Raw genomic sequence first — 121,896 nt, 5'->3', positions numbered from 1 at the left:
TTGTTCGCCTCCCATGATGTACCAATGGCAAAGAAAAGAACTGCAGCTTTGGTGTATCGCTTATAGATGGGAACAAGGTGAATTATGCAAAGTTAAGTCCCCGCCATTGAATAAAAAAGAAAAAAGAATTTATATGTAATATTTTCTGACACTTCTGTTAGTTTATGCTCTTCAGAGATTTATAAAACACAAGGTATAAAGAAGTAATATTGTCATTTGCAAAAAAGAAATGGGCTGAACTGCAGAATTGGTGTGAACGTGTTGAACTGTGCCGTTACAATGGCAACCAAGTACACAATGTCGCCAACATGACAGGACATTGTGTGTGGCTCTTATAATACTGGTATTAAGAAGAGTATTTACCCTGGACCAAAAATATAACCCCAAGTGGCTTATTATTTGGCCCTCATAATATGGCTTATGGCTGCTGCGAATATTCTCGTAAAAGTCTAGTGACTGGCTGGATTTGAAACTACTACTATTTTAACATCATAATTTCAAACACCCAAGGCCCTCTGTATTTACTGACATCACAATATTAACAGAAATTGTGACCACAGTTTTTGAATATCAATGGTATATTCTTTATTCTTGAATACTTTCTTTTAACACTTACATAATCACTGATGAACTATTGAGTTACTTAAATAACGATTTCACTGTATTAACATTTTGAATCATGGTGTTATTTTACCTGGTTAACTAGTTTCAACATTATTTGCGTCATAACAGTGAAGTCGTTATTTGATTTAGATAACTTAATAGTTCATCAATATACATGTTAAAATATATATATATGGTACCAAACTCGTAAAGTGTATAATTTTAAAAAGTCATTACTACAGCCAGGAAGTTCATGCTCTAAAAACCTACATGCATACAAGTATGCCTTTAAAAATCTTAAAATATGCCAGTAAATATGCACTAATAAAATTCTATATTTCTTGATATAACCACAGTCTAGTATATACATTCACGAAGCTTAATATGTAGTAAATATGCATCCATAGATAGTTGCTAACCACTAGGATTGCTACTATCACCTCATTACAGACAATGCGAAATAGTACCTGCACAGTCTATTGTTCCTAGTACCCTCATAAACTCAAGCTTCGTGACTATATACTAGACTGTGATATAACTAATAAATAATAAGTGTAATAACATTATAAGTCAAACTAAATGAGGTTAAACTTATCGTACATAAATTGTTGAGTGTGGCACTCTATTCTGCTGTGAGATTCACTAGGTGTGCTGTGAAACTTTCAATACTTTTTTATAATTATAATAATTTTACTCAATACCAATGTTCATAATAGAATATTATGATTTTATTTTTAAAATCTAAACTATGCATTTTTATGCAACATAAAATCTGCTTCAATGAGCTTAAACGCGAAAATATGTCACAATAATATAAATACAGTGAAACCTGTTCAAATCGGAACCTGAATAATCCGGAATCCTGTCTATTTCGGAACAATTTATTGGTCCCGGCAAAATTTGTATGTATTATGTGTAATTTTTCCTGAATAAAACGGAAACTGTCCAACGCGGAAATGGAAACTGTCTCCTACTGTTCAAAACGGAAACAATATTTTGGACATATTATATTTTGTAACTATTTTTTGAAATAGCGTGTAATTTCAAGGAATATACGAAATATGTATGTCACTAAGATAAAAACAAGTTTTCTTTGCAAAATTCTAGAGGGTACGAGGGTGTGTTGGTCTGTCGGTCATAAATTTTATTACTCTGTTGACTAGGCAGAGGAGTCCCTTCAAAGATTTTCAATGCTTCACACCTGTGTACTGTCGTAGCTAAACAGAGAGCAAGCGTAGTGATTTCCAGGTAAAAAAAAAAAGTTGCATAAAATGTGGCATTAACATTAAGTGATGAAGTAAAAGTTATCGAGATAAAGGAAAATTAGAAACAAAGTCTATGTGAAATAATATAGAAGTACAGTTGTGGAAAACTCAGGTGTGACACTTAAAAAAAAAAGATCATAATGAGTGAGTGGCGTGCGGCCAATATTGGTGGCACAAAAGGAACCAGAAAGCAACTGTTTATGTGGAAATAAATGAACTGTTGTCGGAGTGGGTTCTTCATGACCTTTCAAAGAACAAGCCAATTTCTGGATCTATTCTGCAAAGCAAGCTATTGAACAGGGAAAGAAATTAAATAAACCAGAATTCAAGGCTTCTAATAGATGGCTCCTAGTCCAATTAATTAATAATGTGCAGTGATATGCAGTACAGTATTAGAGTATAGTGTTAGATACTAAATAGAATGAGATTAGTAAACTTTAGTAATGTTTAATGACTAATGAGTGAGTTACGATAATATTTATACAGAAAATGAGATTTTAATCAAGATGATTCACCAACATAATAAGCAACAGAATACTGATTTAATGTGAATGGTGTTAAACGGAATACTTTGTACTTCTTGCAGTTTGCGGCATGCCATTTTGTTTTTCATGTATATGAATGACAAAATATTCCATTTTAATGTCACACCTGAATAATACGGAAACCTGTCCACAACGGAAAAAAAATTAGGACCAAGTCACTTCCGTCTTGAACAGGTTTCACTGTATCATGAAATATTATGCATTTATAAAAAAAAAAGCCAAAATATGCAAAAGTATTAAACATAAAATTTGATTTGATAAGCTTAAATTTTGTTGATTCGTGAAGATATTTAATCAGAAATTAATTACAGCCAGTGGAAAAATATATGCCAATGCATGAACTCCCTGACCCTAATCATGATACCATTTATTTTAGTGTGATTTTAAAAAATCAATAAAATTGCACCTTTTTTTTTTTTACGAAGCGTTATTGGTCCTGTTCATGAACATCAACAGACAAAGATAGTAAAATGCTTCCATTTCCACAGAACTGGATATACTAACACTTTTAATTCATTTATGTGGTGACAAACTGAAATACACACATATTCTGCTTCTTGGCTGAGTGGTCTAGGCCTTTGTCCATATTCGAGTCCCAGTTAGATCTATTACTTTTGATTGAAAAATCCATTCTGACATATATGGTGGACAAGATTGCAGCTGTTTTTTTTTCTCGGGGTTCTTTCTTTTCCACACATTAGGAATCAGCATTATTCTCTAATCTTCATTTCATAGCATTCTCTGAATGTAAATTGGCAACGCATGAAGGGATGAGTGGGGTTGTCTGCTTGAAATCTGGATACCCAGCGATCCTTATTGTGGCCAGTGTGGTTAGAAATGTGTCTAGTTGGAGGGTAAGTTGATGCTTGTACTCCATCATAGTGATCCCCTTTCTGTTCATATATACAAATTTGAAAAATCTTCTGCTGAAAACTGACAATGACTTATTTTCTATTAAAATGAAAATTGTGTTATATATTTCCACAACATCACAATTAACTTAGGTTTCTAATATAGCAGCTTTATGTAACAAGGTATGTATCCCCACTTTTTACTTTGAAATAGTTCTCTCCCCTCTTATCTGCAGCCTTACAAAAGTATCGCAAAAAATGCTGAAGAAGATTGGGAGAATTTTAATGAAGTACGGTACATATCTGAAACTGCAGATGAAGCAGTCTATTTTTTTTTATTTTATTGGGTTATTTTACGACGCTGTATCAACATCTAGGTTATTTAGCGTCTGAATGAAATGAAGGTGATAATGCCGGTGAAATGAGTCCGGGGTCCAGCACCGAAAGTTACCCAGCATTTGCTCGTGTTGGGTTGAGGGAAAACCCCAGAAAAAACTTCAACCAGGTAACTTTTCCCGACCAGGATTCGAACCCGGGCCACCTGGGTTTGTGGCCAGATGTGCTGACCGTTACTCCACAGGTGTGGACTGAGCAGTCTATAAAACCACGAGTTCTAAGGTACGTACTGGATGTCTGGATGAAAGGTTTTAAAAATATATGTATCCCTTGAAAAGTATTTATTATACACATCTCGGGTTTGGACCATCACAAAGGGAATGTCTCATTAGAATGTAATGTAGACATGAATGTTCAACATGGAAAAGCTTTTGATTCTGGTCTATTGAAAACTTTTCCTCTCCCCTTTCCTGTTTTGAATATTTGTCATCTGGGACAACTTATAAAAAACCAATAAGGTAATAATTGAATGTTAATATTTATTACAATAAATAGGTGTATATAACCACTTAAATATTTCAAAGCGTGTTTACCTTTATAAAGGTGATATAAAAGTTATAACCAAATTAATAATGCGTTTGCATATACAATAACACTCCAAAAAATAATATACACTTATGAAAAAAAAAAAATGATTTGATTAACAATATTTTCACGGTTAAAATATACACATATATAAAAACTAAATATAAACATTTAGGCTACATAAAGATAATAAATTTTACAGGAGAAAAAGTTCGTCCAAAGGGCTGGACTCTGGAAGAGTACCCAAAACGCTCATTGCATTTCTGTGTTGAATAGCAATATTTAAGCGTTGATGCATAATAAGGTAATAATTTATTTTGCACTAACTGATTTCAACTATGAGCAACTGAAACACCTATGGTTTTGTATAATATATAAATTAAAGCACAGTATTGTTTTAACACATGAGCGAAACTTATGCAAACTTTTTTGTTTTTATTAAATACAAGAGTCAAAAAAATCGACAAAATTTCACACAGAATTGACAAATTATTCAGTTAAGTTAGTAAAATACAGTTTTATTCTACACTTTGACAGTTGATCTTAAATTCACAGATTTTGCGGCACATAAAAGTTTTTCATTACATTTTAACAAATTTTAAAAATTCTCTGCATGACTAGTTGCAGTTTACTGCAATATGCAGTAATCATTCGATTAGATATGTCATGCTACTGTTTCGAACATCTGTTCACTCATTGTTCATGAGAGAAAATACATTATCTGTATGGTATTACTACCTGGTATGCTTAGAACAAAATTCACCAGTTCCCCCCCTCCCCCCAAATTTGTAACATTAACTTTGATTGATTTTAAACTGGTAAGGGCTGAAGCATATCTGGCGTTACTTTCTACTCCGACTGCAGATTTTAATGCATCCTATAAGTCATCTCGAGTCAAGGAAAAATTAAATTTTGAAACAGATTTTCATATTATGCAAAAAAAATGGGAGGAAAATGCTCGAAGAGAAAAAAAAATGCACAAACCAGAGACTTCAAATAGAGAGAGTTGGCGAGCCTAGCGAACTCTGTGGCTACCAGAGGCCTCAAAATAATAATAATAATAATAATAATAATAATGTCAGTTGAAGTATTTAACCTTCGAATTTTTTATTCTACACAATATCCAGTGAGTCCGTTAAGTTACTAAATTAAATTTTATATTTTAACAGACTTCTGTTAATATAACTTCAGTAATGAGGCATTTTGAAAGTGATTGCACTAAGACTAAGTGAAAGAGTGTTAAAGAACGAGAAGAAAGTATTAAGAAAATTCTGAAACTATTTCAAAAGAACGTAATATTTGAAATTATAATATAAATGACATTTCTGCGCTCATCTGCAAAACATTAATTTTGTAAGTTAAAATTAAGAAAAGATGAATTTCATTAATAAATTACATGGCACAACCTCGCTTAAATAATTTAAGTATGATGTGTATTGAACATGAAATTTAGATTTGAAGACACAATTTACGATTTTGTTCTAGAGTATAGAGTTTAGTATTTAAGGAAAGAGTGTTAATAAATATGTGACTGAGTGAAATTCGTCCCTGTGTTCAACATCAAACGGAGGAGTTTATTATTATTATTATTATTATTATTATTATTATCTGAGGCTATCAAGTGTAAAACTCGCCTTACCCAAAACTTAAAAAAAAAAAATGAGTTACATATGGGATGTTGTACTTCTTGCAGCTCTCTATCCACTGACATAGTCGGTTTGTGCAATTCTTGTCTAATTCCTCTTCCATAGAGCTCAGAAAACGACTATCAAATGCAAAACTGTCCATATCCATAACGGTTTTTCCTGTTTCTGACGAATCACTTTACCTGGATAAGGCGAGTTTTGCATTTCATAGCCTCATATATTTTATTTCAGTGATCCAATTATTGCTTTCGCCAGGGGTCCACACTATTCTTACTTCGTCCCTGTTAATGCAGCATATACGTAGAAGTACTGAGAAAGCATATCGTAAGAAATTGTAAGGTGAGAATGTTCAGCAGAAATAATATCGATTTTATAGTCTTTATAAGTAATAGTCTATGTACCGATAACTGCCAGATGACTGGTTTTTATTTCGTGATTTTTTAAAAGTAATTGTATGGATTTTATCTACAACCTTGATGCCTTTAATTTTATTTACTTAATCGTAAAGAAATAGGAAAGATTGAAGAATGCTGGGTTGGAGTGAAAGATGCTCGTAAAAACTTGTAAGCCAAATATAAATGGAAGTATTGAGAAGTGTACCGGTACTTTATACAGATAGAACGCCCCAGTAATATCAATTGAGAGGTTGTGTCTTTCCATGAAATCATTTGTACGTCTTTTCCACTCCTGTTTCAGAAATATGTTCAGGCGCAAGACATGTAGGGCATGTGGAAGAGAGGAAGTGGCATTCCTAACATTGGAAATCGTTAATACTCTTGCATTCCGCTCTACGAAACAAATACTGTTTGTCTCAGAAACTAGCAATGATAAACATGAATTTGAATTTCCCTCTTAGAAAATAGAATGATCTCGATTTTAATTTTTTGTGCTCAAGTTATGTTTGTAATAGTTCAATTTTGTGAGACTAGATGGCGTACTTTCACAATTTGACACTGCAGATTGTTATTGGAGATAATGATCGTGGCGACAAGTAAATCATACCCCTGATCAGGGATTATTCTACGATAAATTGCGGTTTTGCGATATTAATGAAAAGGAAAATTATTGGTCAAAGAGAGGAAGAAGTACCGGTATCATAAAGTAAAAAAGAAACCTTACGGGAGGGCTCCAAACTTTGCACATTTCTAATTTAATTTCCTACTTCTTTCTCTCTCAGTCTTTCTTGTGTTCTGAAAGTATTTATCACTTTATTAGGATATGGTTGCTTGAGCAAAGGAACTCCTAGCGTTGACAAAGTGGCCAAGTTTTGCGCTAAGTCAATACATATATATTTTGGGGAATGAGGAAGAACCACAGTTTAGTATATACAGTCGCGAAGCTCAATACGTAGTAAATATGGAAACATTAGATAGTTGTTCACCACTAGGCTCGCTAATATCGCCTCATTACAGGCAATGCAAAATAGTACCGTCATAGTCTATTGTTTCTAGCACCCTCAAAACTCAAGCTTCGTGACTGTATATAGTAGACTGTGGAAGAACTTTCATTGTGACATTTGCATCGCATTATTGTGGCATTACTTTTACAGGCGCTTACCCTTACCGTATCATAACCAGTTACACCAAAATAACGGCGGACACTTCATGATTTTTAAACAAGAGGACTATATATATATATATATATATATATATATATATATATATATATATAAGTCCTCTTGATTTTTAAGGTCCTTCAATATTTCTATTTACCGGGTGGTCTATGGGCCACACCTCACTTCATCCCCGTTTGATCTGATTACCTGGTTGGGTTTTTTCCCAGGTTTTCCCCAAACGTAAGGAAAATGCCTCGGCCTCATCTCATTACATCGCGCCAAAAAATTGTAATGTAAAATTTTGACTTGTTCCACATCTTAAAGTTCAATTCTAATGTAAGATCTATGGAATACAGTAAATGAAAAGAAATGAAAATGAATTTTCAAAGTTTTGAACGATCATCTATACAAAAAGAGCATCCCTTTATATTTTCTTTGTACTAAGGAGGGTGATTTGCAACAATAACTTGTAGAATGCCATTAGATTATCAACAAATTCAATTTTACAAAGTGCGCCAAAACATCTGGAAATCGCACGGATCTCTCCGATTTCTCTATTTTTTTGTATGGACCTCTCGGAGTCAGCAAATGGACTACATAGGAAGTGGTAATTTTGTATCCTTCCGCGGAGATACGGAAATTATATAATTATAACCAGACTTCCTTTAATTTATATAAATTTAAAAGTAAATTATTCCAATTAATTAGCACTCAATATATATCCTATGCACTTTCGCTTTTAAACTTTTGATATAAGTTTTAAATCCATCCTTGACATCATTTCATTGATATCACATCGTCATGAGCGCATGCGCAAGAAGCCGGTTCATTTTGTAGTTGGACGTCGGTACGTCTTGGAGTGCGTGTGTATTTGTGAATTATTCCATAAAATATCAAGATGTTTTCTATGTTTAAATGTCTTACTTCTAATTTCAGGTGAACGCCGGGTCGAACTGGAGAAAGGGATGCGATTAAGGAGTAACTAGGACGGATTATCTGGATTACAGTACAGTAAGTACGATCCACGTCAATGTGGGATTCAACCCACTGACCGTGACACGTCGACTGCCAAACATAAGCATTAGCACATTCGTTTACAATAATTACAGTTGAACATTATTGTTTATGGCGTGTTATTAAATAAGCTTATGAAATAACAATTGATTTCAATTCAAATTAAGTAAAATTACGTCTTATGTTGAGGCTATAATACAGTGCCATAAGGGAGGCTAGAACACATACATGTGCGACAAATTAAAACTATTTATTATAATGTTTATAATATGTCACTTGTTTATTTTGATATAGTGTTACTGTAACGACTTGGCGCGAATCAGGACATCCCTAAAATGCAGCAAGCAGTGATGGAGGAGGAAGCCGCTTACGAGCCCCCAACCTACACATATGATGAAGTTTTTCCAGCTTTACCCGAGTCTGTTACTTCAGCCTCTCCAACCGTAAATCAGCTTGGGCAATGGAATAATAAGATGAGAATTGGCTCCTCTGTGGTCACCCAGGTAGGCTACATACATTCATCTTTCTAGTAGGTACCCATAAGTCGTACATTTATTTGAATAGTGTTGACAATATTACAGTTTTAAATAGAAAATTTATGTGTAATTGTGTTAAGAATAGAAAGTTGAATAATTTAATGACAGTTATTCCTCTTACCAAATTATTATTATTATGGAACAGCTGTGACGTTTCATTTTTCGACATCTATGCCTACTTGTAGTAGCTGTTGGACCAATCGAACACCGACGAATACGTCATAATTATCTTTGAATAGCCTAATTTGTAGGTTTATGTTTTTCGTTTTATATTAATTTCTTGTTACCTGTTGTAGTGACGAAGTGTGCATTGTAAAATTGTTAGACTAGAATTGAAGTTTTTTCATCATGTTCTAAGATCCGTTGCTTGTGTAAAGTTACGTACGTCATTTTCACCCCTCTTATTTCTTTAATAATATTGACGAGCACGAGTTCTAGTTTCGTGTCAAGTGTAAATGTTTTTCTTTTCTAAACTTTATTGGTCTTTCTCTTGATTCAGTGCTTGCAAGTTTATACTTACAATATAACCTTGGAAGTTATGAGTGAGTAAATTTGTTCTCTGAACATGTTATAAGAGTGAGACATATAATAGGGCTGCCATGATTAAGTCAGGATTTCTTAAACTTGATGAAATTTCGAAATCTGTAACCCACGATTTTGTTTATGTACATAACTGCCTTCATATGGGTGAATGATGAATGACCCGTCATTATGCAAAAATAATAATAATAACTTTTCTAAATTATTTCTTACAAACTCTCATGCGTTTTGAGCTCATTAATAATAACTGTTGGGTACGATAGCATATGAAGGGTAATAATCAGTGGCGTAGCATGAAATTTTGAGCAGGGGAAGCTAACTAAAGTTGTCTTTCATGCAATATGAGAAAACGTATTACAAAAATACAGTCTTAAATAAATAGTAGTCAATTTCAAGTCAGCAGTCGAAGATTGGTTGGAACATTGTAAGTAACATCAATAAGGCATGACCTCAAATGATACGTAGTAAAATATGATTTCACGGTTTACACATATCTCTAACAAATAGACACGTATACGTATAACATTAGCTCACTCCCTGTCATACTTAGAGAAATCACAATATCAGCATCATTACGTAAGTATGCGTCTGTCTTTTGGTTGTGTCCTTCATTGACAGCAAGGGAGTCGGTCATTTGTTTTTTAAATCACACTTTTGTTCGTAAGTCAGTCTTGATAATACAATTGTTCTAAAAAATCAAGTAAATTAGTGTCAGGAACTGTTATTTCGCTCATTATTTATTATATCAGCCACAATGCACACTAACACTTCAACTGAACACAACTGACGAAAAGGGATAGCTCGGAAACTACTTATTTTAAATGTTAAAGCTAGCTTCTTGCGAGCCTTGTGACTAGGGTACCGGTAGTTTAGTCAGAAAGGGATGGAAAATCTGCGGGGTGGATTACACAGAAGAAACCGGTCTGCTTGGAAGCTGGTGTGTGCAGGCTTCTTGTTTACTGCTGCATCACAAATCATCCTGAGCTGCCGCATCACAACATTTAAAGCGTAAATATAAATTCTATTAAAATTGATAAATAATTTTCTCCATAAACTGCAGGTTTATTATGAAATCATTATTAACTGGGGAAGCTAAGATTTTTAGCTTACATTGACGCTACGCCACTGGTAATAATGAAATTACATTAAAAGTATACACAAATATTGGTAATTCTACAGAATTAGATGAAAGGAGGAACACTCTTTGTGTAACAATTGCACACTACGAATAGTATAGAGTAATAAGCACGTGGTTTTACTTTCCGTACCCAAAACTTTCCACAGAATAATATAGAACAGTTCACCTGTTGTACATAGTAATGAATGGATGTACTGCAATATTTTGTCCACATCACACATCACGAGCGAATGGATCACCATTTAAATGTAAACCACGATTGTTTATGTCGAAATATGACCCCTTTCGACAGTAATCTCCACTGGTACTAAAAATTCTTTCTTTCTGGTGCGATCCAAGCCCTTAATACCCATTATCCAGATACATCGTTGTTAAATTTAGTAGTAAGCTTATTTCTACTTTGTTCATGTAAATAACTTTTGGCAAACATCTGCACATCAAACATTCCCAGTCTCCATATGTGTACACATCTCTAATTGAAGACCACCCTCGAAAAAAAAAATTACGAAAATAGACAGTAAAATCATCAAAACGGTAATTTAATATATGTTACGAGGGTAATCCAGGAAGTAACGACTGTTTAGCTTTAATAAATTTAAAAAAATATATTAACCAAAAACATGTCACTTAAAAATTTTAAGCCTACTTTATTTCTCCACATAATCACTTTCGTTATTTAAGCATTTTTCGATTAATTAAAATGTGTCTCAGTGAAACATACAGCAGAGTCCGTATAGGTCAGTTTCTATCTGATCCTTTTCCAATTCACAGCGGGCTAAAGCAGGGAGATGCACTATCACCTTTACTTTTTAACTTCGCTTCAGAATATGCCATTCGGAAAGTTCAGGATAACAGGCAGGGTTTGGAATTGAACGGGCTACATCAGCTTCTTGTCTATGCGGATGACGTGAATATGTTAGGAGAAAATACACAAACGATTAGGGAAAACACGGAAATTTTACTTGAAGCAAGTAAAGCGATCGGTTTGGAAGTAAATCCCGAAAAGACAAAGTATATGATTATGTCTCGTGACGGGAATATTGTACGAAATGGAAATATAAATATTGGAGATTTATCCTTCGAAGAGGTGGAAAAATTCAAATATCTTGGAGCAACAGTAACAAATATAAATGACACTCGGGAGGAAATTAAACGCAGAATAAATATGGGAAATGCGTGTTATTATTTGGTTGAGAAGCTCTTATCATCCAGTCTGCTGTCCAAAAATCTGAAAGTTAGAATTTATAAAACAGTTATATTACCGGTTCTTCTATATGGCTGTGAAACTTGGACTCTCACTCTGAGAGAGGAACATAGGTTAAGGGTGTTTGAGAATAAGGTGCTTAGGAAAATATTTGGGGCTAAGCGGGATGAAGTTACAGGAGAATGGAGAAAGTTACACAACACAGAACTGCACGCATTGTATTCTTCACCTGACATAATTAGGAACATTAAATCCAGACGTTTGAGATGAGCAGGGCATGTAGCACGTATAGGCGAATCCAGAAATGCATATAGAGTGTTAGTTGGGAGACCGGAGGGAAAAAGACCTTTAGGGAGGCCGAGACGTAGATGGGAGGATAATATTAAAATGGATTTGAGGGAGGTGGGGTATGATGATAGAGACTGGCTTAATCTTGCACAGGATAGGGACCGATGGCGGGCTTATGTGAGGGCGGCAATGAACCTTCGGGTTCCTTAAAAGCCATTTGTAAGTAAGTAAGTTGTAAGCATTTGTCATATCTATCCACGAGATTTAGAATTTCTGTTGCCGCCAGTCTTTTAAGTCAGTTGTTCACTGCATTTCTTCAACTCTTCATCACTTTCAAAACATTTTCCGCCCAGAAACTCTTTGAGCTTCGTGAAAATGTGAAAGTCACTAGGAGCAAGGTCCAGACTAAAGAGTGGATGATCAAAAAGTTCCCATGGAAATTGTTCCAGCAAATCTCTGGCTGCAGCAGCAGTGTGAGGGCAGGCATTGTCGTGAAGAAGCACATTACTGCGGAAAGGCATTCCATGCCTATGATTTTGAATTGCTTGGCATGTGCCCCCCCTCACACACACACACACACACACACACACACTCGCTCTCTCTGCCTCCCTCCCTCCCCCTTCCTTCCTTCCTTCCACTACACTTGCGAGGTGGTGATGAGTAATTTGATGGATTTGTTTTGTAGTAATCTATTTTCGTACTTTCCAAATTGTTTCGTATATTGTAATGTCACAAAACTGGCTTCATTTATACACCGACGCATCCTTGATCTCCAGAGAACAAGGTGCCGGTGCAGGTGTTACGTGCTGTCTCTTCTCACTTTATAGATCACTTGGATATGGAACAACAATTTTGATGGAGAAATCATTGCAATAAGTGAAAGTCTCGGGAATCTTCAGTGCCACATCAATAAATTTAAGAATGCAGTTATATTGTCAGACTCCAAAGCAGCTATTCTATCAATAGTCTCTAAACACACACCTTCATCTCAAACAGCAGAAATAACTAAAATGCTCTCTCAATTAATATCACTCAATAAAAGAATTGTATTCCAATGGATACCATCCCATTGTGGAATCCTGGGAAACGAGAATGTGGATGCTTTAGCAAGAAGGGCAGCACTGCTACTTACAGACCTGTTACTAAATCTATGTATTACTCTGTGAAGAGATTTATTAAATCTACATACTTAGACTTCAACAAACAAAATTTGATAACTCAATCCCAAGGGAAAAAAATGGAACTCTCTGCATCAAAATCCACAGTTGATTCCCGATTTACCACGAAAATCATTTAGATTGGCAACAGGCCATGATTGTTTGGCCAAACACCTGCATAGAATTGGAATATATCAGTCCCCTAACTGTCCATTGTGCAACTCAAACCAAGAAATGGATTCGGAACACCTCAAAATCTGTGCTTCAGTGGCTGGCCATGATAATATCTTTGAAAAATATTGGAGTGCAAGAGGTCAAATGACTTTATTGTCAAACGCCAGGCATTAGAAAACAACAACAACATACATGTCGAACTTGGAGTCAGGCCACAAAGGGAAAAACACTGGAGGAGTGGGATTCGATCATGTGCTGTGGATTGAACTTCGGCATAGCTCAGTGGTTAGAGCTCTTGGTACGTAGAACCAAGGACCCGGGTTCGATTCCTGGCGCCAGAGCGAATTTTTCTCCTCTAATATCAATTGACTGTGAGTTGCAAAAATGCAAAGAGATTACAACTGGAAATAGCATTGTGTACCTTACATCACAGACTTTGTCACTCACCACTGTCTGCATTACATTTCACGCCATATGTGCATATCTTTAGCTATTCAGGGATGTACAAAAAGCCAACAAGCTGAAGTACATAAGACCCTTACACCTCATAGTAAATGCAATCTGAATCCTGACAAGTTTTAAGTGTTTGAAATTAATTAAAATAACGACTTTAAGATAAAACTACCATATGGAGTAATAAGAATCGTGAGAGTTTGTTTCCTGATCCCCATTCAGATCTGCTCCTTGTTTGTCCAAGATCGGCTGCTTTATCTGTATTAAAGTACTTCAGAGTGGATATTTGAGAGTTCGTTTACTATATCAATAACTGATTAGATTTTATTTATGTACGTTTTAAAGGTTGTCCAGTAACTCATTACTTATGTACTGAATCAAAATTTATAAACTCTTTCTTTCCTTTCCTTTCTTTTCTTTCTTCCTTTCTTTCCTTTCTTTTCTTTCTTCCTTTCTTTTCTTTCTTCCTTTCTTTCTTTCTTTCCTTTCTTCCTTTCTTTTCTTTCTTCCTTTCTTTCTTTCTTCTTTCCTTTCTTCCTTTCTTTCTTTTCTTTCTCCCTTTTCTTCCTTTTTTCCTTTCTTTTCTTTCTTCCTTTCTTTCTTTCCTTTCTTTCTTCCTTCCTTTCTTTCTTTTCTTTCTCCCTTTTCTTTCTTCCTTTCCTTTCTTTTCTTTCTTTCTTTCATTCCTTTCTTTTCTTTCTTCCTTTCTTTCTTTCTTCCTTTCTTTTCTTTCTTCCTTTATTTTCTTTCTTCCTTTCTTTCCTTCCTTTCTTTTCTTTCTTCCTTTCTTTCTTTTCTTTATTCCTTTCTTTTCTTTCTTTCCTTTCTTCCTTTCTTTCCTTCCTTTCTTTCCTTTCTTTTCTTTCTTCCTTCCTTTCTTTCTCTCTTTTCTTTATTCCTTTCTTTCCTTTCTTTTCTTTCTTCCTTTCCTTTCTTCCTTTCTTTCCTTTCTTTTCTTTCTTCCTTTCTTTCTTTCCTTTCTTCCTTCCTTTGTTTCTTTCTTTTCTTTCTCCCTTTTCTTTCTTCCTTTTCTTTCTTTCTTTCTTCCTTTCCTTTTCTTTCTTCCTTTCTTTCTTTTCTTTCTTCCTTCCTTTCTTTCTTTCTTTCTTTCTTTCTTTCTTTCTTTCTTTCTTTCTTTCTTTCCTTTCATTCCTTTCTTCCTTTCTTTTCTTCCTTTTCTTTCTTCCTTTCTTTTCTTTCTTCCTTTCTTTCTTTCCTTTCTTTTCTTTCTTCCTTCCTTCCTTTCTTTCTTTTTTCTTTTCTTTCTTTCCTTTCTTTCTTTCTTTCTTCCTTCCGTCCTTCTTTTCTTTCTTTCTTCCTTCCTTCCTTTTTCTTTTCTTTCTTTCCTTTCTTTCTTTCTTCCTTCCTTTCTTTTCTTCCTTTTCTTTCTTCCTTTCTTTCTTTCCATTCTTTTCTTTCTTCCTTTCTTTCTTTCTTTCTTTCTTTCTTCTCATTTGTCTTCTTGTGCTTCTGACCCTTTAAGCAATGAAAAGCAACCTCCAGTTTTCGATGCTGCTTTATTAATTCCTTATTAGGGAGCATATTGGGATGCTGCTAAATAGTTATTTCCAGTACAAGTGTTAAAAATAGCATTTATTTTGTGAGTAGGGATGTTTGTGAAACAAGGCCCATAGGCCGAGCGTAAGTAAACAAAATAAAATAATTTTTAACATTTGTGTCATACACTGTTTTCTTTTTTTTTAAATTTAGACTGCTGTTTGTCCATGCTGGTATAGAGGCAATTTCCCCCGACTTCTCCACTGCTGTATTCCTGCTCATAGTAATAGTAAAACTTTTATCACGTTAAAAGCAGACAGTGGGATAGCATAGTTGTAGAGCATTGGACTGCAAGCTGAGAGATCCATAGTTTAAACCTGGGTACCTCCCCCTTTTTTTTTAATTACTGTACATTTAATTATTCTTAACTGTGCAAATTTTTAAAGCTCTGGCCATCATTAAATTATTTCTTGAAACAATTTATTTAATTTGTATACGTTTCTTAACCAGGTAGTTTATTATAAAACCTCCTGAATTTATAGGTTGCCGAAAATGACAAAATAAACAAAAATACAATAATAAATGTAATAATAACTTAGGATCTAAGTATACTGTACATAAATAAATGTTGAAAAAAAAAACTAAATTAATTTGAAGTTAGAGATCAAAATAACGTATAAGTGCTACCTCTAAAATTTATTATATAAATTATTTTTAATACAGGGTGGAAGTGAAATAACCTTGCAGATTGAAAGAGACGATAGTAATAATAATAATCCGTGGCACTACAGCCTGTGAAGGGCCTAGACTGACCAACCGGCTGCTGGCCTCACGCCCACATGCCGAAGCAGAGGTGGACGATCATCCAACCAGAATGAAGGTATCGTGTGGTTAGCACGATGATCCCCCCAGCCGTTATAGCTAGTATTCGCAACCGGATTTCGCTACCTATCGTAGCTCCCCAAGTGCATCACGATGCTGGGTGGGCATCGGTCCCATACACTAGCCGAAATTTCATGAGAAAATTTCTTCCCTCATGAGGCCTCGAACCAGTGCGCATTCCGTAATGTGAATCCTAGGCAGGATGCCTTAGACCGTGATGCCACGGCGCGGGAAAGAGACCATAGGGTACATGTAAATGAACAGAGTTTGAAGTTTTGCAGTCCAGTAACATCGTCGCTAAAACACTCTACTCGTATACAGATGTAAGAGGTCAACGAACTCGCTGAGTCTCCGTATGTAAGCTGCCAAGACATTGCCACACGTTTGCTTTGTGCAGTAGTTTGAATCTATGGTCTTTTTAAATTAAAGTTACACGAAAATCGTGTACGTTATTGAAATACACCAAAGGGATAAATTATTCTTTATTACATTTCCTATCGATATCAACAAAAATCATGGTGCTACTCATAATAGTTACCGAATAAGAGATTGTTAAACATTGGGGGGAGGGGGATTTTGTTTTTCTGAAAAAAAAAATGAACTTTCCACGAATATATTATAGTTTTTTTGTTACATATAACATGAGCTATTCTTTCTGGAAATCTGCAAGGCTATTTCACTTCCACCCTGTATATGCAAGGACCCTCAAATTACAATGCTTTTAATTTTGTTAATGGAGAGTCCGAGACTTTTCCAAATTTTAACAAAATAGTGTGGTATAGTGCCGCATGCTCCCACTATCAATCCAAACACCTTAATAATTCTCGTTTAACTTGTATTGTAGGCTCATAAAAGTAGTCCTGGCATTATTTTAATCACTTTCTTGATCGTTTGGTGACATGTTACACCTGGTGGGAAACAATTGACAATCGATGCAACAGTTGAAAATCGGTGTTAAAAGTATTTTTCGCACACTACTGTATAATAGTCAATTTTTAGTACTCTTGCTGGCATTAAAAATCTACTTTTAGGAATGGCCGTCTTCAGAAATGATGCACACGAATTACATTAATTATTTACTAAAAATTATTATATGTTTATTTATATAAAAAAACACAATGGTTCTTTGCTCCAAAACAAAGCCACTGATTTTTTTGTGTTCGTGTCTATGTACAGCAAAACTGTCCTCTTGTAGATGGTCAACACAGCTATATTTTATGCAAATCCACTTGATTTCATACAAGGAACATAATGTTCATTAGTGTGTAACTGTGGGGTAAACTCAAGCCTTTGTGTCTTATCACGTTTTTTTATTACGTCCCCATTGTGATTCAGCTCAGATAAGAACTACCTTGAACACGTAACAGTGTTCAGTCATGTATAATATGCCACACGGAAGTCATAGTATTTTTAAAGGCGTAAAATAATTTAGTAACTTCCCCCATGACCTGCCATAATAGGGCTGCGTACTATACTATGGTATAGCTTTTGAAATGGGTTTCAAAAGTACAAAGTTGAGTTACAGTTTAATAATAACGTTGAATGTTAAATAACAGCACAAGCTAAACCTGTACACAATACTAGACTAGCCAAATTTACATATTTAAATAGTGTCAAGGAATAACGTGGGAGTTCTGCATCCTTTGTGACAGTTAAGCCAAATAGAGTAAAACCACATTCTAGTATATACAGTCACGAAGCTCAATATGTAGGGAACATGCATCCATAGATAGTTGCTAACCACTAGGATTGCTACTATTGCCTCATCACATACAATGTGAAATAGTACCGGTACATTATTGTTCCTAGTACCTCCATTAACTCAAGTTTCGTGACTATATACTAGACTGTGGTAAAACTTTGTTTCCACCAAAGTGTGACAGTTATTGAAACAAGTCATGAACTACTATAATTTAAACCAGTGGTTGCCAAACACCACGAAATTGTGACGTAATAGAAATGCAACCCGCACACCACTATCGCAGGGAGAAGGGTGGAGTGGGTATCTCCTCAGGTAATGCAGTGAATAACAGTGCAGAGATGGACTGTGACCAAAAAATAAAAGCAATATAATATTCTTCTACTTATTAACTATACACACTTTTTTCCATGTTAAATTTTTATCATCCTATTCATTATTTTTGTATTATTAATAAAATAAAATAAATTTATTTTCTTATTTACCATATTAGAAAAACGTACCAAGCTGGTCGTGAAGTTGTAAATTACACTACATACTTCAAAAAAACGTGGAAGTATTTTACTCCGATTAAGACATAGAAGCCGATACTTTTTATTGTTTATTTATTAATGAAATATTCAAATTACACTACATACGTCGAAAAAAACGTGGAAGTATTTTACTCCGATTAAGACATAGAAGCCGATACTTTTTATTGTTTATTTATTAATGAAATATTCAAATTACACTACATACGTCGAAAAAAACGTGGAACTATTTTACTCCGATTAAGACATAGAAGCTGTTTTTTTTATTGTTTGTTTATTAATGAAATATTCAAATTACACTACATACGTCGAAAAAAACGTGGAAGTATTTTACTCCGATTAAGACATAGAAGCTGTTTTTTTTATTGTTTGTTTATTAATGAAATATTCAAATTACACTACATACGTCGAAAAAAACGTGGAAGTATTTTACTCCGATTAAGACATAGAAGCTGTTTTTTTTTATTGTTTGTTTATTAATGAAATATTCAAATTACACTACATACGTCGAAAAAAACGTGGAAGTATTTTACTCCGATTAAGACATAGAAGCTGTTTTTTTTATTGTTTGTTTATTAATGAAATATTCAAATTACACTACATACGTCGAAAAAAACGTGGAAGTATTTTACTCCGATTAAGACATAGAAGCCGATACTTTTTATTGTTTATTTATTAATGAAATATTCAAATTACACTACATACGTCGAAAAAAACGTGGAAGTATTTTACTCCGATTAAGACATAGAAGCTGTTTTTTTTATTGTTTGTTTATTAATGAAATATTCAAATTACACTACATACGTCGAAAAAAACGTGGAAGTATTTTACTCCGATTAAGACATAGAAGCTGTTTTTTTTATTGTTTGTTTATTAATGAAATATTCAAATTACACTACATACGTCGAAAAAAACGTGGAAGTATTTTACTCCGATTAAGACATAGAAGCTGTTTTTTTTATTGTTTGTTTATTAATGAAATATTCAAATTACACTACATACGTCGAAAAAAACGTGGAAGTATTTTACTCCGATTAAGACATAGAAGCTGTTTTTTTTATTGTTTGTTTATTAATGAAATATTCAAAATACACTACATACGTCGAAAAAAACGTGGAAGTATTTTACTCCGATTAAGACATAGAAGCTGTTTTTTTTATTGTTTGTTTATTAATGAAATATTCAAATTACACTACATACGTCGAAAAAAACGTGGAAGTATTTTACTCCGATTAAGACATAGAAGCTGTTTTTTTTATTGTTTGTTTATTAATGAAATATTCAAATTACACTACATACGTCGAAAAAAACGTGGAAGTATTTTACTCCGATTAAGACATAGAAGCTGTTTTTTTTATTGTTTGTTTATTAATGAAATATTCAAATTACACTACATACGTCGAAAAAAACGTGGAAGTATTTTACTCCGATTAAGACATAGAAGCGGTTTTTTTTATTGTTTGTTTATTAATGAAATATTCAAATTACACTACATACGTCGAAAAAAACGTGGAAGTATTTTACTCCGATTAAGACATAGAAGCTGATACTTTTTATTGTTTATTTATTAATGAAATATTCAAATTACACTACATACGTCGAAAAAACGTGGAAGTATTTTACTCCGATTAAGACATAGAAGCCGATACTTTTTATTGTTTATTTATTTATGAAATATTCAAATTACACTACATACGTCGAAAAAAACGTGGAAGTATTTTACTCCGATTAAGACATAGAAGCGGATACTTTTTATTGTTTATTTATTAATGAAATATTCAAATTACACTACATACATCGAAAAAAACGTGGAAGTATTTTACTCCGATTAAGACATAGAAGCCGATAGTTTTTATTGTTTGTTTATTAATGAAATATTCAACTTACAGGTAAGGGCGTGGTAGTCTTCATAACCAGAAGAATTGTTCTTTTATACTTCATTGAAAATTTTACAACAAATTAAGTATCTCATATTTTTGCCATCTGCACAAAATAAATACTTTTCCTCCCATGTTCCTTAAAATTAACTTTTTACTCATTATCTGTTTTCGAAAAGACATTGAAACATATTATCCTACACACTTGGTAACATTACATGTGTAAGTCCACTGCTGATGAATGTCTTTACTTTGGCTATATCGAAGTGAAGGCTGTAAACAGAGGGTGGGGGTATGATGCCATGGTCACGCTTGAGTGGAGGCAGGGGCATGTGTCGTGACACAGCTTTTGGCGATCACTGATTTAAACCTTCGTGTAGCATCAGAGCATCCAAAATATAAACTCTAGTTCTAGCTGCATTTAAATGTTTTTCTTTTAGGTTTACAACTCCGAACATTATATATTACAAGAAATGTCATCCTTTAACACTAACACGTCATTATGGTTAATCTGTTACACTTCCTGTAAGACTTCAATAGAAAAGCTCAATAAAGACTAAAACTGAACAGAAACCGAATCTCGTGTTTCGGTGGGATGCCATGTTTGTTTACCGATTTCAACAATGAAATTAACAGCTTACATGCTTCTGGGTGCCTATATTACAAAGACAGTGGGCCTACAGGGTGCTACAGAATGTTATGATCATGCACAGAAAAAAAATGCATAAAGTATTTACTTTACCAGTACATAGAATACTATACTCAGCGCATTTCGAACTAGCGAATCAAGGTCACATACAAACTATGCACGAGTCACTGAACTGAAGCACTGGTAATCCTGGCTGTACCAGCTGACTTTAGTTGAAGAATGGTCCAGGAATGGTGTAAGCATGCATGGCAAATATAGTCCATTGCTTGACTTCGATACACCAGTTCGAAATGTGCTGACAATAACACTAAAATTAATGTGCGATAAACATGATTGAAAATTCTCACAGGCTCACTTATATCAAGAAAATAACCATTCTACTTTCATTTGGGATGGAAATGCATTTGTTGAATGTTGAATTATTATGTATGCACAGAACATGAGAGAAAGTTGATTGGAAGATTGAGGGCTCATGGATATTATGACTAAGTGAAGAGAAATGACTGGAAGCATTTGAAATGTGGATACGGAGAAGAATGCATCATGTGAAATGGACAGACAGAATAAGAAATGAAGCTACGCTAGATGTTAGAAAGAATGGATGAAGAAAGAATAATGCTGAAACTGATCAGGAAGAGAAAAAAAAAATTGGCTGCGTCATTGGCTGAAAAGAGATTTCTTCTGATGGATGCACTGGAAGGAATGGTGAACGGGAGAAACATTCAGGGCAGAAGAAGATACTTGATGATAAACAACATTAAGATATATGGATCTTACATGCAGAGACTTAGAGGAAGGTGGAAAAGAGTGAAGTGGACAATGCTGGGTTTGCAGTGAAGGACCTGCCCTTGGGCAGAAAACTATGAGTGAAATGTTACCATTTGACTAATAGCCATAACACCAATTTTTTGGAAATATTTTTTTGAAAATTCGATTTTTTTTATTTCTTCACAGATTTTATTTTTGCCTTCTGTTAGAGCTTTCTAAAGAGTATTTGTTTGTTTGCCTATGTTGAATGGTTCATGAGATATTAAATATTCTAGACAGTGAGAGAGTGAAAATGGTAGGTAATTGATTTTGACATGGCCGCCATTTTGGCGCTTTTCAAAAATGTTCGATGATTCATTCTTTATCCTTAACTTTCAAATGATGTATTGCTCACTGCCCTAGTCGAAGTAAGCATGAGGCACTGTGAACAATTGCAGGCAACGAGAAAGTCGTACACCGCGACTGCCAAGGTGACCCCCATATGCCTATCGAAATGTAAGAAGTTTTACATAAAAATATATATACCGTTTCTCTTTCTTAGAAAATGTGTATATCTCGTGCTCAGAATGTAATGAAGTCATTGTCCATTTTGTTTTACAGTATTTAATAATATTGCGTTTGAAGATTGTTAAACATTGTTCTAGTGACAAATTGAACATGGTTGAAAACAGTTGCAATCAGGGGCGGCTCTACAATAAGAACTGCAGAGCTGCAGTACCGCCATTTGAATGGACCTGAAAAAATTAAAATTGTAAAACATGCTTTTATGTAATCTAGTTCATTGTTTAATTTATTTTTCCAATTCATTCTTCTTCGATTCGAGATTTTACTGTCTGTAGGAGCCTTGAACTGCTCGACAATTTTAGCTGTAATGTACTTTTCTGATTTGTGAACGGCAGTTCCTGAAGCTCAACGTAGGGTAGTCAGCAGCAGAAAACTGGTTTTCTTCACCGTCCCATAAGACTGCATTAGAGCTGCAACCGAAGCAGTTCTCTCCGAATATACAAAAGAACCGTCAACACCCCCATCTCTTTATGACCTGCGTTAGAACACACAGGCTTCTGGACTACTGTATATCATTACAGTTCCAGTGTGTTATAGTACTGTGGGTGGTGCGATGAGATTAGTCAGTGTGTCCGAGGAAATATTTTATATTAAAAATGAATGAAATGAAAACCTAATCGACCAATCCTTTTCGAAATTAAAAGAGAAATTGCACGTTAACTTAAGAAATTAGGACGTCCTACACAAAATTTTAAGTATTGAAATTTCTGGAAAAAGTCGAGGAAATCATGTAGTCTACTAGTCATTTTAATACCGAAATGTGTAATGGAAACGATTGGTTTTTTGCTGCGCTCATGAAAACGCTTTCTCCCCCACCCGTGTATTCTGTTTAGAGGAGAAAATACATTGACAAACACCGGAGTGACTTCGAAAACTAGAAAAGCATGTGGGGCACATCTCCACTACGTGACTAGTTGTACCAGGTGGGAGAGGTGTAGCGCACGGATGGTTGGAGTACAATTTCGGGTGCACAGTCGACTTCGAGAAGGAGCTGTAATTATTTCTTTTATACACGCGTTATCCGATTTTTATGCAATAAACAGTATGCGTTTGGTAAATACACTATTTTTCATGCAGAACTGCCAACCTTTGTTGCCGCAGGCTGCTACTGGTTGCAATATTAATCACAAAATGTATGATGAGTGATTTTTATGTCAAGGAATAAAACACACTTTCAAATATTGTTTTAAATTTGTGTTAAAATATTTTTTTTTTATTTTAGAAATACCGAAGGAAAATCGTATATTATGTACTGAACAATTACATGAGCATAAAGGAACATCATCAAAAACTATGGCAGAAACTTGAGAGCAATCATAAGCAAAAGCCTGATTCACACTAGTGGCAATTTGTTCGTATTTGTATATCAAATAGAGGACTGTGTTACATACCAAGAATTATATTAAGCTGAATAAAAAATGATTATGGAATCTTGGTTCCAGGATTAACATTCAGTAATGTTAAAAAGGTCTATTAAATTCTGTATTAAAACAGCTTTACCTTGGCGTTAAAATTAAACCTTTATTGAAACATTGCTATATGTACATACATATACACATTATTTACACTCACGTGTATATCCGTGCATTAGTCTTAAGATATCAAGAAATAATTCCATTAAAATATTCCACATGAGGATACACATTATAATTTAACTGTATATCATTCACTATTCCAATCATGAAATTGAGTCGTAACGTATCGGTTTCCCAGTGTGTAATGACGTACGTTTATCAATTAAACTTACGCACATTTATACATATGTTAGTATAGATTAATATTGTTGGCAATGTCATTATCAGGGTCATTTCCGACCTTTGCCCCCCATGTTTTGTGCAATTGGTACCAGAGGTCATTGGGACTTGAACTGTGCCCCTCTCTGAGGCAGGAGTAGAGGAGGAACAAGTATTTTGTTACGTAACGCACGCGTGCTGAAAATATAAACTGATTGTGTCGGATTCAGGAGTTCATATCTCAGTAGATAATTGCAGCAAAATTAAGATAAGACGTTCGAATGAAAAACATGCAGTTAGCAGGATGTACATTAATCACTTTACTTAGAGCGATTAAAATTAGAATTTCGATACACTATTATTTAATTTATGTACTAGCAGAATATTTTAATATTGGAAAAAAAGTACGGTTAATTTGAATTTCAATTAATTGAGGACATGAAATTTGTATTCTTATATGCTGATGACTAAGTGATGATAAGGGAATCTGAAGGAAGAATCACAGTGAGAGACCTGTGTAATTTATTCAATATTAAATTCCTCCTTATTAATTCTAATTTTAACAAATAGGTGTTATAAAAGTGACAGTAGTGTCTCTTTTTTAATGTGAAACATTTAAGCTCAAGTATCGAAATATTAACGAAAATTTTAACATCTAAAGCTGCATCTACACAGTTCAATTTTTTTTAATAGGTTAGTTTACGATGCTTTATCAACATCTCAGGTTATTTAGCGTCTGAAAGAGATGGTGATAATGGCGGTGAAATGAGTCCAGGGTCCAGCACCGAAAGTTACCCAGCATTTGCTCATATTGGATTGAGGGAAAACCCCAGAAAAAACCTCAACCAGGTAACTTGCCCCGACTGGGAATCGAACCCGGGACACCTAGTTTCACTGCCAGACGCGCTAACCGTTACTCCACAGGTGTGGGCACACAGTTCAATTTCCCATACGTGTACGCATGCAATATGAGAAGAATATATAAAGAATGAAGTTTAAAACGTATATTCATGAATGTGTAAAGTTGAAAGAAAAGTTGAACCGTGTAGATCCACCTTAACGTCAGTTGCTTAGCAGTGCAAATGAATTACGTCATATTATTCTGACGTCACTTTGCTTAGCAACTGATGAGAGCTAAATGTTTATACTCGAGTATCAAATGAATAAAATGTTAGGGAAATTTTCAACATTTAATGTCAGTTGCTTAGCAACGCAAGTGAATTATGTTGCACTCCACGTGTTGCACTATTTTGACGTCACTTTGCTTAGTAACAGATGAGAGCTGAATGTTTATGCACGAGTATAAAATGAATAAAAAGTTAAGGAAAATTTCAACATCTAACATCAGTTGCTTAGCAACGCAGATTAATTACGTCGCACTATTCTGACGTCACTTGCCTAACAACAGATTAAACTGTTACATTGATGTAGAGGGATAGACTTACTTTGTTACATGAATTATATTCCTCTTATCATAGATCCATACTAACGGCTCTCCAACAAACTAATTCAGATGAAACGCAGTAATTCCATTGTAAATATTTTACATCTTGATTACACAACTTTTAACACTGTATCACTTCGGAATATGTATGATAAGAACTTTCTTGTGTTAAATATTATTAACATACCTTGTTAACTTGTTTCGACCTATTTTCGGTCATCTTCGGAACTGGTTGTTGTTGGTCTTGACGCCTCTTGTTTCCTGTGTGGGTGTAACACCTGCAACAACTTCTACATAGGACAGACAGGCAGATCATTTCAAACACGTTACAAAGAACACATCACAGCCATAACAAAATTACAAAACACCTCCACATATGCAGAACACATCACAAATGCCAACCACACATACAGAGACATCAACACAGACATGGAAATACTGCACATCCAACCAAAAAGCCAGAAACTCAACACGCTAAAAAAATATGAAATGTACAGACACACGAAAACACACCCCAATGATATTCTCAACACACAACTCAATTTCAAAACACATTCACTCTTTGACTCTACACTACGAACGCACCCTCACAGGAAACAAGAGCCGCCAAGACCAACAACGACCAGTTCCGAAGATGACCAAAAATAGGTCGAAACATGTTAACAAGGTACGTTAATAATATTTAACACAAGAAAGTTCTTATCATACATATTCAGATGTAAATATTTGTATATGTGGTATATATTCAATAAAAAATAAAGGCAAAATAATAGTAATAATAATAATAATACCGCACACAAATTGCATTACAGTAAATTTATTTCACTCTGAATCATATTTACAATATAAATAAGAATCAGTTATTTCTTGAAACACCCCGAACTTAAACATTTCGCGTCGTTACAGTTATCCCTTGAATCCACAGTCACTTTTTTTTTCTTTTTTGGCGCATATTTTACAGTTCAGTTCCTTTACATTGTTAATGATGTTCCCTTCATAGTTCATTCTCTTGAACCTTCGTTTGAAAGTCATATGTAAATGAAGTCATTTACAATGCAAATAAGAAGATAAACTTTCATTTTCCGCATTGAACACAAAAGAGGTACGGCTTATTATCCTGAAAGTAATGTACCCAATTTAATTTAAGAGTTTAAGTAGACTTTATATTATGATTGATTTTATTGAAAGTCCACACCTGTGAGTAATGGCTAGCACGTCTGGCCGCAATACCAGTTGGCCCGGGTTCGATTCCTGGTCGGGGGAAGTTACCTGGTTGAGGTTTTTTCCGGGGTTTTCCCTCAACCCAATATGAGCAAATGCTGGGTAACTTTCGGTGCTGGACCCTGGACTCATTTCACTGGCATTATCACTTTCATCTCATTCAGACGCTAAATAACCTAAGCTGTTGATAAATTGTCGTAAAATAACCTACTTAAAAAAAAAATTTACTGAAATTTATGAATATCCTTTCCTCCTCCCCCAATCCTCTTTTTCTATTTCTATTTTTTCCACTTTGTTGCACTCGCCTGTTCCTCCATCCTTCTTCCTCCTCATTATTCTTCTCATTTCTCTTTTATTTACCCTCCCTTTACTCTCATTTTCATCGCCTATTAATTCTCCTCTCTGTTTCCCCCATTCTCTTTCGTTTTCCTCCTCTTTATACATCTCTTTTTCTACTTTACTATGACCATCTGCTTCCTCTTTTTATTGTACTTCAGTGTAAAACATTTAAACAGAACCCCATAGAAATACAAATGTTCCATTTTAATAACACATACCTACATCTGTCGAGATGGAATGACATTATGGAGGAGTTAAAAATGATAGCTGTTTATGCTTCTACTTATGATCAAATTGAAGAAAATCCGGAGAAACTTGTTATATTTTATTATTTCAACTCAAATAGACTCTTCACACAATCACTGGAATTTCCTTAATTCCCCTGCCATTTTTTTTTGTCGTCAATTTTTTATTTATTTATTTTTTTTAGAGGAAAAATGTTCTTCACAGAAATCTGCATCTTAATACATTAACACATAATCAATTGTCGTCCACACCTGTGGAGTAACGGCCAGCACGTCTGGCCGCGAAACCAGGTGGTCCGGGTTCAATTCCCAGTCGGGGTAAGTTACCTGGTTGAGGTTTTTTCCGGTGTTTTTCCTCAACCCAATATGAGCAAATGCTGGGTAACCTTCTGTGCTGGACCCCGGACTCATTTTACCGGCATTATCACCATTTCATTCAGACGCTAAATAACCTAAGATATTGATAAAGTGTCGTAAAAAACGTACTAAAAATATAATCAGTTGTTCAAATACTGTCACACTCGTGATGTGTTTTTAAAGTTTAATATGTCGGAAAATATTTACAGTTTTTATGTCACAGTTGTTTATTACGAACATTAATATGTTATATTTAGTACTAGCCGTACCCGTGCACTCCGCTGCACCCGTTAGAAATAAATATAAAGTAATTACATAATTAAAATAGGACGTTTGATCCAGGGAACATTCGTGTTTGATAGAAGGATATATCGTTTAATATGTTACTTAATTTAAATTGCATCCAGATAATTAAAATGCAATCATTTTGGTCCAGAGACACTCATTTGGTGCAATGACAATTCCTTTAACCTGTTTCTTAATTTTTATTATGTGCAACCATAGTTTAATGAAGATTAACATCATTTAGATTTAATGTGTATATTTTATTTTACTTGTTATAGGTTTCCATTGAATTATGGTAATAACTTAATTTTAACCCTTGTTTTCTACGTATTCAGTAAATGGCGCTTGGCCCACTATGGTTCTGAACCCTTCAAATAACTTAAATTTTATTATATAATATTACATTACATATATTATGTTATATTATATTATATCATATTATAGTATATTATAAATTACTGTAATAACATTATAGCATTATGTCCCTTTAGAGAAACTACACTTTCAAATGGTGAAATAATAATTAATTATACAAATTGGTTAATTTAGCTTCCGATATTACTTCATACAAGCACAGAAACATTCTCTGTAGGCTATCTTTCATAGCTTTCGATTGTTGCTGTCCAAGGCCCCTTATAGACGAAGTCATTTGTTTTTTAATTCATTACACGGCCTAAATAGCAGTTATTTTAATTTTAAAACTCATTTATCTTATTAAATATCAGTCCTATCAAAATTTTTCAAGGAATAAAACTTATCGCAAATTATTTTTAAAGAAACTTTTGTTATGTAACATTTTTCACAATAAATAATAAGCGAGATATTTCGATTTATTTAATTCAGGCCCCCTTATAACCCTCCTTTTAAATAATGTATTTTGAATGCCATATAGCCTAAAATCTAAGTTACAACGAACTTAATTTATATTCCAGTTTTCATCGAAATCCGTTCAGCCATTATCGCGTGAAAAGGTAACAAACATACAGACAGACAGACAGACATACAAATAAAAATTTCAAAAAAGTGATTTTCGGTTTCAGGGTGGTTAATTATATATGTTAGGACCAATTATTTTTGGAAAATCGAAAATTACCAGAAACATTTCGGCTACAGATTTATTATTAGTATAGATTACCGAGTTATTTGCAATTCTTAATATCTAGAGCTCGGACGAGAAGTTATGGCACCAGCTCAAGAGACGCATTTCAGTTCGTTTGCTTGGACTCGCCCTCACATTCAACTGGAGGGATGTTGGGTTAGTTGGTTACTAGCATTCAGAGTGTTCAGATCGTTCTGCTACTACCGCTATTGCTAATACTGAAAACATTGTCCTTCTGAGCGCCCTCATTATGGCATTGTGTAAGGTGTGAAATCATAGAGTAGTTCATAAAAAGCATACAATGTACGGAAATTCATGTCAGAAGAGGCTGAAATGGAATACCAATTCCATTGAAAATCGTGTGTGAAAGAGTACTGGTACCACTGGTATTTCAAAGCGAGCCTTGGCAAGAATCAGGAAAGAAGGGAAAAATATTGAGACAGGAACAGCAGATTCTTTCTCCAGTCCGGAAAAATCACAGCCGAAGAAGAAGATTGTTGCAGCTGTAGACAGTTTTGATGAGGAAGTCATAAGAAGACTCATCTATAATTTCTAGGCTACGCATAAGCAGAGGCCGACTCTGCAATCGCTTCTTCCAAGAATGGATATCAGTGTATGATTATGTGAAGAAAGTAGAGAACAGTTGCACTGAAAGTGAGCACGTGATGGACAGTATTTTGGAGAACATTTCCATAAACTTAGGGACATCTGATTACAGCACAGATCAGTCGTCTGATTCGGACGGAGAATAAGAATATGAAGATGGAATAGCGGGCGTAATTCCATTAGGTACCTTCGGACTCTTGAGTAGGAAAGTGGTGATACTAAGGTAAGACGAATGTTTTTAGAAAGAGATGAAACGGATATGCCTGCCGCTCTGAGCTTGAGAACCGTAACCCAAACAACCCCCACTCCTCTACACTGCTGACCGACAACTTAAACCTTCGCGCAGGTTGGTGCCATAACATTTCGTCTCAGCTCTACACTTTGGATTTGAAAAAATGAGTACAACTGGCGCACCCGTGAGCGTTGAATGGCTGTCTTCTCACTATTTGCTGATATTTATTCGTTGCTTAGATGATGGTGTTTTGTTTTTTCAGGTGTTCCGGGTGCCTTTTGAGGAGCGGAAATTTGATCACAGTGATAAGTTTGGTGAAGGTGAATCTCTTCGTACCTGTCTAATGATCATGAAGGAGACTGGAGCACATATTGAAATATCGTCATCAAAAGACATGTCACTGACCTTCCTAGTGACTGGAAAACAGAATGCAGTGCTGGATGCTAGACGCAAGATTCTCACCCACTTCCAGACACAGGTGAGCGAACCACAGACCTTCAGTAACTCTGAGTGAACATCATGAATTAGAATAAGAAGTCCACGTCTGGTTTTCATACAAATTGTTTATTAGTATGAACCGGATTTTTAGGTTTTTAAGAAGTCCGTTTTAGGTTATTGGAATGGGCGAAAAGGTTTTTTTTTTTTTTTTTTTTTCTGCCGAAATTGTGAAAAGGGTCGCAAAAATTTTGTGATTGTTAAAAATGTGCGCTTAAGGTAAGCATTCACTACGTCATATCGGACGAATCGCACAGATCGGAAAAAGACTATCTTTGCTGTAATTGTTATGTAACTGCATTCACTACATCGTATCGCACGCATCGCTTCTCGGCAAATCCGTTCACGTTTCTCGGATGAGCAACTTTTCCAATGCATGCGATCATGGCCTTCTTTAATAAATCAATTTTAATTGCTCAACTGTTACTATTATGTTGTGCCATGTTATTAGTATTAGTATTAGTATTTATTTATTTAACCTGGTAGAGATAAGGCCGTCAGGCCTTCTCTGCCCCTCTACCAGGGGATTACAACTATAACATGAACAATAAATTACTATTAATATTAAATTTACAATTACAATTATAATAAAAATTAAAGTACGACAAGAATACCTGATTAATGAAAGCTAGACATTTTATCATAGAAGTTAAGAACAAAGAATATTTTTGTATTTACTAAATTACAAATTAAACCTACAATAACAAAATTCTATAGTGATGAAATTACCGGATATTGAAATATTTTGTGATAGATTAAGAGAACTATTTACAAGAAACCATGTCTGAACGAGTCTCAATTACTGACCAAGTGCCTAGTAAGTTTGCGTTTGAATTGAATTTTATTTCGACAGTCCCTGATGCTAGCAGGTAACGAATTCCAGAGTCTTGGCAGGGCTATTGTGAAAGAGGATGAGTTTGAGGAGGTGCGATGGGATGGTATTGTTAGTATTGTTTCATGGCGAGAGCGTGTGTTCAGATTATGGTGGGAAGAAAGGTAAGTGAAGCGAGATGACAGGTACGAAGGAATAGAGGAGTTCAAGATTTCGAAGAGAAGGAGAAGTGAATGTAAATTTCTTTTCTTATCTAGTTTAAGCCAACCTATTTCTTCCAGGGATGGGGTAATTTGATCATATTTACGAACATTGCTTACAAAACGTACACACAAATTATGAGCACGTTGAAGTTTCATTTTGTTGTCGCTGGGGAGGTCAGTCAGTAAAATGTCAGCATAGTCAAAATAGGGAAATACAAGGGTCTGCACAAGGGACTTTTTTAAGCAAGAGGGAAGATGAACATTTATCCTTTTTAGCACATGGATAATAGAATATACTTTTCTGCAGGTTTCTGTTCAGTGTCGCGCCAAAATGGCAGACGGAAAAATTATTTCGCTTGTAGAAAATTGCGAAGAATTATATAATTTGAGCCATTCCCATTATGGTAATCAAGTCATTTCTTACATATATATTATGTAACCAATATTTCTTTCGTTTCTTCCTTTCAATTAAGACGCATGAAGCAATTACAAATTCTTATTCGCTAACAGTCATAATTAATAGACCTAACCTCAACTCCTCTGTTTTTAGTAATGTCAATATCGTACGACGTCATGTTTTAAACAGCTGATAGGGGAATCTGATGAGGCGATGAGGTGGAGCCGTTACAGTGAACGCACTGCACTTAAAATATCCGTTGCGTGTGATTCGTACGAGGAGTGCGATACGATGTAGTGAATGCTTACCTTTACAGTCAGTTTTAAATAACATAATTTTTCCCTCAGTATTAAAGTTGGAATCATTTCCAACCCACTGTCGTAATAAATGTGATTTCATTCGTTTTGACATGGCTTAACAGAACCAGGGTTGAGAAAAACCCGGGTATTTAAAAAAAGACCCAACCCAGTGGGTTTTACTGGGTTTCTTTGGGTTTTTATGGGTTTTATTGGGTTTTTCTCTAATGGGTATTAAATAGTTCAATTTCGTGACTAAGTGATTCAGAACACCAACATATTCTAAGAACTACTTCATGAGAACTACTGGTAAATTAAATAAGCAAAGATTGGTAAATTATTATTAAATATTCTTAAGTTGGCAGCCTGCCCTTCCACTATCTTGCTAATATGTTAGATCCAAGATTCAGAGGGGCAAGAATAACTGCAGATCAAGCGGAAAGTGCAGAAAATTGGCTCACAGAGATTCATCCAGAGTGGGTGACAAATGTTATGTCTTTTAGGATTGCTGATTCTGATTATTTTCCTGCTACTATGTGTTCAGTCCAAACAAATGGTGGAAAATAATGGAATTGAAAACAACAAAAAAGGGGAACTTGCCAACAGGATTTATTAGCTTTGTGAAAAGTTTAATTTCTTGTCCTGCCAGCACTGCATCCATTGAGAGAATCTTCTCCACCTATGGGCTTGTTTGGTCAAAGTTAAGAAATAAGTTAGGAGAGGAAAAAGCTGAGAAATTAGTGAAGATCTACAGATTTCTGCATGTTAAGAAGGACTGAATTGTGATGTAGTTAATATTAATACCATTCTACAATAAAACACCGTGTTGATGAAAGTAATTTTTTCTTTATAATGAAACATTACCTAATTAATAACTTCTGCTGACAAATTGTTATAGTAAATAAATATGATGCACCTTTTTGTAATATTTTGTATGTTGATTAAATTACGAGAAATAAATATATGGGTTTTTTTGGGTTTTGTGTCGGGTTTTATTGAAGGGTTTTTTTTTTAAAAAAACCATATGGTTTTTTTGGGTCGGGTTAAATTACAACAACCCTGAACAGAACACAAAATATAAAAATTCAGTGTTAAAACCAGAAGCACTAGAATAAGACAGACTGCACAGATACCTCAAAAAAGTTCACAGCTTGTACCGACATACAAAAGATCGTAGTCTTCTATCTGGAAACATGCCCAAAAACTTCACAATTTCATAGCAGCTGCATAGCCATCAGATTAACAAATTTTTTATTTAAATGCATTTTTTCAGGCTAGTACAAGCATCTCCATTCCCAAGGAACATCATCGTTTCATCCTAGGAAAAAGTGGTATGAAACTGAGAGATCTGGAAAAGACAACTGCTACAAAGATTAGTGTACCCAATATGGCTGACAGTTCTGACAAGATCACAATCACAGGCACCAAGGAAGGCATCGAGAAAGCTGTGCACGAGATTAAAGTTACATCAGACGAACAGGTACTGTAAGGAAGTATGCTATACAGTAGAACTTAGTTTATACGAACTAATAGGAGCAGAGCCAGCTGTTCTGGATACAATAGCGTGTTTTGTCCGATAATCCAGGGGCACTATTTTCGGTAATGCACTAGTAAATGCTTAACAGCTACAGCATCGCAGAAGTGAATACATGCTCTCATTGAGCTTAACTTGTTCCACAAATCTTGGGATAGGGATACTTGCTTACTTATGACTTTTAAGGAACCTGGAGGTTCATTGCCACCCTCACATAATCCTGCTATCAGTCCCTATCCTGAGATAAATATTTTTAACTTTCACTTGACTCGTTAATATGTCACAATGCCCTCTATACAAGGAGCATCAAACACACCAATTCAGTTGTCCCCTGTTAACTACACTTTGCTCTGAAATCTACCCAAAAATGCACACCGTGAAGTTGTAAGTACCTAAGTAACTAGATAAAATGAAAATTATTGCTTTCCGCTAAATTTGAGTAATTTTTTATGTATTCCCCAAGTCAAATCAAGGAGTTCTGAATAAATTTTGTCGAGAAAACGCACCATCAGCTAAAGTAAAACATTACTGCATATTTTACAAAAGTCCAGGAAACTATAAAACAGTTTCTGCTACAAAAAAATTACAAGTATGCTTGAAATATACTCTTAATATCGGAATAAGCAATCATATCAATCATCTGAATTAAACATGAAACAGGTGGTGACAGGATTTTTTTCTTGTTGCCAAACTTTCAGAACGGCCCTGAGGTTCACTCATCCTCCTATAAAATTGAGGACCGGGTCTTTCCCGGGGGTAAAAGGCGGTCAGAGCGTGGTGCCGACCACACCACCTCATTCTAGTGCCGAGGTCATGGAAAGCATGGGGCTCTACCTCCATGCCCCCCATGTGCCTTCATGGCATGTTATGGGGATACCTTTCACCTTTACATGTAGCCCTAATTACTTACAAATGACTTTTTAGAGAACCCGGAGGTTCATTGCTGCCCTCACAAAAGCCCACCATCGGTCCCTATCCTGAGCAAGATTAATCCATTTCCTAGCATCATATCCCACTTCCTCAAATCCATTTTAATATTATCCTCCCATGTACGCCCAGCCTCTCCAAAGGTAGTTAGGTATGTATCTAATGCTTTTGATTTAACAATAATCGAGTTATTTTCTCTCTTGCTTCTCAATATTTAGATGTAAGAATTGTATTTTTGAGGTGCTTCACAATGTGTTAAATGATCCATTTTAGGGGACTATTGTAACTCCGAAATATTTTACTTTGTGAGACACAACTTCATATTTTCGTCAGCAAGTTACAGCTTTTTTTTTTTTACACCTGCTTTTACAGTTAGACAGTAGCCATTAATCCTTCCCATTGAAGGCTTTAAGGAACCAACCTGGACAAATACCCAATGTCCCATCCCTACCTTCCCATGGTGCAGCTGTTAGTAAGCATAATTTTACGAGCTGAACTAAAGGGAGGGGCTACTCATCAATTAGCACTGGTCAGCTTGATGAGTTAATGACTGAATTTGGTATAATTTTCCTCTATCCAATACCTAATTCCCTCTTTACCCTTTCCTATCCAGTCCTCTGACTGAACTCGTACTTTCTTCAATCCCGACGGCATTAGAGCATTCGAGGCCTAGGGGTTCATTTCCCTTTCCTTCCTCCTCTTTCTACTTTTCTGTTCCTAGTGCTGACCTGCTATGGCACTAAAATCGTCCTCCAGTGGCTTAAGGAGGGAAAGCTGGTGATCAACAAGTTCTCCCAGCTAGGTCCAGTGGACCCGTTGACCAACAGCAGGTGTGGTCCTCCAGACATTCTGGGGGTTGTGTGTGAATGAAGTAGCCACCAAAACGTTAAAATATGGTGTTCACTTAAATCGGCTACAACCTGCCATTTAATAGAATTGGAATATATCAGTCCCCTAACTGCCCATTGTGCAACTCAAACCAAGAAATGGATTCAGAACGCCTCAAAATCTGTGCTTCATTGGCTGGTCATGATAATATCTTTGAAAAATATTGGAGTGCAAGAGGTCAAATGACTTTATTGTCAAACGCCTGGCATTAGAAAACAACAACAACAGTTAGACAGTTGCATCATCCAATTTCAACCCCCAATATGAATGAAGGACCTCATCTATCTTCGGTCAGGAGGTTGCTTCAACCCAGTCAGTAGGATTGTCATGACATATCCATTGACTATATTTCCTATTTGCCATTTAGGAACACTTTAATGCTATGATAGACCAGCATGTGAAATAGCATTTCCTTCATTTTTGATGAAACACTTATATCACTATTGCTCAGTACCCAGAGTCTCGTTTGTTAAAAACAGGTTGCACCATGGGAAGGAGAGGATGGGAATTAAGTAGGAAAGGTTATGGAATGCACTTCATTACTCCATACAACTCAAAGATCTTTTTCCCCTCAGGTCTTCCAACTAACACTCTATACACATTTCTGGATTCACCTATATGTACTACATGCCCTGCCCATCTCAAACGTCTGGATTTAATGTTCCTAATTACGTTAGGTGAATAGTACAATGCGTGCAGTTCTGTGTTGTGTAACTTTCTCCATTCTCCTGTAACTTCATTCCTCTTAGCCCCAAATATTTTTCTCTCGAACACCCTTAACCTCTGTTTCTGTCTCAAAGTGAAAGTCCAAGTTTCACAACCATACAGAACAACTAGTAATATACAGTAACTGTTTTATAAATTCTGTCTTTCAGTTTCCAAGTACCAAATCTCATAACCTTATTCCTTTGCTGTGGTCACACCAAAGAATCAGTTCCATTCTGAGGCATATGTTGGGGTTTTGTAACAAGCCTTTTTTTTACAGTGATGGGTTGTTAGCCCTTCACCCAACCCCAAAGCTGAAGGACCACCCATTATCGGTTGTCCATGACTGTTCATTGAATATATTCACAGCTACCCGCCATCTTTTCTATCCGCAACCTGAGAACGCACCATGCCATGGTGATAGGGACCCACTATACATGTAATTACTAAGTTTTATTAAGATGATGCAGCTCCAACACAAATATGCATTTGTAGTTAATATTGCTTATCACTATTCATTACACAGAAATGATTAAACTTAACAGTTAATAAATAATGAAGGCAGGTGCCCTATTCTTTGAGACTATAAAAAGTGTCATCCTGTGTGCAGCGTTAGGAAATGGAAGTTTTTCTTCATATTTAGGTGTACATTGAATTATTTAATTTATGCAGGTTGCTTGATTCGTGGTAAAACGTAAACAGAAATGTCTTTGGTACATAATAATAATAATAATAATAATAATAATAATAATAATAATAATAATAATGATTTATTTTAGCTGGCAGAGTTAAGGCCGTAAGGCCTTCTCTTCCACACAACCAGCAAAAAGTGTATATACATATGCATGAACGTACAAAGAATTCAACAATTTGATTTAGATGAGAGTTACATATATACAAGAGTTATTTACGAATTAAACAACAAAATACTATGAACTATTAATTAAACACTGAAATAAACTGTGTAGCAGAATTAAACTAAAATACATAGAATGTTAATATATTTCAAATTATATTAGATAATAGAAAGAGATTATTATGAGACAATTTTGAAAATGCAGCACAATTAGGATGATGTCTAAAGAAAAAAAAGCAACAGTGTAGTCTGTAATATTTTAAATCAGTATGATTGGAGTGAAACGCTAATAAGGTTATCTTTTAAACTGTTCTTAAAGGTGTTTGTTGTCTTGCAGCCCCTAATACTTTGTGACAAGGAATTCCATTGACGCGAGGTGGATATTGTAAAAGATGAGGAATAACAAGATGTTCTATGAAGAGGTATACTTAGCGTGCCACAGATAAGTGATCTGGTATTTACGTCGTGGTTAGAGTATAGATAAGAGAAACGAGACGAAAGGTAATTTGGTGTTGAGGTGTGCAGAATTCGAAAGAGTAAAGACAAAGAGTGTAAAGTTCTGCGTTCTTTAAGTCGGAGCCACGAGACACTTGCGAAGGATGGTGATATGTGATCATATCGTCGGATGTTGCACACGTATCTGATGCACATATTCTGAGCTCGCTGTAACTTGACTGACAGTTCAGAACTTAGGTCACTTAACAAAACGTCACAATAATCGAAGTGCGGCATTACTAGGGTTTGTACTAGGGTAAGTTTTAGTTGCTGGGGCAAGAAGTTTCTCAAGCGACTCAAAGAGTGAAAGGAGGAACAGATTTTTTTTATCGTTTCTTTAACTTGAAAATTCCAACTTAGATTATTATCAAAAAAGAAGCCAAGATTTTTTACGACAGATGAATAAGGGATTAGCGTGTTGTTAAGGGTAACAACTGAAAGATTACTGTTATTAAGGGAGTTAACTAAACGCTTATGTCCAATAATTATGGCTTGAGTCTTACTTACATGACGAAGTGCTGAATTGTTGTAAAAATTGTGAAATAAATATTGAGGAATTGTGCGTCTTCATAACGTGATTTTTTTTTTATTGTGATTGCAGTCTAAGCAAGCATATGAGCGGATCTGTGTGCCTAAGATGTACCACCCCTTCATCTGTGGAGCACACAACGAGAAGGTGAATGCCCTCATGAGTGAGACCGGTGTCAGGATCAACATTCCCCCACTTTCTGTGCAGAAGGATGAGATCACGATCGCAGGAGAGAAGGAAGGCGTTATGACAGCAAAGGAACGCATCCTCAGCATTCACCAGGAAATGGTATGTTGAATGCCTGAAAAATGCAGTGATCATTAGTGTATAGTTACACCATAGACTATTTTCCACTCTAAAGTATAAGTACAGTAAAACCCCGATAAGACGCTGTTCAAGGGACCGGGTGTAAACCGCGTATTAAGCGGGTATACTGATTTTGGCCTATTTACAGTATCTATTAGCATTTTTCTTTATTGAAATACATGATCCATGAAAAGTAATACAGTATTACTCCATTATGTAATTACTGTACTGTACGTCAAAGACATTTACAATATGTACTGTACTTAATTCTTTCGAAAATAAAATAGTACATTATGCAACGAGCCTATAATGGTAGTAATTAAGACGCAAGTATGTTTGTTTATGAAACGAGCAGAAGCAAGTTTCATAATTTTCATACGAGCGTCTTAATTACCATTATAGGCAAGTTTCATACGACTTTTCATGCTCGACCATATTTCTAACTTGAAATTATTCAAAATTAGATCTTGTTATGGTTATGTGCGAACTGACCTGAATTGTGAGATGTGCGCAGACGCGAAAGTATTGATTTTTTCCGAGGCCAAATGTCATTGACCTAGATAGAGAATAAGATGAACCTTTCTCTCATATAACCTGGAAATTGATTTAGAATTGAAAAACGAGATGACAAATTGAATTTATTTGAATATTATTTACAATTATCGCTAATTATTATAGTAACAGAACATAACCTTCTGCGACAGTATTGGATTTCCAGCCTCCGTGACTTTTCGCTAATTGTCTTTCGATTGCATATCCAAGAATAATCGATACTTGCGGTTTTATAACGGTACAAAGGTGACTTGTCTTTGGCTGAACACCTGAACTTTAATAAATAGGTGTACTTTAATGAGGTCCATTAAAGGGCTACTACCAGGTGTATAATTACTACATTTCGGCATGGTCGAGCATAAAGTCATTTATAGTTGTTTGCCGTGTGCATGTACTCCTAGTCCTCATGTTTACCATACTTCAGTTTCCTGCAATTATATCCTCTCGACGTCGCAGCTGTAGTGATTGAGTCGCGATTTTTTATTATCGTCCTTAATGTCGATGATGGGATTCCTAATGAATCAGAGAGTTGTTTCATCGTACTTTCGTAAGATTTCCAATTTTTCCGACACAGAAAGTGCTTTTCGTTTAACACTCATTGTAATCACATTCACAGACACTTCAATACACTGAAGGACAACAAACTGCCCAGCAAAAATTTCCAGAATTTTATTACGGCCGAGTGAGGAATGCTGTTGAGAGAGAGGGTTAGCAAGAGGGTGAGGTATTGTAACTGTATGTAGGCTTTAACCACGCAGGTAAGGAGTCGAATAAGGGAGCGTAACAAGAGGGTGAGGTATACTAAGGTATGAAGTATGAAGGTTTAAATGCGCAGGTAAAGGGTCGAATACCAATACTTTTCAGGTTAATGGCACCAGTGAGTTCAGTGACCAAGATGTTTCATTGGTGTTACAGTACATGGCTGAAAATTACATCGAAAATATTCCACACAAAAACAGCGTATTATGCGGGACTTGAGCGCAACAAACGGGGTATTTTATAAAGGCGTTATATATGAAATGTGCAGGGACCGGACAAAAAAAAAGTGTATTACACGGGATAGCGTAATAAGCGGGCGCATCTTATCGAGGTTTTACTGTAATTTCTTTGGTGAGACGGAGACATAAATAGGAGGATAATATTATTTATTCTTTGGCTGATGTCATTGTGATTAAATATATAGTTTAAAATTCAAATTTTTTATGAAAATTATGAAAGTTTTAAAAATCACATGTGTCTCTTAAGCCTAAAATCTCATAATAAGTTGTACAAAATCTGTATTACATAATAAATAAGTTTGAAATTTTGAAGGGACCTTGAACAGTGGAAGCAGTTCATTTCCATTACTTCGAGTTTTAATTTAAATATGGCGGTACAACTAAATGGTAATTATGTTTTGCCTGGCAGGAAAAGAAGTGCACATTTGTCTCGGTGGAAGTTCCGAAGTCCCAACACAAGTATGTGATCGGTCACCGTGGTAATACCATTGCAGAGATCTTGCAGACCACAGGAGTGAGTGTCGAGATGCCTCCTAATGACTCGAGCACTGGTACCATCACGCTGAGGGGGCCTCACGACAAACTTGGAGTTGGTGAGTGACAGCTGACAGTCTGAATGGTTACCTAAATGTTGTCAAGTTAAGTTTATATTGGAAAGATTCACTTTTAGGAGCAGGTGTTTGCAGATACATCAGTACATAATGAAATCTGAACTAATGTTCAAGGTGTTTCAAACAGGACTTTACAGCTTCGGAATTCTATAGAAATTTACTCACATATATTACAGAAATGGTTAAGGTGTCATTTTAAAGGACAATACATAAAGTTTCTACCAAGCAGTTATTTTGGTTCAGTGTGACTACTTATTTTGGTTCAGTGTGACTACCATTTCAATCCATCAAACAGGCAAGTTGCAAGGAGAGGTGTGCAAGCAAGCACAAAAGGCCACTAATACCTACTGTGCTTTGCGCCGTTGCTTATTCGATAAGAAGAGGTGGATGAAAAGACCAAGACCTGTGTGTACCGGGCAGTTTTGAAGCCGATACTACTATATGGTAGCGAGAGCTGGACAGCGACGAAGAACGATATAAGTAAAGTTAACGCAGTGCCTAAGAAGAATAGTAGGGAAAACACGAAGGGACGATAAGAAACAAGAGGATATGGGAGGATTTACAACTGCCACCCATAAGCAAGATGATGGAAGACCGACAACTTATTTGGTTTGGACATCCTACACGGATGGAGGAGCACCGGAAACTACGCCAATTCTTGGAGGCTAGGCTGCAAGGGAAGCGATCTATAGGCAGACCAAGGACCACATGGGAGGAGGTGATGAAGCAGGTTGCGGCAAGCCGGGAGAAAACATTGTATCAGCTTCGCAGCCTAGCCAGAGATAGGGACAAAGACAAGAAGTGGTCCGAGGCAATCCCCTATCGCTGCGATAGCGGCACAATTAGGGAAAAAGAAGTGACTACCATTTGTAATATGGCAGACATCCACCCTATAATCAATTTCTTGCCACACCCCAGATTCTGCAGTTGTGGGTGTTCACTTTAACATTGTTATGGAATGTGGATTCATCACTAAAGAGAACGTTATCCAGGAATGTCTCATCGTTTCCTATTTGATCCAACATTTCTGCGCAGAATTCTTGACGAGTGACTTTATCTGTGTCAGTAAGGTGTTGTACCATGGTCAGCTTGTATGGCTTCAAGTGTAAACGTTTTTGGAGTAACCTCCAAACCGTCGTGTATGGTATCTCCTGAGAGGCATGCCTTGTTGATTTTCTTATGCCATGGGTAAAACTCTGCCTGATTTGTTCAATAACAGCGTGAGAAATTGGTGGACGACCTGGAGATTTGTCATGTAGCACAGAACAACCAGTCTCAACAAATTTCTTGTGCCAAGAGTAATTTAAATTGTAAGTCTAGTTGAAAGATCTTTACCATAATGAGTACGAAAATTACATTGCGGATTCTGATTCGCGAAGCCAAAACTCACAGCAAGGACGTTCCAAACCAACCAAAGTAGCCATTTTGTACTGCAACTGATGTAGCACTTTTGGTGTCTGAATTTCGTACTACGGCACTACATGAGTCAAAATTGATGTATTGTCCTTTAAAATGACACCTGAACCGATTTTGTAAGATACGTGAATAAATTTCTATAAGCTTCCAAAGTTGTAAAGTCCTTTTGAAACATAGTGTATTTTCCTGTAGAGACGTTTTTAATCTCAATTGAGTTGTGTGCATATAGGCATTGTATGCAGATGCATTTGTAGTCTCAATTTAGATGTTGGTCTGCCTAACAGAGGATATGATGGACGAGAAATAGCTGCAGTATTGCTTACTGGAACTTGTGTGTTTGCAGCTCTGAGCATGGTGTACGAGAAGGCAAACAGCGTCCTCTCTGCCACTGTTGATGCCCCAAACTGGATTCACAAATACATCATAGGCCGGAAAGGTGCAAACATTCGTATGATCACACAGGACTTGACTAAGGTAATAATTTAATTATTAGTTCTCTTTAACGTCTGACTTTCATTGTAAACAGCAATTCAGACATTTGAGATGAGGAGGGCATGTAGCACGTATGGGTGAATCTAGAAATGCATATAGTGTTAGTTGGAAGACCTGAGGGGAAAAAGACATGTGGGGAGGCCGAGACGTAGATAGGAGGATAATATTAAAATGGATTTGAGGGAGATGGGATGTGATGATAGGGACTGGATTAATCTTGCTGAGGATAGGAACTGATGGTGGGCTTATGTGAGGGCTGCAATGAACATTAGGGTTCTCTAAAGCCATTTGTAAGTAAGTAAGATGTTTATGAAATGTAAGCAAACATACCTATATATGGGGTATTCCATATGCAATCGATCAGTAAAAACCTCGCATTTTTTTATACTCTAATTTTTTCCCTATTTATACAAGGTGCTGAGGACAGTGCATTTTCAAAAATATACTATCGAAAGTCAAACGGTTTTCGTATTATTGAGCGACAAATTTAGCATATTTCATAAAAACAGGCCTCTTTCAGCGCTCAGAACTCTGGAACCATTTACTGCAGAACATTGAACGGGAGCTCATTTTGAAACTGACATTTGGTAGGTTATGTTAAGAAGTAATCCTTATTTTTATTTTATACAGAGAGACAGATAATCTGATTTTACTTACTTTTAGGCTTTTTGTCAATTTGTAAAAATGTAAAAAATATTGAGAAAAAAACCTTGCATTATTAAAAGGGATTCGGCATTGTTTGGTTAGTGGTACGGCAATAAGTTTCGAGGGTATTAAATAGATTTTCACATGCCTAGACTTCAACTGTGCAGTACAGCACGCACTGGCCGAGAGCTGAAGATAAGCTAGCGTTGGACGTCATTTTACTCCTGTGTTTATGAAAACCTGTGATAAAGCTAGCCCAGCTATGCGCTACTAGACGAAACATCACGTGTTTATGTCTCCTGGCCTTGCTTGTCTTGGGTAGCTCCCACTTCACAGTCAGTTGGTTACTTCACGCGCGTACTATTTATTTTCTTTATTTGATATTTTCAATACTGTCTTATCAACAATGCACCAGTAAAAAATATGTGTTTATGTGTACCTTCATTGCGGAATCTAACCATATATTTTTAAAATATTTTTTCGTGGTCAAAGGAGTCTTAATGAAGAAAAATCTAAATTTCTCCATTTCCATAAAAAGTAAGAAAAACTGTTTACATGTCGATATAAACTTTAATTTCTCAGCATCAAAATAAACCATGATTTTGAACATTGGGTGAAAGGGTTTCGGAGCCACAACAGTTTAAAGTTGCTAATTTTATGAAAATACGATAAATTTAAATATTTTTAATTTAAACACTATGAAGTTCTGATGCCTCAAACTTTGCACAAAGCATTGTATCACAGTTGTCAACGGACAGAAAAAGTTTCATTGTATTTAAAAATTGCAAGGTCAATTTTCTCTATATTTCGGTCGATTTGAGATGGAATAGCTCATATAGAGTGTTAATTGGAAGACCTGAGGGAAAAAGACATGTGGGGAGGCCGAGACGTAGATGGGAGGATAATATTAAAATGGATTTGAGGGAGATGGGTTTATGATGGTACATACTGGATTAATCTTGCTCAGGGTAGGGACTGATGGTGGGCTTATGTGAGAGCGGCAATGAACCTCCAAGTTCTGTAAAAGCTATTTGTAAGTAAGCAAGTAAGATGTTTATGAAATGTAAGCAAACCTTCCTAAGAGTATATACAAATTTGTATGTTAAGCGAATGATAACTAAATGACTGGAAGTGAGTGCCGTCGTTCTTGTAGTGCACTGCAACCACATAAATAAAAAAAATTGCATTCCTAGTTTGTATACCAGGCAGTCTCTTCATCTAGCATGTAAAGCCTACACTTCAGTTTCTATCATGGAGTCCCATAATGTGCATGTGTTGAAGAGTTGGAAGTAAATTCCGAAAAGACAAAGTATATGATTATGTCTCGTGACCAGAATATTGTACGAAATGGAAATATAAACATTGGAAATTTATCTTTTGAAGAGGTGGAGAAGTTCAAATATCTTGGAGCAACAGTAACAAATATAAATGACACTCGGGAGGAAATTAAACGCAGAATAAATATGGGAAATGCGTGTTATTATTCGGTTGAGAAGCTTTTATCATCTAGTCTGCTGTCAAAAAATCTGAAAGTTAGAATTTATAAAACAGTTATATTACCAGTTGTTCTGTATGGTTGTGAAACTTGGACTCTCACTTTGAGAGAGGAACATAGGTTAAGGGTGTTTGAGAATAAGGTGCTTAGGAAAATATTTGGGGCTAAGAGGGATGATGTTACAGGAGAATGGAGAAAGTTACACAACGCAGAACTGCACGCATTATATTCTTCACCTGACATAATTAGGAACATTAAATGCAGACGTTTGAGATGGGCAGGGCATGTAGCACATATGGGCGAATCCAGAAATGCTTATAGAGTGTTAGTTGGGAGGCCAGAGGGAAAAAGATCTTTAGTGAGGCCGAGACGTAGATGGGAAGATAATATTAAAATGGATTTGAGGGAGATGGGATATGATGATAGAGAATGGATTAATCTTGCTCAGGTAGGGACCAATGGGCTTATGTGAGGGCGGCAATGAACCTCCGGGTTCCTTAAAAGCCAGTAAGTAAGTTGAAGAGTACAGTTCCCATTCTTAAGAACATCACAGTCCCTTTTTATGATACTTTCTGCCTCGTATTTAGGGCACCAACAAACATTTAATATTTTCTGTGGCTTAATTAATCACATTTGAGAGGTACAATTCCTCTAAAATAATCTCGTCGCAATCCTCAACTGAATTATTCAGTTGCAAGACGTGATTGATAATGTTGATGCATGATCCCTGAGTGCATGTCTTCATATTGCAGGTGCATGTGGAGTTTACAGACAAGGAGGACAGAATCAAGATCGAGGGACCCCCCGAGGAGGTGGAGAAAGCACAGGCTGCCCTGGAGTCCATGGCATCGGACCTCATCTCAAAGCTGACCTTCGTGGAGATGACAGTGGACCCAAAGTTCTACAAACACATCATCGGGAAGAGTGGTGCCAATGTGAACCGCATGAAGGATGAGTTGGGTGTAGTGATAAACATCGCGGAAAATGATGGCAGTAACGTAATTCGAATAGAAGGCAACAAGGTTGGAGTGGAAAGTGCAAAGCAGGTAATAATGTGCTTCTGCTTGGTTAGAGGGTTACGAAGGGGAGACAGTGAGCAAGGAACGTGTACTGTGTAATTGTCTGGAGCAAATATTTCATGACTTTTCTACACATTGTATGACAAATTAACTAATCTTCGTTCCATACAAGAAGACTTCGCATGTCAATAAAAATTATGTAAAATCCATTTACTTCCCAATTGCTGATTGGTCCTGTGTTTGTACACAGGACATGTGAGACAGTGACATGTCGTGACATATCATCATCATCATCATCATCATCAATGGCACGACAGCCCTTCATGGGCCCTGGCCTTCTTCAGAAGTTTTCGCCATTCCTCCCTATCCAATGCCAAACTTCTCCAGTTTCTAACACCCAAAGTCTTGATGTCATCCATCACACAGTCTTCCCATCTCAATCTCGGTCTCCCAACCTTCCTTCTTTCCATCAGAATAAATTTAAAAACTCTCTTCGCAACTCTATCATCTTGCATTCTCACAATATGCCTGGCCCAATCCAATCTTTTTATTTTTATGAATTTAACAATGTCCGGCTCGTTTGTACAGTTCGAAATTATATCTTCTTCTCCATGTTCCGTTTTCTCTAACTGGTCCAAAGATTTGCCTAAGAATCTTTCTTTCAAATGTACATAATAATGTCGCATCTGACTTCGACAATGGCCAAGTCTCAGATGCGTAAGATAGTACATACCTTATAAGAGTTTTATACATCATAATTTTTGTACTCCTAAATGTAATTTGAGATTTCATATGTCGTCTAAGACCATAAAAGCATCTATTGGCAGATAATATTCGTTTTTTTATTTCAGAACTAACATTATTTTTGTTGTTAATTTCAGAGCCAAGATAGATAAAACTATGGACAGTTTCATGTCGTGACATAACAGAAAATTATTTTAAACCAACAACCTAAGATAAAGCATGAATGCATGCGGTATTTTTTTAAAGAATGTACAGTCTTTGAAAAATATTTTGACTCACAGATATTATACAGGGTTAGTTAAAAGTCCCACACCACCTAAATAACTTTTGAAGCATGTGGTTCTGTGACATGAAACTTGGTATGTGAGGATAACCATATACTAAGAACTCAATAATGGTATTACCGAGTGTTTTCTACTTCCGGTTTAACCGGAAGTAACTCCAACTCTCTTATTTTAAATGGAACACCCAATATATATTTTTATTTTTGAATAAAGCTCATTAAGAGCTTTTCAAAAAGTACCCACACTTGATACTTCTGTACAAATTCAGTGTTGCTGAATAAAAATGGAAGTGGTGCAAGATATTCCTAAAGCCTGGTTAAGTCATTCCTTAAATGGTTTGTATGATCGAGTAAAGCAGCTGAGGGCTACCAATTTGAACACATAATTTAGAAGGTGAGCTAGCTTTGTTTTGGTTTTGTTAAGGAAGAAGTATTTTATTATTTTAATATTTGATACACTCTTCTGTTTTCTTGACTTAGCAACACTGAATTTGTACAGAAGTATTGAATGTGGGTACTTTTTGAAAAGCTCTTAATGAGTACTATTCACAAATAAAATAATATATTGGGTGTTCCATTTAAAATAAGAGAGTTGGAGTTACACTCGGTTAAACCGGAAGTAGAAAAAACTCGGTAATACCATTATTGAGTTCTTAGCATATGGTTATCCTCACATACCAAGTTTCATGTCACTGAACCATATGCTTCAAAAGTTATTATTTATTATTTTAATATTCGGTACACTTTTTTGTTTTCTTGACTGAGCAACACTGAATTTGTAAAGAAGTATCAAGTGTGGGTACTTTTTGAAAAGCTCTTGATGAGTACTATTCAAAAATAAAATAATATATTGGGTGTTCCATTTAAAATAAGAGAGTTGGCGTTACTTCCGGTTAAACCGGAAGTAGAAAAAAACTCGGTAATACCAGTATTGAGTTCTTAGCATATGGTTATCCTCACATACCAAGTTTCATATCACTGAACCGTATGCTTCAAAAGTGCGGGACTTTTAACTAACCCTGTACAAGTCCCACAAATGAGGCAGTGTGCATGATCAGAGCACAAGAGGACTAGTTGAGGTAATAAAATTAGTTTTGTTTCGTTGTATGTCTGATCATGTGCACTGTGTCCTTTCTGGGACTTATAAAGTATCTGTGGGACGAAATTTTTTTTCTAAGACTGTACATTATGAAGTGTCCACATCAGGTAATGGACTGTTTCTAAAAAAAAGGCAATGCCAGTGTGGCACCAATGTCAGTATGTCACAATCAGTATCTCAATCGATAGTTAGCCATTTGTAAATATAATTATGACTACAATACCTGAAAATATCTTACTGTGATTTTGTGAAAATAATATACTGTGTATTTGTAAAAATGTATTTTTAATAAATGAGGAAAATTCGCGAAAATTCGCATTATAAAATGTGTTTACAGAATGAGTCTCATTCATACCAATAAAAATTTTAACTGTGACTCAATTAGCAGAAATTCGTGAAAAAATCATTCGCGAAAATTGTGTGTCCCTACTCATTAGAACGATACCTGTAAATCTCTTACTGTATTTGGATGTTGTAGCAAATGAAGGTGTTGATCTGTTCTAGGAACTGGAAGAGATGGTGCACAAGCTGGAGAACGAGAAAGAGAAGGATATTATCATAGATCACCGCTATTACCGGAATATTATTGGAAGTAAAGGCGATAACATTCGAGAGATCCGAGAAATGTTCAACCAAGTGCAAATAACCTTCCCGGGGCCAGGTGAGGGGGCTTAGTTTAATGGAAAGATGTGTAGGAAAGAGATGATTCCTCAAAGGAGACATCAGGGGCCTGTTTCACAATGTTTACAAGCCTTGTAAATTGTAAACTTTGCTTGTAAATTGTAAACTCCTGTTTCACAATCTTTGTTTGTAATGTTGAACTTTACAAAGGAAATCAGATCTTTACAAATTAAATTATGCTCACTTTACAAGTATTCTGTTTCACAATGAAGGGTAATTTTACAAACGTGTAAACTTTACTTGTAAAATTAGCACATTTTCTACAATACCTTTGAGATGTGTAAAGTTTGATATTGCAACAAATTCTGAATAAATACAATAAAGAAATACTTGTTAAATTAATTTTTGAGTAACTGGATAATATTAAGAATTAAACTAACGCAGTTTTGATGTTACTAAGGAGTTCTAATGACTCAGACGAAGATATTGAATTTAGGCCTAATCAAACGAAGACGTATACATAAAATTCTCCGGCCAAGAATTAATAACACGTTCGTATCATTGTATGAATTTAATGAAAGGTTTCAAATGAGTCCCGCGCTATACTTCAGAATACTGCGTAAGTATTTATATACGAAGACTGTATTTAATAAATACTCGCACTTAAAAAAGAAGTTCCCTGCACCAAAAATAAATAGGCTAATTCAATAATGCAATAACGACACTACTTACATGGTATTCTGAAGTCGTTTCGAGTCCCGTTTTGCTGGAATCTCTCCTACAAGATATGGGACATCATATCCAACATCCATAAGGAAAAGTGATGTCCTAACCTCAAAACGAGAACTGTATTGTTTTGCATTGGTTGCATAGCAGCTGTCAGTTCTGTGCGTTAGCAGATAAGCACGGAATTTCTAAGATATCAGTGTGCAGAAGTGCCCACATGGTAGTTGATGTTGTTAAGAGTTAAATTCGGGGCAGATTTTTGATCACCAAAATGTTATTTACTGTAGCACAGATTTTTTATGGTGCTGCTGCGATCACTAATGTTTGTGAGGTTATGGATGCAACATTGATAAATACTGGTGAATGAACACAAAAAATGAACCTGATTTTGTAGTTTAACATCGTAATTATTTTATCAATTGCATATTTGTATGTGGACCAAATCTGTTATTTACTTATTTGACTGAATTTGGTGCTAATTTTGGTCATTTAAGTAATAGACGTATTGGTACACTCGACCAATCATATCACATGAAAATCCATTGTCGCCAATATATAAAAATCTAAACACTTTCAATTTTCTTTAACAATACTTTATATTTTCTGTTGATGAAATATGAATCAGCAAGCTTAGAATAATCTATTTTAGTACAACATATAAACATTTGTATCGATAGTAGTAAAAATACAGCGACTTTAGCTCTGCTCTTTAGCGATTTTTGTAAACTGTCGTTGGCGATATTGTGTAACCAATAATGCGTATTTGTAAATTTCTTTAGCTGATTTTGTAAAGTTCGTCAAACTTTACAAACTAATAAGATAGCATTGTGAAACACAATTTACAAGCATTTGTAATCTTTTACTTGTTATTTGTAAATTGTTAATTTGTAATTTGTAAGGATTGTGAAACGGGCCCCAGATCACAACAATGTTGAGGGAGCATAGTTTAGGAGAGACAGGAGCACAATTAATTTGCAGTATCATTTAATTTTTCTCATGAGAAAAAAAGAACTCCAATTCTCATTTGATAGTAAGCCAAAGAAATACCATAACTTTTCTGAAAACTGTGGCAGGAAAAAAAGTAATTTACTTCCACTTTAGGTGAAATCTCCACCCATAACTACTTGTTCAGCAATTCTGAATGTTAGTCTTCATAACGACCGTTTATTTGTACTGCTTGCAGGAGAGAAACGAGAACTACTTGTTCAGCAATTCTGAATGTTAGTCTTCATAACGACCGTTTATTTGTACTGCTTGCAGGAGAGAAACGAGATGTTGTGAAGATCCGTGGTCCGAAGGAGGACGTAGACAAGTGCCATAAGCACTTGATGAAAATCGTGAAGGAACTGAACGAGAGCAGCTACATGATCGAAGTGCCAATTTACAAACAGTTCCACAAATTCGTTATTGGTAAAGGTGGTGCGAATATCCGAAAGGTGAGTCTCATGTTTGGATCAGGATCACGACAAAATGATCTACCTGCTGTTCTTTCTTCTGCCTTTGGAGTTTTCTGTTGTATCAAATCGCATACAAATATTAAACGAATTTGATACATAGTTTTATAATGTATTATATTATTTTATAATATAGTTTATTATACAGTGAAATCTGTTCAAGACGGAAGTGGCATGGTCCTAATTTTTTTTCTGTTGTGGACAGATTTCAGTGTTATTCAGGTGAGAAGTTGAAATGCAATATTTTATCATTTGTATAAATGAAAAACAAAATGGCATGCCGCAAATTGTAGGAATTACACAATATTTCGTTTAACACAACTGACATTAAATCAGTTTCCTGTCGCTTATTTAATTGGTGAATGATCTTGATGAAAATCTCATTTCCTGTATAAATTGTATCATAACTCACTCATTAAACACTATAAAGTTTATTAATTACACTAAATTTAATATCTAACATTATACTATAATACTGTACTGTATATCACAACAGATTATTTAGTTGAAGCCTTGAATTCTGGAGTATCTAATTTCTTTGCCAGTTCAATGGTTTGCTTTGCAGAATAGGTCAAGAAATTGGCATGATGTTTGAAAGGGCAAGAAGAATCCACTCTCACAACAGTTCATTTATTTCCATGTAACCAGTTGTTTTCTGTTTCCTTTTTATGTCACCATTATAGGGATATCCTGAACTAGCACCAACAGATAGCGCACTTGTACTATGAGGGATGCGCTTTGTGTATTTGTTTTTCGGTATATAAACATTGAGAATATACGTAGTGTATTAGTATATTAAATACTCTTAAAAACAAGTAAAAATGGCAAATTTTTGTTATGCCCCTATATGTAAAAACCAGGGAAAGCTTTTTGTCTTCAATCAGGTCCCAAAATATTCTGAATATATGCTTTAAACCTTAAAAAATATAAGTAATACAATTAGGCCTCGAAAGTGCTGGCTATTAAGTAAAAGTAACTACTTCAAGTAAGGAATTGTTCACTATAGTTTCATTTTGGAAGAGGAAAAATAAAAAATAATAAAAACATATGCAACCTCGACAGCGAGCTGTTAGCTTAGATTATATGCAGTAGTTGTAGGAGTCTCCGAAGTTTACGCCTGCAGTAAACTCTCGATAAACTGGGATGTTTATTATCCAGGACAATCCGTAGTGAAATCCATTTCGTGAATAATGTTTTTAATGTACTGTACCCTAAATTATTAAAGCCATGTTTTAAGTTCAAATTTTCAAAATCATCCCACACAGTATTCAAAACTGCATATCCTTAACCTACAAAACACACTACTAATCGTGATACTATTGCGATCATATTATATCATCCTATTAAAAATTGCATTTGATCTTTCTGCAACTACAGAAAAAATACAAGGAATTCAATCTCGATAGTCTCTTCCCTATAAAAAAACACATTGGTGGCTGCATATCCTGATTTTAGCGTACGGTTCTTAAATACTAATTATTAAAGAGGGCAATATTCACTTTCGACAAATTTCCTATTTTTTTTATTCATCCGTATTGTTCTCAAAATTTTCGTTTAGGTTCATGAACATTCAATTTACTCGTATCTATATTCTGCATACTGCAGATTTCCCCACCCATCTCTTAAGGGAAATGACTCAATATCTTAAGGGAAATCACTCAATATTATACTGGTTTACGTTATTATTTATTGTAAATTAAATTAAATTATGAGGTAAGAAAATATTGAAATATATTAAATTATACTAGGTTATACAAAATAACTGTCAAGAAATGGATTCGGAACACCTCAAAATCTGTGCTTCATTGGCTGGTCATGATAATATCTTTGAAAAATATTGGAGTGCAAGAGGTCAAATGACTTTGTCTAACGCCTGGCATTAGAAAACAACAACAACAAAATAACTGTAAATATAATTTTGATACGCACAGAAACCAACAAGTGGGAAAATGTAATGAACTGTAGCATATGTCAAAACATAGCCCTACAACATGTTGCCACATGGAACGCTCCTGCCATCTGACTGTAAAACTTCGCATAAGATATCCCTATTGACCTCAAGCCACTCACTCATGATACAGCCTTTATTTTTGAAAGTGTTAAGTTACACCTGAGTTTTCCATTCCTAAATTTCAACATTATTTTCCATAGGCTTCGTTTCTAATTTTCCTCGATAACTTTTACTTCATCATTTAATATAGTTCAACTTTTTTTTTATCACGAAATCGCAAATACACTTGCGTTCTACCCAGCTATGACAGTATACAGGAGTGAAGCATTGAACATCTTTGAAGGGACTCGTCTGCCTAGTCAACAGGGTAATAAAATTTATGACCACCAGGCCAACACACCCTCGTACCCTCAACAATTTTGCAAAGAAAAGTTTTTATCTTAGTGACCTACGTATTTAGTACATTCCTTGTAAGCACATACTGTTTCAAAATATAGTTTACATTAAAGTAGTGTGTCGAAAATATTATTTCCGTTTTGAACAGAAGCAGACAGTCTCCGTTTCCACATTGGACAGTTTCCATTTTATTCAGAAAAAAATTACACATAATACATACGAATTTCACCGAGACCAATAAACTGTTCCGAAATAGACAGGATTCCGGATTATTCAGGTTCTGATTTGAACAGGTTTCACTGTATATAAAACATAAAAATTATTATTACAACTAGTTTATCACTGAGAAATAAGAAAAAGCTGTTAACTTGAATTTATTGGAAGCAAAGCCATTACTGGATTATGCAACAAGGTAGGTGATGTTTGGATCCTGTGTCTCAACTCTTGTATTCAATTATTATCGAGGAACTCTAGCATGTCCTCGATTACACTAAGCTCTAGCGCTTGAAAGTGGAACTAAACGCCAAAACACACAACACACAGAAACACACAACAGGAAAATTTGCTCAGTATCCATTCTATGTAATCCTTTTTTGCTAGAGTCCACGGCAATTCGGAAGGCAGGTTGTCTGCTAGTGTTTGCGTCGAGAGAGACAGATAGAGCAAGGCAGTGTACAACATTGCCACATCGTACTTCACGCACGTGCAATACAAATAGCGCAGGAGAGAATTTAAATTATCAAAAGACAATAATGACCTTAGCCGTTGATTACTGTAAGCATGACACCAAACAAACCCTCTTTCCTTCACTAACAATATTCTTTGCACGTTGGCAACGTTGCAGCCAGCATCAAGATGGCCGGCAGCGTTCTGCTCGTTAACGTTTTTATAATAATCATACACCTTAAACACTATTTTCCGCGCCTGCCTGTGTAATACTTGTGTTTTTACAGTCTCTTCTTCCATTTATTTACCTTACATACACACAGTAAATGTTAGTTTTACTTATTCAATGTATTGAAACACTCGCACGTGAACAAACGAACTCAGGAAGTACTTGTTATAGTCTGATTCTGATTGGTTCTACTGTACGAGCTTGTGACGTCATATACCAGAAATGCTACGGTGCATATAGAAGCTAACCGCCTTCCGAAATGACGTCTAGTCTAGTTGAACCAAGAATGAATTAATTTTCCTGATGGCTTTGCTACTTTACCTCTTACTTCACTGCAAACATTCTACAACTTTCGTTTCAGATTCAAACGTAGTTCTGAATTTAAAATAGAATCACTTTCATTTCGTGTTGTAAAATCCTTGTAGGGTTATAAAATTACAGAATACATTGTGCTCTCCATTAATTTGTTAAGAATTGTGCTGTTGGCGTGTGAGACTGTCTATAATAATATTGCTGCTGAGGTTAACACTGACTATTCACTGTTCTGCAGATCCGTGACGAAACACAAACGAAAATTGACTTGCCAGCAGAAGGGGAGAAGAGTGATGTTATAACTATTACAGGAAAGAAAGAGAACGTAGAGGAGGCAAAAGATAGGATCCAGAAAATACAGAATGAGCTTGTAAGTATTATGTTACATTACCACTTGGTAGGAATATCTTGTCTGTAATTTTTGTGTAAGTGATGACAGTGTACCATATTCAGCTTTAAGAACATACATAATCTTTTTTTTACTTAGGCTTATAGTCTGTTACAGCTCTCAGATCTGTCTGTCTGTCTTTCCTTTGACCTCCCAATACCCCTTCTTTGAGATGGCTTATATTTTAATGTTACTACTCTCTTTCCAGCTAAAGATTGAAGTAAATGTAAATAAATGCACGTGGCTTAATGGTTCATGATTGGCTATTGGACGCACAACGCCTCCAAACTCATGCTTGTCATCTTCTTCCTCATATTAAAATAGTTCCTTCTAAAATAATAAAATGTATAATATACATGGAATACAAGTGAATTAAACATGCTTATAAGAACACTTCCTTATGAATTAAACAACATATTTATATTAGTAGTTTCAGACATTGCGTGCTAAATCATTGTAACGTGTATTATGACAATGCACATGCATAATAGGCATTGAATCCCTCCCAAGGTGACTTGCAGCTTCACAGAGCACATCAGCACAGCTGGTAACACAGTGCGAGATTCAGTGTTGTCAACCTCAAATAAATTTCTGTAGAATTAAAGAAATTCTCCACTATTCCCAGTAGAGAAATAATATTAACCCTCTGTGAGCATTTTACGGGTTATTTCAATGAATGTGTTGAAATGTCTGCAATATATATCAGACGGTGGCTGCCCTGCGTGCTCACGTGCTGAAAATAATGTGCCCTGGTGGCTGCTTTGGTAGCTAGCTTGCGATTGCGGAGTAATACATTTCGGTTTTGTTTACATCTACTTCAATCTTTAGTTGGAAACAGTTTAATGGCTTGTGCAGCAAATGCTGCAAACTAAGTTCATTAGACGTTCAAATAAACATTTTTCAGATTTATTTTCAATGAAGAATACCAGACATTCTGAAAGTTATTTGCTTCCATAATAATGAAACATATTCCCTCTGAATGGTTTTTTTTATCCCAAATACTTTTTCTTGAGCCTATAAATCTTCAGTTTTTTAGTTTGAACGCGAAAACGCAAGTAACAATGTCAGGACGATCAGTCGGTTTTTCATGTGAGAGTAAAGCAATAGCTATTTCAGGTCATTGCGGATTGTAGGTGAAAATTAAAAAAAGAATGTCAGGTTTGCTATGCTTTCGAACAATAGACATAGCATCTTGATATAGCTGCTGCATGTTTCGTAAACTACCTTGAAATGTAGAGGGTAGAATCATTTTATCCTGCTGAAATGATCGGGAGACTACAAAATCTTGTAGGCCTCTTATTTTATCAGTAAGTAATAAGTTTTGGTCTTTTCTTAGGAACTGTAATTTTCGCGCTCCAGACAATACTGGGGAGAACCACACATATAAATATGTACACCATACCGCCACTTGATTAATAACTATGTATAAAATATTTCATTTTTAATAACAATAATTTTAATTTACGTAATTTTTATAGTTTTCAGTAACATATACTGTATATATATATATATATATATATATATTTTAATCCAATGCCACCATGTTGTCTTTTCTACATTTCTGGTCTTCTCTCCTGGCCGTGCCTTGTTGTAACCCACTTCTGAGGTTGGGGCACCTGGAAGGTGGAGTTACATTACCCCGATGATGTGATAGGATGATTATGATAATGTGGTGCCAGGAGAGGTCTTAAATCTAAACTTACCCTAAATTCCAGACCATGGACGAACACAGGAATAATCCCCTTTAAGGAAAAATTCCTGTGCTCTAACCAGGAATCGATCCCGGGACCTCATGAACTATAGCCAGAAGCTCTGACCACTAGACCAACTGTATATATTATACAGTCGTCATTCAGTAAATAATACAAATGAAGATCTGATTTAAGATATTCTCTATGTCTATTATATAACCCCAAAAGGTTTCAGTTTCATATCATCAATAGGCTATATCATTAATATGTATATTAGTGACAAATACTCGTACCATGGCATTAACTATAATAATATTTCACTTTCAATGGTGATAATGTCATCAAACCACCTCAAGTTTCGTAGTTTTTAATATCCAGTACACAACTGTACTCAGAAAATTACACACCACAGAATCAGACTTGTAAATTATTTTTAACAAGTCTTGAAAATTTTTAATAACCAATTATATAGACATTATAAAAACCACACAAATGAAGATCGACATATTGTTGTCATTATGAGGTCACAGAATTTGCTCTGATTTGCTCTAAATATGTCAAATCCTGCAGATCATAGCCTTCGTGTAATATTGCTTATTGTAGTGTGTGTATTTTGTTTTATTCTGAAAAAGCCATTATTTCTCAAAACTGACAACAGCTGGATTTTGGAAAATAGGAAAATTATGTAGGAAAATTGACATTTCACTGAAAACTACTATTTTTCTGAAAATCTTTGGGTCCCAAGCTTCAGAATGAGGGGTCATTTATTAAAATCCATTCAGCCGTTTTCCCGTAATTTCCATTACCAGTTCAAATTATATATATATATATATATATATATGGAAATCTGTTTTTAGACTTCCAATTTTTCTTGTAGCTGTTCATTTTTCGTGCTGTTGTTTCTGTTACGTTTAGTTCTGCCAGTATCTTCATTCATTATTCTTTGTTCCTAGTGCAATCTTTAACTGTTCATAAGAATGTCATTACTGCAGCTTTAGTTTGGCTAGATATATATATATTATCACCTTCATTTCATTCAGATGCTAAATAACCTGAGATGTTGATACAGCATTGTAAAATAACTCAATAATAATACATATAGGAAGTGGAATTTTCTTTTCCTGGTTGGGAAAGAACACAGGAATGCACAAGTTGGGGAAAAAAATCCAGAAGGTGGGAAATTCCCTGGCTTTCCCCTCCCACCCCGTTCATTTCAAACACTGCTTATAGTACAGTCACTCATACTTCTCAGTGTAGACCACAAGAGGAAGTAATCTTGGATTGGTTTGTACCTTGCAAGTTGTTGCAGTTGCTCCATCCTGTCAGTCTCTTGATGTGCTTCTTGCAGACAGATGGGAAGGATATGGTAGAAGGATGTGGTCAGCGTGATTTATAAATTATCAGAAGTGTGATGAAAGTACTTGTTTCATTTTACCACGTATCTTATAGAGATATGACTTGCATAGCCATATGTTGTCTTGTTTGACAGTGATATTGTAACCATGAAGTCCAGCTGTTCAGCTCTCACCAAATCTTCAACAGAGATTTCCAAGGTATAATCATGCTGCTCTGGTTTTGTGTAATCGAGTGAAAACGAAATACAAGTGTACCTTGATAGATTAGTGGTTATTAGAGGAGAAAAGCTTGCTCTGTGCCAGGGATCGAACCTGGGTCCTTCATTGTACATACCAAGCACTCTACACGCTGAGCTACTCCGAAGTTCAATTCACAGCACAGGATCCAGTGTTTTTCCCTTTGTGCCCTGACTCCCAAGTTCAGCATATATGTTGACATGTTAAGTCAACTACCATTATACAAGGAGTGCACTCATCTGAGTGACTTGGTGACTGGGATTCCACAGTAATATGCACTGTTGGGCGAATAATCTACATAAAGATTAATTTTTGGTCCTACAGAATATATATATTTGGTATTAGTATTTATTTATTTCTTTAACCTGGTAGAGCTAAGGCCATCAGGCCTTCTCTACCCCTCTACCAGGGGATTACAACTATAATATGAAGAATAAAATTACAATTAATATTAAATTTACAATTACAATAAGAATTAAAGTACGACAAGATTACCTGATTAATGAAAGCTAGACAATTTATTGTAGTAGTTAAGAACAAGGAATATTTTCGTATTTACTGAATTACAAAGGTGGCCGGGTAGCTCAGTTGGTAGAGCAGCTGGCTACGGACTGGAAGGTCCGGGGTTCGATCCCAGGTGGTGACAGGATTTTTTCTCATTGCCAAACTTTCAGAACGGCCCCGAGGTTCACTCAGCCTCCTATAAAATTGAGTACCGGGTCTTTCCCGGGGGTAAAAGGCGGTCAGAGCGTGGTGCCGACCACACCACCTCATTCTACTGCCAAGGTCATGGAAAGCATGGGGCTCTACCTCCATGTCCCCCAAGTGCCTTCATGGCATGTTACGGGGATACCTTTACCTTTTACCTGAATTACAAATTAAACCTAGAATAACAAAATTCTATAGTGATGAAATTACCATATATTGAAATATTTTGTGACAGATTAAGAGAACTATTTACAAGACACCATGTCTGAACGAGTCTCAATTACTGACCAAGTGCCTAGTAAGTTTGCGTTTGAATCCAATTTTATTTCGACAATCCCTGATGCTAGCAGGTAACGAATTCCAGAGTCTTGGCAGGGCTATTGTGAAAGAGGATGAGTATGAGGAGGTGCGATGGGATGGTATTGTTAGTATTGTTTCATGGCGAGAGCGTGTGTTCAGATTGTGGTGGGAAGAAAGGTAAGTGAAGCGAGACGACAGGTACGAAGGAATAGAAGAGTTCAAGATTTCGAAGAGAGGGAGAAGTGAATGTAAATTTCTTTTCTTATCTAGTTTAAGCCAACCTATTGCTTCCAGGGATGGGGTAATATGATCATATTTACGAACATTGCTTACAAAACGTACACACAAATTATGAGCATGTTGAAGTTTCGTTTTGTTGTCACTGGAGAGGTCAGTCCGTAAAATGTCAGCATAGTCAAAATGGGGAAATACAAGCGTCTGCACAAGGGACTTTTTTAAGCAAGAGGGGAGATGAACATTTATCCTTTTTAGCACATGGATAATAGAATATACTTTTCTGCAGGTTTCTGTGATTTGCATGTCCCAGTTCAGATTATTATCCATGTGAATGCCAAGGTTTTTTACCGAAGAACTGAGAGGGATATGCACTGTACTTACTTTAACGTGGGGAAATGTCGAGGTGCTTTACAGCATCTGTTACAGTAACAATGATTATTAGAAGAACTCGCTCTGGCGCCCGGGGATCGAAGCCGGGTCCTTGGTTCTACATACATATCAGGTGCTGTAACCACTGAGTTATGCTGAAGTTCAATCCACAGCGCTGGATCTCCGGTGCTGGGGCGACTTTTTCTCCTCTAATAACCATTGTTAACGTAACAGATAAATTCTGTAGGACTAAAAATTAATCTTTACGTAGATTCTTTGCCCAACAGCGCATATTACTGTGGAATCCCGGCCACCAAGTCACTCAGTTGAGTGCGCTCCTTGTATAATGGCAGTTGGCTATGATGATTCAGGAACTTCGGAAACGTGAGTGGCTCAACCACCAAGATACTTGCAAGACCATATTGGAAAATGATCCAGGCAAAGCTGTTGTGCCCAGTAATAACTAAGCTCATTTTCATTTGTCAGGCTGCGTCAACAAACAAAACGTTCCATATTAGTCCCCAGAAAATCTTCGAGAAATGAATCACTGACCTCTCCACAGCAAGCTTGTTAGTATTTGGTGTGCAGGTACACAGTTTGGAATAATACAGCCATACTTTTTTGAGGAAGGATATTATTTTTGAAACAAAATGATGTCAAAATGGCAAACATTCTTCTGTAAGATGGTAAAATAAAAAATTTTGAATAGGATCTATGTTACTCTTGTTATTTCTGATCGGAGAGATCATTCTGCCAGACCCTGCATTATGACCATACTTTATGATGTGGTTTTAGTCCACACCTGTGGAGTAACGGTCAATGTGTCTGGCCGCAAAACCAGGTGGCCCGGGTTCGAATCCCAGTTAGGGCAAGTTACCTGGTTGAGGTTTTTTCCGGGGTTTTCCCTCAACCCAATACGAGCAAATACTGGGTAACTTTCGATGCTGGACCCCGGACTCATTTCACCGGCATTATCACCTTCATTTCATTCAGACGCTAAATAACCTGAGATGTTGATACAGCATCGGGGCTATTCCATCTCAAATCGACCGAAATATAGAGAAAATTGACGTGCAATTTTTAAATACAATGAAACTTTTTCTGTCCGTAGACAACTGTGATACAATGCTTTGTGCAAAGTTTGAGCCATCAGAACTTAATAGTGTTTAAATTAAAAATATTTAAATTTATCGTATTTTCATAAAATTAGCAACTTTAAACTGTTGTGGCTTCGAAACCCTTTCACCCAATGATCAAAATCATGGTTTATTTTGATGCTGAGAAATTAAAGTTTATATTGACATGTAAAAAGTTTTTCTTTCTTTTTATGGAAATGGAGAAATTTAGATTTTTCTTCATTAAGACGCCTTTGGCCACAAAAAAATATTTTTAAAATATATGGTTAGATTCCGCATTGAAAGTACAAATAAACACACATTTTTTACTGGTGCAACGTTAGTAAGAAAGTATTGAAAATATCAAATAAAGAAAATAAATAGTACGTGCATGAACTAACCAGCTGACTGTGAGGCGGGAGATAGCCAAGGGAAGCAAGGCCAGTAGACATAAACACGTGATGTGTCGTCTAGCAGTCATGACTGTGCTAGCTTTATCACAGGTTTTCATAAACACAGGAGTAAAATGACGCCCAACGCTCGCTTATCTTCAGCTCTCAGCAAGTGCTTGCGGTACTGCGCCGTTTAAGTCTAGGCGTGTGAAAATAATTTATTTAATACCCTCGAAACTTATTGCCGTACCACTAAGCAAACAATGCCGAATCCCTCTTAATAATGCAAGGCTTTTTCTCAGTATTTTTTTACATTTTTACAAATTGGCAAAAAGCCTAAAAGCAAGTAAAATCAGATTATCTGTATCTCTGTGTACAATAAAAATGAGGATTACTTCTTAACATAACCTACCAAATGTCAGCTTCAAAATGAGCTCCCGTTCAATGTTCTGCAGTAAATGGTTCCAGAGTTCTGAGTGCTGAAAGAGGCTTGTTTTTATAAAATACGCTAAATTTGTCGCTCAATAATACGAAAACCGTTTGACTTTCGATAGTATATTTTTGAAAATGCACTGCCCTCAGCACCTTGTATAAGTAGGGAAAAAATTAAAGTATTAAAAAATGCGAGGTTTTTTACTGATCGATTTCATATGGAATAGCCCATCGTAAAATAACCCAATAAAATAAAAAAAATGATGTGGTTTTACTAATGAGTGCTGTGGAAGACAAACTTTGTGCACTCTTTCAATCTTATTGTGGTTTTACTTTTCACATTGATTAAAAATTTAAAATAATGTTGTAACAGGATGAAAGTTTTTGCAATATTTTAATGTTTACGTCCTTCTTGTTATTGCAGGCCAACATTGTAACAGAGGAGATAGTGATTCCACCCAAATTTTACAATTCTCTGATTGGTGCTGGTGGCAAGCTGATTCATTCCATCATGGAGGATTGTGGAGGTGTTGCTATCAAGTTTCCTCAGGCTGAGAGTCACAGTGATAAGGTACGATACCCACGTCATTGTTTGTAGCCTAATGGCCATCACTCTTTCCCCCCCGGTGATGGGGCCCTTAACTTGTTGTTCACCCTGACTCCACAAGCGTGACTCATAGAGAGTATCCAGAATGGTGGGTCTACGTTGCACTCATAATGGGTATTGATGCCTGAGAATTGTTGGGATGTCACAGGGAGTATCTGGGAAAACCCTTGTGTTGCCTGGACTACTATTGTTGCCAATTCAGCAGTTTTCGTTCTAGATCTAGCATTTTTTGGCATTAGTTTAGCGGGTAAAATTTACGAAATTTGTATTGCTGATATAGGGATTTAGCAGGTATTTTTAGGACTTACAGCGGCAAAATAATATAATTTTACATTGACAATATAGCAGTTTAGCGGTTTATGCAAGGCTTCACAGTGGATTTTTAAGAATCGAGTTGGCAACACAAGTTACAAATTCAAGGTGGACCAACCAGGATTTGAATGCAGGCCCCCCAGGCTTGTAAGTCCAGAACACTAGCACTGAACTTTGCGAATAATTAAAAATAATTAAGTATACAGGTTTGTGAAAAATTAATTAAATATATCCATTTTAACCATGCAGTTCATAAATAAGTCAAATATTTTAATTTTGGGGTTATAAAGAATTGTGTTCAGGTACAAAAGTCCCTTCAGGTGAGCGTGCAGTTCACTACCGTAAACCTCCGTGCGCCACTTTAGTTAACTCCATAATACAAGGCGCTGATTTGGGCTACTTCCACAGCATGCTTCGAATCTCCATATAGAATTTTTTGTTTTGTCCTTTTTTTATTTTTTACAACTCGTTTTAGTGTAATATAATCAAATAATTTTGCTTATGTTAATTCATGTTTCTTACAGATAATTATAAAATTGGTGACAATTTGTGATTATAATTCCAGGAAATCATGATATACGAGGCCTGTCTAAAATGTATCCGACCTTAAATTTTCCCGCGCAAAGTAGTGATTCTAAGGCGGCGCCACTGTGCACGGTGGAAGGAGGAACCGTAATGCGCATGCTTGAATTTTTTCACCGCATTCGCTTGTGCCAGTCACTGGCTGGTGGTCGCCAAGTAAGGTGCTGTTCTAAGTGTTTGTCGGATTTAGTTTTCTCGCAAGATGACTGAACGAATTGAGCAAAGATACTGCATCAAATTTTGTCAAAAGCTTGGTGATTCTCAAAGTCAAATAATTCGTAAGATTCAGCAGGTATTTGGGGAAGATGCGATGGGTGTAACACAAATTAAGGAGTGGTTCAACCGATTCAAAGATGGCCGCACATCAGCGGAGGGTAAGCAGCGTTGTGGCAGGCCCCAAACTGCTCGGGGTGCAGCTGTTGTTGAGAGGGTGCGAAATTTGGTGATGGCAGATCGTCGTTTGACCGTGCGGGAGATTGCCGAAGAGGTTGGAGTGAGTAAAGATTCTGCACATGCAATTTTGCGTGATGATTTGAACATGAACTGAGTGGCTGCGAAATTCGTGCCCAACTTGTTCCCGGAACAAAAAGACCTCCGTCGTGACGTTGCACAGGACCTTCTGGACACCGCCAACACTGATCCTGAGTTTCTGAACACCATGATAACTGGAGATGAGTCATGGGTGTACGGGTACGACCCAGGAACAAAAAGACAGTCGTCGCAATGGAAGCATCCCGAGTGTCCAAGGCCGAAGAAAGCGCGGCAGGTGCGAAGCATAATCAAGGTGATGCTGACTGTTTTCTTTGATGTCCGTGGAATTGTGCATCACGAATACGCACCGGAAGGACAAACGGTGACAAAGGAGTACTATCACGATGTTCTCCGGCGACTCCGTGTTGCAGTTCGGCACAAAAGACCAGACATGTGGACAGCAAACAACTGGCACTTGCATCACGACAACGCCCCCGCACATTCATTCCAATTGATCCACACTTTCTTGGCCAAACATGGATTTACAACCATTCGCCAACCTCCCTACTCTCCAGACCTGGCTCCTTGCGACTTCTGGTTGTTTCCAAAATTGAAGACACCACTGAAAGGATCCCGTTTTGAGAGTAGAGAAGAGATAATGCGGAATGCAACGACGGAGCTGAACACCATTCCAAAAGAAGACTTCCAGAGGTGTTTCCGGCAGTGGAAGGATCGGTGGGCTAAGTGTGTGCAAGCACAAGGAGCATACTTTCAAGGGGATTAGGGTCCCAACCCCGTCAGGTACTTGAAATATTTTTTCTGGCTAAAGGTCGGATACTTTTTAGACAGGCCTCGTATTTTGTTATCAGAATTACGGTTTTTCTTCTTGTATACAATTACTATGTTTAGGCCCTGATGAATCACGGATTTAGATTAGTTTAATAATCATATTCCCTGTAGCACAACTTGCAAATTAATTATTGTCAATTATTTAACCGTCAACATATTTACTGAATGTTCCTTAGGCAAGAGAGTGCAAAGCAGCAGGGATTAATAAAATAATTAACACAGCATTTTAATATGAAAGCCCTAATTATCGTCTTTGGTGTTACTTCCATCTAGCGTCAAAAGCTTCTATTAACACGAAAAAAATAATAAAGCGAAAAGTATTTAGGATAAAAAAAAATGACGAAAACCTGTTATATTTTCACTGATGCATTTAAAAGGCAACAAAAAAAAAGTTCAGCAACTCCACGAAGATTTGAACTTGCAACCTCACGAACTCTTAGCTATCGCTCTACAAACTACGCTAAGAGTTTTACTGCAGTTAGAACAGCATTGTAACGAGCAATGGTCATACTCCACTTGAGAACCTGTTATACAGTATGTAGTGTTTGTGTTACAATATTCACTATTTAAACGTTCTGAACGATCTGTCTGTTTTTAACCTCGTATATGAATTATTTTCTCAGAAGATTTTAGTGGTTAATAGTTGTGTTCCCCATTATAACTACTAGAAGAATAGACACAATCTTTTGAACAAAGCCTGGCTGTCCCGAGTGCTCACGGAAATACCCGATTCGAACTAAGTCTCTCAGATGCCGGCCACTTTAATTTTGACCAAGCGTATATCTATTATCAGGCAATACATCTCACTTGGCGATATGTGTCAGAGGAAGAACAATTGTTTGTATGCATCTGAAGTCTGATTAGTATAATAATGTAACTAGTCAGCAGTGTATGCATTGGAGGGGGAAGGAAACTGGCAACCCTACCCCATTATCTCTATAATCCAGAAAATGAAAATCCATCTTACTTGAGCGCATATTAAATGATTTCATTTATGTATGTGTTTTGAATAATAGTTCAAGAAAATAAACTGTAAACAACAATCTGGCGTTAGAGACAGTAATACATGCAGACAAAACAACCTACAAACACTTTTACAGAAATTTGTAAATCATTATATACTTAAAATTTGTACTAGAAGATATATTTTGAAAATATACCCATTAAAAAAATAACTCTAACTACTCAGGTGACAGAAATGAAACTTCAAGTTAGATTCTTCACCTGTCTCCTCTCTTAAATGCTGTTATGTAAAATAATCTTTATTTTAAAAAATTGTCACCAGTTGACACCACTTTAACATCAATATGTATGATTTTATTGCACTACAAAATAGAGGAACTTTTTATTGACTTGTATTTCCTCTTTGTGAAGGTGACAGTTCGTGGACCAAAGGATGATGTGATGAAGGCATGCCAGCAGCTCCAGGAACTGACGACAGAAAGACAGCTATCCAGTTACTCTGCAGAAGTGAGGGCCAAACCCCAGCACCACAAGTTCCTCATCGGCAAGAATGGAGTCAACATCAAAAAGATCCGTGACTCCACTGGTGCACGCATCGTCTTCCCTACCGACAAGGACGAAGACAAGGAGGCCATCACCATCATTGGGAAGCAGGAGGCCGTGGAACGGGCCAAGGCTGAGCTGGAGGCCACTATCAAGGAAATTGTGAGTACCTAGTCTGACGTAGCAGAACCTTGAGCCATCATTTTTAAGGGAAAGAAAAATGGTAACAATGAATGCAAGAAAATGAGCGATGAGGGAAAGTATTCTCGAACCACAGACCTTCAGAGACAGTCCACTGTACTCGAACTCAGGTCCCTCCAACTGCGGTCCACTGCACTCGAACTCAGGCCTTCGGATGCTGATACAGTTGCGGACGCACACTCGAGTCGAACTCCGGTACACAAGACTGGCTTGCTTGCTCTGGCTTACTCACTGACTGAATAACTGAAAACTGAAATCATAGTTGCGAGAAATTTCTACAGGTGTGCAGAGAATTATCTGGATATCTCCACTTCGACACACTTCTCGAAGAGTCGGGAGGGTCCAACCCCCCTTTTCCGTACGCAGCAGTTGCGCGCGCGCACTCTCCCTCGTCGGGTAGGCCCTTTCCCCTCTCGCCGCGCGCCGTCCCTCAGTGCTCCGTGAAGCCCGCGCGATCTGCTTTCTTGTGGGATGCTGGTCGTGAGTTTGAATCTCACGTCGCTGTCACAGTATTTTAAATTTCAAAACGAACTGAAAGATTGCATTTTTAACGAATTTGAAGAAACATTAACAATTAAATGTAATTTAAGTTTCAGTAGGACTTGCTAATCTGTACTAACTGGGGTTCAGACCAGGAGCCTATTCCACAATAGTTTGGTGTTGTATATTTAGGGTGACCAGATTCACTGACAAATTTATCAAAAGAGAATTACATAAAAATAATAAAAACAATATTACTAGTACAAAACCTGAAATATGTCATCAAAATTTTACTTCCAAAGAATTAAATATAGCTATACAAAATTTAAAAACCAAGAAATCTCCTGGCCCCAACAACATTCATTCCGAATTTTTTAAACATCTGGGGGGAAAAAGCCAAGTCTGTACTTTTATCCATTTTCAATTTATCATGGAACACCTCAATTCCTGCAGCTTGGAAAAAAGCAATCATTGTACCAATTCACAAAAAAGGGAAACCTGCTCATGATGTTAATAGTTATCGACCAATAGCACTGTTAAGCATGATAGCAAAAACCATGGAGTCCATGATCTCCAACAGATTAACTTGGTATTTAGAATCCCAAAATCTTTTATCACTAAGACAAGCCGGCTTTTGACAACTACACTCTACCAATGAACAAGTCATATGCCTCGGCCAAGAAATAAAAGACAGTTTTAACAAGAAAGAAGATACCTTGGCAATATTTATTGACTTTCAGTTAGCATATGACTCTGTTTGGAGAAATAAATTATTACTAAAACTCCAGAAATTAGGTATCTCCAGCAATATGTTTAGATGGATATTAGAATTCCTTAGTCAAAGATTTATTGCCACTAAATTCAATAACTTTCTAGTTACAGACAAACATATCGGGGTCTACCTCAGGGCGCTGTCCTCAGCACAACTTTATTCAATATTTATATAAATGACTTACCCTCCCTATTAGAGGAATCAAACATGAAAACAGCACTATTTGCAGACGATATAGTTTTGTGGACTTCCGGATCTTACAGACATAGAGACAAAATTCAAAATTCTGCTCTTAAAGCTCTAAATCAACTACATGAATGAAATACATCAAATTTGATGACACTCAATTTAAGCAAAAGTAACTACCAAATATTTTCACTCGGTAAAAAAGAAAGAGAATTCAATATCCAATACAATGGCCAACACCTTCCTAGGACTTATGAATCCAAATATCTTGGAGTTATTTTCGATAGTAAGTTAACATGGAGCAACCATTTGAAATACATTTCTGAAAAAGCTCGTAAAAGATTCTCCCTTCTAAAAAGACTAGCAGGAAAGAAATGGGGATGCTCTAAGAATACTTTCAACACTACATACAAAATGTTTATACAGCCAGTGCTGACATACTGCGGAGAAATTTTAATTACTTCACCTTTCATAAACGAAAATAGAATATGTTCAAAACCAAGCTCTCAGACTCATTACTGGTGGAATCAAAACAACTCCAATAGATTCTATGAGATTCCTCACTAATATTAACAGCATCAAAATGACAATAGAAGAAAAAGCACTGATTCAATATGAAAAACTTATCAGATTACCAGGAAACAATTGGCATTCATACAGTCCTCTCTGTAGATTGAAAACTCAAAAAAGTTTCATATCCATTGTTCAAGAATTAAAACAGAAAATCAATATCCCGAATTTAAAAGAAAACCTACAAATTAAACCAAACCCTTTAACTCTATTAAATATAGAATATAATCTAAATTTAACAGAAGAAATACTAAAATCAGAAGTAAACACTGAAATACTAAAACAATTGTCTTTAGAGACAATTAATATTAGGTACCCTCCACAAAACTGGCTTCATTTATACACTGATGGATCCTTGATCTCCAGAGAACAAGGTGCCGGTGCAGGTGTTACGTGCTGTCTCTTCTCACTTTATAGATCTCTTGGGTATGGAACAACAAGTTTTGATGGAGAAATCATTGCAATAAGTGAAAGTCTCAGGAATCTTCTATGCCACATCAATAAATTTAAAAATGCAGTTATATTGTCAGACTCCAAAGCAGCTATTCTGTCAATAGTCTCTAAACACACACCTTCATCTCAAACAGCAGAAATAACTAAAATGCTCTCTCAATTAATATCACTCAATAAAAGAATTGTATTCCAATGGATACCATCCCATTGTGGAATCCTGGGAAACGAGAATGCGGATGCTTTAGCAAAGAAGGGCAGCACTGCTACTTACAGACCTGTTACTAAATCCACGTATTACTTTGTGAAGAGATTTATTAAATCTATATACTTAGACTTCAACAAACAAAATTTGATAACACAATCTCAAGGGAAAAAATGGAACTCTCTGCATCAAAATCCACAGTTAATTCCCGATTTACCACGAATATCGTCTGTAGCTGCATTTAGATTGGCAGCAGGCCATGATTGTTTGGCCAAACGCCTGCATAGAATTGGATTATATCAGTCCCCTAACTGCCCATTGTGCAACTGAAACCAAGAAATGGATTTGGAACACCTCAAAATCTGTGCTTCATTGGCTGGTCATGATAATATCTTTGAAAAATATTGGAGTGCAAGAGGTCAAATGACTTTATTGTCAAACGCCCGGCATTAGAAAACAACAACATTGATTAAAAAGAGGACACAAAGTTTCAGAAAGGTGGACATTGTTTGGAAAAAAAAAAAAAAAAAAGAGGACAGAAAATATGTATTTAGATTTACTCTCTTTGGTCTATATTATACTTTAAATTACGTCAATATCTATTTTATTACGAAATAATGATAAAAACAATAATTATTTCACAGTTAGCTACACTACATATGAAAGCCAAGAAAACTATAATTATTAGAGAGGACAGAAAATATCTATTTAGATTTAGACTTAGGTCTATATTATGCTTAAAATTATGTCAATATCTATTTTATTACAGCATACTTATGATAAAACTTGATAATATAAAATGATTTTACAGTTAACTACATATGAAAATCAAAGGAACTATAATTATTATTATCCAAATACATAAAAAGACAGCACAAAATGTGAATTTAATATCACTTTGTAATGCAAGGAGGAGCAAAGAGAGTTATGATCGTTAGCAAAGAATATATTCCGTAGATGCTGGTGCCACCTACAAAGAAATTACTTGAAAAAAATGTCAAATGTGATAATTTCAAAATATCAGGCATACAACTTACGAAAGGGAGGATATTTCTTGATTTTTTTAAAATGTGCCTGGACTCCAGACAAAGACCTAAAAAGGAGGATATGTCCGGACTAAAGAGGACGTCTGTTCACCCTTTGTACATTATGAGTAAATTCTCTACACTTTTTCCAGATGTATTTCAGTATTCATCACTTGTATATCAGCTAAATCAAATGTATTATCGTATTTCAGAAAGCGTTAATTGTATTTCAGGAATCATCATTTGTATTTCAGATAATTGCATAATGAAATAATATTTTAATACAGGCACTCATTTCTTAACACATAGATGTTTAAAATTTATCTAGATGGCACTTCCAAATACCTTTTTAAGAATAACATCCCATTCGAGAAAAAAAAATTTAGATATTATAAAATGACTGTATTGAAATACCAGTTACTTTGTGATTCAATGAAGCGCCACAGTGAAATTTCAGGATTTCTCTCATCATTAGTAATTTAGATACTTAACAATGAAATTGCTAGGCAATCATACTGAGTAAAGTGGCTGAATTTCATGAAGCGGACTTTCGAGATTCTGGAATAGTGCATCATCACTGAGAAGATATCCTATGATTTTGATATATCTGATAAAGATTCTTTTAAAGAATTAATTTGCTTTGTCAGTAATAATCTTCTGTAATGAACTCAGAGATGATAGAATTTGAAGAGCTCTGGTTATTTAATAGAAAAGGAAATGACAAGTTCACCTATGCATTTTGTACAAGGTGGAAGTGAAATTATCCTGCAAGTTTTCAGAGTGAATACCTTATGTTATATGTAACAAAAAAGTGTATTACCTACCATATTGGTGAAAAGTCTATTGTTTTCTAAAAAAAAAAAAAAAAAAATTCCCAAATGTTGTTGTTTTCTAATGCCAGGCGTTTGACAATAAAGTCAATTGACCTCTGTTAAATGGCAAGTTGTAGCCGATTTAAGTGAACACCATATTTTAACGTTTTGGTGGCTACTTCATTCACACACAACCCCCAGAATGTCTGGAGGACCACACCTGCTGTTGGTCGACGGGTCCATTGGACCTAGCTGGGAGATCTTGTTGATCACCAGCTTTCCCTCCTTAAGCCACTGGAGGACGATTTTAGTGCCATAGCAGGTCAGCACTAGGAACAGAAAAGTAGAAAGAGGAGGAAGGAAAGTGAAATGAACCCCTAGGCCTCAAATGCACTAATGCCGTCGGGGTCCAAGAAAGTGAGTTCAGTCAGAGGACTGGATAGGAAAGGGTAAAGAGGGAATAAGGTATTGAATAGAGGAAAATTATACCAAATTCAGTCATTAACTCATCAAGCTGACCAGTGCTAATTGATGAGTAGCCCCTCCCTTTAGTTCAGCTTGTAAAATTACGCTTACTAACAGCTGCACCACGGGAAGGCAGGGATGGGATATTGGGTATTTGTCCAGGTTGGCTCCTTAAAGCCTTCAATGGGAAGGATTAATGGCTCTCCCCCCTGTATCCGACAGATACCCTTTTGCAGCCTTTTCCAAAATGTTTAACACCCTCTTATTGAGAGTAGAATCGTCATTTTTGTCCATATCAATAGAAGATCTAGTAATGAATCATTTCTCTGACATGTTTCTGTAGCCTGGTTTCTTGTAAATTTAATTTAAAAACCTCTAATTTCAAACCACTGAACAATCTGACCAGATTATAACATTGTAGCCAGAGAGGGAGGTTGGAGGTAGTTCATCTAGGGAGACAGACCTGAGTTCGTTGACCTCTTACATCTGTATTACAAGAAGAAAGAGCTGTGATGTTGCCAGGCTGCTGAAACTTCCAACTCAGTTTTCTAATTAACCTTGCATTTAATCATAAAACGGTAATACAGATTTTCTATTCATTTAAGTGTACCCTATTGTCCCCTTCAGTCTACCAGTGGTGTAGCGTCAACATAAGCTAAAAAGCTCAGCTTCCCCAGTTAATAATAATTTCATAATAAACCTGCAGTTTATGAACAAAATTATTTATTAATTTTAATAGAATTAATATTTACGCATTAAATGTTGTGATGCGGCAGCTCAGGATGATTTGTGATGCAGCAGTAAACATGAAGCCTGCACACACCAGCTTCCAATCCCCTCCACTGCACTACAAGCAGATCGTTTCTTTTACGCATTCTTCTATGTAATTCACCCCGCAGATTTTCCATTCCTTTCTAACTGAACTACCCTGGTCGCAAGAAGCTAGCTTTGGCATTGGAAAGAATTTAGCTTCTGAGTTATCCCTTTCGTTCGTGATTTGTATTCAGTTGAAGTGTTAGTGTGCACTGTACTGATATAATAAATAATGAGTGAAATAACAGTTCCTGACACTAATTATGTAGTCAAAAACAACCTTCTGAAAAAGATTTTTAACGTAATTTTACTGTATCTATTGACCTACTAACACTGTATCTATTGACTGTTAATATTGTGATTTCTCTAAATATGACAGAAGTGAGCTAATGTTAAATTAGACGTATAAGTGTCTATTTGTTAGAGATATGTGTAAACCATGAAATTATATTTTACTACGTACCATTTGAGGTGATGCCTTATTGGTGTTACTTATGAGATTCCAACCAATCTTCAGACTGCTGACTTGACATGGACAACTATTTATTTTAAAACCATATTTTTGCAGTACGTTTTCTCATACGTGAAAGACAACTTGAGTTAGCTTTCCCTGCTCAAAATTTCATGTTACGCCACTGTAATCTACATGGTTATTTCACTTCTACACTGTGTAATTGACTAACAAATATAATTACAATTTATTACATTTATGGCCGGTTTTTCCAAGTATTGTTAGAAAATTTAACGACTGTTAAACTCTAAACAGTTTGTTAATTAATAAAATTCTATGTTTTCAACACCAGTTTGGTTTAACAGTTTGTTAATTTTAAATGTAGGATTTCGGGCAGTTAACTCGTTTAACAGTTAGTTAAATATGGCCGATGTCTCCACAGCTGTTCGAACAGAAGTTGCGAAATTAATATTTTGTGTCTTTCTGTAGGGAATGTCTAGCATATGACTGGTAATATAACATTTAAAAATACTTTGGACTGTTTAAATACATCAGTGTTATTTTATTTCTTTCGTATTTCGTATCCATAATAGCAATGAGGAAATATAACCTTACTTTGTAATTATTATTCAGCACATCACCTACAACTTTCATGTGTCAGCTGTTTTTTTATGGAGCGTGGCCTACTATAACAGGTTGTCATTTTATGCAAGTTTCATGACTCACTCTATAATATAGAACTTAAAGATTAATTTTAGCCAATCAAAAATTGTCTTACATGTGTAGAATCATTACCAACTGCTGTTGAGTAGTTAAAATAGTGCTAACAGACGTTATAGTTAAGTGTTGGTTATCTTCAACAAAATTATGTTGTACAAATGGAAAATACATTAACAAAGCATTAAAAATAAACAGACTGTTAATTTAACATTCGTTAAGCAAAATTAAACATTACTTGGACAAACTGGCCATTAAATCTTCAGATTCAGAAATAGATTTCGACTTAAATTGTAAGTTATTGCTCTTTGTAGTTCATGAAGTTATTTCTCTGCTAACAGAAGAAACGCCATTCTGATTGTTTTGTTTCGTCTGCAGGACAACATAGTGGAGAGTGACATGAGTGTTGAGCCCAGACATCATCGACACTTTGTGGCCCGACGAGGCGAGGTCCTGCATCGCATCTCAGATGAGTGTGGAGGAGTGATGATTTCTTTCCCCCGTCCAGGAGTGCAGAGCGACCGCGTGGTGCTCAAGGGTGCAAAAGATTGCATCGAGATGGCCAAACAGAGGATACAGGAGATTGTCACTGACCTTGTAAGTCTGTACCTTCTGTGCCTTCCTTGTAGCTAAAGAAAGCATAAGTTGTAAGGTTAGTTTACTGTTGAATATGAATTTGCAGTTTTAATATATATGACTAATGTACATTGCTGCTACTTTTTTTATGAAATCGCCAGGCAGTGAATACAAAATATATAGTTTCATTAATTTAATTCAATTCAATTTATTAATCCATTAAATATACAGTGATAGGCTTCGTCACAATACAGAAGGGGGAAAGAAAAAAAAAACATACATTTGAAAATGTTGTTGCTTTCTAATGCCAGACGTTTGGCAATAAAGTCATTTGACCTCTTGCACTCCAATATTTTTGGAGTGAAAATGGCAAGTTGTAGCCGATTTAAGTGAACACCATATTTTAACGTTTTGGTGGCTACTTCATTCACACACAACCCCCAGAATGTCTGGAGGACCACACCTGCTGTTGGTCGACGGGTCCATTGGACCTAGCTGGGAGATCTTGTTGATCACCAGCTTTCCCTCCTTAAGCCACTGGAGGACGATTTTAGTGCCATAGCAGGTCAGCACTAGGAACAGAAAAGTAGAAAGAGGAGGAAGGAAAGTGAAATGAACCCCTAGGCCTCTAATGCTCTAATGCCGTCGGGGTCCAAGAAAGTAAGAGTTCAGTCAGAGGACTGGATAGGAAAGGGTAAAGAGGGAATTAGGTATTGGATAGAGGAAAATTATACCAAATTCAGTCATTAACTCATCAAGCTGACCAGTGCTAATTGATGAGTAGCCCTTCCCTTTAGTTCAGCTTGTAAAATTATGCTTACTAACAGCTGCACCACGGGAAGGCAGGGATGGGACATTGGTTTTTGTCCAGGTTGGCTCCTTAAATTATGCTTACTAACAGCTGCACCACGGGAAGGTAGGGATGGGACATTGGTTTTTGTCCAGGTTGGCTCCTTAAAGCCTTCAATGGGAAGGATTAATGGCTCCCCCCCCCCCCTCCCCTGTATCCGACAGATACCTTTTGCAGCCATACATTTGAAAATACACATATAATTGAAAACAGTAAAGTTTAATTAGAATGAAAACACAAAACATTTTGAAACTCTAAAAATTAATGAAAATACTTCGCTCTTAATGAATTATTTGTAACTAAATGTAAATATCTTTATTTATTAAAAAACAATTTCGTATCAATTCATGTTAAGTAACTCATCAACAGAGTAGAAAGGATTAATTAAAAGCCAATTATAAAATCTAGCTTTGAAACTATTGGTTGGTAACTTATAATATTGACTGGGAAGCTTATTATACAATTTCATCCCCATGACAGAAAAATTTGTACTAGTTTTATGTAATCTACAGTATGGGATATTAATTTGTTCACTATTTCTAATTTCATGATCATGTATATTGGCTATTAATGAGTAATTGTCTATATTTTGTCGAGTGTAAAGGACTAGGTCGTATATATATATATATATATATATATATATATATATATATATATATATATATATATATATATAGAGCGTTCGCCTACGGGTGAGGCGCTTTGTGCGCTCAGTTGTTGAGGCACGCTTGACAATCAAGGACATCAAGGTCGACAAGTTATCAGTTGTGAGCCAGATGTTGCAGTATTTAACACGTACAGTGCAGTTTCTTGACACAGTTGCTTAAATATTCATCGTTGTGTAAAATTTGTTAACAATGCAAAATGCAAAATTCACACTTGAACAAAAAGTTTTTATGTATGATGCATATGTGAAAACAGAGTCATGTAGAGAGGTGCATAGGCAATTTGAAGTGAAATATCCGGGTGCTCCAATTCAGGGTAGAGAAACTGTTAGACGTCTTGTTAACAAATTGAGGACAACAGGGTCAATAAATGCTAAAATTCCTAAGCAAAAACAAAGAGTACTGATGGAAGAAAAAAATTATGAAATCAGTGCATCATTTACACACTCTCCTAGTAAATCTCTAAGACGTGTTTCACAGGAAATTAGTGTTTCAAAAACATCAGTCTTTACTGCTGCTAAACTTTTAAAATTAAAACCCTACAGAGTATATTATAGAAAGCGGACGCTTATGGATAGACTATTCCCGCAAGCGACACTGCAGGGAGGCCGCTTTCCTGGCCCCACCCGTAGGCGAACGCGCTCTGTATATATATATATATATATATATATAAATTTATGACAGTTAATATCTGTGATTGTTTGAAAAGAGGTCGACAATGTTTAAGATAGTTTGATTGACACAGAATTCTAATAGCTTTCTTTTGCAAAATCAAGACACTCTCAATTTTGCTACCATTTTCCAGAAAAATAAGGCATACCTAATTATCGACTGAAAGAACGAAAAGTAGGCACATCTTAAATAATTTTGAGAAACGCAAGTCACTAATTTCTTTAATAAATATATAACTCTTGATAATTTTGTGCATATATATTCGATATGTTTTTCCCCATGTTAAACTGGAGTCTATATAAAGTCCTAGAAATTTGGTATAGTTTTGTATGTTGTCCTTTTTTATTACATGATTTAGGCTAAAAGTTATGTTGATAGTAAGTAAGGTTAATAAAAAGAAACGTGTAATAACATGTTTGCGAATGAAAAGATACAATATTGAAATGTAATGTTAGTGGCAGTATGGAAGTGAAACACAGACAATGACAGAAAGGCAGTGCCTTGATTTGATGCGGTTCTTTTTCAGGAATCAATGATTACTATAGAGTGCATAATCCCCCAGAAGCATCACCGCACAGTGATGGGTTCCAAAGGGTTCAAGGTCCAGGGCATCACTTCTGAATTCGACGTGCAGATCAAGTTTCCTGACAGAGATGCTCAAGGTACGCAATGCATGGAATGGAACTTGTAGATATTTGTACAAGGCAGTGCCTGAATGTTTGACACCTATGCCTGAACAAGAGCTCAGGTGTGATTTCCTTTCAGTGGCGGTTCTTCGGGGGAGGGAAGGGAGGAACGTCCTCCTCACATTTTTCTTCTTCTGAAAGTAAATACCAAATAAAATATGTGCCTTGAAATTCGAGGAAGATTCGATAATTTTTAAGTTCACAGCTATAAGTAAACCTTGGTTGATCGAGTTTTAAACGATGCGCGCTCATGTGCTGTAGAAAACTGTGAGAATGATGCGAGATTGTTTGTGTGGAGGAAAGCCAATCCTTTCCTCCTTTGCTGCAGTTAACATACATAGACAACAGCACATTAGCTGCCAGAGAAAGAAGCAGAGTTTTAAAGCAAGTAAATGGACGGAGAGGGAGGAGATCCTCCTCTGAATCGGCGCATGGGCGGGAAATAGAAACCGACTAGGCGTGCAGCAAGCTCGCTACCGCTGCCATCTAATGCTCTTGCATTCAACCAAACTAACACATCTTGGAGGAGGCACAATAAAACAGTTTTAACGCAAAGTTATAAGACACCATATAAACTTTTTTTAAATTATAAATGAAAATATATTATTCATTGCACTTTATATGTATGGGGTACTATTCATGAGTTGAAACTTTCGAGGATATTTGAAAGTTAAAGTCGGGTTTGTATAAAACAAAGAGGAAGTAGTTCTACGTTAGTATCGTAGATCATTTTGGCGACTGAAATTCACTTCGATTCATTGTCTACTAGACAGGACAACATCCAAGTTGTCAGTTTTGTACAAATATATTTGAAATTGAAAGTACTCCAAACTACATAATTTTTAACATAAAAAAATTAATCGGCCAAGGGCAGCTTTGAAAAACAATGGTAGTATGACTTTACCAGAACTGACATTCTTCAAAAGCATATTGTGATACTGAACTTGTAAAATGTACATGTGGCAACACAGACCACGTGGGTGGGTGCAGTGTTCTCGCTTTCCTAATTATTATTTTCCATTCCCATTTCCGTAAAACGGTTCTGGTTACGTGTTAGTAGCTGGTCTCTTCCAACACGTGTGATGCTGTAGTGTATGTGAAAATGCTGCGAGGTTGTGAATTCCCTTGTAATTGTTAATTTGTGCAATTATTCAACAATGAATGGAAGTGAAAACATATTTTATTTCGGACAATTATTTAGGAAACTCAGTTTACAAGAACAGATTATTGCTATACAAAAGGGAGGAAGGCCAACCCCAACACTACCTGGTCTTACATGTATGCATGTAGGCTAATTTGTAGCATGTTTCATTCAAAAAGGTGTCATTTTGTGCAGTTAACTTCTTTCCTCCTCTTAAGAAATATGTGGGAGCCGCCACTGTTTCCTTTAATATTACAGTGTGTAGACTGATTCTTTACTTGGACATTCAGAATGCTAGCTAGCATGTAAGATATCAGGTTTTCATGACGATTCATTTGTGAAATCTTTGGGTTTTTCGACAAGTATAAAGATTATCTTTCTGAAAATTTTGAACTGACAGCTGATTACATAATACGAGAGTCTTGTCACCCACAATAGGGAACCTAATCTATTTTTCCTTAATGTATAGTTAATGAACCTGGACAATAGAATAAATGAGATTACCAGAGCTATGTTATACACATAATTTTTGCAGGTTGCAGCTCTGAATTTATTAGACTTGGCCTGTTTGTTTATGTTTATGATTTTGTTTTCTTTCAGAGGAGTACCAATGTTTATGATTTTGTTTTCTTTCAGAGGAGTACCAATGTTTATGATTTTGTTTTCTTTCAGAGGAGTACCAATGTTTATGATTTTGTTTTCTTTCAGAGGAGTACCATAACCACCAGGAAGAAGGTCAGCAGCCAAACGGTGACCTGGAGGAACACGAGCCTGTGCGGATGTGTGATGTGATCCGAATCACTGGAAAGCAAGAGAACTGTGAGGCTGCCAAGAGAGCCCTTCTTGATTTAGTTCCTGTTACTGTTGAGGTGGGTAATACAGGGTGTCCTCCTACTTTCTAACATGCAGTGTGAAGAGAATGTGCTGTAGTGCTGCAAGAAAGTGGCTTTGACCGTTCTGGCTTTCTGTAAACAGTAGTTTTTCATATATTGTTGGACGGATCTTTTCTACAAAGTTAGTGGGTCTTTCTTTGAAATCAAAAATACAAAATGCTGCAGAAATCTTTTTAGAATAAAGCCTTGGGTAAATGCAGTAACACGAATTTGTATAATCTTGTAATAATGCGGGAAAAAAAACACACAATTGAAGTTTTTAAACGAATTCTAGCAACACTTGGTGTTATATTCGCGAAATCTTAACAAAACTGTATTTTAAGTAGGCCTAGCAATGTTATAATTGGACATGAATTTGTATAATCGTATATTAACCCCCCCCCCCCCAAAAAAACACAATTCAAGTTTTTAAACGAATTCTAGCAACACTTGGTGTTATATTCGCGAAATCTTAACAAAACTGTATTTTAAGTAGGCCTAGCAATGTTATAATTGGACATGAATTTGTATAATCGTATATTAACCCCCCCCCCCAAAAAAAAACACAATTCAAGATTTTAAACGAATTCTAGCAACACTTGGTGATATATTCGCGAAATCTTAACAAAACTGTATTTTAAGTAGGCCTAACAATGTTATAATTGGACATGAATTAGTATAATCTTATATAAACGCGAAAAAAAAAAACACAATTGAAGTTTTTAAACGGATTCTAGCAACACTTGGTGTTATATTCGCGAAATCTTAACAAAACTATATTTTAAGTAGGCCTAACAATGTTATAATTGGACATGAATTTGTATAATCGTATATTAACGCGAAAAAAAAAACACAATTGAAGTTTTTAAACGGATTCTAGCAACACTTGGTGTTATATTCGCGAAATCTTAACAAAACTATATTTTAAGTAGGCCTAACAATGTCATGATTGGACATGAATTTGTATAATCTTATATTAACGCGAAAAAAAAAACACAATTGAAGTTTTTAAACGGATTCTAGCAACACTTGGTGTTATATTCGCGAAATCTTAACAAAACTATATTTTAAGTAGGCCTAACAATGTTATAATTGGACATGAATTAGTATAATCTTATATTAACGCGAAAAAAAAACACAATTCAAGTTTTTAAACGAATTCTAGCAACACTTGGTGTTATATTCGCGAAATCTTAACAAAACTATATTTTAAGTAGGCCTAACAATGTTATAATTGGACATGAATTTGTATAATCGTATATTAACGCGAAAAAAAAAAAACACAATTCAAGTTTTTAAACGAATTCTAGCAACACTTCGAGTTCTATTCGTGAAATCTTAATAAAACTATATTGTAAGTAATAATGTCATAATTTTTTTTTCTTTTTCTTTTTTCGATGGCACATTTTATAAATTGTAAAAGCCGAAAATGCAGCATATACGACTAATTATCATGTTTAATAAACCAGGATAATAAAACTTGCATACGGTATATATAATTTTAAAATAACAGTGCCAAATTGGTAATAACAGCAAAATATTGAAATCTGAAAACTAATTTTACTTAAAATTAAAACCACGTTTACATGACTACATATTATGATAATGTGCTACATAAAATATTATAACCAGTAAGTCTCTCAACACATTATCAGAGAAACTACTATATATAATTTTTTATGCACCCAATTAAGAACAGTATAAAAAATTTAGGGCTTGGACATTTTTATATCAGAGGCTGCATATAACACCACGTGATCAAACAAAGCACTGAACAGCTGTACAACAGTCAAGTGTTGATTTGAAGCATTTCATATGGCCTGTTCAAATCATGACATACTACTGCCTTACTGCAAATTGCACACTGTAAAGTAACCGTTATGGGACGAAACATGCCCACTGGTTTTTTTTAATATATGTGTATGTATGCTGATGATACTTCTGTTATTGTAAATGATGGAAATGAACTAGATTTAGAGACAACCTGTTGTGACCTGTTAAAGGATCTCAAAACATGGTTTGATAGCAATTTGCTTCACTTAAATGTTAATAAGACCGGATATATTCACTTTCACAATTCTCAAAAGAAAAATTTGAAGGACATTAATATTTCTATTCCAGATCAATACTTACGTAAATGGGAAACTACTAAATTCTTGGGCGTTACATTTGATGATTGTTTGTCTAGGAGACCCCATTGCACGAGTTTAATTTCTAAACTCAATAGCATTTGTTATCAAATCAGAATTTTGAGGACGATAATAAATCACGATGTATTAATGTCTTATTATTTCGCACACGTCGAATCAAGGCTTTCATATGGTATTTGTTTTTGGGGATCTGGAACCATGCTGAATGATATATTTATTGCTCAAAAGTGTATTGTCAGATGCATAGCGGGCATTGACAGTAGGACCTCTTGTAGGGAACATTTTTTATAATATAATATACTTACTGTTTATGGTTTATATATTTTTAATGTTTTACAACTAATTTATAAAAATCTGTCTGATTTTCACCAAAATTGTGACTTCCATACCTATGATACTCGTAACAAAAATAGTTTAACTATTCCAGCATACAATCTTACAAACACTAGCAGAACCTATATGGTCTTTGGTATCAAAATTTACAATAGTTTGCCTGATGACATCAAATATACAAAAAATTCTCTCAAATTTAGGAACTATATAAAAACGAAATAAAATTGTGTCCCTACAATCTTGAGGATGCACGCATGGGCCCTTGAAATGAATAATGTTTTTTATATTTGACTTATTTTAAATTAAATTGTAATTGTATATATTTGACCATGTCTATGCATATATCATACCTTCGACAATAAAGTTCTATCAATCTATATGCAATTCTGATCTTCAGATAGTAACTGAACTATGTAATGGGAGATGCTTAAAATCAAAACTAACCATAAAAAATTGGCTTTTCAAGCAGTTGGAAATTTCTTTGGAAGGAATGTGTACATTGTAATCTTGTTTTCTGCAGGTCAATGTTCCATTTGATTTTCACCGCTCAATCATTGGTCAGAAAGGCAGGGATGTGCGGGAGCTGATGGAGAGATACGACGTTCACATTGTGCTGTCCCCTGCTGACCAGAGATTGGACATCATCAAGGTAAACCTGCTAACGATTCAAATGGACACTAGTAACATTATGAAGTGGAGCGAAATTAATGATTATTTCAACACATTTCTTACAAACATTGAATGCAAAATGTGTGTTCTTTGAGATCAGTGTTCTTGTGATGCAGATTCTTGGAAAACTACCATGCGTCCTTCCTCGTTTTTGCCCCATTCACTGCTATTCGAAACTCTACAGACTTGAAGGCGTTTTCATTTCGTGACAGTGTGTGGAAAACACGGGAATTTTATTTGAAGCAAGTAAGGAGATAGGTTTGGATGTAAATTCCGGAGAAAAAAAAAAAAAAAAGTATATGATTATATCTCGTGACCAGAATATTGTACGAAATGGAAATATAAAAATTGGAAATTTATCCTTTGAAGAGGTGGAAAAATTCAAATATCTTGGAGTAACAGTAACAAATAGAAATTACACTCTAGGGGAAATTAAACACAGAATACATATGGGAAATGTCTGTTATTATTCAGTTGAAAAGCTTATATCATCCAGTCTGCTGTCGAAAAATGTGAAAGTTAAAATTTATAAGGTAAAGTTATCCCCGTAACATGCCATGAAGACACTTGGGCGACATGGAGGTAGAGCCCCATGCTTTACATGACCTCGGCACTAGAATGAGGTGGTGTGGTCGGTATCACGCTCTGACCGCCTTTTTACCCCCGGGAAAGACCCGGTACTCAATTTTATAGGAGGCTCAGTGAACCTCGGGGCCGTTCTGAAAGTTTGGCAACTAGAAAAAATCCTGTCACCACCTGGGGTCGAACCCCGGACCTTCCAGTCCGTAGCCAGCTGCTCTACCAACTGAGCTACACGGCCTGTTAGAATTTATAAAACAGTTACATTACCGGTTGTTCTGTATGGGTGTAAAACTTGGACTCTCACTTTGAGAGAGGAACAGAGGTTAAGAGTGTTCGAGAATAAGGTGTTTAGGGAAATATTTGGGTTTAAAAGTAATGAAGTTACAGGAGGATGGAGAAAGTTACACAACGTAGAACTGCACGCATTGTATCCTTCACTTGACATAATGAGGAAAATTAAATCCAGATGTTTGAGATGGGCAGGGCATGTAGCACATATGGGTGAATCTAGGAATGCATATAGAGTGTTAGTTGGGAGACCTGGGGGGGAAAAGACCTTTGGGAAGGCCAAGGTGTAGATGGGAAGATAATATAAAGAGGTGGAATATGATGCTAGGAAGTGGATTAATCTTGCTCAGGATAGGAACCGATGGCGGGCTTATGTGAGGGCGGCAATGAACCTCCGGGTTCTCTAAAAGCCATTTGTAATAGTTATTATATAGCAAAGTTTGGTGATTCAATAATTCCTACCACTGCTCCAGATTAAGTTAGGCTTAAAGAAAACTTTTGTAAAGTCTTTAATAGAGAATAGAAGTTTCTAGTATCGGAAAGGAAAATTTCCAAGATTAAATGAAGCTAAATTGAAAGAAAATACTTTTACTGGTCCACAATTCCGTGTCATAATGAAAGACAGTGTTCCAAAATTGTTATTGGACCAGCAGAGATGGGATCCAAAAGTGTATACAGTAATTTCGTAGGAAATAAAAGGGCTGAAAACTTCAGAGAAATATTGTTAAAGGAATATATGTATTTGAAAATACATTCCCTACATTTCCTCTTGGACTTCTTTCCTACCAACTTGGGTGCCGTGAATGACGAACACAGAGAACATTTTCATCAGGATATTGCTGTCATGGAAAAAACAATACAGAGGAAAGTGGTCACCTAGTATGTTAGCAGACTGTTGTTGCCAGCTAGTTAAGGACATTCCTGATGTGAGTTAGAAGTGGATGTCTTCTAGAAAATTAAAAGAAGAAAAGTGAGTAAAATGAAGCGTGTTTTACGTTGTTTTGCATGATCACCAAAAACGTTTTCACTATAGGTAATTCTAATTGCAATTTTTTTTAATTCTGCACATTTACTTTATAATAATTTTCACCTTTATGAAGTTCTGTACTATAGGTAGGTATGAGAGTTAAGAGAATATATAAATTAGGCCTGTCTCATGCATTTCGTTACATTTAAAAACAGATTTCCCGGAAAAACAGTATGTGATACTCACTTTTAGATTTCAGATTTGAATTCCGCATAGGTTGTTTATGCAAGATCACTTGTTTTCAGTGCAATGCAAAACAAAAATTTGAAATTTTTTATTGTAATCTCTGTTATTGAAGGCTAACAAATTTGGTATGCAATTGTCGACAACAGAGTGGGTTTCACAGGAAACTAGTGGCCAGTGCAGGCTGGAATGATGTTGGGGAATCGAAATCAGGAATGTTGTGAATGTTGGAGAATGGAAGTTAGGAAGGTTAAGTTGGAGCATCACAGGTATTAAGTTATTAGAATGCGAAGACCAAGTTGCGTCAGTTTTAAGCGAAAATTTGTTTCATCCTAGTGACTCTCGAATAATTATTCTTATTGAATTTGGTATTCCCAAGAAACTAGTTCGATTAATTAAAATGTGTCTCAGTGAAACGTACAGCAGAGTCCGTATACGTCAGTTTCTGTCAGATGCGTTTCCAATTCACTGCGGGCTAAAGCAAGGAGATGCACTATCACCTTTACTTTTTAACTTTGCTCTAGAGTATGCCATTAGGAAAGTCCAGGATAACAGAGAGGGTTTGTAATTGAACGGGTTATGTCAGCTGCTTATCTAGGATGACGTGAATATGTTAGGAGAAAATCCACAAATGATTAGGGAAAACACGGGAATTTTACTGGAAGCAAGTAAAGAGAGAGGTTTGGAAGTAAATCCCGAAAAGACAAAGTATATGATTATGTCTCGTGACGAGAATATTGTACGAAATGGAAATATAAAAATTGGAAATTTATCTTTTGAAGAAGTGAAGAAGTTCAAATATTTTGGAGCAACAGTAACAAAATATAAATGATACCTGGGAGGAAATTAAACACAGAATAAATATGGGAAATGCCTGTTATTATTCGATTGAGAAGCTTTTATCATCCAGTCTGCTGTCAAATATCTGAAAGTTAGAATTTATAAAACAGTTATATTACCGGTTGTTCTGTATGGTTGTGAAACTTGGACTCTCACTTTGAGAGAGGAACATAGGTTAAGGGTGTTTGAGAATAAGGTGCTTAGGAAAATATTTGGGGTTAAGAGGGATGAAGTTACAGGAGAATGGAGAAAGTTACACAATGCAGAACTGCACGCATTGTATTCTTCACCTGACATAATTAGGAACATTAAATCCAGACGTTTGAGATGGGCAGGGCATGTAGCATGTATGGGTGAATCCAGAAATGCATATAGAGTGTTAGTTGGGAGGCCGGAGGGAAAAAGACCTTTAGGGAGGCCGAGACATAGATGGGAGGATAATATTAAAATGGATTTGAGGGAGGTGGGATATGATGATAGAGACTGGATTAATCTTGCTCAGGATAGGGATCTATGGCGGGCTTATGTGAGGGCGGCAATGAACCTCCGGGTTCCTTAAAAGCCAGTAAGTAAGACTCTCGAATAATAACTTTATTCAACATTAAAATTTTCGTATTGTTTCGATCTTTATACATATTAGAGGGCATTATTATTCATTGGTGATGCCACCTGAAGCTGAAATTAGGAACTGTAGGCAAGAAAAGCAGTGACCATTTGATTGATTTTACTTGCGGTAAAAATCAGTTGATTGTTCCTTATGTGCTACAGATCTAATATGGGAAAGAAGTTTGATAGGAAATGGTCAGAAACATATCCACCATTAGCAAGGGGAATTGCGCACGCTGGATCACCAGTTTACTTGGCAATTTTTATCACTGGTGTATCTTCATAGTTAGGAACTGTAAATTTTATTTTGTGGCTCCCAGCTTTGCTTTGTTCTTGGAGAAAGCCATCCTTTATATTCTTTTATGCTCGACCATGCCGAAATGTAGCAATTATACACCTTATAGCAGACCTTTAATGCATGTCATTAAAGTACACCTACTCATTAAAGGTCACGTCTTTCAGCCAATGACGACTCAGGTTACAACTGTTCAGCCAATGGCAGGTCAGCTTTCTACCGTTATAAAACCACAAGTATCGATTATTCTCGGATATGCAATCGAAAGAGAATTAGCGAAAAGTCACGGAGGCTGGAAATCCAATACTGTCGCAGAAAGTTATGTTCTGTTACTATAATAATTAGCGTTAATTGTAAATAATATTCAAATAAATTCAATTTTGTCATCTCGTTTTTCAATGTCTAATTTAATTTCAATGTTATCTCAGTAGGTTCTTAAGGCCTAGCAAGGTCAGTGTGGACATCTTTTCCTCGGAAAATATCAATACTTTCGCGTCTGCGCACATCTCACAACATACGGGACATTGCTAAAAAATTAATAATATCAAGTTGGAAATATGGTCGAGCATAAAAAGTCGTATGAAACTCGCCTATAATGGTAATTAAGAAGATCGTATGAAAATTATGAAACTCACGCTCGTTTCATAAATATCCATACTCACTTCTTAATTACCTTCATTATAGGCTCGTTCCATAATGTACTATTTCGAAACAATCTATCACCCTCAGCATGGTTTGAACACACAATACTTAGACCGTGTCTCAAAGCTACATTTTCAGCTGAAGTGAAGTAGTAAAGGCTGGTTCACAATAAACTGGAAACGAGAATCGGAACGAAAACAGTAAAATTGTTAAAATGTGTACATTTAAATGTGAGCATTCACAATTAACGAAAAGCTTGCCGGAGCCCGGGATTGGGAACGGAGAGTTGGCCAAGTTTCAACTTTGGCATTCACGTTTCCGATCACAGCCCACTGGATTCATTCTATTGCCATCTAAAAGCTATTTTGTCGTCGTATATTTTGTAGCAAGAAGACCGTGACATAACCTATGCATTATTTTGTTCTGTGCTGTGCATCATGGAGCAAGTTTTATTTGATGAGATTCTAATATTGAAATCCTCACATTTACGATAAGCGGCGTGCCTTGTATAAAGATGAGAAAATACGTGGCTTTGAACACCGATCGAAAGCGAATCATATTTTATTACTGTATTGGTTGTATTACACACTACATATTCATGCTTCAATTCAAAAACTACTGTTGTGTTCATTTTTGTTCTATTACAGTTTCTTCTCTAATTATTTTACGTTATGGTAGACTTAAAATAGGTTGTGATAATAAAGATGCATGGGCATATTTATAGTACCGTACCTAATGAAATGTTTCAGTTGAAATTTCGAAGTTGGCTGTCTTGTACTCATGAGAGAATGCCATTGGTCAATTATACACAAATAACATCAGAATGCTTAATATCGACTTTACATATCGTTATTGACATGCATATCGATATGCATAGTCGTCTACTTTCTCGGTTTATTGTGAATCAAACATTTTTATATTCACGTCCTCTGCTTCTCGTTCCCGGTTTATTGTGAACCAGCCTATAGTTGTCTAAGAAGATGGATGTGACGTCAGAAGTCATGATCCAAAGCTACATAATGCATAGCTAGTAAATGAAAAGGCTTGCTTGATTGATGACTTGTTCACTAAACAAACATGGATACCTCATCAGCAATTGGGGTTATGAAATGTGAAGATGCTTTGGAAGTGAAATAATGTAAATATAATGTAGAATAACACGTTAACTAACGTTGTTAGTACTTTCTCCTCAATTTTTTAAACATTATTGTAATATATTAGGCCATTACCTTTGCCACATAACTCGCAATGAAACTGCCACCTTAATTCAGTGCTCCACTGCGATGTCATGGTTTTTAGAAAAATAATCTATGAAGGAGGCCGTGTTTCAAGCATACATGTCCAAACCTCCCTATTATCTGCATTTCTAACTGGCAGCTCAAGGTCAAGCAATGGACTGCATTTGCCATGGTGCTTACCCCAATCCTGGACCATTCTCCTCAACTAAAGTCAGCTGGGACAGCCGGTATTACCAGTGCTTCAGTTCAGCGACTCGTGCGTGGTTTGTACGTGACCTTGATCTTCCAGTTCGAAATGCACAGATAATAGTGTGTCAGTGGCGGCTCCTGCATATTTCTTAAGAGGAGGAAAGAAGTTAACAGCACGAAATGACACCTTCTTGAATGAAACATGCTACAAATTAGCCTACATGCATACATGTAAGACCAGGTAGTGTTGGGGTTGGCCTTTCCTTCTGTAAAGCAATAATCTGTTCTTGTAAACTGAGTTTCCTAAATTGTCCAAAATATATCATGTTTTCACTTCCATTTATTGTTGAATAATTGCACAAATTAACAATAACAAGGAAATTCACAACCTCGCAGCATTTTTCGAGCACACTACAGCATCACACGTGTTGGAAGAGACCGGCTACTAACTCGTAACTGGAACCGTTTTACGGAAATGGGAATGAGAAATAATCTCAGGAAAGCGAGAACACTGCACCCACCCACGTGGTCTGTGTTGCCACATGTACATTTTACAAGTTCAGTATCAAATGCTTCTGAAGAATGTCAGTTCTTGTAAAGTCATACTATCATTATTGTTCAAAGCTGCCGGTGACTGATTAATTTTTTATGTTAAAAATGATGTAGTTTGGAGTACCTACTTTCAGTTTCAAATATATTTGTACAAAACTGACAACTTGGTTGTTGCCCTGTCTAGTAAACAATGAATAGAAGTGAATTTCAGGGGCCAACTACGTAGAACTACTTCCTCTTTGTTTTACATAAACCTGACTTTAACTTTCAAATATCAATAACTCAATCCCAAGAGAAAAAATGGAACTCTCTGCATCAAAATCCACAGTTAATTCCCGATTTACCACGAAAATCGTCTGTAGCTGCATTTAGATTGGCAACAGGCCATGATTGTTTGGCCAAAAACCTGCATAGAATTGGAATATGTCAGTCCCCTAACTGCCCATTGTGCAACTCAAACCAAGAAATGGATTCGGAACACCTCAAAATCTGTGCTTCAGTGGCTGGTCATGATAATATCTTTGAAAAATATTGGAGTGCATGAGGTCAAATGACTTTGTCAAATGCCTGGCATTAGAAAACAACAACAACAACTTTCAAATATCCACGAAAGTTTCAAACCATGAATAGTAGCCTATATAAAGTGCAATGAATAATATTTTTGATTTATAATTTTAAAAAAGTTTACATGGCGTCTTTCATAGCGTTGCGTTAAAACTGTTTTTGTTGTGTCTCCTCCTGGATGTGTTATAGTCCGGTTGAATGCAACATCGCTAGGTGGCAGCGGTAGCGAGCTTGCTGCACGACCAGTCGGTTTCTATCTCCCGCCCATGACTGATTCAGAGGAGGATCTCCTCCCTCTCCGTTCATTTACTTGCTTTAAAACTCTGCTTCTTTCTCTGGCCGCTAGTGCGCTGTTGTCTGTGTGTGTTAACTGCAGTAAAGGAGGAATGGAGTGCCTTTCCTCTACACAGACAATCTCGCTTCTTTCTCACAGTTTTCTACAGCACATGAGCGCGCATCGTTTAAAACTCGATCAACCGAGTTTTTCTTATAGCAGTGAACTTAAAAATTATCGAATCTTCCTCGAATTTCAAGGCACATATTTTATTTGGTATTTACTTTCAAAAGAAGAAAATGTGAGGAGGACGTTCCTCCCTTCCCTCCCCCGAGGAACCGCCACTGTAGTGTGTAGTTTACAAGTCAGTTGCTAGTCACTAGTGTATAGTATGGACTTAGCTTTGAGACACGGCCTTAGGTCCAGAAGCAAGCATGAAGAAGACAAGGTCATCACACTGCCTATTGTTTCAAGTTAGGTGGATATTATTTATTGTGTGTGTTTGTTATTTTATTATAATTTTTTTCTTCAGCCACATTTCAATTTCTTGTACATTGATTGGTAGTGTTACAGGATGAAAGAGGACTAAATAAGGTCCTTATATGAGAGATGAATCAGGGCAATTAGTTAAAATAAAAATCTAATATCATTGTGGTTGTTTGTGAACGAGTTTTGAGAAAAGTAGCATTTTAGGTGAATTTTGAATGTGTATTCAAGAAAAACAGGAGACATCGGAGAGGTATTTTGTAAATCAAATGCCAACAAATGTGTCGTTTACTGGTTTGTTGCCTAACATTGATTTTTGATCATAATTTCATTGAAAATTGGTAACAAAGTATGTGACAGGAAGACGTGGCAACTGTGAATTCAGTGATAGTAGAAGCAAGACTGGAGCAGGAAGGAAGAAATGCACAGCCACCAATGTTCCTCTGTGATGCATTAGGTTATTGAACTTTCGTGCAATTACATATCGTTGATTTTATGAAACCTTCTGTGTGACAGTCGGAGCATAATTTTTTCAGAAAGAAGAAAAAAGTAATCATAGCTCTTATTTCTGATAGTCAATCATGTTGCAGGTCGACCACATTTAAACTGAGTCTTGTCATTCGATGCTGATGACATTATGCACTACCTAAGGCTCGATAAATAATTAATATAATCGCCCGCCATTTTGGTTTTTTCGTTGGCGTTAAAAGAAAGCACACAAGAACGCTATTTACTGCACAGTTCAACATTATCATGACGTAGCTCCTATGAGAGTCGATTTATTATCATAGGAGCTACGACATGATAATGTTAAACGGTACTGCCAATAGATTCCTTGTCTGGTAGCCCGGCAACGAAAGAACAAAAATGGCGAACGATAATACCTACCTAGGCTTTATAGAGCCTTCACTTCCTAAGGAGTAAGCAAAGAGGAGGAGTCATGCTGGGAATAACAGCGTCGCGACTGTAAATATTAATAAGCCACAGAAGAATATTACATAATTTGGTAGGAAACATTGGTGAATATGATGATATCATTGAAGATCAGTGTAAGCCTATTGATGTTTAATTACTTTTTTCTTCCTCCTGAAAAATTATGCTCTGTGCTGTCACACAGAAGGTTTCATAAAATCAATGACGATATATAATTTCCCAACTCAACTGCTATAGCCACATGATAAGGATTGCATTGTGACTAATTATTCACTTATGAATATCGAAAACCCCTTCACAAATGACCAAAGTGTTAGACTTTTATGTTTAGCTCCTTTATCTCTCAAAAGGACCATATTGTCTCATTCCACCTGGTCTGTTGGACTAATTTGAAAACTAATTACATAATCTTCTGTAAATCTTAAAGAAATTACAATTTGTGGTTTAATAACTAAAATTTTGGCATTAATGTGTTTTTATTCTAATAATTGTTAAGAGTTTATATGGTGTCGATCTTTGAAAGAAGTTCTTATTTATAGAAGCTCATTCTCAGCTTTGTTCCTTCGGAATTAAATTTGTAAATAAGATCTTTCGCTGTCAAGAACTTAAAAACATTGAGTGAACTGACCTGAGATCAAGAGTGTTTCTGTTTTAAAACTTGTAGCTAGACGCAAGAGTAGCTCTGGTTGTTTGTCCACAGATATCAGGCACTCCTGCTTGTGTGGAACGTGCAAAAGTGGCAGTGGAGGAACGATGCAAGGATCTGGAAGCAGAGAGGCAGGATCGCATTCTCAAATCATTTGAGCTTAAGGTAAGTCAGAGTACGTAATTAAAGTTGAAATTTTTGTCGCAGAAAGTATAATTTCATTTTTATGGCACAAAATAACAAGGAAAATAGTTCTACCAATAGATTCCAGAGCAGTCCTTGAAGCTTGAATAACTACAACATACAAACCTCACAAGATATCAGACCGACCTACAATCTGCTAGCAAAATGGGCTAGTATTACACTACCAAAGATCTGTGATTTGACCTAGGTTTTTGAGTATATTACATTATATAAAATATTTTATCAAAGATAACCTAAAATTAATTAATATGCGTCTTAGTGAAACTTACAGCAGAGTCCGTATAGGCCAGTTTCTATCTGATGCTTTTCCAATTCACTGCGGGCTAAAGCAGGGAGATGCACTATCACCTTTACTTTTTAACTTTGCTCTAGAATATGCCATTAGGAAAGTTCAGGATAACAGAGAGGGTTTGGAATTGAACGGGTTACATCAGCTTCTTGTCTATGCTGATGACGTGAATATGTTAGGAGAAAATACACAAACGATTAGGGAAAACGCGGAAATTCTACTTGAAGCAAGTAAAGCGATACGGTTGGAAGTAAATCCCGAAAAGACTAAGTATATGATTATGTCTCGTGATCAGAATATTGTACGAAATGGAACTATAAAAGTTGGAGATTTATCCTTCGAAGAGGTGGAAAAATTCAAATATCTTGGAGCAACAGTAACAAATATAAATTACACTCGGGAGGAAATTATACGCAGAATAAATATGGGAAATGCCTGTTATTATTTGGTTGAGAAGCTTTTGTCATCCAGTCTGCTGTCAAAAAATCTGAAAATTAGAATTTATAAAACAGTTATATTACCGGTTGTTCTTTATGGTTGTGAAACTTGGACTCTCACTTTGAGGGAGGAACAGAGATTGAAGGTTTTTGAGAATAAGGTTCTTAGGAAAATATTTGGGGCTAAGAGGGATGAAGTTACAGGAGAATGGAGAAAGTTACACAACACAGAACTGCACGCATTGTATCCTTCACCTGACATAATTAGGAACATTAAATACAGACGTTTGAAATGGGCAGGGCATGTAGCACGTATGGATGAATCCAGAAATGCATATAGAGTGTTAGTTGGGAGGCCGAGACGTAGATGGGAGGATAATATTAAAATGGATTTGAGGGAGGTGGGATATGATGATAGAGACTGGATTAATCTTGCTCAGGATAGGGACCAATGGCGGGCTTATGTGAGGGCAGCAATGAACCTCCGGGTTCCTTAAAAGCCAGTAAGTAAGTAAGTAACCTAAAATTAAGAAACAAGAACCTTTAGCCTTCATTTATAGTAAAATAAAATAAAATCTTTTTTTGATCACAAATGTGCAGAAATGAATGATGAACAGTACTATGCATGTTAAGCTACAATTGGTTAAAAATATTACAATATACATGTTACCAATCTTGAAGTCCGAAACTATGGCAGAATGCCAACCTTGAAGTCCCAAACAATACATATTGCTGAAAAGAAACAAAAGGAACCACCTGTGGATTAAACCATGGATTACAAGACGTGACAAGAAAAGTAACCATGAAAACTTAAAAAAAATAGCTAAAATGCAAGGACTTTGAAAGTTATTTAAGGGGTTAGGTACAGCTTACAGCAGTAAATTTTTTTTTAAATATTCAACATTTTTTCCTCCATTACTGTATCTTGTACAATAATGAAAATTGGTATGTATAAAACACGTTTCTTCTGCTATATGGAAAAAAAAAAATATATTTTTACGATTTAAAAGAAATTATGTATGTAGTTTCTAAAATTGAAAATGGTGGCAGTTTACTTTGCAGTGTTGAAGCGTTTCCCTCATAACTCATAAACTTTTTAACTTTTTCATGTTCTCTCTCTCTTATTTTATTGCTGAAACTCATGTTTACAATATCATGCTCTTTCAACTACATTCCTTAATAAATAATATTTTTTTTGTATTTTGTGTTAGAAAAAAATACTGTTATTTGACCATTTTATTAAATGAATTTATTTTTTATCAGACAATCTATCAAAGGTAGAGAAGTGATATTGTAGATATGACATGCATAAATACACACAACAAATTTCATCTTAGAATGTTGGATAGTTTTTGGGTTATGAGGGAAACTCTACATCACTGCACAGTGATTTTTAATTTTGAAAAAAATATATATATATAAATAATTTTTTTAAATTGTAAAAATCTTTCCTAAGACAGTCCTTACAAAGGGCTTCCTTATCCCTTAAAACCCCGTCATTGACAAACATACTTAAATTAGTGAACTTCTGAACCACTACCTAGCAAGTTAAATACAAGACCATGGAGGAAATTACGAAATCTTTCATTGTACGGATTATCCGATTTTTTCGATTAACTGTTCAGTCCATCCCCTTCATTACAACGGATAATAGAGGTTGTACTGTAGTATAGATTTATTCGTTACACTCTTATTCCAGGGAAGTATTCAATTCTCACAAACTCCCAAGGATTCATAAAACAATCTCTACAAGATAAGAAGTACCAAAATAATGAAACGTTGACGTAAAAATTACGAACCTTCCTAAAAGGACAGCGACAGCGCTTTTATACCTTGAAACAGGAAATGATTACTTCAGTGAACACTTCTCTAAAATGAGACTTACATCATCTAATCTGTGGACCATCTGTGAAGACAATGACATGAAGAAATAAGATCACCTGGTCTGCAGATGTTTGGATCCTGCCAAACAGATGGACGACGACTTGGCAGGCCTCTGCTGGGAAACAAGAAGGAAAATGTAGGCCAGTCTAGCCTACATCACCCATCACACAAAATGACTTCATCCTACTGAAAGTAGTTTTTCGTAGACTTCTGTGTTTTATCGTATACATTTCATTCTTCCAGTTTTTATTTGTGCAAATATTTAAGACAGTCATTTTTGCTGCAATAATTTATTCATGAGAGACTTCGAGTAGGATTCGTTTTCCTCTCACTTGGCAGGAGTATTTTGTGTAATTGTATAAATTATTTTCCTTCCACAGATTGAAGTTGACCCAGAATACCACCCCAAAATTATTGGCAGGAAGGGTGCTGTTATATCAAAGATCCGGGCTGATCATGGCGTGCAGATTAACTTCCAGAGGAAAGGTGATCCAGACGAGCATATCATCACTATCACCGGCTACGAAGTCAACACACATGCAGCTAAGGAGGATATTATGAAGATTGTCAACGAATTGGTGAGGATGGAGTCCTTGTTTCGGACTCTGTGTAATGCTAGTTATTGTTATTTGTAAACTTGATTATTGCATTGTGTAGAAACAGGCTAGCTTCATTCGAAATCTAGGTCATGTCTTGACATTTTGTATGGTGTTTATTGTTATTAGCTTTAAAGCCATCAGTTGAATCAATTTTAAAACTTTTCAGGGAACCAAGGAAAAAGTAGTGGAAATTGAGGGAATGTTGTGAGCATAGAAAAGCTGAAGATACCATTTGTATGGCGTAAATTGCGGGAATTTAAAGTGGAATTTGACTGAATTTAATACCTGAAGTTCTGGGTGGTTTTGTATTAACTATAGTCCCGACACTGTTATTCCCGGCGTGACTCCTCCTCTTTGCTTACGTCTTAGGAAGTATAAAGTCTAGGTAGGTAGTATTGTTCGCCATTTTTTTTCTTTTGTTGCCGAGCTACCATACGAGGAGTCTATTTGCCACACCGTTAAACATTATCATGTCGTAGCTCCTATGATAAATCAAACGCACTGTAATTGAGCAAATAATCGAGTGGCAAATAACGTCTTCGTGTGCTTTCTGTGAACGCCAATGAAAGAGTGAAAATGGCAGGCGATTATATTAAGTATTTATCGAGCCTTAAGAAATGAATAACGTCTTCGTCAGCGAATCACAAGATGCACACGTTTAAATGTAGCCGACCTGCAACGCGATTGGCTGCCAGAAATTAGAGCGATGGGACTATAGGTTACTTCATGGTACATGAATCCAGCTTCTGTTTGCTGATGTCACAAGGTTCCTTGTAGATTTTAGCGACTAGTATCCTAGAAGTTGCATTAGTCAACATTTGGTTCATTATTTCCTCTTAATTGAAATTATTATTCACTTTGAAATTAATTCAGTTCTCGTATCTTGTTCAGAAGTGTAATATGCCACTCCACGCTACTATGGTACAGACGACGGAAAGAAACATAAATCAAACCTAGAAAGACTTCTATTCTCTCTGAATGAAACAACAGAAACAAGCGAGAATCGCATTTGTCAGAGTTAAAAAAACTGAATTCAGTCTATACTTGATTATCAATCTTCTTAATGTATCCAGCTCTTTGCTGACAACATAAAGTCCACTACAGTCCACTGCAGTCTATTCAGTTGTTGTTTTTCACGAGAAATGAGGGGTATTTTGATCAGTGTTCATTATAGATGCCTGTTGCTAGTAGCCAGAGGTGGGGTGTAGTCAATATATACTGCAGGGCTGTGTCTTCTGCAACTGGTACTGATGATTTAAATTTACTTCTTTTGTGGTTTATGGATGGACAGTATAGAAGAATGTGTTCCAGATCTTCATCATGATTATTACACCACAGACAAGTAGGATTATGAGAAATGTGAAATCGGTGTAGGTACAATTGAGTGACAGTGTGACCTGTTCTGGCTCTTGTTAAAAATGTTTGAACATGTCTGGACAAGTTTTTGTACATTTCCAGGTCATTTGGTTCCTTTTGTACAGACTGTAAAATTTTTCCTTTGTCAGAAGAGAGCCAATTGTTGATCCATAGGTTTGTAAAATGAGACTTTACTGAAGCAAAAGCACTGGATAGAGATATCACTTGAAGAGGTCTTGGTTGCAAATATGTTGCCTGTTTTGCAATATTATCGACTTTCTCGTTTCCAGGTATACCACAATGACTAGGTATCCATTGAAACGTTATTTCCTTCTGGAGTTCTTTTAGTTTACTTAGTTGTTTCTGAATTGGAATAATTCTATGTGCATATAGGTTTGGTACATATTTAATTATATTAAATATAGCTACTTATCCCTCAGTGTAAAATTCTCCGAAGGTAAAAATACTTGATTGTAGGTTATGGTTAAACTCTAGAATCTCTGGTCCTGACAGAGAGTTAACAGACAGTATGTTAAAATGTTTTTTATATATATATATATATATATATATATATATATATATATATATATCCAATGCCACCAGGTTGTCTTTTGGACATTTCTGGTCTTCTCTCCTGGCCGTGGCTTAGTTGTAACCCACTTCTGAGGTAGGGGCACCTGGAAGGCGGAGTTACATTACCCCGATGATGTGATAGGATGATTATGATAATGTGATGCCAGGAGAGGTCTTAAATCTAAACTTAACCTAAATTCCAGACCATGGACGAACACAGGAATAATCCCCTTTAAGGAAAAATTCCTGTGCTCTAACTGGGAATCGAACCCGGGACCTCATGAACTATAGCTAGAAGCTCTGACCACTAGACCATGAGGCTGAAATGTAAAGTTGAAGAAACGCAATATTTTTAACAGCAATTCATACTTTTAACTTACAGTTAATTAACGCTATGTTAGGTGCATTTTAACAAAGGTTGAAGAAACAGGGCCTAAATCTAGTGTTTTTTATAATCATTAGAGAGAGATGAAATTTTGAATTTTATAATGCCGATATATTTACGTACTATTGGCGACACTGACTGTTGCCTTCGCCTTCATAGAAGCAGTAACTAAAGAAGCCACACTTACATGAACAAATTATCGAACACTATCGATCAGGTATCTTTGAATGCCAGTGTACACCAATTTTCCCCGTCATCCTTTTGCACATTATCTCTATTATTGTCATTGTGTGTGAATAGCCTCTTGTTATTAACGAAGTTTGAATTGGAATTGTTCCAGAATGACATGATAAAAGAGGAGGTGCATATAGACTCCCGTGTGCACTCCAGGCTGATTGGTTCCCGTGGTCGTAACATACGCAAGATCATGGAGCAGCATGGTGTTGACATCAAGTTCCCTAGGAGCTCAGATGCCGATCCCAACATTGTCACTATCATTGGTGCTGAAGATAATGTATTGGATGCCAAAGAACATCTCCTGAACTTGGAAGAAGAATATGTAAGTCCAGCACTCCATTCCTTTGCTTCCTTTGTTGAGTAAAAACAAGATTATATCAGACAGTTGACTAAACAACTCTGTAATCTTACAGTAGTATTACACTACTCTTTGAAGAGGTCCTCCTCAGACATGTAAGGGTTAAAGAACATGATAATTAGGGCTCGGATTTTTAAATGCTAAAAATCGGGAAAATATTTGTTATGTGCCAAAAATCAGGAAAATGTGTGACAAAAAGGAAAAATATTTAATTATGTTTCAATTATTTTATGTGAATATAAACAGGTGAGTTGTTTTTGAGTTATTCAAATTTTAAAAAAATTGCACATTTTTTTAATCTTTCTCCTGCTACAAAATTTAAGTTTCATGCATGACTCTATTTTTATGACATCTCTGGTATGGTTAGAAAAGAATTGGGTATCCAGAATTTTAAATTTAAATCTATAAATGAGAGAAAAATTTTTTAATACATGCAGCTTAAAAAAATTTAAATTTTTAGTGTCCACTAAGTATGTTTTATTTCTGAATTTCGAAAGTATCTAGCTTATAAACAAAATGTTATTGCATTTTGTTAACCACAATATATAGAGAACATGCAGTAGAAATTTAATGTTCCCAGCATCAGAAGTGCAGCCATTTAAATATGGCATAATTTTTATGCTTCCAAGTGCCACAGTACACTGAAACTTGCTGAACATATAAGTAAGAGATTGATGATTATTGTTCACAAAAAAAAAGACGAAAGTGCTATTTTTTTAATTTGGAAATGACCAAAATTTCACCCTTCTGTACCCCTCCCACCCCAAATTCACTGAGGATCTAGTACGAGGCGCATCCAGAAAGTAAGTTTCCCGATTTTTTTCCCTTGAAAGTAAACGTAATTAGCCGTGTCAATTGCGCATGCGTAACAGATCTATGACATCAATCACATGCCAGCCGGACAGGTCCCGCCTGGTGCCAGTAGCATGGCAGCAGTGGTCCGAAATGGAAGCTCTTATTCCTTCTCCCACCGCCTGCGAGGTTCGGTCGGTGATAAAGTTCTTTAATGCACAAAGCATTGTGCCAATTGAAATTCATCGGCAGCTCTGTCAGGTCTATGGGCTGGTGTAGGCAGTTTCCGAAGGTCGTCAAAGTTTCCATGATGAAGAGCGCAGTGGGTGACCGTCCTTCATCAATGATGATTGTGTTGAGCTGGTGCGGCAGTGCATCATGGAGAACCATCGCGATCCTTGTTGCATGAGATTGTCACTAAGCACCCACTGTTCAAAAAAGTGTGTGCCAGGTGGGTGCCGAAAAACCTGACACCCAAACACAAAATGGAACGTTTAGGAGCAGCACTGACATTTCTGCAACGGTATCACGATGATGGCGACGAGTTCCTCGACAGGATCGTCACGGGCGATGAGACTTGGATTTCGCACTTCACCCTGGAAACCAAGCAGCAGTCAATGCATTGGCGGCATAGTGGATCTTCAGTCAGGACGAAATTCAAACGGATGCTGTCAGTACGGAAAGTGATGTGCACAGTGTTCTGGGACAGGAAGGGCATTCTGCTCATTGACTTCCTTCCAAGAGGTGAAACAGTGAACGCTGACCGTTACTGTGAAACACTGCGAAAATTGCGACGTGCCATTCAAAACAAGAGGCGTGGAATACTTACTGCAGGTGTTGTGCTCCTCCATGACAATGCTCGTCCACATACGGCTCGGCGCACAGCAGCTGTTTTGACGGAATTTGGCTGGGAGTTGTTTGATCATCCACCCTACAGTCCTGAACTTGCTCCCAGCGATTTTCACGTTTTCTTGCACCTCAAGAAATTCCTGTCCTCCGGTGAGCGTTTTGGCAACAACGAAGAGCTGAAGACGTCTGTCACACGCTGGTTCCATTCACAGGCGGCAGAGTTCTGCGACAGAGGGATACAAAAGTTGATCCCATGATACGACAAGTGTCTCAATTCTGATGGTGGCTATGTTGAAAAATAGCTGAAACATTGCTGTACCTGTTGCCAATAAATGTTTTCCTGAAAGTATGTGTTCTTTTTTTTTTTTTTAATAGGGAAACTTACTCTCTGGATGCGCCCCTATTATTTATTCGCTCATTTTCATACTCTCTCTCTCTCGCTATCATAATATTGATACTCGATCACAACGCGATAACACGCTAGAAATTCCACTTCACACATCATCTCTGTATTCCTCATCTTTCACTGTTGCTACTTCTCGTCACTGGAACTCTCTGCTGCCTGAAGTCAAGGGCTGCCGAACATTGAAATCTTTCAAATCCAAGTTAGAAAATTATCTTATGACGAGTTGCCAAACTAACTTACTATTATGACAAGTGTTGTATTGCATGTTTCCACGTATTCACATTTTTTTTTTTTATGTTCTAGTGATTTTAACTTATTTTATATTTTTGTTTTCATATTTTCCGATAATGGTATATCTCTAATGTGATAAGTTGAGCTATATATAAACATAATTTTCCTTACTGTATGTACTTAAAAATATTGTCTTCATTATATGCTTTGTGCTGCACTATTTTATTACTACTATTAGTATTATTATTACTATTAGGCCTGTTATTATTATTTTATTATTATTATTATCATTATTATTACTATTCTTATTTATTATTATTATTATTATTATTATTATTATTATTATTATTATCAATAATTGTCTTATTTTTTTATACTTTGTATGCCTCATTTATTTTTGACCTGCTGTTCACATTTTATTATGCTTTTTTTCTTTCCTTCTCTATGTTATATATTATGTATGATTTCTTCTTACATGTTGTTTACATTTTATTATTATTATCTTATTCAGTTTTGTTTGTAAATTTGTAGTGTTTTTGTAACGCAGTTTTTACTCCTGGTTGAGTGTTAGAGAAGGCCTTATGGCCTTAACTCTGCCAGGTTAAATAAATCATTATTATTATTATCATTATTATTATTATTATTATTATTATTATTATTATTATTATTATTATTATTATTATTATTATGATAGGTCTCAGAACTAATCAGGAGTTTTTCCAGCTGCTTCCTTTGCCTTGTAGCAGACACTCAATGAATGGCTCATGTTGACAGATGCAGGATGTGACAGAGGCAGAACTGCGGGAGAGCTTCCGTCCGAGCAGCAATCGGAATGACGATGACTCCTCTTCCTTGGGACAAGGCAGCGGCATCCCGGGCTTCGTGGTGAAGGGCGGCCCCTGGGAGCAGCGAGCCCCAGACACTGCAAGCACATCCGAGTTCCCATCCTTTGGAGGCGGGGGAGATGTACCCCAGAGCCCAGCCCCGTCAGGTGCCTGGGGACCTCGCCGTTAAAAATCCATGTCTACGTCTTCCTAAGAATGGGTTGCAATTTTTCTGTTGTCTGACATGTTTTTATATACAATAGTGACATTTTTCTGTTATGAGAGTAATGCTACCTTAAGTTGTGATGTAGAGAAATGGTTTATTTCTTACATAAGTAGCAGCAGTATACCACCTCCATTGAAGGGGATAAATTCATATGAAAAATAGTACTTCAGTAGAGTGACCGAAAACTGCAGCATATTCTTAGGGGGTGGGGAATCGATTTTTTAACACCTGTAATCAATTCTTTAGCAAAATGAACATGCACTAGGAGTTTTAACACTCTACTTCCCCAGTTAGATTGGGTTCAGTCATTTATTGTAGCATTAAAAAGCAATTGGGATTATATACATTTAAAATGGCCTAATTGAAGCTACGTTTATTGTGAAATGTGGAGAAGATATGCCACAGTTGGTGCTTGTTTGTGTGTATCGAATGGTCTGCATTGGCAACTAAAATGGCAGCCTAGTACTGCTCAGAAAATTGATAAATTGCATTCTGATATTCAGTATTTTAACTCAGTGTCTTGTCTATTGTCTGGGCTTCAAATCCTGATGTGTGTCTCGTACCCTGAGACACCTCGCTCAGGTTTAGTCTTGGAGGAAAGATAGATTTAATATTTAGCGGTAGAAATGCACAAGGAAACTCGCGGTAGAGAATTTTTTAAGTGGTACTTCGTCAGAATCGATTAATAATTAATAGCATTTAGGTAAGAAGACACTAAACGATTATTTAAATACAAGAAAAATAAGTCACTAGTAATATAGAACAATACAGAGGAGATAGTAGCAACTTTTTTAAGGGAAGAATCGATCGTGGCCAGTCTCCTCCACGCGAGAGTTAAAAAATTCAAGGAGGAATGTTGGTACATATAACATTGTTCGGGTGGCTTCCCTGTCCTTCACTGACTGCTGCATTAACGACCCTGGCCTGATATCTCTGGACTCCGAGACTTGGTATTTGCTGATTGGACGTTAATTCAAAGGTCTTCCCTTTAACCCCCAACCGTACCTCCGCCCTGTTCATTTTTTAGGTTGCACTGTTGAAACACGACTTCCAGACCGGGGGGTGGTTTTGTTATCACACGTAGAACAGCAGGATTGGTAGTCGAAGCTTCTATTCTCATCCGTATACATCGACGATTGAATCCAGGTAGATCTCTCTTTGTTTTCCTGCCCTCAGTTTTTTTAATCGATAGCTCAGAAGCTGCAACATTTGGCTAAGTGATCACAGTACTTACATATCGTTGTGTAGACGAACGTCTTGTGGCTTCCGCACATGATGGCCTCCCTTAAACAATGAACACTCAAGTGGTAACATAGAATCTTTGTACACTTGTCCAAAGCGAGGCCTAGTGGCATTGTAAATAAGATTAGCCTGTGTGTGTATGCGGGTCAGCATCTTCGTTGTCAAGGTGAACCAAATTTTGAACAAATGTGTGTGCATGGTGGAAAAAAAAAAAAATAGCAACAGAGAAAAATTTCTTGAAATGAGATGCCCTACATATTGGTTCAACTTGTTGTGTATACGTAGCATGTGAATATCAGAGGTAATAATAATAAGAATAATAATAATATTGTTGCCAGCCCCAAAGTTTTTTGTATCAGAAAATCCAGTCAACTTTTCTACAGATAGCTTTGATGCCTACAGTCTGGTTGGGAGAAAAAAAAATTAAAATGTAAAATTTTAAAAAAAGGAAAAGATTTTTTGCCAGATCTGGCCATGACTATACAAGAACACAATCTGGTTACTTCTCGGTGACTTGCTATATATTACTGATTCGCTTGTGGCATCTCAAGGGTGTAGTAATATCGCTTCGGTATAGTTCATGGTCAGATTAAAAACAAAAAAAAATACATAGATAGATAATTATATATAAAAAGCCCTGAATAATTCTTTGCAAAGAGATGTGGTGAAGAGTTGAAGGTGGACATTGTATCGTTGTGTTCCATTCCGATATGCCTCTTCACTCCGCTGTACTTTTTAACCATTATTCTTATGATGATTGCAGGCGGGGACACTGAGACAAGCAGGTTTGTGCCTTGACCGCAACAGCCTCCAGATTTAAAAAAAAAAGTTCTTTGTTTTGTTTTTTTTTTTCCAAAATGTTTGGTTTCAAATGTGGGATTTATATATTTTTTTTTTAATTTCCCCTTCTCCATTCTTTTGCTATTTATGAAAACACAACTGCCTTAGCATTATAATATGGGTGAAGGAGGTGTATTTTTTTGTCATATATATGTTATTATTACTACTAAAACAGAGATTTAGACATTTATCCATTGTTGAGTTTATATACACAGACTAAATGACTATACTGTACTACTACCATAGAAACTTTTCATTGAAATGTCGTCAGTAGTCTCTACTGACCTACGTGAATTTGTACTCTCCTAGGATTCATGTATTGAATGCATGTATCACTGGCAAGACTGTGGTGCTATGCGAAGAAAGGATCCAAGTGCGAGCTGAGAATTGAAATAAAACTTCATATGTTACAAACTGAGTATTTATTGTGTGGTTCAGTGAGAGAGTGAGTGGAGTGAAAGAGATGCCTATACATCGGTCTTACTAATAAACAGTTTTATATACTTGGCTCGGAAACATGACGGCCTCTCTTCTTGGAATTGGTAATCCCTCATAAACCCCCATCCTCTACTCAACCCCTAGCCGCGTGGCAGAAATACAATAGATCCCAGCATTGCCAAATCTAACAGCCATTGCCTCTACCTGATGGCTTTCACCCGTTCTCAGTGTCTTTGTCGACGTGTTGTTTTATACCGTTGTGCGCCTCAATATGTCTAATTTATTCCGGCCATGATTAATGAGTGTTGGAGCAGATGATCTGCAGCCAGGCCTCCTGATACACCTGAAGATCACGACAAGAACAACAAATAACACCGTCAAAGAAAACAGAATATTTTATTTGCAGAGGAGCGTAGCTAAGAAAACAAAGTGTTAAAATTGTGTCTAACGTTAGAAATTCTATCCATAAAGTAATCGAAAGTTCAGGCAGTTTAATAAGTATAAATCTTAATCACTTAACATCGGACGCAACCGGCGGAGTTGGATATATGGGCATAGAAATTAAGAATTACGGTTCACCAACTAAAAAGAAAATAAACAAATTAAAACATAATTCGGTAAGATAAACGATTTTATACGTGATTTACTTCGCCGAACATAAGTGAACAGTACGCGAAAGAGATATCGCCAACAGCAACACCGTCCTTAGCAACCTAAATATGACATTATTCACAACAGTGCTTAAAAGTTTTCTAACTTACAGCAGTGAATTAAATGTTTTTAAATCACTCTCTACATGACAACCAACATATTAGCATTAATTAAAATGAATGTAAATGAACTTCTTCGCCAACAACACATTACAAAAAAAAGCCCTACAATTTAAAATTAAATTTACATACCAGTAATGAATAAAATATTGTATAGCACACTAGAGTAAACAGATTTTATGCGTTCGTGGAAATTATCACCCAAGGCGAAGCAGATAAAATCTAACTTTACTCTTTTGTACTATAAATTCTATAACTATTCAATGATCACAATTTCAGAAAATTTTACCAGCGCAACATTCTTAATTAAGTATAAAATTCTGGAACTTCAATAACATGAGAATTTAACACTTATTATAGAGGTCTGCATTTTTTTGTTTATTTAGGCAAAACATGTTAGTGAAAATATAAATATAAAGTGTTTTTAAAATAAGTTTGTTCATTTTTATACCAATTTTGTTTTAGTAATTATAAATTAAGGTATATTTACAAAGATAATATAGTCTTTCTGAAAATCGCGGTTTCACGGAACACAGTTTGAAAAACGTTCGCAAATCACAATGACTTCAAGAATTGGCAACTCGGCTAAGGGTTTATCCCTTGCGCGTGCCTGCAGTTAACTGGTGAAGGGGATGAGGGAAGGTCGTCATGTTTTCGTGCGAAGTATACGAGACTTATGCAGAATTGGGACAGAAAAGTTACTAACAAAACATGCACAAACGATGGATGTATGAACAGTCTGTAACTATATATGGAAATTACTTTGCAGTAGTTATTTACATGAAACTCCTTGTTTAAGCATTGTATATAGGGAAAAAATGGCTGCCCCTCTAACAGCTGTTTGTATCGATTGGCATTTATGATGGTTGCCGAAGAACAAACCAAAGAGCACAGAATAATTAAAATAATATTGCTGTAGCTGTACTCTTTGATCAAAGTATAGCATGGTAATTGATAGGCCTAATTGTTAATATGATGAAAGAGTGATGGAACGGAGAAAAATTCTCTCCGGCGCCGGGATTTGAACCCGGGTTTTCAGCTCTACGTGCTGATGCTTTATCCACTAAGCCACGCTGGATACAACCCCGACGCCAGTTAGAATCGTCTCAGATTAAGCTCCATCTCTTGGGTTCCCTCTAGTGGCCGCCCTCTCCACTACGTCATAGATGTCTATGAACGCAGGACCGAAGTCCATACATGTGTTGAGGTGCACTCGAATGAGTGACTGGTTGGCCGGGATCCGACGGTATGGGCGCCGTCTTAAATCACAAAGTGATTTATTACGCATATCATATACATTTTGATGTACCGAAGTACATATGATATTTCCATGCAGATATTCTGCGTCATCATATGATGAAAGAGTGATGGAACGGAGAAAAATTCTCTCCGGCGCCGGGATTTGAACCCGGGTTTTCAGCTCTACGTGCTGATGCTTTATCCACTAAGCCACGCCGGATACAACCCCGACGCCAGTTAGAATCGTCTCAGATTAAGCTCCATCTCTTGGGTTCCCTCTAGTGGCCGCCCTCTCCACTACGTCATAGATGTCTATGAACGCAGGACCGAAGTCCATACATGTGTTGAGGTGCACTCGAATGAGTGCCACTAGAGGGAACCCAAGAGATGGAGCTTAATCTGAGACGATTCTAACTGGCGTCGGGGTTGTATCCGGCGAGGCTTAGTGGATAAAGCATCAGCACGTAGAGCTGAAAACCCGGGTTCAAATCCTGGCGCCGGAGAGAATTTTTCTCCGTTCCATCACTCTTTCATCATATGATGACGCAGAATATCTGCATGGAAATATCATATGTACTTCGGTACATCAAAATGTATATAACTAATTGTTAATGTTATGTTTTATTTAACGACGCTCGCAACTGCAGAGGTTATATCAGCGTCGCCAGATGTGCCAGAATTTTGTCCCGCAGGAGTTCTTTTACATGCCAGTAAATCTACTGACATGAGCCTGTTGCATTTAAGCACACTTAAATGCCATCGACCTGGCCCCGGATCGAACCCGCAACCTTGGGCATAGAAGGCCAGCGCTATACCAACTCGCCAACCAGGTCGACGGCCTAATTGTACTATCGATACTTAGCTCATACTATCAGATGCAATAGAGAACCTCAGATATTCTATTACCTTTCGTAATGAAGTAATGCTGTGGGCTAAAGCAGGGAGATGCACTATCACCTTTACTTTTTAACTTCGCGCTAGAATATGCCATTAGGAAAGTTCAGGATAACACAGAGGGTTTGGAATTGAACGGGTTACATCAGCTGCTTGTCTATGCGGATGACGTGAATATGTTAGGAGAAAATACACAAACGGTTAGGGAAAACACGGGAATTTTACTTGAAGCAAATAAAGCGATCGGTTTGGAAGTAAATCCCGAAAAGACAAAGTATATGATTATGTCTCGTGACGGGAATATTGTACGAAATGGAAATATAAATATTGGAGATTTATCCTTCGAAGAGGTGGAAAAATTCAAATATCTTGGAGCAACAGTAACAAATATAAATGACACTCGGGAGGAAATTAAACGCAGAATAAATATGGGAAATGCGTGTTATTATTCGGTTGAGAAGCTCTTATCATCCAGTCTGCTGTCCAAAAATCTGAAAGTTAGAATTTATAAAACAGTTATATTACTGGTTCTTCTATATGGCTGTGAAACTTGGACTCTCATTCCGAGAGAGGAACATAGGTTAAGGGTGTTTGAGAATAAGGTGCTTAGGAAAATATTTGGGGCTAAGCGGGATGATGTTACAGGAGAATGGAGAAAGTTACACAATGCAGAACTGCATGCATTGTATTCTTCACCTGACATAATTAGGAACATTAAATCCAGACGTTTGAGATGGGCAGGGCTTGTAGCACGTATGGGCGAATCCAGAAATGCATATAGAGTGTTAGTTGGGAGACCGAAGGGAAAAAGACCTTTAGGGAGGCCGAGACGTAGATGGGAGGATAATATTAAAATGGATTTGAGGGAGGTGGGATATGATGATAGAGACTGGCTTAATCTTGCACAGGATAGGGACCGATGGCGGGCTTATGTGAGGGCGGCAATGAACCTTCGGGTTCCTTAAAAGCCATTTGTAAGTAAGTAAGTAATGAAGTAATGACGAAACTATGACATAGGCGTGTAACAGTATGTAGTGATTGTTAGTAAGGAATTTACACACGACTTATAAACGAGCTATTCACTGTGTTAGTATAAGACAGTTAAACATCTGTATAAGAATTTTTATTAGTAAGACCGTAAGGTTACCAGATTTTTTCACAATTTTTGGAGACAAATATCGACATATAAGAAAATACTTCTAACCTTAGTTAGATTGCCGTTCACTTATATTGGTTTTACACAATTTAAAGAATTGGAAAACTGGTACTCATTCTATTTACAGACTAAACCACGCCTTTCCCAACACTCCCCTCTCCCAGCAAGATCTTCTCTAATCTCAATTTTTTCAGCAAATTCCTGACAGGTCACGTTGAAGTTGGTTAAAATGGATTTTTGGGATATCTACGTCATGTTCATTGAAGAAAATCTCTCCACTGAAGCATTACTTCCAGTGCTTTCTGGATGTCCCCCAGCATCTCGTAGTTTAGATGTGAAATTACAAATGAATTATTTAAATGTCGGTAAATTATTAAATTCGTAGTCAAATTAACAGTGAAATTTTTTTTTTTTAATCCAATGCCACCAGGTTGTCTTTTCGACATTTCTGGTCTTCTCTCCTGGCCGTGGCTTAGTTGTAACCCACTTCTGAGGTTGGGGCGCCTGGAAGGCGGAGTTACATTACCCCGATGATGTGATAGGATGATTATGATAATGTGGTGCCAGGAGAGGTCTTAAATCTAAACTTAACCTAAATTCCAGACCATGGACGAACACAGGAATAATCTCCTTTAAGGAAAAATTCCTGTGCTCTAACCGGGAATCGAACCCAGGACCTCATGAACTATAGCCAGAAGCTCTGAAAGTTCAATATTATGTTCGTACTGTCTATGTTGTCATTACTTTATTGACAATCCTCGTATATGGACTAGCAAACTTGATAAATACTCCGAGCGCCTTAAGTTTTAATTGTTTCACTGATTGTGAATTTAATGAGCAATGATAAAAGACGAATTTCTGATGTCTAGCTGCAGTCTGTTGGTTAGTTGGTGTCTCTCTTTTTCCAAACATGCGTCACTGTTTCTTAATGTAACAATTCAAGAAGTTTCTATATCCTTAAAGCTTATTTTTTATATTAGCCTACCTGCTATGGACAGTTTGAAGGGAGGTTTCGACATGAGCTCATTATTACTTCCCTGATAAGTTCTAGTTATCAACAAAATCGTTACTAGCAAGACTCACATGCATCCAAGATGAGCCTAGTAGCGGTCGCCCTCAAACTGCCTCCATGGAATTCAACAAGGAAAGAGTTGATGAGTTCTGGGATGCATTTTGGTTGAATTTCTTCACCTGGACAGGCCATAAATGCTGTCCGCTATATTGAGACATTTTTGAAGCTCCAAAGTGTGTTACATGAGAAACGCCCTGGAAAGAAGATCATCCTGCAACACAATGCGTGACCTCACACTGATCGTGTCATCGTGGAGAAAATCAGAACATTTGGTTGGGAAATTCTTCCGCAATATCTCTACAGTCCCGACTTGGCACCCTCCAACTACCATCTTTTCGGTTCTGTAAAGGAGCAGCTGCGAGGCCAACGCTACGAGACGCTGGAGGACATCTGGAAAACTGTGCGTCTCTGTCTTTGGGGAAGATGAAACGGACTTCTACAGCAAGGGAATTTTCAAACTTACAGAATGGCGAGAAAAATGGGAGACTATGTTGATAGAAAGAAAAGTCTAGATTAAGATTATGTACCTAGTTTGTCTAAAAAATAAAAATTAAGATTTGTAACATTGCGTTGCTCATGAGTTTCAGTATGACCCTCATATTAGGGGAGGCACGGCCTCCCTTGCCTCTCCTGCTAATCCACTGCTGGTCCAGATGGGATGACCCAGATTTCGGCATTTGTCCATCATTGAATCTTCTTTATTACACAGAAGATATTTTGGTGATTTAAAAATTGAGATTCTGCATAAATGTCCAGCCAAGCAATCATGACCAGCTATTAGCCGAAACAAAGCTACAGAATCATTTCTAGATGATTCTAGTATTATAGATTTATTTAGGAGAACGGATCATGATTTATTTGTACTTTCAACTTTTTTAAATTTTCAGCTATATTTCTTTCTGGATATTATTTATTCAAAAATCTTTTCACAGACCAGCCCTCTGGATTGATGCTGTATTTATCATTGAAATATAACTTCCTGCAATACATATGTTCAAGTATGTATCAAAATGTGAAAGTGAAAATGCTCATATAAAAAACGAGAATTTTAGTCTATTGTAAATATAAGTAATACAATTGATAAGTTAACGACGGAAATATACAAAATATAAATAAATATACGTAAAATTTAACGGAGATTCGGAATATGTAAATCTTAAAATAGGGTGTCGTTAAATAATGTGTACTGTCTCATCCTGTTTGCCTGAATAACTTTTTTTTTCGAACAAAGGTGCCATATTGTATGGTTTATCTCCAACAGCGTTTGTATAAAACTTTATTTTATGAAATTAAAATTTAAGTGGTTATGAATAATATTCCATACTTAATGAAAACACCGTATATGTACATACTTTAAAATCATTGTGTACTGTGTAGGTATGAGGTTTGATTATTACATATCGTATACCACATCACACATTGGACAGTTTTTAGGCTCATGTTCGGTGCATGTGGCACGATCCCACGAGAAACTTTAAATCAACTTAAACAATTTAAAATTTCTGATGCAACGATTCATGTCATAGGATCTCATGTGTTAAAATCATCCTTAGCTATAATTAGTAATCATTTGTACCCAACAAACTTTTATTGTAAATCATTTCCTATGTTTTCTTATCATTTATCTTAATGTTTTCTTTTTCCTTTCAAATTGTTACACAATTGGTTTTCATGATTATTCTTTATGAATTGATTAGTAGGCCGATCTATTCAGACCCTTATTTAGGGCGGCTTTTTTATTAAATTAAATAATAAATTTATTGTAGAACGCTTTAGTCTGCCTGGGTAGCGTAGTCGGTATAGCGCTGGCCTTCTGTGTTCGAGGTTGCGGGTTCGATCTCAGCCCAGGTCGATGGCAACCTCGGCAGTTGCGAGCGTCGTTAAATAAACCATATTTTTTTTAGAACACTTTATCTTCTAAATGAAGTTACGGATGGTACCGAATTGTCGCAAAGAAGTAAGTAATGGCAATTTTTTTTTTATGTGGGTATTTTATATTGAAATTCACTTTCATGAAATGGAACTATAAAAATTGGAGATTTATCCTTCGAAGACGTGGAAAAATTCAAATATCTTGGAGCAACAGTAACAAATATAAATGACACTCAGGAGGAAATTAAACACAGAATAAATATGGGAAATGCCTGTTATTATTTGGTTGAGAAGCTTTTGTCATCTAGTCTTCTGTCAAAAAGTCTGAAAGTTAGAATTTATAAAACAGTTATATTACCGGTTGTTCTGTATGGTTGTGAAACTTGGACTCTCACTTTGAGAGGAACAGAGATTAAGAGTGTTTGAGAATAAGGTTCTTAGGAAAATATTTGGGGCTAAGAGGGATGAAGTTACAGGAGAATGGAGAAAGTTACACAACACAGAACTGCACGCATTGTATTCTTCACCTGACATAATTAGGAACATTAAATCCAGACGTTTGAGATGGGCAGGACATGTAGCACGTATGGGTGAATCCAGAAATGCATATAAGTGTTAGTTAGGAGGCCAGAGGGAAAAAGACCTTTGGGGAGGCCGAGACGTAGATGGGAAGATAATATTAAAATGGATTTGAGGGAGGTGGGATATGATGGTAGAGACTGGATTAATCTTGCTCAGGATAGGGACCAATGGCGGGCTTATGCGAGGGCGGCAATGAACCTACGGGTTCCTTAAAAGCCAGTAAGTAAGTATTCACTTTCACGATGACAAATTTAATTCAGACGCAATTGTTACTTTATTTTTGCTTGTTTTTTATTGTAATATGGCAGAAGTTTCTGATAGACAACTAAAGGAAGACCTAGTAGTGTAAAAAATAAAATTTTTGTGTGCGAATACGGAAAAATCCTAAGCCGAAAGTAACCACACATAAATAATACTGCCATTAGAGTGCAGCACTAGCATACAGCCAGAAACAGTAGTTCTTCGCTCATGTGTAATCATTGGCGACAATATTGCCAACATCGTCAGATATAAACTTTACCTGGCGAAGTAACTGAATTAGTTCCTCCGGTTCTCCTCCAAGGTGCTTACGTAACTCAGGACAAAAATGGCGAGTGAAATGTGTCTGTTACGAGTTTGTAGGGGAACCTTTGGTCAAGTAAGTCGTTTGAAGTTTTTTAATTTAAGATGAACCCATTATTAACAATTAACTGTTAATATTCACTGTTAATTTGACTACAAATTTAATGATTTACCGACATTTAAATAATTCATTTGCAATTTCACATCCTTTTACGGACAAAAAAACTGTAAAATAAATATTTCAGATTTATAGAGAGTAAATGTCAATTATATGCATGGAGCACACATTAGTGTATGCACCTTTTGATACACATTGCAATTTGTATGAATATTGCTGAAGATTTTTTTTTTTTTTGGGTAATTGCCATATTTATTAGTAGATAATAATGAAAATTAAATGTTAATTTATCATGTATTGTTTTAAGGTGAGGAAGGTTCATTTATCAGCTGCTGTTGCAGCCCAAACAGGAGAGAGGCTAAAGAAATTTGATATTTATCGATGGAACCCAGACAAACCAGAAGAGAAACCCCAGATGCAACAATATACACTAGATCTAAATGCGTAAGTATTCTTTGTCATTATATGAAAATGTGACATAATTTAGTCGTTTAAGAGACTAAAGAGATAACCTTGATGTACGAGAAGTTCGCGAACTCATATTGCGCAGTAGACGTTTTGGGCAATATGCAAGTCTTGTCGTATTAATTATTTAATCCAATGCCACCAGGTTGTCTTTTCGACATTTCTGGTCTTCTCTCCTGGCCGCCTGGAAGGCGGAGTTACATTACCGCGATGATGTGATAGGATGATTATGATAATGTGGTGCCAGGAGAGGTCTTAAATCTAAACTTAACCTAAATTCCAGACCATGGACGAACACAGGAAAAATTCCTGTGCTCTAACCGGGAATCGAACCCGGGACCTCATGAACTATAGCCAGAAGCTCTGACCACTAGACCATGAGGCTGTCGTATTAATATTAGATACAAAAGTGATTTATATTGTATGGAATATTGTTGCAGGTGTGGACCCATGGTTTTGGATGCTCTCATAAAAATAAAAAATGAAATGGATCCAACATTGACATTCCGGCGATCTTGTCGAGAAGGCATCTGTGGATCGTGTGCTATGAACATTGGTGGAATAAATACTCTGGCATGTATTAGGTAATATTATAGATATATTAATTTGTCCTACAGAATTTATCTGTAATATTGACACTTAATATTTTTAGGAGAAAAATTCGCTCTGGCGCCAGGAATCATCGAAGGAGGAAAGTTCTATCCGGTGCTGTGGATTGAATTCGGCGTAGCTCAGTGGTCAGAGCGCTTGGTACGTAGAACCAAGGACCCGGGTTCGATTCCCGGCGCCGGAGCGAATTTTTCTCCTAAAAATATTAAATGTATTAGGTAAGTTGGTCATCAGCATAGCGAGATGGAATCATAATCCTTTCTATACTAGGGCGTGTGTTTGTTGGGTTAGAATGCGCCAGAAATGCATTTCGGAATCTTCTCTATGAAATGCCTCAAAAGGGGACGACATTTTGAACCCTTAATGATTATTCTTATAACCAGCATAAGGAGTACAGAAGTCTTCAAATTGTGAACTTTTATAATATTCGAAAACCAGAGATCTAAATGATATGAAAATGATTTGGCCATACATAAGAAGTATGATCTATTACTCAAATTTCTCTACACAATATGTAAGTGGCGATAGAAAAGTGAGTATTGTTAAAGTAGGCCTATATATAAAGATCCTTAAGGTTTTCTTGATGGTACAGACATCTAGTCTTTGTAGAAATATACAGTACAGTATAACCTCTATTATTCATGGTAATCAAGGGGGTGGACTAAATGGTTAATCGAAAAAGTCGGATAATCCGTATCATAAAACATTTTCGTAAATTAAGTGCATAATACAGTTTCATAATTTCCGCCCTAAATCTGTGCGTCAGTGGCTAACCATGACAATATCTTTGAAAAATATTGGGAGTGCAAGAGGTCAAATGCCTGGCATTAGAAAACAACAACAATTTCCGCCCTGGTCTTTTGTTTAACATGCTAGATAGTGAATCAGAAGTTTACCGGTAATAATTTAAGTCCGGTTGTCAAAAATGATTTTATAAGGGCCAAGTAAATTTCTTGCATTGAATCTTTGTGGAAAGATAGGAATAGTAGAGGTTTCTTGTTGTAGATTTACAGATTGTATACACTTCATTCTTGCTTTTAATTAAATCGCGCACATTTGTAATGCCAATCTCGTATTGTGTTGCGAGAGGAGCTGGGATTTCTCTTTTTGCAAACTGATCAATTATTTATTTGTATTTTTATTTTGATACTTAGTAAAACACTTTAGACACCCGTGGAAGATATTTTGGATTGAAATTATGAAGTACGAGCACCCGAACAGTAGAAGGACTGAATACTGCATGGGTTTGCTCTAAATTTTGTGGAAGTTTTTGGGACCATTTCTTTGAAAGCAGGTAGTGATTATTTTACAATTTGGGAAAAACGCCTTCGAGTAGGCCTAGCGGTAACTGTTCCTATTACTGGCAGTACTCTTGTAATATGTAAGGATAAAGACTTGTAGTAATGGAATCTAGAAAAGAATAGGTACTAATATGTTGTTGTTGTTTTCTAATGCCAGGCGTTTGACAATAAAGTCATTTGACCTCTTGCACTCCAATATTTTTCAAAGATATAAAAATGGTAAGTTGTAGCCAATTTAAGTAAACACCATATTTTAACGTTTTGGTGGCTACTTCATTCACACACAACCCCCAGAATGTCTGGAGGACCACACCTGCTGTTGGTCAACGGGTCCATTGGGCCTAGATGGGAGATCTTGTTGATCACCAGCTTTCCCTCCTTAAGCTACTGGAGGACGATTTTAGTGCCGTAGCAGGTCAGCACTAGGAACAGAAAAGTAGAAAGAGGAGGAAGGAAAGGGAAATGAACCCCTAGGCCTCGAATGCTCTAATGCCGTCGGGGTCGAAGAAAGTAAGAGTTCAGTCAGAGGACTGGATAGGAAAGGGTAAAGAGGGAATTAATAATAATAATAATAATAATAATAATAATTTATTTATTTAATCTGGCAGAGCTAAGGCCAGTAGGCCTTCTCTTCCGCCCAGCCAGACTCTAATTCTAATTAAATACATTTGCTTACATAGTTATTACATTAATATCTAGACCATAAAACAACATGAAAGTAAATAATGAAAATTGGATAACTAATGTTAGTGTGACACTAATAAACACTGGTAAGAAATAGTTATAATAATAATAATAATAATAATAATAATAATAATAATAATAATAATAGTAGGGTAATAAAAAGGTAAAGGTATCCCTATCACATGCCATGAAGGCACTTGGGGGGCATGAAGGTAGAGCCCCATGCTTTCCATGACCTCGGCACTAGAATGAGGTGGTGTGGTCAGCACCACGCTCTGACCGCCTTTTATCCCCGGGAAAGACCCGGTACTCAATTTTATAGGAGGCTGAGTGAACCTCGGGGCCGTTCTGAAAGTTTGGCAACGAGAAAAAAATCCTGTCACCACCTGGGATCGAACCCCGGACCTTCCAGTCCATAGCCAGCTGCTCTACCAACTGAGCTACCCGGCCGCCCCTTAGTAGGGTAATAATAATAATAATAATAATAATAATGAGATAATTTAGATATTTATCTGTGATATATATAACCATTAAACATTGAGAAACCTGAAACAGCTATTATTGTTGACAATAATTGTTAGAAAAATATCTTGTTAGCCTATTCTTAAATTGATTTGATGTCTGACAGTCCCTGACATTACTCGGTAGGGAATTCCAAAGTCGAGGAACAGCCACAGTGAAAGAAGATGAATATGAGGATGTTCGGTGGGAGGGAATTAGGTATTGGATAGAGGAAAATTATACCAAATTCAGTCATTAACTCATCAAGCTGACCAGTGCTAATGGATGAGAAGCCCCTCCCTTTAGTTCAGCTTGTAAAATTATGCTTACTAACAGCTGCACCACGGGAAGGTAGGGATGGGACATTGGTTTTTGTCCAGGTTGGTTCCTTAAAGCCTTCAATGGGAAGGATTAATGGCTCTCCCCCCTGTATCCGACAGATACTCTTTTGCAGCCATATAGGTACTAATATAAGGTATAGCACTACATACATTTTCCTCAACAAAGAAAGAAAGAATAGAGAGAGAGAGGGAGGCAGATAATCCTCTGATCAGTTAATAGGGTGACGGATAATCAGGGTTCTACTGTAATATATTTTGCAAGACAAGTCAAAAAGTTCCATTTTCTAAATGTGAAATAACATTGATTAATATATAATATTCGTGCGGAATAACATCGAAATAAGTCAAATATTTATACAGAAATTTAAGATTTTTATTTACAGTAAAATAGATTCCCTACTAATTTCGTATTCTTCATAAATTAAGATATTTTTGGATTGGAAATAGACCTATAATTTAAAAATTGTTCAAGTTTGTAATCAGAAATGTAACAGCAACTAGAAATAAGTGTCCGACAAGTCTGCTGGTCTCTGTGTTGCAGTAAGATCGACACGAACCTGAGCAAGGCGAGCAAGATCTATCCGCTGCCTCATATGTACGTGATCAAGGACCTGGTGCCCGACATGAACAACTTCTACGACCAGTACCGCTCCATCCAGCCCTGGTTGCAGCGCAAAGATGAGAAGAAGAGTGGCAACCAGCAGTACCTCCAGTCCGTGGATGACCGCAAGAAACTGGCAAGTCTCAGCTGTGATTGTGTAGCATAGGGCTCTTTGTCTTCACATTGTCCTCCAGGACTAGTCCTTATGGTTTCAGCACTGAGTAATAGGGCAGGTTTTCTAAGAATATGTCAATTCATCCTACAGATATTGTTTCACAGTTGTTTTTTTTTATTTGGATAGTTGTTGTTTTCTAATGCCAGGCGTTTGACAATATAGTAATATGCATTACAAGAGCGGTATATTTAAGTTTTCATGTTCGAAGAAAAGTTTGAAAAAGCGAAATGTGGTTGAGCTTTTTTAATTTCCGAGAATTGAAATAAAACATACCGCTCGTGTATCGTACATTAATTTGTGCGAAGATCGTTTATTACATACCTGAAAGAGGAATTTCTAATTAGTTGCAATGAAATCTCCATCTTGGTTTCTGTTCAATGACGGCAAATTTGTAAAACAAAAATATCTATCTTCAATATTGTTGCTTTAAAATGTTTTCTGTGTTTACTATACTCCAGCAGGCTGTGATATATGTCTGTCTTTTTTTTCCACCCAGTCCATAAATGCGAACTTAAAACAAACGGTAAGGTTATGTAATGATTTATTTTTCATTTTAATATTTTAACAATATTATTTATATAACATATTGCAGTAATAACATTGGCATCTGGAATCTTGTTGATTTTTTCACGGCTTCCTTAATGTTACTTGCATCACGAATCCAGTAACTTTATAGTGGAGTTGTAGAGTTTACTTAATTTTTGCAATTATTTAAAAACAATAATTAACAGTGCAATTTAGGTGAAATTGCAGTGGTAAGTTTCCAATTTATAATTATTACTATATTGAACGTCTCTAAAAATAATATGTTAAAAGCCTAAAGCAGTAAAATCAATATGTCACTTAAGTGGTAAGAAGAGGGAAATTGTTATGTGTGTTACGTTGGGAATATTGAATGTGGAATTTTAGACTTACCGCGGATTGGTTTTGTGTGGAAACCAAGCAAATACGCATGATCTCGCACAAAAGTCATTTGACCTCTTGCACTCCAATATTTTTCAAAGATATTTTCATGGCCAGCCACTGAAGCACAGATTTTGAGGTGTTCCGAATCTATTTCTTGGTTTGAGTTGCACAATGGGCAGTTAGGGGACTGATATATTCCAATTCTATGCAGGTGTTTGTCCAAACAATCATGGCCTGTTGCCAATCTAATTGCAGCTACAGATGATTTCCGTGATAAATCGGGAATTAACTGTGGATTATGATGCATAGAGTTCCATTTTTTCCCTTGAGATTGTGTTATCAAATTTTTTATTTGGATAGTTAATAGCACTATATCAACTACATTTAGCATTGGTGGTAGCAAGATGAGGCCGAGGATTCGCCACATATTACCTAACATTCGCCTTATGTTTGGGAAAAATCTTGGAAAAAAACCCAACCAGGTAATCAGCCCAAGTGGGAATCGAACCCATACACAAGCGCAACTCTGGGCTTCTTTACAACTTTAATTAAAAAAAACATTTAAACATATTTGTAATCAGAATTGAACTAAATATATTTGAGATATGAAAATATACATTCTAGAGAAGTGAAATAGCTGATAAGAATTGTTTTGGGAAATTTTCATTATTTTCAGTGGAACCTCCCTTTAAGGAAGCCAATTTTTATTTCCAGAGGACGTATAGATTCTGAGGGGAATGGAATGGAATTTAAGTGGGGGGGGGGGCACGGATGGCCCAGCACTGCGACCTGTTGAGATCTATTGCGCTAACCCTCGGTATGAAATGAGTTGCGTGTCATAGATCCCCTACGCGCACCGATCCAGCCACATGACTCCCTAACAACCGGGCCCTACAGCCAACAGAAATCCATATACCATTCCTGCTTCGGCAACTTCCCCCAAGGCCCCCCTGTCGGTCCAAGGTGAAACTTCTCCCCCGAGTAGGTCCGCCTTGGGTGCTCTTTGCAGAAGCATCCAACGTCTTGTAGCTACATTTCACGGAGGCCAGTCGAGAGAGCCAGTAGTTCCAGGAGGCCACTTGTAGAGTGATCTGAAAAACCAGAAACAGGATGATGAGGAAAGGATGATGGGGGAGGAAAGGAAGTGGCGAAGATGAGTGGGGTTCCAATTGCCTGATAAAGTTACCTGATATTCATTCATAGCAGTGAGGGAAAAACCCCGAAAAAACTTCACCCAGGCAACTCGTCCTGACTGGGAATCGAACCCAGGACCGCTGGGTTCAGAGACTCGCTGACCCCTCAACCACAACGGTGGACTTCTGAGGGAGAAAAAATGTTGAAATACAATAAAATTTTACTTGTGAAATTTCCATTGAAATTCACATATTTAGTCTACTGGGTGTGAAATGCATACATTAAAAAAATATTCCAATTTAATAATGAAGGATATTAGATAATAGTACATTATGCAACGAGCCTATAATGATAGTAATTAAGAAGCGAGTATGGATGTTTATGAAACGAGCGCAAGCGAGTTTCATAATTTTCATACGAGCTTCTTAATTACCATTATAGGCGAGTTTCATACGACTTTTTATGCTCGACCATATTTCTAACTTGAAATTATTCAGATGTATACATTTTATTTGTATCTGACAAGATCGGAAGTGACCTTGTTCTAGGTCGTGAATTGTGAGATGTGCGCAGACGCGAAAGTATTGATTTTTTCCGAGGAACAATAATGTCATTGACCTTGATGTAATCCCGTTAAACTTGGTATAACCTTGATTATTGAATTCGACATTGAAAAACGAGATGACAAATTGAATTTATTTGAATATTATTTACAATTAACGCTAATTATTATAGTAACAGAACATAACCTTCTGCGACAATATTGGATTTCCAGCCTCCGTGACTTTTCACTGATTCTCTTTCGATTGCATATCCGAGAATAATCGATACTTGCGGTTTTATAACGGTACAAAGCTGACTTGTTATTGGCTGAACACCTGTAAGCTGAGTTGTCATTGGCTGAAAACAACTGTACTTTAATGAGGAGGTGTACTTTAATGACATGCATTAAAGGACTGCTACCAGGTGTATAATTACTACATTTCGGCATGGTCGAGCATAAAATAATAATAATAATAATAATAATCTCGTACTCCTCTTCTTTATCTCCACCTTTTCTTGTTCTTGTTCCTTCTCTTTTCTTGGTAATCTATTTTCTTCTCTTGTTAGTCTTACGTTAGCTGGTGTCATATGCCACTGGGAGGAAATAACCTTTGGATTATGTCCCTTGTCTTAAATGTAATCAATGTTGTTAAACACAGTATCTTCAGTGTTGTAGCTATTTAGTAAAGATTTATTAAGTAATTTAAATATCGTCCTACTCCAAAACTTCATCTTCAAAATGCTATTTTTCAGTAGCGTATGCAAATAGTATTGTATTACATTTATGAGATTCAGGAATCTTCTGTGCCACATCAATAAATTTAAGAATGCAGTTATATTGTCAGACTCCAAAGCAGCTATTCTATCAATAGTCTCTAAACATACACCTTCATCTCAAACAGCAGAAATAACTAAAATGCTCTCTCAATTAATATCACTCAATGAAAGAATTGTATTCCAATGGATACCATCCCATTGTGGAATCCTGGGAAACGAGAATGCGGATGCTTTAGCAAAGAAGGGCAGCACTGCTACTTACAGACCTGTTACTAAATCTACGTATTACTCTGTGAAAAGATTTATTAAATCTACATACGACTGCAACAAACAAAATTTGATAACACACTCTCAAGGGAAAAAAGTGGAACTCTCTGCATCATAATCCACAGTTAATTCCCGATTTACCACGAAAATCGTCTGTAGCTGCATTTAGATTGGCAACAGGCCATGATTGTTTGGCCAAACACCTGCATAGAATTGGAATATATCAGTCCCCTAACTGCCCATTGTGCAACTCAAACCAAGAAATGGATTCGGAACACCTCAAAATCTGTGCTTCAGTGGCTGGCCATGACAATATCTTTGAAAAATATTGGAGTGCAAGAGGTCAAATGACTTTATTGTCAAACGCCTGGCATTAGAAAACAACAACATTTATGAGACTTCAATATCAACAGTATAATAAAAGATTATAAAAATTGCATCCATTATGACCCGAACATAGTTTTTCTAGAATACATGATAATCATACTTCGTGTTGCACCATACTTGCAGTTGTTCATGAAATGTTTTCCTATATATTTTAGTCATTGCTATATCAGGAATATGGATGACATCTGCATCCGTGTAAATACTGTTCTTTAGTGATGTAAGAGCATGTTTGTACTGAAATTACAGTGAAAAAACAAATACCAGCTGGATAATCAGTTGTGCCAACACAGCATGTTTCCTCGTCACTTCAGTTTATGTTACCTTGTAATTAATTTTTTTGTATCAGAGTTGTGCTAATTCCTAAATGCAAACTTTCTGCTTTGATAGCATGTGTCACTGTGATACAAAAATTGTGGAGGCCTCTGGTAGTAAGAGAAGAAATGCAAAATCTTACAGGACTGTAATTGGTTGTGTATAAATGATACCTATCAATGTGCATAAACGAATTTTACAAATTCAAAACAGGTTTCAGTTAGGAGCAAATCAGTTAATAATAGCCACTGATTTGCAAGGAGAGATTGTCAACAGTAAATGCAATATTTTAGTGAAAACATGCCAAATAGTAGGATTTGAAGAGTAGACTCTACGTTATGGGTTCCAATGGTCTGCCAGTTTTCCAGAAGTTTACATTTAAAACTGTGTTTTAAGTTTTCGTGGCTGTAATAATTTTCTTTATGTGACAAACATGTCTATACATCAAAGACAATTTCATTGAAATACCTAATCACAATAGAGTATAATATTTGGTTGAATTTCAACTAATCCTAGTAAACTGTCACTGCCATATTATTTTGAAATGATCGATTTTATTTTATCACCACTGCTTGGCAATATTTTCTTGTGTAAACAATTTAGAAAGGCATGGCTTATACATAAGATTAATATTTCCATAGTGTCTGAAGATTCTTCAGTACCAGTAGTATTTATGCATTAATTTCATTGATGATGATGATGATGATGATGATGATGATGATGATGATGATGATGATGATAATACTGTATATTCATTGTTCATTGTTTACTGTCAGTCGTAATTAGTTTAGTACAGGTAGTTAACACTAGATGGTTCTGATATTTCCACTTCTGCATTACCAGTTCATATGATATTTGGAAACAAGAGAACAAATGAAGGAATATCCATGGCCAGCCATTAGAAACCATATTTCCACTTTTTCTTTAAGAATACAGTAGGCCATGCAAGCCAATGAAATATAATACTAGGTTAGTATATCAAATATCTTATTTAATAATAATAATAATAATAATAATAATAATAATAATAATAATAATAATACTAATATAAAATGTGTTATTATTTTCATTTTATTAATATTATTTAATAGTTTTAATAAACACTGTTCGAGGTTTTGATTTTCCATACATAAATTTGCAAAACCAAAACGTGTTATTGAATTAGATTTAATAATTCTAAATGTAGAATGAAAATATAACAAGAAAAGAAGAAAACAGACTGGACTCTGTAGATAAAATGTAGGGTTTTCCGAAAGTAAGAAGTAATTTTAAATGCTCACATTTTTTTTTTCATTTTCTACACAATTTAAAAAATTTTGGCATTGGTGTATTAAACAATAAATGGAATTTTATGCCTCCACACCCTTTGCCATAACTTCATCGTAGATGCTGTATGTGTCCACCATTTTGTTCTTGTACAAGTAACAACCTCTCTTTAATGCTATATACAACAGCTCTGAGTTCGTGTACTGAAATATCTGCCACAGTGTGTGCGATTGAGTCCTTCAACTCATCAATTGTCGTAGGTTTGCTCAAGAACACTCTGTCCAATAATCTACTAGGTTAATGTCTGGCGATCTTGCAGGCCAAGTTACAGCAAAGTTCCTATTGATAACACGGCCACTAGAACAATAAAAAACGAAGTTGTCGTGGAGTTAAAAATTTTCATTTCCTGTGTAATAAGCCAGTGCCAAAATTTTTAAGATTGTTTAA

At 36.2% G+C, this 121,896-nt stretch overlaps 2 protein-coding genes across 2 annotated transcripts in view; both read left to right on the top strand.

Annotated features, from left to right (window-relative positions):
• Positions 1 to 8,153: 8,153 nt before the first annotated feature.
• Dp1 (satellite-binding protein 1 Dp1) lies at positions 8,154 to 102,892 on the top strand. Its single transcript, XM_069827444.1, has 22 exons — positions 8,154 to 8,233; positions 8,323 to 8,397; positions 8,695 to 8,903; positions 30,180 to 30,395; positions 33,414 to 33,620; positions 38,147 to 38,362; positions 40,340 to 40,523; positions 42,301 to 42,431; positions 45,342 to 45,635; positions 48,239 to 48,395; positions 50,342 to 50,517; positions 54,328 to 54,459; positions 61,738 to 61,884; positions 65,509 to 65,802; positions 73,166 to 73,384; positions 76,077 to 76,212; positions 78,086 to 78,246; positions 81,253 to 81,381; positions 90,801 to 90,911; positions 93,941 to 94,138; positions 96,814 to 97,032; positions 100,121 to 102,892. Exons 3-22 carry the CDS (start codon positions 8,736 to 8,738, stop codon positions 100,358 to 100,360), a joined length of 3,735 nt encoding a protein of 1,244 aa, XP_069683545.1. The 5' UTR covers positions 8,154 to 8,233; positions 8,323 to 8,397; positions 8,695 to 8,735; the 3' UTR covers positions 100,361 to 102,892.
• An 8,089-nt stretch (positions 102,893 to 110,981) lies between these two features.
• The window catches only part of LOC138700983 (succinate dehydrogenase [ubiquinone] iron-sulfur subunit, mitochondrial-like), a 17,037-nt gene continuing 6,122 nt past the window's right edge, over positions 110,982 to 121,896 (top strand). The window contains exons 1-4 of the mRNA XM_069827440.1: positions 110,982 to 111,138; positions 111,488 to 111,624; positions 112,086 to 112,229; positions 115,623 to 115,818. Coding sequence (XP_069683541.1) covers positions 111,088 to 111,138; positions 111,488 to 111,624; positions 112,086 to 112,229; positions 115,623 to 115,818 — 528 coding nt within the window. The 5' untranslated portion in view covers positions 110,982 to 111,087. The remainder of the gene's footprint in view (positions 111,139 to 111,487; positions 111,625 to 112,085; positions 112,230 to 115,622; positions 115,819 to 121,896) is intronic.

Source organism: Periplaneta americana, chromosome 6 (genome assembly GCF_040183065.1).
Source record: "Periplaneta americana isolate PAMFEO1 chromosome 6, P.americana_PAMFEO1_priV1, whole genome shotgun sequence".
In the NCBI taxonomy this organism is placed as follows: domain Eukaryota; kingdom Metazoa; phylum Arthropoda; class Insecta; order Blattodea; family Blattidae; genus Periplaneta; species Periplaneta americana.
This window is presented reverse-complemented; position numbering and strand designations above follow the sequence as displayed.

What these genes read in the sequence shown, in the direction of transcription:
- Dp1 (XM_069827444.1), top strand. Translation starts at nt 8,736, where the DNA reads ATGCAGCAAGCAGTGATGGAGGAGGAAGCCGCTTACGAGCCCCCAACC. An exon ending in GAGTGGAAAGTGCAAAGCAG is followed by an intron (nt 45,636 to 48,238) that starts GTAATAATGTGC and finishes GATCTGTTCTAG; the next exon opens with GAACTGGAAGAGATGGTGCA. An exon ending in AGAGATTGGACATCATCAAG is followed by an intron (nt 81,382 to 90,800) that starts GTAAACCTGCTA and finishes GTTTGTCCACAG; the next exon opens with ATATCAGGCACTCCTGCTTG.